Here is a 115730-nt window from a genome sequence, read left to right on the forward strand (position 1 = left end):
TGAGGGGCGAGCCCTTCCCCAGCCTTTCCAGCTCCACCAGGGGACACGAAGGGGGCAGAAGCCAAAAGGTCCTTCAAGAAAGGCCATTTTCCTGTTTCTGGAGCCAGGAGAGAAGCTACCAGAGTTCCCCCCCACCTCTTCATTCATTTGAATTATCTGTGGCTGAGAGTCTACTCCCCCCTTCTCCCCCCCACCAGAAAAATGAAACGAAGGACAGGATCCGTAAGCTAAAATATTTTACATTCCTCTGAAATCCTTTGCACAAAACTCTTTGACGACATTCCTCCGTCTCTTCACCCAGAGCAGCCCCTCCGGGCGCACGCAAGGAAGTCCCGACTCCGTGTCAGTAATGTGTGCGTACAACTTCAAGTTAAAATTATTCCACAGGGAAAACACACGGGTGGCCTATTACATCTGAGGGTGCTGGGAGGAGGAGGGGGCAGCTCAGGGGGGGGGGGATCCCCACGGACTGTCCGGCCCTCTAATCAAAGGAAAGAAACCAAGAACAAGGAAACTGCCAAGGGCTGCCAGACCAGAGGAGTCCTGCTCAAATCGTGTCCGTGTGTGCACGGTGTGTCTGTGTGTGTGTGAGGTTCATGGGGCAAATCCCCCCGGGGGTCCTGGAGGGGCCTTTTGGGCCAGAGGGAGCCGAGTGTTTGGTGAAGGCCCACCCCAAAGGGCCCTGCAGGGGGCTTTGTTGCAGGGAAACTTTCTGCTGGCAGCAGGTGGGACAGCTCCTTCCAAAAGGTCCCCACCCCCTCCAAGTGGGCCCCACGGGCAGCGCCCCACAGCTGCCTCTCATGGACTCCTCCCTTCGAGAAATGCTGGTTTATTGTTTCAGGGAATTGGGGGGCTGGCTCCAGCAATGGGTCCCCCGGCCCTCCGACTCTGCCTGAGCCAAGGACGGCTAGGACTGCTGCTCGGGGTCTGCGGAGGCCTCCGACTCGGCCGGCAGGGACTGGGCAGCGCCCACGGCAAGGATCCTGTCCGCAGCCACGGGGGGCACCAGGGTCAGCGACTCGATGCTCAGGCTGTCCGTGCTGTCCTCGGAGATCAAGGAGATGGTTGGCTGCGGGGCAGGAATCAGGCTGGGCGACCAGGTGGCCGTCTCCGCTTTGCTCCGGGAGAGGTTCTTGCCAGGCTTCGCAGCTGGCGGCAGCGAGCGATCGGCTGCGGACAGGTAACCGGAGGAGGAGGAGGAGGAGGGCAGAGACTGCTCCAGCGTGACCGAGTCATCTGTGGGAGAGGAGGAAAGGGCAGTGCCCGTCACGCTCGGAGGGAAGGAGGCCAGGCGCCCTTGATCCGCTTCCCTTGCCCAACACCCTGGAGGGTCTGCCTGGCAATCTAGGCCGGCCCTGCCAGCCCTGGATGAATGTTTGCCAACCCGGGGCTGACTCACCACTCCCTGCCCTTCTCTTTCCCATCTCCCTTCAGGTTTCTCCCTTCATTCCAGGCTTTCTCTGACCTCGGAGCTGTCCTCTTCCTTCCTGGATGCCTCCTAAGGAGGTTTGAACTTTGCCTGGCTTACAAAGTGACCATCAGCGGCCCTGATCCTCTCCTCCCCACCCCCAGCTCAGGTGACACAAAGAGGCATTGGACAGTCCGACTTTGAACTTGAGGCTGTCGAGCATCCTTGCCTTGGCATCTGTGCCCAAGGGTGCAGGCGTCTCTTTGAAGCAGAGTCTGGGCCGGGGCTTCCTTCTGGAACTCACCCTCAGCAACAGCCACCCCCTCCCCAAAGAACCCCTCACGCTCAGCAGGACCCTTGCTCGGCAGGGCGTGCCCCCGCAGACCCCTCCCTCCGAGAGGGCAGGGGGGATTCTGTTCCGGCAAACCAAAAGCTTCAAAGGGGCAAAGCAAAGGGAGGGGGGCCAAATCAAGAGAAAAAAGCCAGGAGGAGGCCCAGAGCGCAGAGGGGCAGGCCGGGCAGGAGCCCCACCCTTTCTCGGAGGCTCCCAATCCAGGAAGAGGGGCAGTGAGGAAAAGGACCCTCCGTTATAACCCTCCTGGCCCCCCTCCTCCTGCAGCAGGGAGAGCAGAGGCTGCAGGAAGAGGAAGGGAGCAGCGCAAGGCTTAGGGGCACCTGCTCTGCTCTGCCCAGCCAGGGAAGGATGCACGGCCTCAGCAGGTGGGGAAGGCCGTCTGGAAGCCACCGAGGGGAGGGGGAGCCCAGGAGGCTGAGCTGCTGGGACCTGGAAGCCCCTCCTCCCCCGGTCAGCCTTTGCACATGTCCAGCTGGGGAGGGGAGCGCACTGACATTCCGGGGAAGGCTGCTCTCAGCCCCTGCCCAGACCCCTCTGCCTCCCTCTGCCAAGGTGTCCAGGGCCAGCCGCTCTCCGGACAGGGTGGCTCTGCTGCTCCTGGCATCCCTCCTGCCAGGGAACGGGGCCATCTCTGCTGCTGGCACGCCAGCAAGCCCGGCCCTTTACTCATCCACGAAGGCAACCTGGGATCCGGCTGGAGAACTGATCTTACAAAGCCTCCCCCGTAAATGAACCCGGCCCTTCCGACCGTCACAACGCATCACCAGGAAAAGACCGAGGACCAGGGTCCCAACAGGCCGGGGCCTTCTTGGCACCTCCAGCCACGGATTCGGGTGCCAGGAGGAGGGCAGCTTCACCGTTGCTGGGTCAGGCCCTGGGGAGACCGGCAGAAGGAAGCTGGAGGAAGGCCAAAGACCCTCCTCTGGGCTGAGAAATTGGCCGAACGGCTTGGCCGGACTCCTCTGGGCACCCAGGAGCAGCTCCCGAGAGGGAAGGGCAGGCGTGGCCAGAGGGAAGAGGGGGCTTGCTCTGCCACTCTTCCTTGCTGGGAAGGAGGCCTCCCGAAGGGCCGCTCTTTCGGCAAGCCCCCGGCACCTGAGACTGGGGAGGGGGCCATGCAGGAGAACGGAGGGGTCTTGGCAGGGGCCCTCCCCATGGACCCCCCCTCTACAAGGGGCAAGGAAAATTAAAAGGTGGGAAGAAAATCACCCTGGGCTGAAAGCAGAAAGCAAATAAAACCACGTAGCCGACACACACTGAAGGGGGGAAACACGGCCAGCCCCCAAGGTGGAACTTGCAACCAGGAGGAAGCCCCTCCCTCCCTCCCGCTAACAGAACCGGTGGCTTCCATCCAGCCACGTTTGACGTTTCCAGGTTCCGCCGTGTTTCCCTCCGAGCAGCTCCTGGGGTTGTGGCAGGAAGAGAGTCTCCAGGGGCTCCCTGGATGTGACCCCCGTGGCTTTCTCAGAGCTCACCAGACACCACCACCCCCCGCGCCCCGCAGAGACCCCCTCTGCCCAGAAGGGGAAAGCCGCCTTTCTTTCAAAGGAAAAGGCCCTGTGAAGGGGAGGAAGGCCTTTTGGGGCGGGAGGAGGAGGAGGAGGAGGAGGAGATTAGCAGAGGACCTGGGTGCGAGAGACGCGCGCACGAAAACACATCCGCGGAGACACCTGCCTGAAAGGGCCTTGCCAGGACGGGGGCCACGGCTGCCGGACGGCCTAAACCCAGTGTCCACCATGACTGTCAGCCTCTGAAAGACTAAGCACTCGGCGGCGTCCTTTCCTGCCCGGCCTTACTAGAGGGAAGCACAGGGAGAGGTCATTGGGCGCCTTTTCCACCACTGGAGCGGGGAGGGGGGGGTGACAGGGGGAAGGAAACAGGAAGCAGCAGACGTTAGAGTGACAACAACACAACCGCCACCGAGGCAGAGACCTGCGTGGCCCAGCAGCCACGTGGCCTGCCTGGAGGACGGGGCCAAGACAAGGCCGGCCTCCCCACTTACAAAGGAAGCAAGCCAGCCCCTTTCCCCAGAGATTTTGGCACGAGCACAATAGGTTACACAGTGGAGAAATGGATCCTTTCGCACAGCTGGCCTGAAATCCTGCACTGGAGGGCAAAGCGAAACGCTTCCTTCGTTTAAGCCAAAAAGACAACACCGGAAGCAGGATGGAAAAAGGCCGAAGGGAGAAACACGGAATTTAGCAGGCTAAACGGCCTGGAAAGTTATGGGGAGGGAGAGGCAAGAGTGGGAAAAGAGGGGGGGGGAGATGCACTGATGCCTCCTCCTCCTCCTCCTCCTCCTCCTCCTCCTCCTCCGTTTTGTGAGGCCCGAAGCTCTTCCCAACGCTGCCCACGGGGAGCTCCGCTCTGCCTGCTTTCAGGATGCCAAGAACTCTCGACAAAGGAGTTGTGTGGTTACACAACCCAGCTGGATTCGCCCTCTGGACGGCCCCAGGGGGCCTGCCGGTGAACGGAAGAGCTTGTAACACCCCCCCCCCCCCGGGCACTTCCAAAGACGGCTGTCCGTGAATGCTGGGCCCTGGAGGGGGGGGCTTCTTTATGAGACTCCGAGGGCCCCCCTGGCCACCTCTGCTCCCACTCCACACTCAGGGTGCCGTCGGCCAGACAGTGTCGGCTAGCGACCCCCCCAGGGGGAGAGCCTTCTCTGTGGGGGCGCCTTCCCTCTGGAATGAGCTGCCCCCGGAGCTTCGTATAATCCCCGACCTTTGGTCCTTCGGACGTGCCCTAAAAAGTTGGCTTTCCCAGCAAGCCAGCCTGGCCTGAACAAAACAAATCAAAGTATTGATCATTATTAGTTTTAATTCGAATTTTTTAAAAAATGTTACTGTTAATCCGAATTGGGTTTGTTTGGGATATTCTATTTAATTCTTTTTAACTTTTGTAATATGTGTTTTTTTTGCCCTGAGTCCTTGGGAGAAGGGTGGCATGTAACTCCAATAAACCCAACCTGTTAAGCAGCCTCTGCCCTTTCCTTCCCCCCAAGGGGATTGTCCGGAGGCCTCGAGTGGGGAAGCTGCTGCAGGAGGACTTTGCTTCCTCGCCGCCTGGGCCTGGTGCCACCTGTCCTTGGTGGGGAAGAGCCAGGCGGAGACTCAGCCCCTTGGAGCAGCCTTCCTTCTCTGTTCCCCCTTTCTGAAGAAACGGAAGCAGCACCAGGGGCTTCACAGCCGTTCTCCCCAACGGCCACCTTGGTGGAAGCAAAGGGCTTTGCGGGAGGGGCTGTGATCCCAGCGAAAGCCCTGAAATCCCCTCCTGAGCGTTGCAGCAAAGGACCGAAGGGACTTTCCGGGCTGCCCGAAGGAAAGCTTCCTCTTACAGCCGCCCAGGGGCCGCCCAGAACTTTCCCTGCAGGGCAATCAGGGTGCAGCCGGAGCAAAATCCCTCCACTGAAAGCCAACAAGAAAGAAAAGCCATCCTCTTGGGCGTTGCCCCAGGCCGACTCCTTCTCCGAGCAGACTACACCTTCCTCCTTTCTAATCCCTTCACCTGAAGACACCTGGGAGGGAGGGGCGTCCAATCACAAAAGCATTTCTCCCCATTTTCATGAAGGTCTTGCTACTCGGGGGCCCAACCCTTCCCCCCCCCCAGACCTGTGCTTGGGCCGAGTCCTGCACCCCCATGTTGGCGCCCTGTGGGGTCCACAAGCCGAGTTCCACATGGGCAGAAGCAGAAGGCCGGCCGTTTGGCCAAAGCCTCCCCTTTTCATGCCCTCCGTCCGCTGGGAGAGCTGCTGCCAGCCTCCCTCTCGCTCCAGGCCACACTAAAAGGGAGGCTTTTCCTTTCCTGGGAAGGGCGACAGAGCAGCCTTGCTCAACCATGGCAACTGGAAGGTGGGTGCCCTTCAACTCCCCGAATTCCCCAGCAAAGCAGATGCTGGCCGGGGAATTCTGGGAGTTGAAGTCCACCCATCTTCCGGTTGCCATGGTGGAGCAAGGCTGCTTCAGAGAAACGACCGGCATGTGGCAGGCATCCATGGGCAAGCGTCCCCCCCCCCCCATTTCCTGTTTGAGACCTCCAGGCCTAAGCTCTCTAAGACAGAGAGGAAGTAAATATGGGGCGGGGGGGTGTTTCCCCTGGAATCCTCTTAGGGAGGGTTTAAAGTCATCGACACAGGAAGGCCTGGAGGAGGAGGCTGGGGCAGACGGAGCTTGATAGGGATCTAAGTCTGAGTTTTGCAGGAGGGATTCTGACATGAAGCTCGGCCTGCAGGTTCTCCCCCTCTCCCCAGCCTTAAAGATCAACATCCAGGTGGCCCCACTGCTTTGTCTCCAAAGGACACAATTTTGAAATGTTATTTTCACTCCTTCTCTTGCAGCTGCGGCCTGGAATATATCTACCCAAAAATTAAGAGCCTGGCATCGAAAACATGTGTATCGAGAAGCGGGGAAAAAGAAATGTACAGGAATCATTTTGAAAGCTTTTTAAAAACACACATGGCATCTGCAGCCCTCCTGATCCTTGGGATTAAGCTGGCCTCCACATTCCTGCCAAAGAAGGTGGGAGGTGGACAGTGGTGTCCACACATCAGCCTGGGACACGGTGGCTCCGGGGCAGAGAAGCCGAGCCGACTCCTCGGGGCCCAGACTGGCGGAAAGCTTGGAACCACCTTCTGGCTCAGGATGACACCTCAAAAGATGTGTGGCCTTCAGTCACGTAGCGAGTTAATTGGTCCAAACTGCAGAGAAGTCTTTCTAAGGAAAAACAACTTGGCAGATGGCTTTCAATGTGTTATGTTTTCCAGAGCGGCTCCTTCAAGAATGACTGCATTTGCACAACTCAGCAGCTTCAATAAAGCCTCAAGAGTGAAGTTCAGACAGAGTTTATGAGCTGCCTGCTTGCCCCCAGCCCAAGTCGCCTGCGCTAGAAGGCCAGGCGCGGGTACCTGATGGGCTCTGTGCCACGGAGTGGGTGGACGTGGAGCTGGCCACAGCCGAGTCGCAGCACCCGGTGCTCCTGCTGGAGGACGGGGACGACAAGGAAGAGGAGGACGGGTTGGGCTGGTCGAGACACTGGGCTACGGCAAACCCTGCAAGAGAAGAGGGAAGCAGAATTCACACAACACACACCGACACCCTCATGGTCAAAGGAGACGCTGCAGGGGGGAGAGAAGGGCAGTGTGTGTGTGAGGAGGAAAATGGGGCAGGTCCCGCTGGGCAACTCCGAGGCGCCTTTCCTTCTGTTGCTTCTGGAGAGGCGCAAGTGCCGCCAGCGAGGACTCCGACATATGATTGACGGGGGTGTCATTCTGTTTGCATCCCGCCCTTCTCCCAGGGCAATAGCAATAGGAGTTAGACTTATATACCGCTTCATAGGGCTTTCAGCCCTCTCTAAGCGGTTTACAGAGTCAGCATATTGCCCCCAACAACAATCCGGGTCCTCATTTCACCCACCTCGGAAGGATGGAAGGCTGAGTCAACCTTGAGCCTGGTGAGATTAGAACCGCTGAACTGCAGATAACAGTCAGCTGAAGTGGCCTGCAGTACTGCACCCTAGTGCCAAGAACTGCTGTCCCCCCCACTTGGGCAACCCAAAGCCCCTGCTGGGGCTGAGCACAGCGCAACGTCCTCCGTGGCCACCACGATTGTTCCACGCCTCCTATGAGGTCACGGAATGAACTTTCTGTAGCTTCTCCAGAAAACTCCCTGGAATCCTCCTCCAGCCCCCGGGCTCTGCTTCTGGAGGAGCTGCCGGGGAAGCCCCCTTCCCCCAAGGGAGCCGTATCCACGTTTCCCTGCAGCCCGGGATCGCTCTTTGCATCCCTCTTCTGGCCGTCCAGAAACCCCACAAGAGGAGGACCACCGAATCAAAACAAACAAAAATCCCCACCAGATGTTGGACTCTGTTTCACGAGAAGATCGGCTGGCATTTAAAAATAGTTCCTAGCTCTTGTGACTCTAAGCCCAGTTCTAAAAATATGAGGAGGAGGTTATAAAAAGCTAAGCGGCTGCAGAAAGGCTGAGAAGGGCCCGCTGGGCAGAACCGGCTGGGGGTTCGCCTAGCCAACATTCGTTCCCCTACAGACCCCTTGCCCTCCTCCCTGGTCGGACGCTCCCTCCGAGGCTGCTTGAGAGCAGCTGCCCAGGCTGGCTCTGGAATTCTGGGTGTTGAAGTCCACCCCTCTTAAAAGGGCCTAGGCGGAGAAACATGGCTCCAAGCTCAAAAACTCCCTTCCTTCGCCTGGGTCTCTGCCTGAGCCCCCCACTCCTCTCCATCATTCTCACACATCAAATCCCCCTCCAAACAGGGCGGCCTATCCCTCAACAGCCAACATGGGGGTGGGGGTCTCTTTAAGACCGTTCTCCAACTGCTGCTAACTAGGGAGGCCAGAGACTCCCCACACCAGCCATACACCAGCTGGCTGGCAGATTTCTCTGGAAAGGGTGGGGGGAGAACATGATGTTCCTTGATTGCCCAAGGCTGTCCCCACTCAACGGAACATTTACAGAACTTCTTTGCGAGGGGAAGGCTGGGACCGAGTGGGGGAGCTCCGCTCTTAGCACACTGTTTAATCTGCATGAGTGACTCACTTCCAACTTCCTCCAGTTGCCCCGTTTACAGGGACTGAGAGGGAAGCAGGCCTCCCTCTCCCTCCGGGAGCCTGGAAAGGCTGATGGGCAACGTGTGTCCCCCTCCCATTTGCAAGGCCCTCCCGGGAACAGGACTTCCGGGAGCCCTCCTCCCGAGCGGCCACCGCAGAGGAGAGGAGCCGCAGCCTCCGAATTGTGCCTCTGTCCCCCTTTGCCTCCCCTCAACAGGACCACACTCGCAAATGACACAGGCTTTACATCACCACAGCTCTATTGGCATCCGCCCTGTAAGTTGAGGGGATGCCCCGGGAGGGCTCCACCTCATCAACGCCACCCAAGTGATGGCAGCTTTGTTTACTGTTCTCCATGGTGACTCTGCCCATAGGGTGCAATCGACTGTGTGCCAGCCTCTAGCTGGCACCTGTGTGTGGAGGCGCTGGGGGTCTTGCCTTGGAGGCTCGGCAAAGGGGCAGAGTTTATGGGTGCGTCATGCCGAATGCTGGATGGAACCAGGCTGAGCTCCTTGAAATCCTTGTGTAACTCATGGAGCTCGTTCCATGTGAAATGCACCACAAACGATGGCCCCTGGCAGGAACCAGGAGAGGAGAAGGGAGCAGGCTTGCTTGGCAAGGCCCAGCCTCCTCCCGGCACCAGCTCTCCGGCTGAATCCCCAGCCATCGGAATGCAGGGCAGAATTTTGAGAACGTGATCCGGTTTAGCTTGCCACCTTCAACTGAAGAGATAAGAAATCTATGAAAAAGATTCTTTTTAACAAAATCAGCAACAGGAAATAGCACCCTTGTCTGCCAGGAAATACAATACTTTTGAAACCCGCAGCTTCACAGAAGTCGGTAAACCCGCTGTTTAGGCAGACCTTGGGAACACTCCGTGGCCTAAAAACCAGCTGTTCACGGCCCCAGTGGAATGAAGGCATTTGCAAAAGGAAGCCTTCCGCCCCCACCCCCACTTCCCCAAGAAAATCACTGTATCGGAAGGCCAACTTCTAGGAACAGAAATTTCAGTCAAGAGTTGGAAGTCAATAAAATCTCAAGGATAGAAAGTTCAGAAAGTGAGTACTTTCAAAAAACGTTAAGCAATGTGGGGAAATGGTTGGTATTTATTATTACTAGTAGACCGTGAGAAGACAAACATCGTTGCATCCGGATCACCGGGCGTCGCAAAAACTCAGGTGACAGAATTATTTCCTTAAGGCAAAACTTTTCAGACCGATCCCTTCTCATCTCCTCGAGATCCTTTACGGCCAAAGAACGTCAGAGGGGACATTTATGGAAAACACTTTGATCTCTGGCTTCAGAAATAAAGAATGTTTTATTTTTTTAAAAAACGAGGAACGTGGCCGGAAGGAAATTGACGGGGAAAGTTAAGGGCACCAGGCCTCTCCAAAGCGCCACGACCCATCTCCCTCTTCCTCTGAATCAAGCGATGGCTCTCCTCCGAGAGACTACTTGGCTTCAGTAATCTGGTGGCTGAACTTGAAATAGAATATTCCCCCCCCCCCACTTCAACATGGGAAAATCAGTAGCTGCATGGAGAGTCTTTAAGACACGCAACACCCCCTCCACACACACATACACAAAACCCCACCTTTTCTTGTGAACCACAACCATGAATTACGGTGATTCAATCAACAAAGATGACACGATAGCCTGCCCTAAGCACTACTGGAAACTGGCAACAGCAGCGAAGAGGCATCCCAACACCCTGCCCTCCAGGGAGAAGCTCAGAAACACCCGGCTCAACCCCCATGTGGGTGAGGGGCATTGAGCTGGCTTCGCATGGCAGCAGCCTTCCAAACAGGAAGGTTGCAAAACCCCACAGCCCTAAACTTTCCCTGGGGACGGGGCTGTGTCCCGGGCTTCCAAGGAAAAGGGAGCAAGGCTCAGCCTCCGAGGTTCCTGGACGGGGTTTATGGGAAAGGAGCCTGGAGGCTCACTGACTGTCACCCAATTTCTATCATTAAAAGTAACCAGCAGCGCCGTAAAGCAGAATGTTGTGAAATCCCCTGCCTTGCCTTGCAAATGAAGAAACAGGACCTGGGCTTATCTCACTCTGAGCTTTCGACACCTCCTCCTCCTCCTCCTCCTCCTCCTCCTCCTCCAGAAAGGCTCATTTGTCTATCAGGAGGCCAATTAGCCGCCACCTCACAAACCTATCAGATGGATTGTGCCATTTATAACTTCTATGGGAAGAGACATCATTCTGCTGCCATTGTTCCTGTTTGCAGAAGGGAAAGGAAAGCTAATCACAGCCTCTTGTTTACCTAACGAAGGCATCTCTTTCCTCTCCTGGAACGCTCTGTGACAGGGCCGTAAACTTGGCTGACGTGAGGTGGAGTCAGCCTTCCAGCTAAGGTGGCTTCGAAAGCAGAACTGGGAGAAGAAAAAGGGCCCTTTTGAAAGGGTCAAAGGACAGAGGCCTCGGAGCGTCACCTTCGGCCTTTGCCCCCTGCCACTCCTGCTCTAGGCCAGCTGGACGGATGGACGCAACCCCTCTCCACAGCCTCCCCAGACCTCCCTCTGCCCTGGGACGGCTGGGCCACTCAAACCACACGTTGGGTCCCCTCCCTCCCCTCCCCACCACTGACGGCCAGGCTGGTGCAGAATCTGGGCTGTTTTTAGTGTTCCACGCTTCCGTGCGTCCTTTCCCCCCAGTCCACGTGAGCCTCTTTCTTCCCATTCGGCAGCCAGCTTCTCTCGCCTAGCGCTTCCTCAAGCAAAGGAACTGGAAGTGGTGGCGGCGGCGGCAGCAGCGAGGAGGAGCGGGGTCCCTTCTGAGGAGGAGTCTCTTCCTCTGCGCTCCTGCTTGCAAAAGAGAGTTGCTCTTAGGGAAGGCGTCTGCCCGGGACGCTTCTTTAGCCACACCTGATCTGCTTGGGGCCAAAGCCGTCCCGGGCGGTGCCGGGATGCCTCACCGCAGCCTCAAGGGAGCCAGGGCTGCCGAGGGGCGACAAAGGGAGGCGTCTGACCCCAAACTGCCAGGTTTCTTTGGAAAGCCTGGCCCAGAAGGCTCCCTAGCCCAGGAAACCGTGGACGGCCGCATCCTCCTGCGGGGAGCCGATCCGGTAGGCTTTCCCCCTTCAGAAGCCGTGGGAGGCGATGGCTTGGCAGCCTTCTCGGTGCTGGGCAAGTAGGGAGGGCAAGGGACGGGATCCCCACATGCTCCTTTCCAGCCAGGCGGTGCTGGGATGAAAACTGGAGGTCTGAACTGAGCTACAGTATTTTTTTTTAAATAGAATTTATTTTTATTTTCAAAACCAACACAACACACAAAATCTTCCTTCTTTACACACTGTAGAAAGTGTATCAGTTGGTTACAAAAGGTTTTTGCGCATCTCTTCCACAGTCATCAAGCATAATTCATATTAACTCAAGTATTTTAACTCAAATATTTATATATGTTATCCTTATAACTCCATTTTTATTTGACTATAATTATTTAAACGTCCTTCATCATAAAATATACCAAGATTTAATACATAACCACATACTGGCGTTTCATTTAAATATTTCTAAAATCCTCCAATAACACTGAATCCTTATGTCCTATTCTAGCTAAACATCCATAATATTTAATAACAAACTTTTATAATCCTCCTTTTCAAATCGCTGTTGGCAATTTTCATCTAGTTTCCTTATATTATACTCCTACATATATATAGGTTGTCATCATTATCCCTCCTTTATTTGACTATATCCTGTATCATAACATTTTCCCCCTAATAATCAAAACTTAACTGTATCTAACTTAATTCTTTTTTATTAACTTTTGTATATAATCCAAAAGGATTTCTAATCTTCCTTTCATGGGTACCATTCAATATTCAGATCCAATTATTACTTATCATAACACTACACATTGTATACATTATTATCATTATCAATTATTTCTTTAATTATATCTATTATCCCTAAGTTTCACTAGTTTTAAGTTATATTCTTCCATCTATCAATCTGTATCTTTCCAATAACAAAACAATCTCATATCTTCTGCCATTTGTGATACCAATCCTCTAGTCATCTTCTTGATCAGCTTTGTATGGACTTCTCTTAGCAACTCCTTGCTTATAAAATCTCTCATATAATCTTGATGCCCTCTTTCTGTTTCCTTATTCAGTTTGTCTTTGATTGTCAGCAGTGTTATCAAAACTTTTGCTAGTGGAATTTCTTTCTTTAAGTCCATAGGTTCTTTAATTTTATCTTCTTCTATATCTTGATCTTTGGAATAGATTTCTTCTCCATTTAATTCCTCTTTCTGTATTCCATTCTTTCCATTTTCAGGAACAAACCAATTGCCATAGCAGGTTTAGTCTCTGTATATTCATTTTCCACTTCGGTTTTTTTGAGTTTCAATCACCCCGTTTTGCACTTGATGAACATCCTCAATTTTTTCATCATATTTTCTTGTTATGTGCTCTAGGTATTCCAGTTTTTTCTCTACTATATTTGATAATTTCTGTAGTTTTGAAAATATATTTTGCAAAGTCAAGACCTCTATTTTTCCTTGGGATTGTGTCATTCTGACAAACACAGCTACTCTAGCTTGAAAGATCAACAAAATTAAAGCATAGATTCACAAAGAACGCTGCTCTCACTTCTCTCTGGTCGAAAACATACTTCAAAAGGACATCTATGCGCTCTTAGCAGTCTGTAGCCAAACAGTAAAGCCTTGTGGCGCCAAGTCAAAGCAATCCGTGAAAAAAATAAAAACGTTCCGTTTTGAATACACAAAACTCCGATCAACGATACCTCCCAGCCTCTGGAGCGGAGACACTATTAAAGAATTTCTTTTGTATCTTTTTTGTATATCAAATTAGAAAAAGAGGTCCAATCTTTAAATGAATTAGAAAAATACCCACAGCAATAAAAGAGGAAAACTTTAGTCTGTAAATTACAGAGAGTCACAAAGAGAAGGTAGAAGAAGAAAACTTAATCCATCCGTTTCAAAAGGTTCGCGTAGATTCGATCCATATAAGTAACATTTAAAAAGTAAGATAACCACTGTCCAAAAACCATTCCCAATTCAATTCTGCCGCTTGATTCTTCTATTCTTTAATTTAAATTGGTTTTTGAGTTTTTATAGGCAGTCTCTTTTTTAAAACAATAAAAATTCCGCACCAGCTGGAAACTCTTTCTCTTTCCGTATCCTTCTGTTTTGGAGCCGCCCCGACTTTGTCAACCTTGGCTGGATTTTTTGTCACCAGCTAGAAGAATTTCTCTTGCTTCTTTCGAGGATTTTGCGATATCCCCGAGATCAGCAAGATGTATTCTTCCTGTTCACCATCTCTTCGGGACGGTTTAGGTCCGTTTGGACCACCCAGTGGCAAAAGTGTTGGCTGTGGTCTCAGAGCATTGAGACCACACAACCATCTCGTCGCGACATTGGCTCCTCCCTCCCTGAACTGAGCTACAGTATTGAGGGCTGGCAAGAGGGCGCATGGCCTGCTGGACAAACTCTTCCTTGGGCCCCTCAGCCAAAACACGCCCACCAGATGCCAGAGGCAGATTTCTGTGGATGCCGTTGGCTCTGCCAAATGCAGCCTGGACGGGGAATCCTAATGAAAGGGAAGCTAAGGGGGGGGGGGACACAGACCCCTCCCTCTTCACAAAACGACACGCCTCGCCCCTACTGCCAAACTCCTTTGTTCAGAGCCCAGGAAGCTGCAACTGGCCCACCTGGGAGGATGGCCCTTGCCCCCGCCCCATTCAGGGCCCCGCTTGATGGGGAGATGTCTGGATCCACAACCAACTGCTTCAGCCCAGACCTCCCCTCTCCACAGAGCTGCTACCTGTGCAGGTGGGCCCTCTGAGGACCCCTCAAGGCCCAGGCCTAGGGAAGGCACCAGTCTGGAGGGAAGCCGCAAAGGGACCCCAATGTGTGGCTTTTCCTTTCACCACAGCCCCCCTTGACGGAGCCAAAGCAGAAGATCCCCTGAAAGAGACTGTGGCTCAGCTGTCAAATCCAAAGCCGACCTCAACGTTCTGCCAGAGCAGCTTCCTGGAGCCCAGGAGTGCCAGATTCATCATTAGTGCAAGGGCCTCCCTCCAGCTGTGGCCTCTGCACCGTGTGACACAACTGACGTCCTTCACGTCCCTTGTGCAATGACCGCACTCTTGCCCACAAACAAGCAACAGCTGTGTTGGTCTCGTCCTCCAACTCTAGGCGGGGTTGAGGCAGAAACTCTGGAGCTGCACCTCCACGCGGGCTCTGGAGGCTGCCCAGGCCTTTCCCAAGCACCAACTGGGCTGCCTCCTGAGCTCCACGCGGGCTCTGCCTGCAGCCCTTCCAGTCCTTCCCCCCCCCCCCCCCCGGCTCGTTTTCTGAGCTGGGGTCCCTAGCCAGAGTGCACGGCTGAAGGGTTTTTTAGGAGTGTCTAGGCAATAGGCCAAAAATAATAGTAATGGATTGAATAAACTCTGGAACTCTCAAGGTCTTGCTTTGATCTATCAATTTGGGTCGCTTCATTTTTTTAAATATCACTTTCTAACATTATAGGATCTTTTTTCCATCGTAAGAAAGAGAATCACACCCACCTTATAAGAATGAATGCTTATAAAAATTCAATTTTAAAATATTCAGTATTCACATGAGCAGTTAGTACTCTTAGGCAGTAAGCATTGGTGGCAAAAGGAAATTTGATTTAAATCCATGGTTTAAAAAGCATAGTTTCCTAGCTTTATTAAGTTGAAGATTTTAAATAACTTTTGAGTTTAATTTGTTAATCGACAAAAGCAGAGCGTTTTAGGAGACTACTTTTACGGGATTCACAGACCAGAGACAAAAGAAACACAACACAGCCAACTGCAAATAGAAGCACCGGGTTTAAATGCTGCATATAAATAAAACAGAACCAGAAATGATGGAAACAAAGGATATTCAATAATCTAACACAACAGTTGCCACCCACGGGGTTCTTCCTGTGGAGCCCGTTCTCACACACCTTTAAGCCTCTCCCATCTAGGCTCCATCACAAGCAGGCTCTGGTAAAGACTTCTTTAGAGAAACAACAAGGGAACATTAGTACGTACCTGCAGCGTTTAAAAAAATCTTGCAGGAGAGATTCCAGGTTGCTATAAGCCCTCAAGAGTCGTCTCCCCCCTCCCCACCAACAAGGCTCCATCAGGACAGTTCCTCAAACAGAGGTTGTTTTTTTTTGGGTTTCTATGTAAACAGCACTATCAAGTTTTAATTACTTTTTTTAAAAAAGGTTACAAATTTTTATTTTTGCATTTTTAACTCAATCCATTTATGGTGGTTTTGGATTCTGAACTTTCTTACAATTTACTCTGGCTGCATTCTTGATACAGAGGAGGAGCAAAGGAAGACTTTTACATGAAGATGGCGCTAAAAATAATGCAAATATTATCGCAGAAAGGGAATATCATTTGCCACCGAGTCACACCTTCCTCTGCCACAATGCCGTAACCTCACTGTGGCATCTTACCTAAGATGCACCTGGGGGAAGCGGGAGGTGGAGGGAGGGAGGAAGGAGCTTACCTGGAACTTTGTCGACCGAGGCAAACACCGAACGCTGCACAGTTGGGTCGCAGCTGCTCCGCCGGGCTTGCTCATAAAACCGGAATGGCAGGTGTGATGTGGCAGCTGAGCTGTGTCCAAAGCCCATCACTTCATTGGCTGGCTGGATGGGCAGGTCCAGAAGTGCTGGGTTCAAGGAGACACACGTTACGTTTTGGCTAAGAAACTCAGAAAGCCAAGACTGCACCAGTGCGCCGGGACACCAGGTCCCTCGCATGGAAGGCCTTAAGCTCTCTCCCCTCTGCAGGTAAACGCTCCTTCCTGGCTAATCTACTATGACCTGGGAGCTGTGATCCCACAACGGCTCTGCCAAGACTAGGAAAGCCAGAAGAAAGAACAGCTTCTGACTTTCTTGGGGAAAAAGCAGGCCGCCAAGCCCCGTGGGACCCCGAGAGCAACGAGGGGACCAGGCCGGTACCTGCGATTCTTTGCATTTTCATCCGCCGAGCCTGGATCCTTCCCTTGGCCAGGCGCTGCTTGGCAATGATGCAGCGTATGTGATCCGAAAAGACGAAGGTGGCCTGAAGGATGGGAAAGGGCTTGGAATGCGGGCTGGAAGCCGGCTTGTGTATGACGATATTCAAGGCCCGGCTGTCATCTTCCACTCCTGTCACCTGCATGTCCTGCAAGGGAAGGAAACGCAGGGGGTCAGCAAAGCCCCGAGCCGAGACCCAGCCCAGGCGCCAGAGCTCCCTTTGCAAAAGACGAGGCAGAGGCAGCCAAACCAGCCCCGCTTTCTCCTCTCCCCCTATGAACGGAGAAGGCCAGGCAAGGGGGCACCAGAGGCTTCACACACTCTAGCCTAGCTTCGGAAGTCACCTCTCCTGCTCGCACAACACACAGAACGGGTTTGCCTACCGAAGGGGCCGAATTTCCCCAAGACCCTAAGCAACCACGAGGAATACAAATTGGGCTCCAGGGATTCTGCCAAGGCAGCTGCTAGAGCTGTCGCTGAGCTGGCTCCCCCGGGTCGCGTGGAGCCAGTCAATTACGGTGCTGGTTAATCCTGTTTCTTTCAAAGTCAATAAACTGGAAGCTGCTTAGCCACAAACAAATACTGGCAAGTCTCCTCTTGCAGGAAATGATGTGCACCAGCAGCTGCTCAGGCGTATTCGACCCAATAGCAGTTAGACTTATCTACCTCTTCATAGAGCTTTCAGCCCTCTCTAAGGGGTTTACAGAGTCAGCATTATCGCCCCCAACAACAATCCGGGTCCTCATTTCACCCACCTCGGAAGGATGGAAGGCTGAGTCAACCTTGAGCCGGTGAGATTAGAACCACTGAACTGCAGATAGCAGTCAGCTGAAGTGGCCTGCAATACTGCACCCTAACCACTGCGCCACCTCGGCTCTTGACCCAAAAAAGGTAAGCCACCTGGCTTAGCGAGGAACACGGTGAAGGAGAAAACGGCTCTGAAAACATCCCTCTTGCCTGAAAAACTCCGGAGTAGCCTTGGCACCTTCACCCTTGGGAAGCCCCTGAGTCTCCGGTGGCTCCTCTGGGCAGGGGAGGGGGGGGGGGGAGTTGCTCAGCACCAGTGGCCAAGGAAAGCTTTGCTATAAAGCGCCTGCAGGCTCAGCTTGCCAGGACCCGCAGCTCGAAACCTGAAGCCTCCGCCAGGTTTTATGCTCACCTGGAGAAGGCCGGCAAATTTAACGACTCCCCAGCCTAAGCGCCCAACATCTGGCTCCACCAAACTCATCTGGTAAATATCCACCGCCAGAAACCTCTGGACCTGACCGCTGTCCTTGGTGATGACGGTGCAGGCAATCAGATCACTGTTATCTGAAGGAAGAAGAGCAGGAAGGAGAGCCATGACCGAGGTGATCCCGTCCAACTACTTTTACTGGGAGGTTTTGATCCCTTTTTGTCTGAAGGCCCCAAAGGAGACCCAGAAAAGGCCCCTTGCGTAATCAAGGCCTCTCTGTTGCCCATCGACTTCTACTTGGCTCAGCTTTGAATATCCTTCGTCCCCTCTAAAAGAGGGAACTCAGTGCAAGTTGGGCGCGAGAGACGTCAGCCTGCCTCTTTAAAGTCGATGGTTATCACCCAGAGCAAAGGGCCAGGACTAGCGCTTGGCACGGGCGGAAGGGAAGTCTGGGGTTGCAATCAGCGGCTGAGATGGGGCAGCATCACCACTGCAGCTTCTGCCTGGTGCATGGTTTGAAGTGCCAGGGGTGAATCTCTCGCAGACAGAACCTACAGACTAACAGAGACTAACAGGTCTCGTCGAGGCAGAAGATGACTAATCTCCACAGAACAGAATTTGGCTTCCAGGAAAAATAACTAGTATTATTTAAAATTTGCAATAACTGTGATCGGAATGTTGGGAATGGCATGTTTGGTCAAGGCAGACTGGGAAAATGAATTGCAAAATGCGCTTTAATGCTCCAGAGCGCAATTGTGACTGTTCTATGAAACAGAGTCAGGGTTACAGGAATAGATATTAAAACCACATCAATGGGCATTACTAAAAATTAAAAAAAGAAGAGGAGGGAAGGCAAAGCAGGTACTAATCAAAAAAATCAATATGCAAGAAACAACAATATTTCATTTTGAAACCCAACAGGAATATTGTAATTTGATTTGTTTCAAGCACATCCATATAAAAGAGTTGGCAGATATAATTGTAATTACATCCAGTTAGTTTGCAAGCTTATTTAATTTCTGCTCTGGGAAGCCTTTTCCCGAGGGGACAGAGTCCAGAGCAATTCACAACCACAACTCCCAGGAAGGGAAGGTGGGAGCCCAGAGCAGCCTCCTCCTTTCCCAGCGCAAGGGCAGAGAGCATCATCTGGCCTGAAGCCCAGCCCTCCACCTAGGCCTCCTCCTCCTCCCAAGGGGTTCCCGTTCCCCTTATTTCCATCCTGTTTCCCAGCCCTTTGCAGTGGGACTGCTGAGCAGAACAGAAGACTGGGACAGAAGAGATGCTCCCGGCCAACCACGTCAATTTGGCCCGGCCTTCCCCTCTCCTCTCTCAGCCACTGCTTGTCCAGGAGTTCTTTCCCTCGATCTCTGCCACTGACGCAGGCTCCAGATGGCCTTTTCTATGGACTTTGGGTGAGGAAGCACTCGGCGGGGGGGAGGAGGAAGAAGAGAAGGACTGAAAGGCTGCTTGGAATCATCTGGGCTTCCTCGCTCGCCAGGTCAAACAATGCAGGGTTCAACTTCCTAAAATACCCATTACAGTAAAATAAATTATTTTATAATGACTACCGTAAGTGTGACTGACATTTTTCTATTCATAGAGGTTGTACCCAAAGGGAAACAAGGGCCCTGCATTTCCTAGCACACCCAATTTATCCTCATCGTAAAGAGTTATTTACCAGAAGGCCATGGGGCTATTTTGGGACTTCCAGTTAGAGTTACTGTCACAAGTGATTTCACCTCTCCCAGACCAAAAACAAAAAAAAACCTGTGGGGGAGGGGATTAGGAGACACACACACAGAGCCATAAGGGACGAAATGGCCTTCCTTCAGCTCGGCTGCTCCTCCAGATGCTGCGTAGATATGATCTGCAACAATGGTTACCATATAGAACAGCTGCAGATGGACCCAAATCTTTTTCCCTCCTGACCAACTGAGACCCCACTATGCACTGAGAGAAGGCCATCAATCAAGCAAGGTGTGTGTGTCGGTGTGTGTGTCTGTGTGTGTGCGGGTGGGGGGGGCAGCATTTTGGAAGCCGAGAACCTGAAAGCGGGCGGAACCAAAACAACGATGGAGAACCCATTGCCTTTCCTTCGTTATTTTCCCCAGGAAGCTGAGCACCTGCTTGTCTTCCCTCCTGGGGGGCTACTCACTCAGATCAAGGACATCGTCTGTCTTAATTAAGTCTTCCTCCCTCGTCAGAGGCAACTGAGTCTCTGGCTCATCCTGGAGGTGCAGGGACAGAGAACGCAGCATGAAGAACACTCGGATGGCCTGAAGGCACAAAAAGGCAAGAGAGGTTCAGGATGAGCGGTGAAAAGATAAAGAATGTCTTAAAGCCCTGAATATTCTGTGTAAAAACACTTTTCATTGCCAGCCAAGCCGTTTCTTCTTTGACTTTTAAAACTGCTTGGAGTAGCCTGCCATACAGGTAGACAGGAGCAGTTCAGGATATGGCAGCAAGGGGGCAAAAGTAGGAACGGCCCATGATTCTTTGGTCCAAGAACTGCAGGCTTCTTTAATCATCTCCCCAGGGCTGGATGGAAAGAGCCAGCCGCCAAGGCTCCACACCAGCAACCCCCACCCCCTTCAGGGGAAGGTGGCTCCAAATGTCATCCTCTCTGGCCAGAATGTCAACAGAACTGAACTGGGTTCACAGGCCAAGCTGGCTGGGAACCATTTGAGTTGTCAGAGGGTTGACGGGGAGGAGAAAGGCACTTTACACTGCATTTGCTGGGCCCATTTTCTGAGAATACAAAAATACAGAAACCCAGCCAAAAAAACCACCCTCCCTTTGCAAATGGCTGCCGCTGCTTTCCACTTCATAGTATGACAAAGGATAGGTGGAAAAAAAGATTTACTGTAGGTCTGTTTGGCAAATCATTAACTCCCAAAGCCATTGTGGATTTGCTGCCAGATAAAAACCGCCAGTTCTTATCAGCAGAGCAACAATTGAAATGAAATTGAAATGGGTCCTCAAACACCAGCTTTTGATAAAGAAAAGAAAAGAAAAAAGACCAGCATGTAAAGTCTTGTATTTTCTGTTTCTGAGTCCATTTCAGGCTGCTGGGAGAATGAGACAGATTCCATAAGATTCACGTTGGAAGATGGAAAAAATGGTTTTAGGCTACCTAATGTTGCCCTGGAACGTTCCAGAAGAAGCCTCACCCAGAAACTGCTAGGGCTTGTAGTGGAGTCTCTCTGTACGCACATGCACATCTGGAAACAGGTGTGAAAGAGAGAGCAAGAAGCCCATCCTAGGCAGTTGCAGCGGGCTTTTTTTCAAACACGGCCCTTGATGGGACCTTCAAATGGTGGGTAAGTGGAGGAAGAGGCCCCGGAGGTCTCCGCTGGTCAACCCCATGGGTGGGTCCCAAGCCAAATAGGTGGCCAGCGCTACGGTTCAGAGCCTTCGTTTCAACCAGGTCTCCTCCCTGAGGTCTTTCCAAAGGGAGCCCAAACATGCAGGAAACGGCAACAACCGAACCAAGAGGATGAGCTTTCACTAGACAAGGCTTCATAAACTAGTCGACAGAATGCATTAAACCAGTGTTTCTCAACCTTGGCAACTTGAAGATGTCTGGACTTCAACTCCCAGAATTCCCCAGCCAGCATGGGGAATTCTGGGAGTTGAAGTCCAGACATCTTCAAGTTGCCAAGGTTGAGAAACACTGCATTAAACCTCCCATTTGACTGCAGGAGGATGTGTTTGTCGGCCAAAGGATGTGACATTGCCGCAGCAATTACATCTCATTTATTCAAGGATTTGGTGGGTTTTGTGAATTCAGCCCGAAAATGTCACTTGGGTCATTTTTAAGTAAGCTAGCAAAAATCAAGAAGTTACTCAAGGCTCAAACAAGAGTTTGCAAAAGGATGTGGTTTGTGGCTTCCTACAGAGAGATAATTTTTAATGTACTTTATTTACATGCATTAGAATGCAACCTTTGTTTTTAAGGACAAAATCTACGTACAAAGATTACCACCGCCTTGTAATTCTGGACCGAAGATCTAAAATCTCCATTTCCAGGAAGCAGACACTCTTGCTTCAACTATGATCAAAAATAGGAACCTTAACCATTTTTTAATCGTTCCAGACTAAACGACCCGAGATTCATTACATACAGATTCACAGTATGGCTTTCCTTCATGACCTTCATGGCTATGAAGAAACCCCTTCAAAAAGAGCAGGTTCTATTCTAGGAAAAGGTTCCTTTGCTTTCCCAGAAGCCTGTTATAGTGAAAAACAAGATAAGAGATAACGCGGTGATAAAAGCTGTATAAACCGAACCATTCAGAGAGCAGCCCTGCAGCTGGGATTTCCAAGAAAGCTCTTCTTCGCTCTCGTCTAGCTCCCCACCCTCCACCTCCCCAGGCACGACCCACTCGAGGAGGCAGCCGAGAGCAGAGAGCCCTCAGCCTCACATCAGCCCAGCAGCCAGATCCGGCATTCAAACGCAGGGCTTTCTCAGAAGCGCCTGTCTGCGCGCGCCAACAGGGCTTGGCATGCTTCAACACTTTTGTCATGCTCTACATGCACTCACAGGTGGCTGCGCACTTCCCTAGTTTGCATCACATGTGTGGGGCAAATATAATGCCCCCCCCTCCTGACTCTGAATGCTTCTACCTCTCTAGCTTCATGGCAACCCCTTATTACTTTCTCTTTTCCAATCATCCTTTGCAAAAGCTCATGGAGACAATTTCCTACCAGGGAGGGAGGGAGGGAGGGAGGCAGGGAGTTGCTGGCACAATCACTGCAAGCCCCCACAGTAGCAAAATCACGTCACTCCCGCAATGGAGCGAGCAGGGTGGCCAGAGGGGCCAGCTAGGAGAGACCCAGGCAAACCTCCACCCAACCCTGCAGCTGTTCCAGGAGAAGGCAGGGGACGCTGCGTCCCTTGAGCACTTAGGACTGGAGGTCAAAGCCCCAAGGAAGGCACACTCACCCGCCTGGTTCTCTCCACGTCGCCACAGGGGAGCCTCTTAACGAAGTCGATGCCCGTGAGGGGGGTTCCCGTGGGCGGCAGCAGAATGGAAGCATCCATCATCAAGTACTCCACATTCATGGGCTTCAGCTGGTGGAAGAAATGCTACCCTCAACTTCATGTACAAACCCCATCCACCTTACCTCTTCCTCGGAGGAGACCGTAACAGGACAAAGAGAACCCTTTCTACAGAAGGCCACAGAAGGGGTCCTGTCTCTCAGGCCGTGGCCAACACCCACCTTTAGAGAGAGATGCAACCTCTCAGGGTTTGGTGCATTTCCCTCCACCTCAAAAGAGCCACTGGGGTTGACTAGGGTCACCCATTCTGCAGCTCAGCTTCATCCCTTCTCCCGCTTTGCCAACGCGTCCAGCTTTCTCCCTGTTCAACTGTTCCATTTACACAGCACTATTAATCTTTAATTCATATTTTGCCTATTTTTTGGGCATCTTCTTCAATACCCCCTTCTCTTTCCTTAAAAGGTGACTGATAACAATAGCGCTTTTAAACAAAACTTTAAATGTTTGCAACAATGTTCCACTTTGCCAGTTTCGTATTTCTCTGGCAATCTGGTCGTTACTTACGGTCATAGTTCTATATTCATCTTCAAACATATCCAGAAAAATTTCTTCTCCCTTTAAAGGAAGGAAAGGGTTTCATTTTCTCTCCCTGCGTGAGCATTCTTAGAGGGGGGGAATGTTACTTCTTTACTGATGGCCTTAAAGCAGCCTTCCTTCCCATTATCCCACTTCCCTGAGGATCCGCTTCTCTCCCACGCAGGGATGAGCACAACTCCAACTCCCATTTACACTTCTTCTATTTGAAGAAACATTTATCGGGAGGAAAGGTTATACCGCCCTAACTTGCCATGCCTGGAGCGGAGGGCCCTTGCTGAACCAGGCAGCTGCTTTTGAAGTGCTTCTTGTGAGCGAGAGACCAATTCAGCAGCTTCATAAGAACCTCCTCCTCCTCCTCTCGCCAACTGAAGGACCCCTTGTCTGAGACAGATTCTCCACCAACCATATCTAAAGTCCTCGATTAAATCAGCTGTGGACATGCTGGGACATCTGGCTTTCCCGGGCAACTCTTTAAAGCAGTGTTTCTCAACCTTGGCAACTTGAAGATGTCCGGACTTCAATTCCCAGAATTCCCCTGGCTGGGGAATTCTGGGAGTTGAAGTCCGGACATCTTCAAGTTGCCAAGGTTGAGAAACACTGGTTTAAACCTTTTAAGTGACGACCCCCCTGTCCTCTGTCAGGCAGGCCCCAATGAGGGGGCCCTTCCAACAGTGGTCAGGGACTCCTTCCGCACAGCTAATCTGCCGTCTTGGAAACTGTCTTTTGCTCCGCGCAAACTTTGTGAGGAGCCATTCAATGCAGAAACATCCAAAACCTGAAGTGGCTCAGAGGCCACAAACGATCAGAGCCAGGCAGGCGCTTATGGAAAGGTTCTATCGAGCAGGAGAGAAACGACCGAGCGCCTGGCGTCGCACTGCAAGAGTTTCTGTGGGAACCAGAACAGCCGCGCCCAGCTCCCTTGGATCTTTCCAGAATTCAGCTTGGGAGAGTTAAGAGGCTGGGAGGTTACCTTGTAAAAACGCCGCACCAGGTGGACGCTTTCTTCTCTTGCCCCCTTAAAGAGAGAAATGAAAAATCCTCCATTCAGGACACAAGATATTGAGGATAACACGTCGCATGCCGCCTCCCTGCCTGATTTCCCTTCCCCAACACGAATGATTTGCTCCCTGAAAATGATCAAGGAAGACATGGGCCATGGCGTTCCTTCATAAGGACCACGTAGGCTGGGAGAAATGGGTGGAAAGGAAAGAGGGAACGCCTACGAAGAGCAGCTGGCTATTGGCAAGGATCACAAATCAAAAGCAGCACAGGGTCAAGAAAGGAATCCCTCTTCCGAGGAATCCAGGTGGGGCGGCTCAGACTCAGCTGCCGAGGGATGGAGGGTTCACAGGGGAGCCCTGAGCCTCAGAGTCCCGCTATCCACCACCCTTGCTGGGAAAAGCAGGGACAGGCTCCAGCTGCACAGAGGGGTCTCCTAGGGGGAAAGGCATCATTTGCGGTTCGGCAATTTACTTCGGAAGAGAGATGGGCCTAACAGGACAAATCACCTCTGGGAGACAGTTTTGTCCTTTTGGTTTCGTTTTGAAAAAAAGAGAAAAGACTCACTTCCAAACAAGCAAGGTGCACATCTTTGATAATGCTGCCGTGTTTGTTGAACACCAGCTGCTTCAACAGGAGGCAGCCGAGCTCCAGGGTGGCCAGACGGATTTTGCCATCTGTGGGGTGGGGGGGTGGGGGAGGGAGAGGGAAACAAAGCAGAAGATTCAGAGAAAACTCATTGAACTGTTGACACTTTTTCCTGGCAGATTCAGTTTCAGTTCACATCTGTCCCACACCAATTCAAGGTGTGTGTGTGTGTGTGTGTTAGTTTAACACCCCAATAGTGCAATGCTTTCTTCCCCTAAATACAGAAACATTACCGAAAAGTGGGTGGAAATTCCACCAGGCATTAAGAAGCAGGAATTTTATTCATAGGCAGAAAAGGGGCAGAATGATTCAGTCCTCTACCCAAAACGCTTTGTGTGGGCTATTTTTGATTTCTTTTTTTTACTAGCCCAAGAGGGAAATAGCAGCCAATCTCTCTGCTGATTGTGGAGGGAGGTTCTTGCCTACACAACTCTGGGCAGTCGGGGATCTTTTATAAGCTCCCATCAAAAACTGGGTCGGTTGGCTGTCCTGGGAGACCCAGGCTGCTTGGAACTGCCGCAGGCCAAAGGCGGCGAGTAGCAATGGCAGTTAGACTTATATACCGCTTCATGGGGCTTTCAGCCCTCTCTAAGCGGTTTACAGAGTCAGCATATCACCCCCAACAACAATCCGGGTCCTCATTTCACCCACCTCGGAAGGATGGAAGGCTGAGTCAACCTTGAGCCGGTGAGATTAGAACCGCTGAACTGCAGATAGCAGTCAGCTGAAGTAGCCTGCAGTACTGCACCCTAACCACTGCACCACCTCGGCTCTTACTAGTGGGCTTATAAGGACTCTTCCCGATGTCTTTAAACCGCTGCTTGCTGGTTTCTGCTGTTATTGTCCAAAACTGCCCTTGGGGGAAAAAGCTGCGTGTTTCCTCCTTTTTCAAAAGGGTTTCTTAGACCACCCACCGCTGCGCAGTTCCAGGACCGAAGGTGGTTCATGGCGAACCCTCTACCTGGCTGAGCAGCGTAGCTCATGATCCTGATGAGCCTCTCCGCAAGGCCGGGGTTGTAGGAGTTCTTCTCCTCGGCGTCCTGTGCCCAGAGCTGAATCCTCTCCAGGGTGATGGGCTTGATTCCTTGGGAGGAACAGGAACGGAATGCTGCCATTACAACTCGGTTTGGCAAAGCAATTCCCAGAACCACAGGAAAGACAAAGGGCAGCTCGGCTTGCAGTATAATTCCTCAAAGCTGACCACACAAAAATTTGGAAAGCTTCGGAGGCGAGGATTTAATTATTTCATTAGACCCAACTTTAAGCCGACTCTGGGCTGCTAATAAAGGTGGTGAAACAGAAGCCACATTCAGACAACGTGAACAGCCCGCCTTCCTCCCTCTCTCCTCTCCACTGAATTCATCTTTAGCTTCCCTACAGCTCGTGACCCTGATAAGCATCTTGAAAGTCTTGGGACCACGTGGTTCCTCTCCTTCTCAAGTAGCAGCTCCACCACCCCTCCTCTGGTCAATTCCTCCTGTGTCTCCTGACCCCTGGATGGTTTTGACCCTTGGGAGGGGGGAGAAAGGGCTGATGAAACCTAAATCAACCTCTTGAGAGCCACTTCAAGCCTCCCTCTGGATGTGCTTCTCACTTCCTCCGTACAAAGAATGTTCTCACAAGGCACTCTGGTACTCAGAGAGGATGCAGAGCCAAGAGGATGTCTATCCCAGGGGGCCAAAGGGGGCCTCTGATGCCCGAGGCTGCAGTCTGAGTCAAAAGCTGCGTCCGTTGGCGTTTAGCCATTGGCACCAGGATCTCAGTAGCCCAGCGAGGTCACAATCAGCACCTCTTTTGCCTTCCCTTGCTTACTAAAAGGCCCCTCGGCGAAGAGGAAGCCCCACAGGACAATGGAAAGGCAGAGGGGGAGAGAAGAGAAACAGAAAGCTACAGATTGGCACCGGTATCCGTATTGCTTTCAGTACAGTTACAGGCACAGCATCATGAAATGAAACTAAGGTCCCCAGCAGTTGGGGGTTGAGAGTGACAGCCAAGATCAAGAAAAGCTACAGATGTTCCTTTGCAAGAGCTGAGGAACTGAGAAGATCAATTAACAGATGCTGGTTGCAGCAGAGAAGTTATTAAAAAGCCACATTAACACAGCAAGCTGTTCCTGTAATGCAGTGAGGTTATTTCTCAGAAAAAGCTGCTTTGAAACAGGCCAGTCCTCATTCAACGACACGTGTGTCAGTAACGACCTTTGGCCAAGCGTTAAGGACAGCACTCAAGACGTTCACAGCTCTACACAAAGGGGGACACCTTTTCGTGATGCATGCAAAATAGTTTGCAACTCTCCTATCCACCAGCCCTAAATTCCGTGGCCGCCCTGAATTTTCAGGAGAATCATTTATGAGTGGAATTTAAGCAATCCGGGGACGCCAACCTTTAGTGCTTTAATGCCGCGGTCCCCAAACCTTTGGGCCCAAGGGACTGGTTCCCTGGAAAAGCTGCATCTTAGGGCAGGAGAAACCAGAGAGACCAACGGGCTGCCACGAGTGGCTGAGCTTTCTGCCCCCGAGATGGATGGCAGATTTTCAGTCTTTCCCCCGAGAAGCAGTGTGGCTCAAACACCCACTGCTTCCCCTCCAAAAACCTCACTCCTTTTGCTAATGCAAATGAGGACTCAGGTGGACAAAACCCGGGAGGGAGGGAAGGGGGACTTGGCTGAAATGTAATTCCGTGAGCCGACCGAAGGGCTCGGAGCAGCAGCCCTTGGACCACCCCCCCCCCCCCACAAGGCAGCACAGGCTTACCTTTGTTGTGAGACATGGCGTACAGAAGACACAACACAAAAAGAGCATAGTAGTCAAAGTCGGCACACTCCAGGGCATTATACGCCATATCCAGAAACGGCCTGGGGAGGGGGGGAAAAGAGGATTTTTTTTTTAATTAAAAGAACCCCCCCTTTTCTGAGGATCTGCCTTTATGCCTGAGGGTGACCTATCTCCCTCTGTGGGCCTGAGTTATAATGGGCAAGAGAGTCCCTGGAGGACTCTTCATCAGAGGAGGGGCCCTTGGCCTTGCTGGGTTACATGGGTCCCACCGCGGAATGGGGGGGGGGGAGAAGACCTCTCGCCCACCTGTTCCAGCTGCACATTTCGGAGGCAGCTGCACTCTTCTCCTCATCTGTTATGTTTTGCTCTGTGGCAGAAAGGAGTTTGCAACGCTCCATGATGACCATCTCAATTTCTGGAGAGAGAGACACACACACACACATGTGTTTTAGAGAGACGGGTATATTCCACAGGCCAGAGGTGGGTAGATGATGTCCATGGGGGGGGGGGGGAGGCTGCGATTCTGGTCAAACGGAAGAGGCCATGGGGATCTGGTCAAAGGGACCCTGCAGAGATGCCTGGTGCCCCGACTGTGAAGAACCCCTGCTGACGTAAACGCAGGGATTCTACTCAGACGATCAAAACCAGCAGGTCAGGAAGGGCTGAAGCCAGCCTCCTATCTGGGCACTCTGCAGAAGGAAGGGGAGCCCTGTTTCACCCAGGAGAACCCAACAAGGCAGAAGCCGCCAGCCACCCCGACATCAGCCCCGCAGGCACAGGAGTGGAAGAATGGGCAGCCGGCAGGTGGGGCCCCCGCTCACCTTCATTCTCCCCATTGGGCTTGAGGCCCTTGGAGGGGCTCTCGGTGCCTTCCAGGGTGTCTTCCGGGCCCCTCTCCTCCTCCTCATCCTCCCCAACGTTTTTATAGTTGGGCCTCTTCTGCAGCCTCTTCCTTCCCTTCTGCTTATTAATTTCTAGCGAGCGCTCCAAGGTCTCGGAAGGTTTAATGAAGCACCTGATGCCCGCCTTGGCCTAAAACATCCGCACAGACAGAAGGAAGTCAGCTCCGTGACCTTCCTGACCCAATGAACGGGCCAAGCTCCAAAGGGAGAAAAGCCAGGAGTCCATCTGGGTATTTTAGAACTGCAAAAGAAACGGCAAGCAACCTTTCTGCTCCCAAAACACGGCCTCTCGGTGGCTGATTCCTAGCCTGTAGCAATAGCAATAGCAGTTAGACTTATATACCGCTTCATGGGGCTTTCAGCCCTCTCTAAGCGGTTTACAGAGTCAGCATATTGCCCCCAACAACAATCCGGGTCCTCATTTTACCCACCTCGGAAGGATGGAAGGCTGAGTCAACCTTGAGCCGGTGAGATTTGAACAGCCGAACTGCAGATAGCAGTCAGCTGAAGTGGTTGCAGTACTGCACTCTAACCACTGCGCCACCTCGGCACTGTAGCATGTGGCAAGAATGGGACAGGACAAGGGATGCCAGCAACTCTGTGCTCTTCCACCACAGCCTTTAAGGGGCCACCCCCATCTCTAGTGGAGGCAGAGGGACGTGACGCTGTCCTCTCTTGGGAACCTATTATGGTTACACTGGAGGGCAGTAAATCCACCGGAGCCTCGAAGAAAAATCTTGCAAGGACCATTACAGGCAGCTGGTCACACCGACTCCTAGAAACCTGCATTTTTATTCCATGCCAAGAGTCCTGTTCAACAGGAGCCAAGAGGATGATTCAAGCCCCACTTCACAACAGTTATTTCTCCCCTTTCATGGAAATTCAATCAATCCCCAACCAAGGCGAAGGACAAATTGCCCCTTCTTTTTTTGTCAGAATGTGAGTGGTCAATGAGCACTTGGACTGGCTTAATTCTTGGCCCACAGATCTTTGACACACTCCAAAAGCAGATTAAAGGGTACAATCCAGGAAACCTCTGATCTTCCGTGGAATTGAGACTATGTTTACAGTCCGAAAAAGAAAGTTTACTTTACTTTATTGTCATTGCAATGGTACAACGAAATTAAATGCCATCTTCAGTGTACAATTATAAAAATAAAAACACAAACATACACCCTTCACATTCTATAAATTAAATTGAAAAACCTTAATACTGCATTAATATTACATTACACAGTAGAATATAGTTACAGCTCTGGGACAGAAGCTGTTTTTCAGCCTATTTGTTTTTATTATCCGGTACCGTCTGCCAGATGGTAATAGTTCAAAAAAGAAAAAGAAAAAGGAAGAAGGCAGATGGATGCCGCAGTTGGAAAAGCTCTATGCCTAGAAAAGGGTTTCTGTTTTATGGTTTCTGAAGACCCGACTCTCGTTCAGTTCTGGTGCGCAGTTAGGTATTCCTGGGGACCCTGTTTCCTCCCTCTGCTGGGCTTGGCAGAGTCTTTCAGCTGAGACTGAGAAACAAGCCAGGCAGGGACAAATGTTTATCACGGCTTGTCTCCTTGGGCCAGGCTCCTGTATACGTTTCAATGTAGGCTGGAGCCTCTGCTTGACAAGCCCAATCTTTCCAGGCCCCCCTCGGGGTTACAGGAAGGAGCGAAAGTAGGTTAAGCCTAGGCGCAGAGCCAGCCACATCCGACTGGGGCAGGAAGCAGAGCAAAACCAGTTCAAAGAAGGCCAGGCGAAGGCCGAGTGTGACTTTGGGTCGCCTTGGGTGGGTGTCAAGCGAAGGCGCATGACTCACGGCCCCAGACAGCGAGGAGGAGACCACCACCTTCCTCTGGCACTTCCCACCGCTGGAAACACAAGCGGCTTCTCGGATCTGAGAACTGCCTCATAGCAAGAAAAGCACTTTCCTCCAGACCACTCAGATTTCGACCAGAGAGTGCGTCAGGGGCGGGGGCTGATCACCCAGCTGACTGAGACAGGGGAAGGTGGGGTGGGAGCCAAACTGCTTTCCCAATTTTCTCAGCTGCTCAGGGAAACAAAGCTTTTCCCCACCACTTGCTACCCCCACTTCATCTGAAGATGGCACGGCCCGAACCGAAGACCTGCCTCCCAACAGCCACGTGTTCTGTGATGCCACCTGTAAAGGGCAACCTAAATCAAAGCCACCGCGGCCGCCAGAGCTGCTTTGAGGAAGCGGGCAGGGATTCTCCCAAGTGGCAAGGCGGTCATTTGAAATTCCCACGTTCCTTCTGCTCCGCTGCACCACTTGCCTTACTGCCATCAAGGCTGCTGTTTCCTTCGGTCTTTCATTCGTTCTTCCCCTCCCCCATCAAGTGAGGGAGGGGCCTCTTTAAGCCCACCGGCATTACAATAGCCACCCCCACTGCTTCTAGGGTGGTCATCAAGGCAGCCTCCACTTACCAGCCCTTCTCCCCATCCTCCCTTAAGAAGCTTCTCTTATTGGGGGGGAAACAAATCCAACTACGTTTTGGGAGTCGCAGGGCAGCTGCCCCACCTGGGCTTCTTTCAGGGCGATTATCAGGTCTGCTCAAACTGAGCCAGATCATATTTCTGCCACCGACAGATTTCCAATAACCCTCCTATTGGTTGGTTGGTTGGTTTAATTTATTTGTATGCCGCCCTTTTCCCTGAAGGGACTCAGGGCGGCTCACAACTCAAAAAGGAGGGGAAATACAAACAGAGTTACAAAAACATAGAAACCATACATAGTTAAAAGCACAACAATCATACCATTCGAAGTGGGGCAGCGAGTCTTTAGCCCCAGGCCTGTCGGAACAGCCAGGTTTTAAGGGCTTTGCGGAAGGTCTGGAGGGTGGTGAGGGTTCGAATCTCCACGGGGAGTTCGTTCCAGAGGGTCAGAGCAGCCACCGAGAAGGCTCTCCTCCGGGTAGTCGCCAGTCGGCACTGGCCGGCGGATGGAATTCAGAGGAGGCCTAGTCTGTGGGATCTAATTGGTCTAGTGGAGGTAATTGGCAGCAGGCGGTCTCTCAAGTACCCAGGTCCAATACCTATTCCAGATCTGTTTCCAAAGCTTCAGGAAATCACCCCCATCTTACTTAATAAACGCTGTGAGCTTGTTAACGGTGGTTGCCGGGTGGAATAAAGAAGAAAGCAAAAATGCCAGGATTAGCTCTTGAACATGGTCTGCTTTTTGAGGGATTAAATTTACCTAGAAAAACTACTAAAATAACATCCACTCTTGTTACCACCCACTGCGAGTAATTCAACCTCTCACATACTTAAAAAAACAACACCACCACCAAATAATTCTGCAAAAGACATTCAGTGGAAGTCAAACTGCTAGAGCAGAAAAAGGCGACAAGCTTCTAACCACAGATTTCCCAGTAACAGAACCCGTTGAACAGAAAAGCGGGCAAAAGCCCAGAATGAGTCTGCCTGCTGCAAAGACAAGATCATTTCCATGTGCCACGGTGCTTTTTATCTCTCAGCTTGCATGCGAGATCGGGCCTGATTTTTTTCTGAAAAAGCACCAAGATAAAGGGTACCCAGGAACCCTTTAGATGCCAGGCAGATCGCTCCACGGCCCCGGCCTTGCCAAATGAACCCCAGCCCCCAAGGCAGCCTCTGAGAGGCAACAGGCCTTCGTTCTACTTACAGAGCTTTTCTGGACGTCTTGCTCCACTTTTGAGGAAAACACCGCGAGGTCTCCGTTCAGAATGACTTCGGCCAATGAATTCACCAGGGGGGCGTAATGGATGATTAAGAAAACCTGGGGGGGGGGGGAGGGGAGGCAGAGAAGCAAAAACTGTTGGGGAGGGAGACTCAGAGAGGGCACACAGATTAACTTCCCATTTATCTTGCTACTTTCCTCTCCGCTACAGTAGAAGAGAAATTACTTTAGGCTGATTTCACCGGACGGTATTTCTTTCAGTGCGTGGGAGAGGAGAGGAGGACAAGGGAAAATATCTCATATTTAAGGGCTTCCTAACATCATGCTGAAGGGCAGCCAGTCTTCCATAAAAGGGAATGTGGTTTGGAAAGCCAGCTGTAACTAATTCAGGAGATCTCACCCCCCACAACCATTAAATACCCATCCCGCCTATTTGCCTGGAGTCTTCATTGAGTCCATTTCTGACCCTAGTCCTGTAGTCCCCCCCCCCGTCCTTACCAAACCCCCAAATCACAATTGCAAAATGACTGACACCCCCCCCCCCCTTTCCCGGCACAGTCAGTTTTAACACCATTGCTATATCGCTGTTAAAAAGTAGACGTGGCCCTCTAACAAATTCTTAATAGAGTCTGGAGCAGAATTTGTCAAACCTGAGCAACTTTTAAGATGGGTGGGCTTCAGCTCCCAGAATCCCATGCTGGCTGGGGAATTCTGGGAGCTGAAGTCCAGCCATTTTAAAAGTTCCTGAGGTTGAGAAATGCTGCGCTAGAATCAGTACTGGATCATTCGCACTTACTTGTGACAACAGATAGAGAGAAACCTGGAGGCTTATCCTTGGCTGTTCTGCAGTCTAAGGAGGAAAAAATTAAGAAACAGCTTTTAACTGTGGAACAATTAATGCAGGTATTGACCGACGGCATTTCCTTCCATTTTTGAATTGCACACAAAAAGTGCTCTTCAAAACATGAACGACTGCCACAACCTCCCCATTGCTTCCCTCTTTCTAAAACAGGAGCATCACTCAATTGCACAACTGTTTGGGGAAAACATGGGAATCTGGACCAAGTCATCCTCTTGTCTACAGAAATGGGGAACATCCTCAAGGAGAACATCCCCAGGGAACTAAAGGAAGCATCACCAACGGATTACAACTCGGTGCATGCACTCATGGCCTTCAGGAAAGCCGTTAAAACCTGGCTGTTCCGGCAGGCCTGGGGCTGTTGACCTTAGTGATAAGGTCCAGCCCCGATTAGAACGTATGTGTGTTGTGAATTTCAAACTATTTTTTTTACTTATTTTGCTTTTCTTTTCTTTTGTCTTCTTTCATTGTAAACTGCCCGGAGTCCTCCGGGATTGGGCAGCCTATAAATTTAATAAATGAAATGAAATGATGCGCCTGTTTGATACGTATTAAGTCACTCAGAGGAACTCTACATAAAAACCTTGAAAAGGTTCCAGGAGTATTCAGGGAGTTTTTTTAAAGACCAAACACCTCTGTATAGCACTATGCTACAGACTGACTTCTTTTAATTCATTTGGTGTCTCTAAGCCTGTGCCTTCTCCTTGTCCCAGAGACCACGGAGGGAGCTGCCTTCCAGAGCAGAGGCCTCTGCTTTTCCTTGGAGAAACAGCCAGGTGTAAACACAAGGGAGGCAGGCACATGCCACCGATGGGCGCAAGGGCCTCCTTTCTTGCTTGTGACGGCAAACAGGTGTCGCCCCCTTGCCCCTTGGGACAGGGTCTGCAAGGAGGAGAAGCTTCTGGCAATCAAGCCAGGAGGGAAAGACAAAAAGCTGAAGCTTTAATCAGAACCCATGAAGTAACTTCTGCGGCTGGCCAAAAGGCGATTACCCAAGGAAAGCCACAGGATGATTCATGCACATTATTACATCAAGAGGGGTTTAGAAATCTTGGTTATGAAAGGTGGTAGCTGCTCTTTGTCACACTTTCAACCGAACTGACAGTCCAAAGATGACGCTTGTTGTGCTGTCACCACCACCCTCTCTCCCTCGTTTTGCCCTGACAGGGGAACAGTGGGGAGAGGAGACCTCTGTGACCCGCTTCTCCCTCCCTCCCTCCCTCTCTCCCTCCCTCCCTCCCTCCCACAACATAAGCGATAATGACGTTAGTATGGTCATGCAGGTTTGCTTCTGTGACTCCACAGAGAGACTCCAGCGCTGGCATTATTTCAGAACGACGCCCCAAGGCAGCCACCTCGAGCAAAGGAAGGGACCCCTCACCTTCTCCTGGTTGACGAAGGAATAGACGTAGAGAGGCAGGAAGAGGCTGTTCAGCAAGTGGTCCGTCAAGACATCGTTTAAGAATTCACAGTTGATAATCAGGATGTCGTTCAGGTAATGGAGGTGATCCAGGTGCTCGGCTACCAGGTCACTCAGTTTGCCCCGATTTCTGTGCCTGCAAAAAAAGAGAGCAGACTAAATATGCAGTCACTACCCCCCCCCATTGCCCCCCACCCCAAGAAAGGACTCCGGGTGAACAAGAAAGGCTTACTCCTCGTCTGTTTGGACGCAGTTGTCCAGCTCGATCACGTGGCTGCCGATGAACCAGACAAGGTTGGAGAAGTAAGGGACGGCCGTCTTGTCTCGAATGTAGTGCAGCATCGGCTGGTTGTCCACTGAAGGCAAACAGGCTGTTATCATTTTTGGTACTTTTCTCCCCAAACGCTTTAAGGACGTACCCCTTCCTCTAACTTGCTTTCGGCAGCGTGGGCCAAAATCAATTCTATTTCTAGGGCAGCTTTTGGGAAAGGTCAACATCCCCTTTAAGATATTAATCTAATAATAAAGCGGCTGAAAGCGGCTGGATTCTGCGGTCGCCGAGAACGGCCCGCTTGCAATCTAGGGAACCGGGCAACAGCACCAGGCGGGAAAATCCACCAGCAGACTTACATGACACTGTTTTAAGGGAGACGGGATGCACCAGTGAAGAGAGGACGAGGGGAGACAAGAAAGACAACGTGGTTAACAGGGTTAGGAGCTCCAAAGAGGTCAGTGGTTAGAGCAGCAGGGCATCTAGGCTGGAAGAGAGCAGTTAGAAACAAGCAGGCAGCCCACGGAAGCCCCTGTCCCAAGGCCAGCCACCAGGGGGTGCCCTCCCCTCAACTTCACATCCCAGGGCAGGGACTGCTCAGTAGGATCGCAATTTTATTTACTTATATCCAGCCTTTATTATTTTTTATAAGTAACTAAGACTCTTGACAGTTTTTTTATCGCTCACAGACGGTCTAGAAGCCCCGCAGCTGTGAACAGAAGAAATTCTGTCTATGTCTGACTACCTGGAAGTGGCCCAAGTCAAAACTACGTGTTTTTTTTAAAATGAGGGATGGGCAAATCCGATGGGCCTCCCTCTCCTCTCTTGCTGGATTCCATAGATTCTGGGCGCCAGCTTTACATGGACAAGAAAACCAGCCCAGAATCTACCCCTACCTGAAAAACTTCTTCTACCTCTAATGTCTGGATTCCTAGGGCAAAATGAAGAGGCACATGGCCTCTATTTCTTTGCAATGGGAAACATCTGGATGAGTTCTAGGTTGCAGCTGACATTTCCTTCACTGATGAAAAAGAGTGTGCATGCATGGGAGGGGGGGGAGGGAGAGAGAGAGAGAAAGGGGTCAAAAGTTCTAATAAATATTTCAGGAAGCGGCTCTGGGTCCTGACCAAACAACTTTCACTTTCACATTCTCAAGAAAGATCCTTCCTGGAGTGCAAAAGCCAAGAGCGCCCTCCAGGGGACATTCCCTGAGTATCCGCCTGCTTCTATCGCTTCCTCCTGGCTGAGATGACAGCAGCGCTGGCTTAAAACGCTGGTTCTGAGAAGAGGCTCACGAGATCCACTAGGTCAAATTGGGGTCTGCCTCACTCTCACCCGATGAATCTGGGAACGCCGGACGCCCCGGCTCCTTCCTCCCAAGGGTTAGTGCTGAACCCCCCCAGGAAGACACTTACCCTTGTAGACGTTTAACGTGATGGTTCTCACTGCAATCCTGACCATGCTCTCTGGGTGGTTGAAGAATTTGATGGCCTCCGTGTACAAGGCAAAATCGTTGGTATGCTGCGGAAGAAGGCAGTAAAGAATAGGCGCTTTGGGCATTTTTATTCTGCCCTTTCAGACTCTGGACTGTTAAGGCGCCACCTGGGGCCTTGGTCAGTACAGGAGGCTTCCCTCGGCCCCTGCTGTGCCACACAAGTGTTGGCACAGAATGTTAAAGCCTGGTCCCTCAGGCTGCCTCCCTCCAGACGTTCTCAGCTACAACTCCAGCAGATACCCCTATTTTCTTTTTTAAATATTTACGGATTTTGAAATAAATTAGGATGCACAGTCATGTCTGAGGTACACATTTGGCAACAATATATACATCGTTCCAGAAAACGTTTATCCGACTCTCAGCGAAAAGAATTGACTGAGAACGATGTTCTGTTTCCAGCCTGTGACTCACCTCATTGTAAAAAAAGTGGACAGTGTGATTGTTGAGTTTCAGAGAAAGTGTTTTTAAGAATGAAATATAGTAGGCCATGATTTCTTCATCCGAGAAGTCAAATTTGTGCACAATGATAGAGTTCACGTAGTTGTTGGACAGTAAATAGTCTGAGGGGAAAAAATAGAGATGCGTAAAATGCTGTTAGTCCTCTACTTATGACCACAATTGAGCCCAAAATTTCTGTTGCTAAGTAAGACATTTGTTAAGTGAATTTTGCCCCATTTAACCACCGTTCTTGCCACAGTTGTTAAGTGAATTGCTGCAGTGAATAACTTATTAACAGAGCTGTTAAGGGAATCCGGCTTCCTTGTTGACTTTGTCAGACGGTCGCAAAAGTGGATCGCGTGACCCCAGGACGCTGCAACCGTCATAAGTATGAACCAGTTGCCAAGCATCCAAATTTTGATCAGGTGACCATGGGGATGCTGCAAAGGGCGCAACTATGAAAAACCGTCATAAGTCCCTTTTGTCAGGGCTACTGTAACTTTGAACAATCACTAAATGACCCGTTGTAAGTCCGAGACGGATTAGTATAAAAATTAACCCAGAAAACTAAAGGACAAGCACGACACCTTCTAGCAGGCAGGTTTCTTAAACGATCATGGTCACCTCTGAACTGTCCAATCACAAACAAGAAGAAGCAGAGAGAGAGAGAGAGACTTATACGTCCCACCTTCTTACTTCTGTTCTCTGCCTCCTTCTCCTGCCTCGTCTGCCCATGTTGACATGCATCTAAGGAGAACTTTCTGTCTATAGTTCACGGTTTCTTTTTTCAGGAAAAACGAGTGTCAAAACATTTTAGAAGCACATTTAAAAAAAGCTTATGTTTTATCTCATAGGTCCTTTGCAAAATTTATGTCTCCATGTGAAAAGAGAAACCACCTGGCCTAACACAGACAACTTAATAAAATTAAGTGGTTGAACCGTACTGTATGTTGAAGAATATTAACCAAGCCAAGTCCCAATTAATTTAATACATTTAGTACCCAATACATTTAAAATGTCTCAAATCCTGTAACCTTCAGGGCAGAAAACAAGAACCTCCATTACACGGGTACCTTATGTAGCAAACGGTGTTCAACAAAAACGTTGCTTTGCATGAGGAGAAACGAGCATACTTACAAAGGGACGTTTCGTGACTGATGTTCTCAAAGAGGATATTTAAAGTCTGCAGAAGCTGCACACAGACGTATCGGCCCGACTTCTGGCGCAGAATGTTCAGAAAGAACACAAACATGTTTTTCTCCAAGAAAAAGCTGGAATGCAAGCATTTTTACTAATTTACTACATCTTATTGGAGAAATTTCATTTATTGCTGGAATGTAATAATAGTGAAGATAGTGATAATATATTTTAACTAGCATTAGAACTATATTGATATATTTGTTAGCTTCTCAGGCCGCTGCAGTTGAATAATTCTCAGGAGTTACAGAAAACAAAACATCCATGGAACAATAATCTGATAGATACACATAATGGAAAGAGTCTGTATTAAGTAAAATCCTACAAGCTCTTACTCAAACACTGAACTGTCATTCTGATCTCCCCATATCAGGATCTCGGTTATCGATCGAATGGTTTCCACCAATAGGTTGCGGTTGTGGTCAGTCACAGTGGTATTTTTGGTCAAAACATGATACATATACCTGAAAGACAAGAAGAGAAAGTAAACATTGGGCCTTCCAAATGGTCCCGAGAGGATTATGTATGTTGAAGGCTAAGCCTGGGGGAATCTGTTGCTCTTTCGAACCACTGCAGAAACAATCCAAATGTTCCCATCGCTTCTTGTCTCTTCTTTGGATTTGTTAAATGTTCTTCATTTAGCATAGGCCACCCTGAAATCAAATTCCCTGGCACCAAAAGCACCCACTGTACTTCTTTCTCTGTTCCAGGCATTTTCCCTGCAGAAATGGCAATCTAGAGTTCCATCGAAATGGTCTTTCAGCTAAAGGGAGGCCAGAGGAAGCCCCAGGAAAGCCAGCAAGTACCGAAGGGGGCCAGCTGATGCAAATAAAACTTGGGCATAATTAGCTTGAACTATATGTTTGTTCACACAAACTGCTCATGGATGGTTTTACAGAATTATGGAATCTATGAAAATAAACAAACCATGGCCTGTGTTTCAGTATCTTTTATACCTGGGATGCTGGGTATTGTGCACCTCAAGTAATTCCTACAGGCATGGGAGGCTGATAAAAAATAATCTCCAAGATGGTCAAGGTAGGTAATAAAATATCCAAGCAGAATTTCTGACCCTTTATGGGGGTAAAAAATAACAGAGAGGCCTGACAGATTCTGCCGGTTGAGAAAGTGGCACCAGGAGAAACACCTTCTTCATTTTCTTTAAGGAATAATCCGATAAAGCTGAAATGAAGTCACTCTTACCACAAAACAAAATTGTCAGATTGGCTACCAGAAAATAATTTTGGCAGCCTTTGTAGTAAAAAGCAAAATAAGAATAATTTAAATAAAATAAATAAATAAAAATATAGTGCTGACCACCAATCTTGACCCCTTTAGAAGTACATAAATGCTCAGCAGTTAAAACTGCTGGTCATGATGATTCTGTTGCCTGCCTCTCCCTCCCAAAAGCAAGGAGCTGTCGGAGGGGGGAAGGGGCTGTCAGCCCAGGCTGCTTTGCTTAGAGGCCTCCTTCCTTTTAGTAATAGCACTTAGACTTATATGCTGCTTCATACTGCTTTACAGCCCACTGTACAGAGTCAGCAGCTTGCCCCCAACAATCTGGACCCTCCTTTTACCAAGGGTTGAAGGCTGAGTCAGCCTTAAGCTTCAAACAGGATGATCTTTCAGCCTTCAGCTCAGGAGGCAGAGAAGATCATCCTTGTCTGAAGGGCCCGTGACCTGATCCAGCTATTACGCCTTGTGACCTTATGTTCCCTTGCACCAGATGACAATTGCAATTGTCCCCACTCCACACACACACTTCCTGGAATATTAAAAAAAAAAAAAGGGAGGGGAAACATTTATGGTCATCTGGGCAAATTGTCTAGCTTATCTCCTCCACCCTGAGAGTCTCACTTTGTATGGGACGAGGCTGAGAGAAGCACAGGGTTGACTTTGGACCCACAACCTCTTTTTCTTATTAGACTTTGGCTGCTCTGTGCTTCTCTGCCCCCCACCACACACACAGAAACCCCCCCCCCGCCCTCCAACCCTGGGAAAGCCCCCAGCAGCCCCGCCCCACCAGGAGAGGGAAGCCCCTCTGCTTCCTTTAGCCTTCCCTGCTTCAGTTCAACTCACATAGAGGGGGTGGTGGTGGTGGTGGTGGTCCTGAAGCCCTGGGGCAAAATGCTCCCTGCTTTTGGGGAGGGGGGAACCGACACAAAACCAGACCCCAGCGGTGATTAAATCCTGTTGGGTTTCAGATGGGAGAAGCGGGGGGGGGGGGGGGGGAGAGGGAGGCAGGCCAATTCCGGGAGGGGCCCTTAGACGCCCTCCCTGTTTCTTAGCCGCGGCCCCTTTAAGAAGGCGGGGCCTTTTCCTTCCCAGAATCCCCTCCCCCAGCTAGCATGGCCGCCCAGGGAACCCTGGGAGTTGTAGTCCACCTGTCCTGCAAGGGCCCGGGTTGCCGGCTCTGCTTCAGAAGCGGCCCGTCCGGCAACCGCCCGTAGAGAAGCCCCGCAAACGCCCGGAGGCGGCGCCCAGGGAGCCCCGGAAGAGGCGGCCGAAGGGCTCCGCGCGACGCTCCAGAGGCCTCCCGACAATCCTCGGGCGGCGGCCCAGAGCGGGGCGAGGGGCCGCGGCTGCGGACGATGGGCGCGGGAGTCCGCGGGGCCGCCGGCGCCTCTGAGGCGGAGACTCACTTGAGGTGCTCGAGCGAGTGGATGTTGCGCGAGGCCTTCCCGCCGCCGCCGCCGCCGCCGCCCCAGCTGCGCGACCGCCCGAACATCGTGCGCGGGCCCCGCAGGCGCCTCCCCGCTCCTAGGGCCGCCGCCTCCGCCTCCGCCGCTGCTGCTGCTGCCGCTGCTGCCGCCCCTCCTCGGTCGCCTCGTCCTCGGCGGCCGCCGCCGCCATCCTCCCCTCAGCCTCTCAGAGTAGCCGGACGCCGCCGCCCTTTCGCCCACCGCGCAGGCGCGGGGCACGCCGGGAAGCGCAGTCCTACGCGCCCGCGCCCGCCCCGACGCCCGACGACGGGCGGGCCGGCCGCAAACTCCCCTTCCCGGCGGCCCCCGCGCGCGGCCATCCCGGAAGACGGGCGGAGCGTTTGTGACCCAAGAGGGGCGGGGCGCGCATGCTAATGAGCCCTCGGCGTCACGCCCCGCCCCCTCGCCGATGCGCAGGGCCGCTGGGGGGGGGGCGGCGGGAGGCGCGATGCGGGCGCTGCGTGCGGGGCGGCGGGCGGCAGCCGAGCCCCTCTTGCCCCGCAGCCCGGCGGGTGGCGCGGCAGCCTTGCGAGGTGGTCCTGGGCTGGGCATGGCCGGGGCGGGCGCAGGGAGGACGGGCGGCGGGGCGTAGCAGCCCCCGCGCAGCCCCCGCAGCGGCCCTTCCGCCGCTCCCCGGCTGAGCCCGCGGCAGGAGAGTCCGGGGCCCCGACGGCCCCCGTTGCACCGGCGCCCGAGAGCCGCGGGGCGGACACTGCGGCGGGCGGCGCCCTTGTGCTGCGGGGCTGCGGCTTCCAGCGCCCGCCGTGCCCCGATGTTCTCCGCGGGGCTGTTCCTGGTCAACCTGCTGATCCTCTACTACGCCTTCCTGCTGGAGTACATCGCGCTCAACGTGGGCATCGTCTTCCTGCCCGACGACGTGGACCAGGCGCTGGGGGAGCTCGGGCTCCTCTCCGACCCGGCGCTCGGCCTCTACCGGCTGGAGAGCGAGGGCGGAGAGCCCGTCGACGCCTACTGGGACTAGCGCCGGCCGGGGCTGCGGGCGCCCGTCGAGGGAAGCCGGCCCGGCGGCCCCGGGCCCAAGGAGGTAGGGGCTGCTGCCACGGAGGGTCAGCTGGAGGGCAGGCGAAGGGCTGAGCCCAACCCTGAGCCTTGGCCTGCCCTCCGGCGGGCTGTGGTCCAGGGAAGGCCGGAGAAGATGGGGCAGAAGGGCCCCCCACTCTTCCTCTCTTAAGCCAAGTTCCTGGGGAAGGAGCTGGGCTGTTGGCCTTTCTGCCCCACGGGGCCCAAGGCCTCTCTGCAGCCCCCTGCCCTCGCCTCCTGCAGGGTCAAACCTTTCCCTCCATCCCCATTTCTACAGGAGGAAAAAGGAAGGATTCCAGAAAGGACGCCTGGATTCGGAAAGGCTGCCTGGAGCCTTCCAGGGCCCCCCCAGGGAAGCTGGACTGAGGATGGGACTCTGCCATCATCCTGAGACTCTGCAGGGATTCATTGGACACAAGGGCCGGGTTTACCCAGAGAGCCTGGAGGGATCCTGGTTTCTTGCCCTGAACACAAGGATTTACTCCTCCTTTCCAAACTTCAAGGAGCAGGACTTGGTTCTTTTGTTTTTGGGGAGGTAAAGGCATGTCGGGGGCCAGCCTGGGTTCTCTTACGAGGCGAGGAATGGCTGTGATGGGGTCACCAGGTTTTAAGGGGGCTGGAGGAATAAGCTCCGAGAGCCCGAGGTTGCTTGCAACAGCGCATGTTCCCCAACACAGAACTGACCTTGCATCACTGTGCAGAAAATCCCCCAATCATGTTTTCCCTGTAGAATTATAGCCCTCACATTATCCATACTATCCGTATCTGTGAGAGCTTTTAAAAAAAGACCTTCACTCCTCTTTAATGAAATGTTTTCCAGCACCTGGAAAGGTTATGTGACATGAACGTTGCTCCCTGACGGGCTAGGTTTCCGGCTGCAGGGAGAGAGGCAGGTGTGGAAATATGGCGAAGGCATCGATTTGCACAGGAGTCCTTAAGTGTTATTAGCCACGAAGGCTCCAGTTTCTGCTCTTTCGGAGCGTGGAAACCTTGGCAGTCTCCAACCGGCAATCTTAATTTGCTGTGAGTAATCAGGTTGCCCTTCTTAAATTTTATTTTTTTTATTTTGGGGGGATCCCCCAAACCTTTGCAATACCCAGAAAAGGTCTGCTTTTTAAAGAGTAATAATTTAAGAAGAAGAAGAAAGAACTGCAGGGATGTTTCTGTCACTCCGTTACAGAGAAGAATTGATTTTGTAAGTATTTTTATAACTTGGGGGAAGGAAAGAAAAGCCTTGTCATTGTCACGGCAAGTTATTTTGGAAAACGTTCAAATGCATTGTTATGTAAAACAGAAAATGTAAAAAAAAAAAGCAATATCTTGATAACTGGACCTCTGGTAAATACAGGTGTGTGCAGGTGACTACAACTGGCTTTGCGTATTATTGCTGGAACCAGGGTGGCCGCTGGGGGGTTTCCCCGGCAAAGGCTGTGGCTGGAGGGCTGCCTTGGGGCCTTTTGTGTGCGTTTGTGTCTGTGTAGGTTCCAGTGACCCTAGCAGAAGGGCGCAGACAGATCCTCTTCTTTAAGAGCCGAGGTGGCGCAGTGGGTAGAGTGCAGTACTGCAGGCCACTTCAGCTGACTGCTATCTGCAATTCAGCGGTTCAAATCTCACCGGCTCAGGGTTGACTCAGCCTTCCATCCTTCCGAGGTGGGTGAAATGAGGAGCCAGACTGTGGGGGCGATATGCTGACTCTGTAAACCACTTAGAGAGGGCTGAAAGCCCTATGAAGCGGTATATAAGTCTAACTGCTATTGCTATTGCTTCTTCATTATCTCACAGTTCCTTCTAGGACCACCCACCCATAACTTTCCCCCCTCTTCCCCAATTAGCTTTGTCTAATCTCAGTGGAATCCTTGGCAAAAGCTGCCACCCTTCCTCCGTTTCCGCCAGTCTGTTCCTAAAGGAAAGGATGCATTGGCAGGAAATCAATTCAAAACTGCTATCTTAGCCTCTCCCCCCCCCCCCCCGGGATTTTTAATCCAAGACTCCAGCAATATTCCCACTTTAAAAAAAAAAAGAAAACAGACGCTTCTAGAAAAAGATTTATTGACAGTTTCTCAGGGATATGAAAACTGTACATTAGAGTTAACTCTCAAAAGAGGCTGTGTGCTCCGAGCCCTAGAAAAAAGCTTCTAGGCCCTGATACACTCCAACACATACGCACCCGCAACAGTTGCTGAAGCTTAAAATGACCTTTGGGGGGGGGGTAAAGGATTCCAGTTCTGCCTCGCCTGCTTGCATGTTCCTCACATTATTCCTCCAAACCTTTTAGCAAGCTGCAAGAGGCTGATCATACATTCATTCATGCATCTCTCAAAGGGAGAAGCGTTTATTCAGAAAGCACCAGCATTGTTTTTTCTTTTCTTCTTAGAACCAGTTGCTTATTCTCCATAGATCTCCCTCCTAAGTCAAATACCTTTTGATGCACCCACCTATGCGCACCCACCCTCGCCTTTGACCTTCACAAAATTTGGGACATAAAGTCCAGCTGCCCTGGAGGGGATTCCTTCAGAAAGGGGATCCAGGGATCATGTTGATGGAGAAAAAGAAGCAGCCTTTATGGATCATCCAGATTTAATTTAGCAGCAGAATTTCCTCCTGCGTGAGAGAAAATGGGGGGGTGGGAGGGGAGGCCTCTCTTAAAATCATGTGACCCCCCATGATTTCCTAGCTTTGGATTCGGTGAGCCATGGGAGGGGAGGGAAGCTTCAGCCTGGCTGAAGGAGGGGGGGGGGGCACCGGTAATGCAATCTTATTAATTAGCTATATTGCTGACATTAATTGAAAGAGATTTTCGTCCTAGGACAAATGAAAGGGTTTGGATAGCTGGGGGCACAAAGGGCCCTACTGATAAATAGCTTCTTGTCCCTTCGGGGAATAGGGCGGCTTACAAATCGAATAAATACCAAATAGCTTCTTACGATTGATGAGCCAGGGAGAGCATCGACGCCCCCCCCCCCCCCTTGTGAGAGTGGGAAGCCTGCAATTCAGCATGTTCTCCACAGGGGGGAGCATTTAGGAAGCCTAATGTTGAACCTCTGGAAGAGACTCACCCACAGCAGAATCCGAAGTGGTCCCTAAAATCTCCTGATCCGAGAATCCAGCTGTTGCAGGTGATCCAGAACCCCGTGAGGGATCATTGGGTTCCACAACCTGGAAGTGGTTTTAAAAAGAGAAACATTAAAGGCAACTGGGATCCGGGGGTCTCCCTCCAAAGGATGCCACCACCGGCAGCTGCCACTGAGGGTGGGGGGGGGGGCTTTCTTGGTCCTCTGTTTCTGATGCGGGGGGGGGGGGGCTCCCACTCTGCAGTGGGCCAGGAATTTGGGGGCGTCGCAGGCACCCCGGATTCTCCTGCCCATCGCCTCTTCCAAAGAGGCACCTGTTGAATCCAGTGCAGTTCGAAGTGGCCCTTTGGGTGTCCCCGAGATCACCAAGAAGCCCAAACTTACGCCAAGCTCCGGATGCCGGGGCATCTCCTCAAGTGCTCCGTCAGACACCGGGCTCCGGCGGCAGAAATCTGGTTGCAGTGCAGGCTGGCGGGGGGGGGGGGGAGGGCAAAGGAGGCAGAGGCAGAATTACAGGGACCCCCTTTGCCAGAAACCCCCCTTGAGGCAGAGAGCCAAGGGCTCAGCGGGGGTGGGGGTCTTTCGGCACCCTTCTGGCTCTACACGGCCTCCTGGTATTTGGGGGTCTGGGTGGGGCACGTGGCTGAGCCCCTCAAGAGCTGGGGGGCAGAGTCCCTCCTCTTTTCCACCCCATTGAACGTCCAAGCAGCTGGGGTGACAGTGCAGTGGCTAAGGGGTGCCTGCATCAAGATTGGGGGGTAGCAGTCCTGTGCGAAAGTCTGACTCTCGGGAATAAAACCTTCCCCACCCCCCAGGTCTCAGCCACAGACCACAGCGCACTTACTCCAGCACCCGCAACGCACACATCTGGGGCAGCACCTCTGCCACGCGCTCCGCTCCTGCGTCCCCAATGTTGTTTTCGTACAAGCTGTGGGAGGTGAGAGAGCATCTGAGCCAGACTCTTCTCATTCCCCCCCCCGCCCGGAACTCTGTCGAGGGCCACATAGGAGGCAGGGCAAGGAAGGGGACCCAGCCCCAGAGAGGGGGAAAGACCCTTTCCTAATCTCCCTTTGGTAGGCGGAGAGCAAGAGCCAGCTTTCTGATCTGCTCCTGGGGGGGATCCAGGGGGATCCAGGCTGCTGGTGTCTGGCACTGGCTGACTCACCTGAGGGTCTTCAGAGAACCCAGGGAGGGGAGGGCTCCGGCCAATAGCTCAGCGCCCTGGTCGGTGATCTTGTTCCGGGACAAGCTAGGGACAAAAGATGGTTAAATTCAGGATGTTTTAGGTGGAGGGGGGGTCCTCTCCCTCCGTGACCCGTCAAAACCACGGAGGACAAAAGCGCGCTCGACGAAAGCGCGCATGTGACGTCATCACAGCGCGACGAAAAAAATTAAAAATTGAAATAAAATTAAAATTAAAGCAAGCCGATTCACATAAAGGTAAGGGTTAGGTTTAGGGTTAGGTTAAGGGTTAGATTTAGGGTTAGGTTTAGGGTTAGGTTTGGGGGGGTTAGGGTAAGGTTTTAGCTTTATTTTTTACATTTTTCGATCACAGCGCGATGTTTTCGTCGCGCTGTGATGACGTCAAATGCGCGCTTTCGTTGAGCGCGATTTTGTCCTCCGCGGTTTTGTGGTGGAACCCTCTCCCTCCCTCTCTGGAATGTCCTGTTAAGTGAGGCTGGTGGGAGAGAGACCCCCACTCAGGGCAGCTGCTTCCTGAATGAATGTGACTCTTATTATTTTCTGTTTTTTAAAACAATTCTGTTTATTAACCTGTCCCAAGAATTTTGGCTGTTAGGCGCTTTGTAACTCTGACGTGTTCCTGCCTGCAGACACAGAGAGCCTCCAAGTGACTCTCTGGGGGAGGCAATGGGGGCGAGGTGGGGGGGGGGGCTCCCTTCTGTGACAGTTCTGGCTCCCTGCAACCGGGAGCTGCGGAACAATCGACTTACTTCAAGGTCTCCAGAGACGCCAAGCGAGGAAGGACGCGGGCGAGGGAGCCCACCCCTTCGTCTCCGATTTCGTTCTCATCAGGGGAATCCAAGCTGGGGAGAAATCAAGCCAGAACGGCTGCAGATCCTGCTTCATCCGGGGGAGTTTTGGGGGGGGGGACCCAGGCCAGGGGACCAAGGGGGCAAGGGTTGGGGGGCTTCCCTGGGACTTGGCTTTCCTTCCCAAGCTCGGAAGGGGCTGCCTACTGAGAAGCCCCTGGGGGCAGCTAGGTGTAAAGGTGTGGGGAGGGGGCCGGCAGGATTGGGAATAGCCCAGAAGCCCCTCTCAGCTCCTTCGTGGAGGGTCTTGCTTGCCAGGCCAACGTATCCTGGAGACCCAGAAGGGCAACCTTGATGGGGAGGGAAGGACCACCCTGGGAGTCCCCTCCCTCTTCCTGCGCTCCTGATGAGCTCAGAACTCAACTGGCATCTGGCATCTGACAGAGATCCCCCCCCCCAATTAAAAGACACTCCCAAGATGGAAGCTGGCTCAGGGAGGGGCCCTTTGGCTCACTTACTCCAAGTGCTGAAGAGCCGAGAAGGCGACCAAAGAATCCGCCAACTTTCGGAAGCCCTCCAAGCCAGAGCTGGGCCCGAGGCTGCAAGGCAAGTGGGGGTTGGGGGTTGGTGGGGGGTGGGCTCCTGACCCACGGCCCCTCCTGCCCCCTGCCAAGCCTGCCCTCCCCTTCTTCCTCTTGGCCTAGAAGTCCTCAACCTCCCTACGGCAGCTGACTGGCAGCCCAGGTGGGAAACCACGGAGGTTCTGAGCACGAGGAGGTTCTGCTTTCAACTAGCTCCTGCTGCTGCTGCCGCCTTCTGCCCTGAAGAGCCACAGAGATGGACTCACCTGAATTCCAGTCGCAGGAGCCCAGCGATGGCTGGAATAAGGCGGCCGCTGGAGCCCGCGGCGTCTTCCCTGCTGAACCCAAATGGGGTTGGGGGCAAAGAGGGTCAGGGCGTGAAGGGCCCAGAGGGCCTCTCCAGCTGCAGCTGCTTCCCTAAGCCAGCACCCTCCATCTTCACACCCCACCTTCAGCCACACCTGGGGAGGGGGGGGGAGGCCACCTCTGGTCAAAGTCGCCCAAAGTTTCTCCTGCCGGTCAGACTGGGCCCCTCCCCTTCCCCCCCCATTCCCTGACCCCAAAGCCAGGCCTGGAGACAGCCGGGCTTTGGGGCTGCCTGCGTGGCACCCCTGTGGCGAGCCCCCTCACCCTTCCGCCATGTCTCTCTGCAGCTGCACCAGGCCGAGAAGGGCATCCACGTCCCCCATCGTCTTGGCCCTGAAGGGCCCCACCAGGAACTTCTCCATGGCCGCCTGCAGCTCTTCCCTCTCCCGGACGTCCCACAGGTGCTTCCAGAGGGCCACGGCTTCCCCCAGGGAGACCCTGCAAGAGGAGACCCTGAAGTGGGAAGTGCCCCTCCCTCTCCCGCCGGGAGCGCCCGGCTCTCTCTCTCTCTCTCTCCTGTGGCAGCCGAGGGAGGTGGCATCGCCCAGGGCGGCTCTGGCCCTGATGGGCACACGGCCACGCTAGATGAAGCCAGGGCTGGGCCCGAGGCTCCTTCCTAGGCACCGTCAGCCTCCCTCACCTTCCCGGGCGGAGGATCGGTCCCCTCCCACCCGTGACAGGCCTCCAAGTGAAGATCCTCCCAGTGGTTGCAAAGACAATGTTTAGGTGCCCACTCAGGTGACGGGGGGTCAACCAAGAGGCCCTCAGGTTAAGGCTAAATCCCATTGGCAGCCTCAGAAATACCCTCTTAGAAGCATTCCAGATGTCCTTCCGGCCAGCTCATCAGCAGCCTCCTCCCCCAAGGCCGGCCCTACCTAGCCTGCCTCCCGAGAGCCCTTTCCTTGGCCCTTCCCTCCTAACATCTGGTCCTTGGTTCTCGTGACCCTCACCCAGACGCAACCCTCCAAAACCCTCAGCCAACCTGAACTTGGCGATGCTCTTCAGGCCGACCAGCTTCCTGAGCCCGTCCAAGGGAAGACAGCTGCCCCTCAGGTCTACCGAGAAGGTCTTGGAGGATGTTCTCAAGATGGAGTGCAGGACGCTGACATCTGGCGGGGGCAGCGGGAATCCCAAGAAAGAGAGGTCCGGCCCCAGCTCCAGGCTCACGTGCTTCAAGAGGTAGGGGTCTTCGGTCTCATGGACGCAGTGGAGCAGCTCCAGCAATTTGTCTGGACTGAAATCCCGAATGGGAAGTTTCCGGATGAACCTGGAGAGGCTCCTCTGCTTCCTGGCGACCATCTTCTCTGCATCCAAGTCGCCTTCCTTGCCAAAGAGGAGGCGGCTGCTGAGCTCGTCCTTGGAGAACAGCAGCCCAGACAGGAAACGGGGCACCAGGCCCCCCGAGGAGAGGAATTTCCTGACCCTGGCCCCCCAGCCCAGGTATTGGGTGAGCTTCTTGCCCTTCATCTCTTTGGAGAGAGTCAGGTGCAGGGCCAGCAGGAAATCCTGGACCGCGAAGCTGGAGAAGGCGCAGACGCCCCGCTGCTCCTCCATGAGCCCCGTTTTCAGCGCAAACTCCTTCACGGCTGCGGAAGGGAAGTTCCCGCTCAACAGGGCCCTTTGGCACCTCTGCCCGAGACACCAGGAGACCTCGGCCAAGGCAGCGATGCCCTGGCACCTCCAGGCCCTGCCGTCTGCTGCCGCGCTTGCCGCCTTCTGGAGGAGGTGGGTGACGAAGAGGCCGGTGAGGGTGGAGGGCAGCTCTCCCGCTGTGGCCTCAAGCGCAGCCTGGCAGATGAACCGGCAGAGGCCGGGGTTGCCACAGTGGCTGAAGAGGTAAGGGGAGGCCCTGATCAGCTTCGCCTGCTGCTCCGCGTGGGCAGAGCCCTCCAAAGAGCGGGCCAGGCAGAGCGAGGCCTCCTCCGCGGAGAGGCCCACCACCTCCAGGACGGTGTCCACCCGAGGGAAGTACTGGGGGAGCCTCTCCTTGGGCCGCCCGGTCAGGAGGAGGGTGCAGCCGTTGAGCAGCTCCCGTTGGAAGAGGGGGCCCAAGGTGGCGCCAAGGCCGGGGGCTTCCCTGCAGGGCGGGCTCCCGGAAGCGGAGGGGGAGCCCTCGGGGTCCTTCAGGTCTCCCACGCAGTCAAACAGGAGGAGGACCCTTTCCGGCTTCCGCAGGAGGCTGGCGTAGGCGTCATCCAGGCCCTGGCAGGAGCCCCCCAGGGAGTCCGAGAGCAGGGACCTGAAGTCAGGGCAGGTGCCCTGCAGGAGGCTCAGCCTCCGGCAGTCGAACCGGAAGACAAAGTCGAACTGGGGCAGGAGGCCCTCGGCCCAGTCCAGGCAGACCTTCTGGACCAGCAGGCTTTTCCCCGTGCCGGCCTTCCCCAGGACCACGATGACCCTGCTGCCCGGCTCCTTTCTCCTGGCCGTCTGGAACAAGCGGCTTCTCTCCACGGAGGCCTTGCGCTTTTCTCCCAGGTGGCACCGCCTCAGGTCTGCGCTCCTCCCACCCCTGCTGTCCAGGTGGTGCTGCACCAAGTCCCTCTCCAGGTACAGGTGTCCCAGGGGCTGCCCAGGCCCCGAACGGCATTCTCTGCAGAAATGCTCCTTCAGCCCTTTGCAGAAAGCCCCGGGCGAGCCTGGAGGAGGAGGAGGAGCAGAGGGAGAGGGCCGAGGCTCAGCCAGGGGCAGCGGAGGAAGCCCTTCAGGGGCTCCCGGACTCCCACATCCCGCTCTCAGGACTTCGGTGCTGCTCTGCCGGTCTCGGGGTCCCTTGGAGTCGGCCGGTGGGCAGGACGGACGGGAAAACTCACCTGGGCAGGTTGCTGCATCCGGAGGCCGGCAGGGCTGAGGGGCACTTTCGAAGGTGAAGATCATCTGGACGTTGCCCCTGTGGCGAGGGAGGCACCAGAGCTCCCCGCTTGCAGAGGGCCCTGGGGGGGGGAGAGAGAGAGAGAGAGTGGAGGAGGGTTGCTCCCGGCCCTCCTTCCTTCCCGCAGGAGAAGCGGGAACTGCGCCGGAGTCAACCAGGAATCCCGGCCCAGCCGGTCCAAGGGGGCTGGGGTCTCTGGACGAGCTTCCACGTACCAAGCGCTTCTGGGGATCTGCCCGCAGGCCCCACGGTGGCCACCAAAATTTGCACGTGGAAGTCTGGTGGAGAGTCGGTGCCATCCTGGCCGGGGTTCAGCGGGAGGGCGAGGGGGTCCCTGTTCACAATGCACAGAGCCGGCGGGTGGGCTGCCAAAGAAAAGGGAGGTTAGGCACGGTGGGCTCCCTCCCCTCCCTCCCTCCCAGGCAGAAGCCGCCATTTGCACCCAAAGGTGGAGCAGGGAAGTGGAAGCCCCTGGAGGCCCCCCCCCTCCTCCGCTCAGTCAGCGCCAAAGACTGAAAGTTTCCCCTTTCATTTCCTTGCAGCCTTCAGATGCACAGATGACTTCCAAGCCAGTGGCTGGGGATGATGGGAGTTGGAGGGCTTGCCACTTTGTACGGAGGGGAGCGCTCGGGGGGAGGGGGTGGAAGGCAGGAGTAACAAGGGCATCTTGGAAAGCCCCCCAGGGGGAGGGGAAAGGAGCAGGGCAAGGGGGGGGGGTTGAGAAGGCTTGGGGCAGGGCTCCCCATCTCTGCACACCCCAGGTACAGAAGGAGAAGCCCCCCCCCCCCCGAGGGAGCAGCCCACTCACCCAGCCTCAGGCGCTTGGCTTCGGGGCCGTCCGAGGAAGGGCCTGCAAGGGGGGAAGAAAGCCTGGATGGAGGCCCTGCTTCTTTGGGCAGGGGGCTGGTCAAGGGTCTTGGCAGCCCTGCCCAACCCAGCTCCAGGCGGGGAGGATCTTCCGTCCTCTGGAGCTGAGCCGCCCCCGTCTTAATCCAGCGCCTGGAAGCTCCGGAGAGCCTCCCGCTCCGGCTGCCCCTCTCACCTCGGCTCCTGGCCTCTGCGCAGCCCCCGGGCCCTTCGGCAGCCCCCCCATCCCAAAAGAGCCTTTCTGGCGGGGAAGAGAAGAGCGAGAGAGGACGATTAGCATGGGAGGGGGGGAACCGATGGGAAAATAGGAAGGTGGGGGCAGACATCCCAGGATTAAGCAAAGCCCAAGGAGCCGGTTCTCATGAAGGACAGGAGGGAAGGAGGAGCCAGGGGCGCACGGAGCCCTTTGCCCCAGGAGGCTCTCCTGTTTAGGCAGCGGTCACTCTTCTGTCCCCCACAAAGGCCCCTCTTGATCCCGGGAAGGCCGGGCTCCCCCTGGGGAGGCCCGGGAAATCCGGGGCTCACCAAAATGTTCGTCTGCTGGAGCATCTTGCTGGTCTTTCAGCAGATATTCAGCCAGGGCAGCTAAAGGTGGGAGGGGGGCAAGTGGGGGGGGGAGGGAAACATGGTTGGAATGTCAGGCACCACAAATCCTTTCCAAAGCGCAACCCGCCCCCTCATCCAAGCCTTGTGCCACCCCCTTACATTCAGCTCCTGAAAGGGAGGGGCCCTTCACTGCCATGGAAAGGGGGGGGCGATGGCCCAAGCTGGCCTCCTGCCCTGCTGCACCACCCCCCCAATGTCCTCAGTTGGGCATCCCGGGGTGCCCTCTGGGCAGCTGGGCTCCTGAGTCGGGTGCAGTTGCTGCCCTGACTGGAGACGGGCATCGTTTCCCACCAGCTGCTCCTCCAAAGGTTGCGGGGCCCTCTGCCCCTCTGGGGTTGCCCTACTCGCCCCCCCCCGGCCGTCTGGGGTCCCAGCTGTGGTCTAAGGGAGGGGCCGGCCTCTGCTCGGACGCGCCCTCGTGCCGCTGACCCTCCAGGAGGGACCCACCGATTTTGTCGTAGGCCTCCCCCATGTCGGCGCAGAGGGAGAGGACTTCTCCGCTTTCGTCCCTCTCCACGGTGTAGAAGACCTCCGGGTTGTCCTGGTCGTCACTGGCCGCCTCGGACGCTTGGACTTGGCGGTGGGGGAAGAGAAGAGGCCATTGGTGACCCTTCTCTGGAGGTCTGCCCCACGGAGGCCGGAGCTCCCTGCCCTCCTCCGCCCCCCCAGCAACTGCGGAAGGAAAGGGGGGGGCCAAGCACCTGCAGGCGCCTCCTCCATCTCGTCCATCGACGCCGGGTGGGCCTCGCTCTGCAGGCAGGGGGTCTCCGGTGGGATCCCTCCAGGGCTCACCTCATCTGGGGCAGGAGCGTCTGGGGAGAAAAAGGGGGTGACGCTCTGAAGAAGGCGGGGGAGGGCGTTGCTTTGAGGAGATCCCACCAGCTACTTTGGGGAGAAATGATTAAAGGCCACTTTTCTTTCCTCCCCTTTACGCCTGGGGTCTCTTTCCCAAGAACTGGGGAGAAGATGCTCTGAAGGAAAACGGCATTTGGGGGGGGGGGGGTTTGCAGGAAAAGGGACGCAGGGACGTGGCTGATCCAGGCTTTGCTTTCTTGGGGTTTACTGAATAAACCCCAACCAGATATCCGCCTTCCCAGTGAGGCTCTAAGCTATAAAACAGAGCCTGCAAGTTGGCTGGGATCAGTTTATTGAGCCTCTGAGGGACCCCCAGGTGGGAAACACGTGTGTCCCACCTGCAGAATGCAGCCCCAGCCACTGTTCTACACCCCTTCTTTTGGCCCTGAATGGCTCAAAGGAAAAACCTCACAGCTGCATCGGTCAGAAAAGGAGAACAGAAAGTGGGCTCAGATCTTCTGCCTTCTATAAATATCTGGGGGGAGGGAGAGGGGGGGGCGACTCCAGCGTGGCTCAAACAAAAGTCAAAGAGGGCAAGAAAAGATCCCATCTCCTTGGGAGACCCCCCCCCCAAAAGAAGGAGAGCTGTGCCACTCATAGCAACCCTAAAGTTTCCCCTGATTCGCGCTTGCAGTTGTAACCCTGGGGTCTCTAACAGGATGGGGTGAAGAGCCGAGGGTGAACCACTTCCCCCCCGGAAAGACACGCAGGAGTAGCGGCTGGGGGGGGGGCGGCCTTGAGCTCCTTTCAAACCCCCAGGTATAGCCAAGCTTGCCAGAGTCAAAATGTTTTGGTCAGCTGCACCAAGCGAGCCTCCGGCCGGCCCGAAAGTCTTGACTGAAAAGTGAACCACGTTTCTCCTGTTGCCTTCCTTGACGAAGAACAAGGGCAGCTCACTGCACACACAGATCAGGGATTCTCCCCGAGACAGAGCTGCGAGCCCCCCCCCACAATACCCAGCCTTTAACAGGGGAGGGGGCTTCCCCTTCTGCTCTCCCCCCCCCCTGAGGATTTGAGGGCAGGGCCAGCTTGCCCTCTCCAGGGTCCCTGGATCTCTCTCCACAAGCAACGCCACCGGCTAACCTGGATGGCATCGATGAAGCGGGGGAGAGGGGGGGGGGCTTCCCACAGCGCCTTTCTCACACTCTGGTTGGCAAAGGAGCCGCAGGAGAACAGGTTGGGAAGCCAGAAGCAGAGAAATGAGACTCTCAGGGTGCAAGAGGGGGGGGAAAAAAAACCAACCTTGCAGGAAACTTTCAAACCATCCTTTCTGCAAAAGGGCTGGCATGGCGAGTTCCGGATGATAAGCCATCCTGGATGCCCCTGGGCAAAGTGGCCAGGCTGCCAGTGCTTTTATCTTGCCGCAGGTGACTGCCCGTAAACGGGAGGAAAATCCCAACAGGGGAGGGAGGAGGAATTCCCCTCCGTTTCAACACTCTTGTTTCAAAAACAATCTATGTCGAGAGCTTCCGAGGTTGGCAGCTCCCTTCCCTGAGAAGAGATGCCTGCCTGGCTGATACCTCAGCTTCCTCCTCCGCCCGACCCCCCCACCCTCCCTGCAGGGCCCAGGTACCTACCGTCCAGGTGGCCCCACACACACTACTTCAGGCTCATGCGGAGGAGAGCGTGACTCCAAAGTGCTCCTCACTTGCTTTCTGTGTGCAACTGACACGCCAGAAGTGAAAGTGGGCTCTGGTTTCATTCTCTCCTCTCTGTGACTCTGAGTCTATCTGGCCCACCCACTCACCTCTTTGAACTCTCCGGAATCTCCCTGTGGCTTCTTGGGCTGCTCCTCCCACCCACGGCCCTTCCACGCAGGACAGTTCGGCCTCCCCGAGGGCGGCCAGTCTGAACGCTGGCACCAAGACGACTGCACGGGCATCAGTGCTCAGGGGAGCCCGGGGATGGCAAGGGCTGAGCTGACAGCCGGCCCAGATCATCTCACGGGCGGCGGCTGTGGGACCCCCAAAGCCAGGCCCCAGGGGACCAGATGAAGGGAATGGGACGGGTCAGGCGGAGGATGGAGTTAGCTGGCGCCCTGGACTCCAATTCCCATCGTCCTGTCATCCAGCACATTTGTCTGTCTCAAATTAAATTTTTTTTTTTAAATGGTTTCAAGATTTTAAAACGAGGTTCTAAAATGTCCCCCTGCCCTATTTATGACATTAAATTGAAGCTCGACAATGTTTAAAAGGTCAGATCCAAAAAGGCCCTCACCCGTTTAATCCTCAAAAGGGATAAATCCTACCGATCAGGCGGATGGACGGGAGAATTCATTGATCTTTGAGTGAAATTTAAATTCGTGCTAGGTCTAAGTGCCCACCTGTCTGTCTCTCTGTTTGAAATGCACAGCCAGGGAAGTTATCCAACTGGCCAGGAAGGAGGGGCTCCTCGGAGGGGGGCTTCGTTCCCTTCCCACAGACATCCTGGGAAATCTGCAGGGCGCTGAGGATCATAGGACATTAGCCAAGCTTACCGGTCCAGTTTCTAGTCCTCAGTGAGACCGCTCCGTTCTTAGCAGGTCCTCTAGCATTGCCGGAAAGCTGTAAGGGGGGGAGGCGGGTGGGGGGATCCGAAGGCCCGGCCCGTTTCCCAAGCAGGGTCAGAGCCAGCTTCCTTGCCAGGTCATCGGCGTCTTTTTCATCCAGTAAAGTCTGATAATATTCCCGGGAGAGAATCCCTTCGCTCAGCATGGAGTCCAGGAAGGCTTGGACCTGCGGGGCCGAAGCAGTTAATAAAACCTCCCGCACTTCGGGCAGGATCTGCTTGAAAAGGTCCATTTGGGCAGCAGGAGGACTTGGGTTTCTCCGAACAATTTCTGTGGCACTTCCTTGTTTTTATAATTATTTATACGGCGGACGCATCTTTCAAAAAGATGAAGTGAAAAAAGGAAAACTAACGGAGGCTTTGATTTGGGGAATCATCACTAATATTTCCTCATTTCGTGGAAGGCCTGACAGCGTCTTCCGAGGATGCCGTCCCCCCCCCTATTTCACGCCCCCCCCCGTTTTAACCATTTCTAAAAACAAATCTTAGCCATAATGGACGGATTGCTCAGTTGCAGTTAATAGCAAAACTTCACAGGGCAGGTGGGAAGGTTTTATTTCTATTTCTGAAAAAAAACCCAAGATGGGAAATTCACCCAAACGGTTGATGGAGTCAAATAGAGACTTTGTTCGGGGGGGGGGGGGGGGGGAGCGTCTTGCTTGTGAAATTACACATTTAACCACATGGGCCTATTTGCAGTTTCTGGACCCTCCAACAGCAGAGTGGGGGGATGTTTTGCCCCCTCCCTTTAATTCACCCCAAGAGACGCCAGAACTGCAGCAGTGGGATCGGGGGAGGGGGGAGGGGCTGGCAGAGACACCCCCCAGGGAGATGGGGGTGCGTTTCCCCCCCCCCCAGCACAAGTGGCTGAAGCGGACCCAGGCTGATGGGAGCTCTGTGACGCTTCTCCAGGGGGGAGGGAGGGGGGCACTCCCCCCCCAGGAGAAGAAGCGGGCACCGCGGAGGCTGCCTGGGCTTTTAGTCCCGGGATGAAGCTTCCTGCGGCAGGGGCAAACGCTGCTGAGGCTTGGGGTGCATCCCGGGGTTCCCAGGGGTTCCCCCGACCCAAAGCTGGGAGGGCAGCTCAACAGCACCCAGGGCAGGAAGGGGAGAAGCGGGCTCCCCACTGTGCGCCCGGCAACCTCGCGGCTCCCCCTCTGGCTTCACCTGCGACCACACGGGAGGCTCCTCGGGGGGGGGGAGGGGGGCGGCCCCCACATCACCTGGGGGCGTTTCTGCCTCAGAGGGCAGCCGGCCAGGAAAAACACCTCCTGAAAGGCGAACCCGTCTGGCGGGCGTGTCTCCTAACAACCCAGGGGAATTCCAGTTGCTCAGCCCTGCAAATGCCCGACCCATGCGGACAAAATGCTGCCTTTACGAAGCTTGGGGGGCTGGGGGGGGGGGCTAGGAGCCCCTTGCCCCTTATGCCCGGGTATTCTGCTGCAGATTTTCAGGCCAGGATTGGCATTTCGGGCTGCATTTCAGCTGGTGAAGTTGCATTAGCTCCTTGGTCGCCATGAAGCCAGGCTGGCAGAAGGGCAGGTTAAGTGGAAAACCTCACTAAACAGCTCAGGGCAGAGCTCCGAAATTGGGAGGCCCGAAAGAGCAACCCACACCGGGGGGGGGGGGGGGGGGGCTTTGGCCCGTCACCCAGGAGCTGCCCAAAGCCAGGCCGTCTCTGGGCCAACCTGCTCCTGGCCGCCTGGGCACCAGCATCCCTGCTCTGGTCGCCATAGCAACGGCCAGGAGGAGCCAGGATGCTGGGTGGATCCTGCTCACATCCGCAGAGGCCGGAGGAGGAGGAAGAGGAGAGGGAGCCAAGAAGATGAAGCAGGTGGGGGAGAAGGGCTGGGGGAGGGGAGGGAAACCGGGGTATTATGGGCTGGCTTTGGACTGACAGGATGCACCAGGCTGTGTGTACAGCGGGGGGAGAGGATTCCCTGCACCAGGGGGTCTGGGAGCGTCTTGGGTACCGAGCGCAGAAACAGCGGAGACCGCTAGGAAAAACAGGCAAGGGGACAATCAGAGCTGGGAGCGGATTATTTTGAATGGGATCCGTTTTCTGGAGGGGGGCCTTGAGCATTGGGGTGTGTGCACACATGGTGTTTCTGGGAAACAAGAGGCAGGGAGTCTCTCTGCTTTGGGAGGCACCAGGAGTGACTCAACCCTCCAGTCAAAGCAGAGGCTCGGGGTGCTTCCCAGACCCGGAAGAGGCATCTGCACGCAGGTAGGCAGCCAGCTGGCAAGAGTGAGGCCTGGCATGAAAAGGGGAAGCCACGCCAGCTGGGAGAAGCCCCTTGGAAACATTTAGAAGCAGGAGGGGAGCAGCCTTGCCAGTCGCAGGAGGAAGGGGCCCGGGGGGGGGGGGACACTCTGCTGGAAGAGGAGGACAGAAAGAGGCCTGGTTCTGCCAGGGTCTCCAGGGGTGGCTTTTGGGGGCTTCATTCCCCCCACCCCCTTCTCTGTGATGCCCTTCTGAGCTTGGGTGTGCCCTGTGATACTCACACTGGGTCCTTCTCTTCCAGATCTTAGCAGATGACACGGAGGACGTCTCCCTGGACTTTGGGAATGAAGAGGAGCTGGCCTTAAGGAAGGCGAAAGTCAGGTAAGGAGGGGGGCCTCTTCCAACTGCCCCCCCCCCACAATGGCCTTCTATTGGTTTTATAAACAGACCTCTTTGCTACGCCCGATGATGCATGCACAGGCAAATTGGGCTGCACACAAGTTTAGTATTGTTCCTGTAATTGTTCAAGTGCAGCCTAAACGTTTTGGATTTGCTTTCAAAAATACTGGATTAAATATGGTGAGCTTTGCTGTTTGGGCCCAGCTTCTTCTCTGAGATTCACAGGTGCCGCCTCGTGCCTACTGTTGCCAGGCGGGTAAATATTAGATATCATCTCACAATGTCCCAGGCGTCCTTGCAGTTCACCTTTCTTCTCCTTCTCACAATGGAAACACACCCTATGGGACTGGCTCGCTCTGGCAGCTCCACCGGGAAGTCAGTGTGCCAGCGCCCAGCCAGACCCGTCCAGCCTCCGCCCTCCGCCCGGGAGCCCCAGAGCAGCAAAGGAATCCCCCGTCACCCGAATCCTTAAAGCAGGGCTCTCCCACTGTGGCAGCTTCCAGAATTGTTCCTTCCTAGGTACCCGCTGGCCACCTTCTTCCACCTCTTCTTCCGCGTGAGTGCCATCGTGACCTACCTCTTCTGCGACTGGTTCAGCAAAAGCTTCATTGCCTGCTTCCTCCTCATCCTCCTCCTCCTCTCCTTTGACTTCTGGTCTGTGAAGGTAGGCCTTGTGCTGGGCACCCCCCAAGATGCCCCGCTGGGTTACCTTGGCCCTTCACGATGCCAAGGAAGGCGGGCGGCCACTAAGCTCCCTTCTCAGCTTCATCTGCTCTTCCTCAGCTTCATAAAACCTACGTGCACTTTTGTTGGCGGGCAGATAAAAGCGGCACCAAGGAAGTAAACATGGCATGTGCTTTATTGGGTGCTAGTTTGTTATTTAACAGATGCCAATTATGGAAAAGGAACTTTGTTCTCCTAGATAAAAAGGGGAGGAAGGGTAAGGTGGTATCTTGGGCATCACCACTAGCCTAAGCCGGGATCAAGCAACTGGAGGGATGAAGGCAAAGGCTGTAGTTGCAGCAAATGCAGCGGAGGAGACCTGCTCTTCCACAGCTTTGCAACCCAGCGCCTGCCAGGCCATTGGCTCCCTTCTCAGCAGCCGGCAGTCACAGGGTTGCAGTCCCTCCCCCCCCCCCCAAGGGGCTCTGATGGGCGAGTCACGGCCGGCTTCTCCAAATTACGGCACAGGGAAAGGGAGGGTTGCTGGTTCTGGTGGACCCAACCTGGCTTAGGTGGGATGAAGGAGGGCCTCCTACATTTCTGTAGTTCAAGAAACTCCCCAAACTCCCCTCTTTAGCAATAGCAGTTAGACTTATATCCCGCTTCATAGGACTTTCAGCCCTCTCTAAGCGGTTTACAGAGTCAGCATATTGCCCCCAACAACAATCAGGGTCCTCATTTTACCAACCTCGGTAGGATGGAAGGCTGAGTCAACCTTGAGCCGGTCAGATTTGAACCGCCGAACTGCACATAGCAGTCAGCTGAAGTGGCCTGCAGTGCTGCACCCCTAACCACTGCTCCACCTCGGCTCTTTGTTCCCAGCAATCTCTCCCTAAAGGCCCCCCCTGTCCTTTATCTGCCCCACCAGAACGTCACCGGGAGGCTGCTGGTCGGTTTGCGATGGTGGAATCAGATCGACGAGGATGGGAGGAGCCACTGGGTGTTTGAGGCAAGGAAGGTAGACCTCACAGCCGTGTTCCTTCCCTTTCCAACACCTGAACCTTTGGCTCAGTTCATGAAGTGGAGCCATGCGCTCTGGAACCGCAAGAGAAAAGCCTCCAGGCGAAGCTGAGCATCTCCTCCCCAGCCCAGGGGCAGCGAGAGGGCAAAACCCCCAGCTAACCTCCCCGTGGTTGGAAATGAGGGGATTTTTCGTTTCTGGCCTGGAAAAGGGGGTGGGGGGCTGAAAGCTTTGGGCATTTGGGATGGCCTGCATTTCAGATTGTTTTGCCTCTTCTTCTGGACCACATAAACCCAATCAAGACATCACATTTTAAGGAAGTTTGCTTGCCAGCATGAAGAAGTGAATCTGCTTTCTTAATATGAGACGGTATCTGTTCCCATTTCTGCTGAACGTTGTCGTCTCGAGGGCAATCTTGCTTTTCTCTTCTTTTGAGGGCCCATCGAGGGCGGCTCCCCCCACCGAGGTCGAAGCCCGGATCTTCTGGCTGGGGCTGATCATCTGCCCCGCCATCTGGACCCTCTTCTTCTTCACCACCTTGTTCTCTCTGAAGCTGAAGTGGCTGGTAAGGGCCGGCCTACCTGGGCAGCGTCCCCATGAGGCTTCCGCTCAGACGCAACCACCGCTGGGTAGTTTTGTCAGCAGGGGGGGACGGAGTAGAGCCTGCATGGGGAGGGGGGGCACACAGGGCCCTTGTGCGCTGGGGGGGGGGGGGGCTAGAGCACTTTCTGGGCAAGGAGACGGGAAGAACCCGCTCCTCTTTTGCATGGCCTCGGACAGATCGGCTGCCACCCCGGACTCTGGCAGATTTCACTCAGCCGACTTCCCTGAAGGCTCTGCTTCCAGCTGGGGCTTTGCAGCCTCCTTCCGGGGTAGAAATTAAAAAAAGACCCCCAGGGACTTTGATCCTACAAAACATCCTCGTGATTCTGCGAGGGTGCTTTGCACAATCGTAAGAAAACCAGCCTCTCCGAAAGCCGTCCTTATCCACCAGTTCATGCTGAGGGCTGTTCTCCCAGGTCCTGGGTGGGGTGGGGTGTCTCTCCTCAGGGGTCTCCCCAGTTTCCTGGAACCTTTCAGCCAGTAGGAGCCTACCTACGGCTCTGCTGCCCCCCCCCTTGTGTTACAGGCACTGGTGATCACCGGCATCTGTCTCCAGGCGGCTAACCTTTATGGCTACGTCCACTGTAAACTCGGGGGCGCCTCCCAAACCATCCGCAAAGTCGCCCCCCACTTCCCGGCCCAGGAGATATTCCAGAAGGTGAGCGGGAGAGCCCCCTGCCCGACTCTGGGGGTGAAGCCTCGTCGGTGGGGATGAAGAGTGGAAATGTAGAGGGAATGGCTCAATAAACCCTGGCAATGGGGGGTGGGGGGAGGGGCTGTGGCCCAGGGAGGCCTGGATTCATTGGGGGGGGGGAGTGGGGGATCTACTGTTCCTCCAGACTGGCCTTGGCTGGGTTTTCCACCTCTTTGGCAGCCAGCCTCCTTTTATTGCTCCTGCAGGAACGATCGGAGGACTTCCAAAAACACCTCCTGAAGCACCTGGGGACCCAGAGCCATTAGGAGGAGGAGGCCTGGGGGACGGTTCTTGCGCTAAACACCCAGGCAGGCTGCATTCCGCTTCAGAAGGGCCAACGCAGCACATCCAGCCACAGAGGAGCAGCTTCCTCTTGGCCTCCCATCCCTTGTGACGCTTCCTAGAATAGCAGCCCTTTTCTAGGAAGCTGTTCCGGCCTCTCCCCTGTCTGCTGATGCCGAGCTCCGATCCCACCCCAAAAAAGAGGGATTCTCCCCTTGTGAGGCAGGCCTGGCTACCTCTCCCTACCCCCTTGGCAGCGTTCCCTTAGCAGCTCCCTCGCAATTGGGCAGGAGGCCTCCAGCAGGCCTGGCATAAAAATCCAGCCCATCTCCATTATTCCGTCACCCATCCCTTCAGCCTCTGTGAGAGGCTTTCTATGGCTCTACAGCAGGGACTGGCGGTGCTCGCCACGCATTTCTTTCTGCCCCCGTCCCCCTGTGGAGGATGCTGGGGGCGCTAACCAGTCATTCTTCCTGCCAGTCTCTCCCTGGGGAGCAGCAAGGGCCACGAGGGGAGGGCCTCTGCCCACAGCCTCTGCCTTCGCCCTGCCTGATCTGAGAGGCAGATGAGGAAACGAAACTGTGATCCCTCTGCTTAGAGCCAGACAGAGGCAAACAGAGTTGTTGTTTTTATTTGCATTCTTAAGAGAGCCGAGATGGCCCCACGCGGCATTTCCCGTGAACAGGACCCTGTCGGTATCACCCTTTCAAAACACCTGGAGGGTGAGGCTAAACAGAATTCAGGAAACACCCTTTACATAATCCTCAAATAGAAAAAGACAGACTTACGTTTTTCTCAATAAAAGCAACCTCTGAACTTGTTTCCAGTGGCTGATTTCACTAGTGAAGGTAATTACTAAATCATGATAAGTGGATCTGCTCCCAGGAACAAAACGCAGCCTGTTTTGGGAAATTCAGAAAGGCTTCCCTCAGAAAAAACATCTCAGGTAGGCAAGTATTATTCAAAGGTATTTATTTCCACAAACGTGTTTATGCACCTATATAGATTTGCACAAAGGATCCACATTCCTCAGTTACTCAGATCGTGTCTTCTTCCTGTGGGGAGTTCTGGGTACAGTAGTCCTGGATTCCTGCGAAAAGACCCGAAGAATTGGACTCAAACTCCACGATGCCTCCCTCTCTGGCCGGCTCCCACAGCCACAGGCACGAAGGCCACAAGGTGGCCACTATTAGGTAATACGCCACTATTACTCAAAGGAGTGGCCTGTGGCTGAAGAAGACTGCGGCCCACGGAGATTTGCTGTCCAAAACAATGTTAAAAAAAAAAGGACGACGGACGAGGCCCCCGAAGGGGCTGAACTCACTTTGGATAATGTTCCTGCAAGACAGGGTGGCTGGAGAATGGGGTGCTTCAGCTAAGAAAGAGTGGCCTCTGTCACAGCTTTTTCCTGCTCGAGGAAAGGGGGAGAGGGAAGGTGCAGATTTAGTGAAATGCTCCCTCCAGTTGCCCACCAGGGTGCCTCGTCCACTTCGAGGAACAGAGATTCTCACTGCCGATATGCTGCTTGGCGCCAAAAATGCACCAATGGATTGTCTTACCTATTTGAGGGTCGAGAGGCATTTTTCCCAGGAGAGGCACATTCAAGGTGCGGCACATCATCTCTGCACCCCCTGTGGTGAGAGGAAATATTTGGGACTCTTTCTGTAAAAAAGGGGGGAAACTGTCACACAGGCTCCGAGATGTACCAGGAAGGAAGGGCCTGAATGTTTGTGCCACAGAGGGGCCTCCTCATGACAGCCCAGAGCAGTGAAACTGAGCCTGCAGCCCCCTCCAAGGGAGGGAACACCCCTCCCTGGCCAGTGGGTTGCAAAAGGCTCTCTGGGATTCGTAGGAGAGCCCTTTTGGAAGCTGGAGGCCTAAAGGGAGAAGAAACTCTTAAGGACTGGGTGGGGGTAACAGAATCTCACTGTGCAAGGACTGGACTCGGCAAGAATTAACTGTCCTGCTTAAAAGTTATTAAGAGAGATGTGACGATACCTTACATTTGGGGCATACGAAGCCGCTCATATTTTCCACCACTCCGATGACAGGGAGCTTCACCTTACGGCAGAAGCTGATCTCTTTCCGAACATCTTGGAGCGCCACTTCCTGTGTGAAAGAAAAGCTGACCATTAGCCCAGCTCTCCCGCATCAAAGCCGCCCTTGAAAGGAAAAAGTGGCCACTGACCACAGTGCCCTTAAGGTTCGGCCCAGGGGGTCCTGCAAGCATTGCTGGGGGAACTCCCACCTGGATCTCTACCTGCTTCTTCTGCTCTTCCTGCCCTTCCTCTTCTCACGAGGCCTCCTCTCCCAAGCCCCAAACGGCTGTTCCCCATATTATTTCCGCAATTCTGGCCGTATCTACTGATTCTCCTTCAAAACTGGCTCATTCACTCCCTGCTCTAATTGTGCTTCCCGCTTACTTGTATGCTTACAGCCCCACTGAAAAGCCATTTCAGTCCCATTACTGAGGTTCCGTATCTCACCTGTGGGGTGGTGATGATCACAGCCCCATCGACGCTGGTGCTGCTGAGGAACTGGACTATGGACATATGTTCATCTGAAGTTCCCGGAGGGGTATCTACAATCAGGTAGTCAATTTCACCCCAGTCCACATCCCGAAGAAACTGCTTAATCATCCCTAAAAATAATAACAATAAAAAAAATAAAGGGAGGAACTGGATCTTTGGGGGTGCCTGAAGTTTACCTCAATCCTGTGTCTCTGTGCTGCAATGTATTTGTCTTAATATATTTTCACATGGCCAAAATAGACAAAATAATTATCAACTAGTTATCAAGCTCTAGAATTAGAGCCAGTTTAATTTTAACTAAACTTGCGGAAGTTCCAGAAGCCGCTGGCATTCAGATGCAAATCAGGGGCTGGTATTCTCTGCAAGGGCTGAGAGACACAAACCGTTTTTTTTCGGTCCTCTCCAAATAACAGCATCGTCAGGACTGCTCAGCAGAAACCCCACTGACATCACACCCAGGTTTTCTTCCACATACTAGAAGACAGAAGCACATACACAACTGATAAAATAAAATAAAAAAACATAGATGCATTATTATTATTTCTGTGTACGAAGCAGCTGCAACCTTATCACTCCTAGAGTTCACACAGAGATCAAGAGATCTGCATCTAGGCCAAACTTTTTCAGAAAGTAAATCTGTTTTCAGTCAGCAAATTAATGTAAGGGACTTCAGCACCAAAATAGGGGAATATACTACAGGCCATCTAGTGCTTGCTTTTTCTTGGCTAAAATATAGTCATTTCTAATGACTGGGATTGGCAATCAGCAGAAAAGACCAGAGTTCTCCTCACATTGAATTAAGAAACGGCCACAGCAACTTACCACTGGAGACCAGCCAGATCCACTTTGATGAACCTGAAAGGAGGTTTGGAAATGTTAATATGAACATAGCATCTAGCATCACAACAATTTGCTACGGCTCTAAATTTGTAATTCAAAGTGACAGATGATTTATTACGATGATGATATTCACGTAGTTAGAAAAAACCCAATACATAAATTTTCCAAGACTAGATATTGGTAAGAGGTTGACAATCAACAAGCATTTCTCCCCCCCCCCGCCAAAAAACCCCACCCAGGCGCTCTGTTTTAGAAACACGCAAGTTTGCTACAACAGAATTTTCTGTTCTGAGATAGACCTTTTAAATACATTGTATTATTAGTTTCAAAAAGGCCAGTTTCCCACTTTGTAGGACCACAAATCAAAAATAAAGAGTGTCCATGTTACTTTAGAAAGCTGCATTTTAAAAAGGACTGCAGGGCAGAAGCAACACAACCATTTCTGACATACAAAGCCACACCTGTTCTCCTTCGAGGCCCATGATTTTTGGCATGGATGGTCCACAAATGTCAACGTCCAGCACGGCAACCTGGCATGGGAAGAGACAGCCTGGATTTGCAATTTGCAAAAGGACATAATCACTATTTGCTATCAAGCCACGTTATTTATGTGCAGCTTTCCTCACGAAGCCATCCCGAGAAACAGCTTGTTCCTCCTTGCCTCCAATGTCAGGCCACTGTTACAACCAGCTCTGCGACAGAGAAAAACCTCACCTGCGTTGTTTCCTCCTCTGCTAATCCGTGGGCCAAGAGAGCAGTGAATGTGCTCTTTCCCACACCTCCTTTCCCAGACAGCACCAGCAACTTGTGCTTGACAGCTTTCATTTTTTCCTTGATTTCCTCAATAGCTTCACGGAGGGGGAAACAAAACAGAAAAAGCTTTAATAAAACATTTTGCATTTGAGGATGGAGGGAGTCAGATACAGTACGAAACACGGTCTTCCTCCCATGACGGAGTGGCGCTGCAATAGGCTTCGCCCCCAGCCTGCCATTAAGTCCCCCCCACCCACCTCTTATAGCAATAGCACTTAAGACTTATATATTGCTTCACAGAGCTTCACAGCCCTCTAAGCGATTTACAGAGTCAGCATGTTGCCCCCTACAATCTGGGAAGGATGGAAGGCTGAGTCAACCTCTGGAACAAGGTCCCCGTGGAGATTCAAACCCTCACCACCCTCCAGGCTTTCCGCAAAGCCCTTAAAACCTGGCTGTTCCGACTGGCCTGGGGCTGATGAGTTCCTGTCCCCCTCGAATTGTGTGGCTGTTGATTGTTTTTAAATTGTGGTGTTGTTTGTCTGTTGTCTTTTTTTTCCTGTTTGTATCCCCCCTCCCCTTTACTTGGTTTGTGAGCCGCCCTGAGTCCCTCTGGGAATAGGGCGGCATAGAAATACAATCAAATCAAATCAAATCAAATCTGAGGATCGAACCCCTCACCCACAGCTCAAAGGCAAATGAAAAAAAAAAAGCATTGAGAACCCCGCAAGCTGCCATCAGGGGATCCTCCCCAATCTCGTTTCTCCACGCTCGGTTGCGTAATGCCCGCATATCATACCTGGATCGGGACCAGCAGGTTGTCCCAAGGAACACAAACCCTGGTTGGGGCATCCTTGGCAAGCATCAGCCTTGCCTGCTTCATTGCTGTCGGTGCCCGGACAATCTGGTGGGGATATGAAAAAAAGGAGAATATTCACACTGGAGGAAGAGGAGGAGCCACAGGCTAGCCTGAATGGCAACAGGTGGTGGCTGAAAAGTTAGCATCGTTTTTTAGGTCAGGGAGAAAGAGTGTAGAGCAGTGTTTCTCAACCTTGACAACTTGAAGTCCTATGGACTTCAACTCCCAGAATCCCCCAGCCAGCATAGCTGGCTGGGGAATTCTGGGAGTTGAAGTCCATAGGACTTCAAGTTGTCAAGGTTGAGAAACACTGGTGTAGAGAGAGAGAGAAAGGCTGGATGCTATAGAAAAGATAAGCAGGATGGGGTGTGAGTTCCAGGTGGAAACAGCACCAAGAATGCTTGCCCAACCTGGTTGGAAATCCACAGAAGGGGGATTCCTTCCCTCCCTCTGGAACAGTGTTTCTCAACCTTGGCCACTTGAAGATGTCCGGACTTCAACTCCCAGAATTCCCCAGCCAGAATTCTGGGAGTTGAAGTCCAGACATCTTCAAGTTGCCAAGGTTGAGAAACACTGCTCTGGAAGGACAGAGGACCTTCCCTGCCAGGCTCTTCAGGGGCCTTAAAATTGCTCTCCTATCACTCCCCACCACAGCCGTCTTCCCCCCCTCCCCAAGGTTCAAATGCCCCCCCCCAATGCTACCATTTCAAATGGACCCCAAAACCCGGCTCTTGGCGAGGGTGACTGGAGCCTCTTATTCTTCTTTGGCCCAGCTGCCCCCCCCCCCCAATTGGGCCACCTGGGATTTTAGGGGCTTCCAGCAATTTACAAACTGCCCAGAGAGGCTGGCCGTCCGGAAGAGCATAAATTTAATCAATTAGATTTTTGTCCCATCTTTTGTTCTCTCCCTCACACACACACACACAGCGGAAGGCTGCAAAAACGGCTCTCTGTAGTTTATATATTTATTGTTTATTAAATGTTTATGTCACCCGTTCCCCTACAGCAGGAGCTGGCTGGGGAATTCTGGGAGTTGAAGTCCACAAGTCTTAAAGCGGCCAAGTTTGAAGACCTTGAAGGCAGGATGGGCTCAAAGAGGGCGGCGCCAGCCGCTACTGCGGGCTCGGATTGGCGGGAGGTTCGCAAGGGGCAGAGCCTGACCAACCCACGCCCCGCCCCGCCGCCATTTTGCAGCTGGCTGGGGAATTCTGGGAATTGAAGTTCACAAGCTTTCAGGCTGCCAAGTTTGAAGAGCCTTGCCCTACAGGGTGACTCTGGGCGGCTTAAGAGTTAGAAAACAAATAACTCGCCCTCCCTCTGCGGCCGCGTTCCCAGGCCTATCCAGGGGCTCCCCTCGTCCGCCCGGCGCCCCCCTCCTCACCGTGAGGCCGCCCGTCGAGAGTAGGCCCGCTCCCCTCGGCCATAGCGGCGCCACTGCCGGAAGAAGAGCGCACTTCCGGCCATTGGAGACGCACCAAAAGGGCTCCCCCCCCGCGGTGCAACCGAAAGAAATCCCCCGGAAAAAGAGAACGGGCGATGCGGTTCCGGTTGGAGCGCGGAGGGAGGCTGGCTTGGCCGAGCGAGGGGAAAGAAGACCGGCCTCTCTTTTCCGGCCTTGGTCCAGCCCCGCAGCGTGGACCAGTGCGCTCCCTCAGCGTCCCCAGCTCTTTGGCTTGGGGTTATTCAGGGGGGCTGGGAAGCTGGCGGCTGAGGCCTGACATCCCCCCCCCCCTGAAGGGTGGCCCATCTCCCAGAATTCCCCAGCTGGGATGCCACCCGGGGAATTCTGGGGGTTGAAGTCCAGCCTCCCTGAGGTTGCCCAGGCTGAGAAAGCCTGGCTCAGGGCAAGCAGGGAGGCAATTTAAGCAGGCAGTGGGGAGGGGCCCCCTGCAGGGCCCTTTTGTGACACCAGCGCCAAGTCACAGTGCCAGGCTGGGCTGCAGGGACAGAGACCCCCCCTCCCCCCCAGGGCAGCTGAATTGCTTTGGGGCCTTGAAGGGCTGCCAGGGAGGTTGGTGACGGCCTGCAGCGTTTGATGGAATTCTTGGGCACCACCCAGACGGCCAGCTACTGCGGACCGAAGAAGAGCTGCCTGCTGCCGGAGGTGGCCCCCACCAGCCTCAGCCATGACAGCTACCAGGCTTATTACCTGCCAGGCTATCGCTACCTGAACTCATGGAGGCCCAGCCTCTTCTACAAGGTCTCTGCTTTCCGACCCGGGGATGAGGGGGCCGGGCGCCTCAGTGCCCCGTTGAGGCCCCCGACCATCCTGCCCTCAGTGAGGTCGTCCCTCTACGCCCGCTACAGTCCCCACGACTGGTACAAGGCCAACGCCGTGCAGATCAAAGGGTCGGAGGCGTACCGGCACTGGGCCGGGCGGCTGAATGCGGACAGTGCGCGGCTCATGCAGGACAAGGACCAGCTGACTCGGCAGCAGCAGGAGGATTCTGGGAAGAACCTTGGGCAGAGGCTGGCCGACATCGATTTCTGGCGCTCCGAGCTGACGTATGAGCTCGAGCGGCTGCTGAATGATACCCGTGCGCTGGACACTGCTAAGCGGCGCCTGGAGTGTGCGGCTGACGAAGCCCAGGGGCCTCTCCAGGCAAGTGTGGCACCCCCGGTGCTGTCAGGCTGCTATCAATGTGGGGTGCTGGAGAAAAGGGACTGGCCCCTCTTGTGGCCACCGCGGAGTGATGTCTAGCCAGCCGTTTCCCTGGTGGGAACTAAATTCTATAACATTCTCCTTCACTGTAACACTGCAGCAGCCTTCGAATGGTAGGCAAGCCCTTGGAAAGATAGCAACATACTTTTTATTATTAACCTATCCCTCTACACTAGGCCATCAACAGCCTCACAAAATGACAGGCAAGATAAAACGACCTGTGCTCTCTGCCAAAGGCGGTTTGCAGTGGACATGTGGAGAAACACTTCCAAATTATAGATTCCGCCATAGAAGAGTGGAATCAGAAGAGATTAAAAATGCTTAGGTAGATTGCTTCAGAAATGGCAATTCTACTTTTTGTATTAAGGGCCAGAAGAGCAAGTTTCTTTTGAGCTCAGAAAGGAGGAGGAATCTATGCCAAAGCTTTGGAAGCAGTAAAGCCTTAACCTCTCTGCTGGTGGCAGCACCAGCTCACTCTTGACTGGAAAGCTAAGCAAGGCTGTGCCCGGTTGAAAAAGAAGTCACCGGGAGGGAGTCAGCTTGACTTGGAAGAACCTCTGCACCGGAGATAAATTCCTTGTGTGTCCAAACACACCTGGCCCATAAAGAATTTCTACCTGCCTATTTATCTAGTCCAGTGTTTCTCAACCTTGGCCACTTGAAGTCCTGTGGACTTCAACTCCCAGAATCCCCCAGCCAGCACAGCTGGCTGGGGAATTCTGGGAGTTGAAGTCCACAGGACTTAAAGTCGCCAAGGTTGAGAAACACTGATCTAGTCAGAACTCAGACTGTATAATTTTGTATCAGTTTGTATTTATGAACTGCAAGCAGGTAGAAGAAGTCCTCCTGGAAACTTTGTCCGTGTGCCCAAGAATTAATGTTATAACAGTATTGTTGGTCCCTTTGGGTGAAATATCAGTTTTAGAAGAAAAGGGTGATAATTCCACTTTCTTGAGTGTAGAAAAGCAGGATTTAAAAAAAATATTATGCTAGAAACCTTAAGTGCCCAAGTCAGCTTTGCTGTGATATTAAAACTGGCCATTTGGTGGCATGTTAGCTTTTCCCTTCAAATCTGTTCAGGACATAATATTGTTGACCCCAAAGTAGCCACAGCCAAAGTTGGCTTGAGGCAGGAACTTTTCATCCTCTCCCCCCTCCTCCCTCTGCCCCCTTGGTTATCTTTGCTCATCCCTTGGGATTGGGGGTTGGGGAGTTGGTGCTGGAGCTCCCAGAGTTTTGTTGCCAAAATCCAGACAACCACTGGAGGATAGCAAAGAGATAAAAAAAAAATCTACTGTGCCCCCCACCCCGAAGTTTTCTGCCCAGATCCTACGGTATAGCAGTCCATGGTGGTCCCCTTATTTTATTTTAGCTAATTCTAGCTAGTAGGTTAGGAAAAGAAAGTGGGCTGCTTGCTCGCTTGTGGGGGTGGTCAGCCTTTCGGTTTGGAGAAATAAAGCCAAACTGCCAATGACAAAAGCTTATAATTGGAAGCGTTAGCGGTATTCACCGATTTGTCTGGATTGCTCCTAGGTGGCCTTGGAATGTTTATACAATCGGGAGAAACGGATGGGAATTGACTTGGTCCACGATCCCGTGGAAAGGAATCTCATACAGGTATTGTAAAATAGTTTATAAGCCAGAAAGTAGCATTAAAATGGTAGGTTTTCCTTTTCCTGCTCTTTGTGCGCTCCCGGTTTGCTCAGGAAAAATAAGCAGACCGGAAATTGTTCAGAGCAAGAGCGAATATGCTATCAGCTTGTTTGGAGATATCTGGTTGCATATCAGGAAGAGGGTTTTCCCTTTTCTTCTCCTTCTTCATTTTCTGTGTGCGGGAACTTTTTGTGTAAAGTAAATTGCAGTAATGTGAGATTAGTCCAGTGGGACGACTTTGCGAAAAACGCTTGGGGAACTGGGATGAAGAGATGCTGCCCAGAAAACGGTCCGAGAAGAGGCAGCAGAGCCCACAGCTGGAAAGCGGGTGGGGCGAGAGGCTGAGGAGGGACCCTGCCTAGTTTCCCAGGTTGCGAAAGAGATGGCGGGAGAATCCTACTTCCAGGATTGCAAAATTCTGTTGGTGTAGCTTTACCAATAAAGTAGAATGAGTTTAGTTGGTTGTGTTTTCTGTCTGGTATAAGGCGACGACTTCTTTAAAATTCACCAATTTCAAGAGGGCGAGGATTAGTCTGCAGCTGGTTTCCCACATTTAGGCTGTGTTGGACTTCAGCTTCCATAATTCCCAGCCACTGGGACTTGGTGAAAGATAATAACTCACAGCAATTCTATGCATGCTTCCATGGAGCTATGCCTCTGCCATATCTATTAATACCTGTAATGCATGATGAAACTTTTGTCTCTCAGTTCAGGTTTAAACAAATAACTCTTGAGACGCTCGGTGTGTCGTGATGCAGATCTCTCAATCTGGAGTCTCCCTTGAATCATCTGATAAGCTCCACCTTAATTTAATATTCCTGCTGATAAAAATGAATGAGAATCGCAATTCCCAGCGTGCAATTGCATATAAATGTAATACAAGGCTCTTTTTGCGTTTTAAATAAACAAGATGTTTTTCCGGTGTCTGCGTATGTCCTGGAGGAAGGCTGGGACAAGCCTCTCCGGAGCTGCTGCTAAATTTACACTGATGTCTCGGTATTGTCACCAAGTGTCAAAATGTCACCAAGGCCTTTAATTCCCTGTTGTCGTTTGTTTCCCTTCCCTGGGCCTTTGCAAGGACGGAGGGCTCCACAAACCGCCTTTCCCTGGACTTTTGTAGAATCCCTGACCGGTGTGTGTGTTTTTTCTCTCCCAGGAAGTGGATTTGATCAGGGCTTGCCAAGAGAAAATGAGAAAGCTTGCAGAAAGAATCGACCAGCAGATGAAGTAAGCTTTGAAACAAGTTGGCTGCTATTTAAAGCGGGGCACGAGCTGGTCTGTCTGATCTATGCTGGGGATGATGCAACACCTGCAGCAGTTCAAGATCAGCATTATGGTTTGAGGAATCTTCTTTAGAACGGGTGGGGCCTTCAGCAAAGAGCAGCCTGTTCATTGGGCGGTTCTCCAGTAGCGAGAAGCATCCCAACTGGGGAGCACCCAGAGGGCAAACCGGGAGCAGCCTTCAAAGGGCTAAATCAGCATGATTGTTGGGGCGCCCGGACCACCATCACCCACCCACATATTTTACTTGGACTGTCACGGTAGGCAGAAGTTCAACAGGTAGTGGTAGAAGGACCCCTTTCTCTTCGCTCTTTTGTCTCACTGAAAGGAAAGTGTGAGAATCGGGAACTCAGCAAATGTAGGAAGGGTTTCTTGTCAATTGCAGTCGTCTTGTAAAAAGGGACAGAAGCATAGCCTTAAAATTCCTGCCTTTTTTTTCCCCTCCCAGCAATCTGGGGATGTAGAGAAATTTCCTGTTCCTTTTCCTCGACTCCTTTAAATAATAATATTGGGAGAGAAAAGAAGGTAACCGCAGAAATCTTTCTTCCAGCCTTAACAGAGATGCCCAACATGCACTTGAGCGGGATCTCGGTGATAAAAGTTCAGCTCATTTTATTGACGAAAAATGCTATAATTTGAGGAATACTTCGGACAGCATCAACTACTACCATGGAATTGAGAAAATTGATGGAACGTAAGTACCGGACTTTCCCCTCATAGTCATTTTAGGAGCCGCTGAATGAATGCGGGGATAGGAAAGAGCCGATCTCATGCAGTTGGCCAGAACTGGTTCATTGACGATTGGAGACTGGATAAGGCAGTGTTTCTCAACCTTGGCAACTTGAAGATGTCTGGACTTCAACTCCCAGAATTCCCCAGCCAGCATTCGCTGGCTGGGGAATTCTGGGAGTTGAAGTCCAGACATCTTCAAGTTGCCAAGGTTGAGAAACACTGGGATAAGGGATATCAGCTTTGCCTTAGAGAAAAAAGGTTAAGAGGAAAAAATCCTTTAACACATTTTTCCTAGACTGAAATGCATGTTAAAGGATTCCATATCCACCTCAGGTGGCTCCCCTACGATTTTAACTGGTTCTTACATTCCACGTGAAAGAGATCCACTTCTCCGTTGTGTGCCCAGAGCTGCACAGATCCACCAGTTGTCTTTGTTTCCTTCCCTGAGGCGTTTTTCACCATCCCATAGTCAGCAAGAAGAGGAATGACCGCTCTGCCCTTAATGGAAGGCTCTCCATCCCACCGCCTTCTTTCCTGTTATTAGCACTGGGCGCTATGATTTTGGCCAGATTCCCCTGTCACTCGAAATGTTCCTTTCCTTATCCAAAGCCACTCTGGTTCTTGCCTCGCAGAGTCTCTGTCCCTGAAACCTGGGCGAAGTTTAGTGATGACAACATCCGGTATTCCCAGAATGCCCGAGCCAACTCGGCCATCCTCTGCGAGGAAGCAAACCACACACTGGAAATCACCTCGGACGATATGTGGAAACAGTGGACTGACAGCAACTTGTCCTTTACCTCTCGCATATCAGAAATTGCAGACGCCAAGAACCAGCTGCAAGCACAGCTGGCGAAGGTAGGACTGTGTTCGATTTGCCGAGCCGATTTGAGAGCCGAGGTGGCGCAGTGGTTAGAGTGCAGCACTGCAGGCCACTTCAGCTGACTGCTATCTGCAGTTCGGTGGTTCAAATCTCACCGGCTCAAGGTTGACTCAGCCTTCCATCCTTCCGAGGTGGGTGAAATGAGGACCCAGATTGTTGTTGGGGGCGATATGCTGACTCTGTAAACCGCTTAGAGAGGGCTGAAAGCCCTATGAAGTGGTATATAAGTCTAACTGCTATGGCTACTGCTATTGCTATTGCTCTGGGCTGACGGGATCTCTCTCATTCAGAAAAACTATCGGAGTCTCTAGAGCAGGATCTCCAAGCTCAGCAAATTTACCAAGACTTGTGGATTGATGGCTGAGGAATTCTGGGAGTTGAAGTCCACAAGTGGTAAAGTTGCCAAGGTTGGTGACCTTGCTTGAGATAATGACAAAATAACAGCGTGCGAAGCGACCTTGGAGGCCATCTAGTCCAACCCCCTCGCTCAACACTCTGTTACCAGAAGTCGCAAGTGGAAACCGCTTGTCTCTTAGCACAGGGGGTCCTCATCTTAACGACCCCAATCGGGGCCAGAATTTTGGTTGCTGAGCAGTTCAGGGTTCCCACTCACGGACTGGGACTCTCTGCAGAATGGTGGTTGATGTACGGAGGTGGAGGCTGTCTTGAGTTGGCCAGTCGGGAACTCCCTGTTCGGTCCAGCGCGTTGACCTTCTCTGCTTTTTTGCTCACGGAGACGTCGGACCGTCTGCTCTGCCCACACTGCCCTGTGATGTCACCGAAGCGGAGACAATCCAGCAGTGGGCGAGAGGAAGGTTCTGTGGGGAAACAAATGGTGAAGCTGACGAACGCTTTGGGCAACGTGGGCAGGCAGGCTTGGCATGAATGCGTTTCTTGTTCCAATCTCTTGCACAGCAGGAGGACAATCACAAGCACAAGGAGGCGAATTATGGCTTTCGGAGAAACCTTTGACAGTTTCTCCCCCATAACTTCTCTAATGGATCTGGAGCTACTTGAATTCGGATTAAACCAGTGCAGTTAGACAGAGCAGGAAGATCCCTTTTCCACCCGGCTTCTTTCGCTCTGGGTGACATTAGAGCAGTGTTTCTCAACCTTGGCCACTTGAAGATATCCGGACTTCAACTCCCAGAATTCCCCAGCCAGCATTCGCTGGCTGGGGAATTCTGGGAGTTGAAGTCCGGACATCTTCAAGTGGCCAAGGTTGGGAAACACTGCTCTAGAGCCACTTCTGAAGGCGTCTCTTCTCTCTCTCTCTTCAGGATTGTTGACATCAGTGCTAATAAGATCACACCCTTTGAAATGATGTGAACTATTTTGCATCGTGACTTTTATATGTAGTGGTTAGGTGTAATTACGATCACATTGCTGGCAGGCAGGAAAGCTGGCCGTGTTGCAGATGCACATCCACTCCCTCCCTTCCTGCTTTTCCTTAATTCCTAATTTTTTTTTAAAACAGAGAGCAACAGAATTAGGACTTCACAAATCACACCCATCGCAAACACTTTCTGTCTGCTGAGGTTCAAAAGTGGTTGAACGTTTGGTTTGAATTCAGAGTTCACACTCCTGATGCTGACGGGGAAGAGAACGGCCGGCTGCCCCTTCAGTTACGCTGTTTCTTAGCATGAAATTCAGTGGGAAAGTGTCCCCCCTCCCCCCCCCAAGAGAGAAAAAAGAAAGCAAAAGAGAAGCCAAAAGCTCCTTTTCCTAGGCTGAAGCTCAAGTATGAGAGCAGCCCCCCGCCCTCTTTGCCTCTCAGCTAGAGGAGATCGGATTTCTCCTCCAGACGGTTCGGCTTTCTTTAAGTGGCCCCTAGGAGGAAGCGTTGGGACTCTTGGCCCACCCTTGCTGAGTGCGCTTATTGTTTTGAGATCTGACTGTGGGAAAGTTAGGAGCTCGTCCTTTTTAATGACTCACGAAACACTCAAGAGAACCAGATATTCATGTCACCACTTGGTTCATGCCCTCCCCAGGGAGAGTTAGTATTTAGTATTTAATAAATTTATAGGGCGCCCAATCCCGAAGGACTCCGGGCGGCTTACAGAAAGTAAAAAAAATTTAAAAATAAAGAATTTAAAAAAAAAGGAAACAAAATTAAAAACCACATCATATACCCAATCTAGTCAGGGCTGGACCTCAATCATGAGGTCAACAGCCCCAGGCCTGCCGGAATAGCGAGGTTTTGATAGCCTTTCGGAAGGCCATGAGAGTGGGCAGGGTCCGGATCTCTGGGGGGAGTTCATTCCATAGGGCCGGAGCGGCAACAGAGAAGGCCCTCCCCCGGGGCCCTGTGTTAGATCCTGTGTTAGAAGAGCTCTTGGGTGCCGGACTGCTTAGGGGGAAACCTTCCATGCCTTCTCCAGGACACCCATGTGCTTCTGTGCCCATTTGGGGCCAGCATTAATTCATAGAGGAGCCGGCACATCTCATTATATGTGAAGATCGTGGCAGAGGCGGCCCTGGGGCTCCAAGCAGAGCATGGAAAAATGGAGGGCCTTGACCAGCCTATAGGGGCACTTCCTGTCTTGCAGCTGCTACAAATCCGTGAAAGAATCTTGAATCTCGGCCACAAAGTTGTTTACATACTAAGTTTGTTTTGCTTGATGTATGCGCAGATATTTCGGCCGCGTTACTCACTTTAACTGAGAGAGATCAAAATGTCCTCATCCAGATTTATTCACAGCCCAGCTCTGCCAGAGCGAGTGGAATGCTAAATTTTCCAGACCAATTAGCACAATATTTTTGGCCTCCTTGCTATACTGGGAGGCTGGACTAGCGTTGCCTGGGGCCTTAGAACAAAAACGAAAAAGGGGCCTGAACAAAAACGAAATGGGTTTTAATTAAAGTCAGTGTTGATCAATTAATTACAATGAATGTTCCGTCTGCATTTAATTATTTTCTCCTTCTGGCAAGTTAAAAATTGCAATTCAATATCACCCATTCAGGGTCTCCAGGCGTTTTCTTCCCAGGTTTTAAGTTATTCCCTGATTAATCAATGAAACTTTTAAAAAGAGGGGGGGAAAAGTTGCCTTCGAGTGAAGCTTGATCTTAGCCAATCCATGCCTGTGTGCGTTTTTGGGGTGTGTAGTTTCCAGGTAATTTTTGTGGGAACAAGGTGGAAGGGCAAAACTTTTTGCCGGATCCACAGCTGGCTTGAAAGCCAGAGTCCTCCTCCTCACCAGAATGGACCGGATCATGGGGCTGGGGCTCTTCAACGGTGTCTTGTGTGAGGGACTACAGGAAGAGTGGAGCAGATAATACAAAACTGGACAGAATGGCTAATACTCTAAAAAACGCGATTGCTTAGAGCAATCCCAGCTACTTTAAGATGCATTGACTTCAACTCCCCGAATTCCTCATCCAATGCAGAAGCCATTCAGAGTTCATTACTGGTGAGGAAGAAAACAGATGTATAGGTACAGGGTGCAGAATGCCATAGGGATCAAAGTTACATGTAGGAAAGATAATTTTGTAATTGAGCACAAGCTGAAAATAAGTCAGTAGTTATTAAATTAAGTCAAAGATCTTAAGCTGCTCCCACAGAGGCACAGCTGGGAGCTAAGGGCTTAGCCCTATTCTGCCCTGGCCTGAGCCCACTCGGATGGCCGAGTGCTGTTTGCAGCACCACCTCTGACGGAAGATTGCGGGAAACTGAAATAGGTGGAATAATTTTGGATAATTCCGATTTGCAGGTGCTCATGTCCCAGTAGGAAGCATTTTTCTTTCCAAAACTCACGGATCTTTGCTTCCCTTTCCAGACTCTTCAGGAAATCTTCCAGACAGAAAACACCATCATGTTACTGGAAAGGGCCATCATGGCCAAAGAGTGTCCACTCAAGGTGGCCCAGACGCGCCTGGAAGCAAGGACCTGGCGGCCAAACATGGAGCTGTGCCGGGACCTCCCCCAGTTCAAGTGAGTGATGCCATGCTTTCCACGGCACCTCAGCCCTGAGAGATGCTGCTGCTGCGGCTTTAAAGGAGGGCTCGGCTTGTGCAGCGAAGCACAATTTTGGGAATCCGGACTGAGTCCCTGCAAAGCCCGCTGGGTGGTTCCCTTGTCTGGACCGTCCTGAGCCCTGAGTGGCCTGTCTGGCTCAGGCGGTTTTCACATCCAACCCCAGGCCGGCCGGCGGCTGGTGCTTCTGATCCACTGCGGCCTCTGCGTTTTGGTTCAGGGTGTCCCAGGCTGAGCGTGAGCCAGGCTTCCCTTGCGAGGGGGGGGATTAAATGCCAGACTTGGGCAGAGGCAGCCGGCAGAGAGCTCCGTTGCTCGTAAGAGGGCAGAAGGAGGAGGGAATCCTCCCGCCTTGCCAGTCAGCGCTGCTTCAAGGCTTCTCCTTATTGCTCTTCGCCTTGGCTAATTTGTTAACATCTTTTTAAGCACCTGGAACTGATCCTGTTAAGGGAGAAGTGAAAGGCAAGCCGGTCTCTGCCGGCGTGTGCTGCGGCGCCTGGGGCTTCCCACTGGGGCTGCCCTCCCGGGTCCCAGCAGCTTCCCCCAAAGGGTTCCACCACAAAACCGCGGTAGACTAAAGCGTGCTCGACGAAAGCGCGTACGTGACGTCATCACAGCGCGACGAAAACAGCACGCTGTGAGCGGTAAACTTAAAATTAACGCGTAAATCTAAACCTAACCCCCCCAAACCTAACCCTAAACCTAAGCCTAAGCCTAACCCTTAACCTAACCCTAAACCTAACCCTAACGCTTAACGTAACCCTAAACCTAACCCTAACCCTTACCTTTATGTGAATGGGCTTGCTTTAAAAGCGCTTTTTAAAGCACCCCTTTTTCTCCGCGGTCGTATTTGTCGCGCTGCTGATGACGTCAAGTACGCGCTTTAATCGGGCGCGCTTTAGTGGACCGCGGTTTTGTCGTGCCACGCCCCCGAAGGCCCTGCTTCCTTTGAGCCCCTCCTTTCCCTTCTTCCCTTTCAGGCTGGTGAACGAAGTCTTCACCATCGATGACACCCTCCAGACCCTGAAGCTGCGCTTGCGAGAAGCCCAGGACACTCTGCAGCTGCTGATCCTGAACAAGTCGAAGCTGGAGCACGACCTGATGGTGAAGGCCAACAGCCTCTTCATCGACAAGGAGAAGTGCATGGGGATGCGGAAGACCTTCCCCAGCACGCCCCGCCTGGTCGGCTACACCTGAGGCTGCGGCGGCCGCCTTCCACGCTCCTGTCAATCTGACATAAAAGGTTGAAAATCATGGGAGACATTTCTGCTCGTTTATTTTTTTCTAGCAAAAGGAAGAAGGAGAAAGAAAAATAAAAAGAACCCCGTGAAAATAAACGTAACAAAACCAAAACCGGAGCAAGGTCACCGCTTTTCTTGCTTGCAGAAAGTGTCAGACGGATCGCTTCCTATGGGAGGAAGACCACAGCCAGCCGGGCTCTGGAGCAGACGGGAGCCGCCTCCAGAGGACGGCCTGATCCTGGCCTTCGTCCCCAGAGTTACTCTTCCCCCCCCTGTTTAGCTCCATGGAAGCCACGAGGCCGAACCCACCACTGAACCCGGAGATCTGGCAGCCCGTGTGGCCAGAGGCTGCGACCCTGTGCAAAGCTGTCCTTAGCCTAGACGCAGAGTAGACTAACTCCTCCTGCACAGATCGGCTTTCCTGCTGATCCGCTTGGGCCAGGGGAAGCCGGCCTGCCGAAAGGCAAAGGGTTGCGTGTGTGAAAGCGCCACGTAAGTAGCTAACATTCATCCTCACTCTTCCACCTGTGTGAAGTTGAGCTATGTGTCTGCCGTACGAAGTGCAGAAAAAGGCCTGGGAGTCAAGGATCTCGCCATGTTTGCAAAAGGGGAGAATGGAATGCACATCGTAGAAAATGACTCCTCCTCCCCCCACAGCTCTATTTGTTACAGAATACAGTTTACGGTGTAAGGAGCAGAGGATGCAAACAAGTAAGCCATGATGAGGATAGTCATGCTGGTATTTGCTCCCAGGGAATTCACGATCAGATGGCGGTTTCCTCCCAGCTCAAAACAGTTCCACTGCCCAGGCTTCTGCCCCAAGTCCCTCTCTCTATCTCTCTCTTACTCTCTCACTTTCCCTCCCTCTCTCTCTCTTTCTCTCTCTCCCTCCCTCCCTCCCTTCCATTTCTAAAGCATTTCAATTTTTAGGCCAGGATGTGCAGTCGGCATCCTTTCAAGTTCAGATCCTGCCTGTTTCTTGGCGATTCCTCTGAAGGAAAAGGGCCCCTGTCAGCTTCCTGCCTCTCCTCCTCCTCCTTCATGGGAGGACTGCAGGAGCCCTGGGCCAGCTGAGCCAGCGGTAGAACCGTTTCAGACAATGAACGTTTGGCTCAGCTTTGGGAGAAGGTCCGGTTGGGAAAGGGACGAGCCCAGAGATTTTGTTTGGATGCTCTTCTGGGATCATCCGCTTTTCCCCCTGAAGCCTCACGCTGGCCTGGTTGAGAGAGCAGGAATGGTTGGTTCCTGTAGTTCAAAGGCTCCATTTCTTGGCATCTGGGTTTTTTTCAATGAAGAGGGAAGCTCATGTAATTGTGTTGTGGTGTGCATCTCATTCCCCCCCCCCCCCCCAACACGGTCATTGGAAGGATACCAACCGAGTTGTTATATTCCGAGCCACCTCCTAGCCGGTACGGTTACAGTTTTATTTATCACTAAAATCATATCTCGTTCTGTAATTATAAGCTGTGTTGATTGAGCGTAGCAAAGGCATGCATACAGATGGATTTAATTACCTTTATAACCCGGGGATATATACATTTAATTACAGGTAACTTGTGGAGCCTGGGTATTAAAGAGCTCCTCAGCATTTCTCTTTGCTGCCACGAATCCTTTGACCCGCCTGGATTTACCTAAATGGCACCGTCGTGATTTGATGTTCTTATTTTCCTTCAAAATGCTGCTTCTTGTGTAATCCAGCCATGTTCTGCTGTGTCTCCTCCCTTGCAATGCCTTGGTCAAGGGGAAAACGAAGTGAATTCGTAATTTGTAATTTAATGAGCTTATATGCCGCCCAATCCCGGAGGACTCCGGGCGGCTTACAAATACAAAATAAAATAAAATTACAAATAGGGGAGAGAAACAAAAACAGTTTAAAAAACACAACATACATTTGGCTTAGCTGGGGGTTGGACCTGATTTATAGATCAGCAACCCCAGGCCTGTCGGAACAGCCAGGTCTTGGTGGCTTTTTGGAAGGCCACGAGGGTGGGAAGGGTCTGGATCTCTGCTGGTAGCTCGTTCCACAGGGCCGGAGCAGCTACAGAAAAGGCTCTCCCCCCGAGTGGTCGCCAGCCGGCATTGTCCGGTCGACGGCACCCGGAGGAGGCCCAGCCTGTGGGTTCTTATCGGACGTTGGGAGGTGTGTAGCAGGAGACGGTCTCTCAGTGGCATTTTGTCCCATCTTCTGTGCTCAACAAATAGCCACCACTTACTTACCTGCGCTTCTGGGTTTCCTTCCTTAAGTTTCTCGGCTGGTGTTCAAGAGGAGGTAGAAGATTCTGGATTGTGGGGTATCCCTGGGGGTGTGTGTGAGGCAAAGGTATGCCTAGGAGGTTGGACTCTGTTCTCCGTTCATGGAGAAAGCAGGTTGGCTTCCAATGAATAACAACTCCGGGTCCTTCTAGGATCCAGATGTGCAACGGCCTTTCTGGCTTCACCATTCATGCTTTTGAGGATACTTTCAGTCCAGAGATCTTTGTAAACGGGCCCTTCCTCCTGCATCCGGCCATCTAAATCCAGGGACTCTAATACCGGGTTTAGGGCTGGTTTAGGGCTGGTGAAGGAAGAGGGGGAAGGAAGAGGGGGAAGGAGGAGAAGTGGGTGGAGAGGCTCTGCCAGGGCTGAGCGTCTGTGAAATGTCACCAGGCATCCAACAGAGCCTGGCCCTTTGGACAATGCAGATCTCTGGCCCCGGCCAGTGCCGGTGGCCAAGTATTCGGAGGAGCCTTGCTGGTGGGTGCGTCCAGAGAAGAATGGAGGCCTGTTCTGCGGGAGGAAAGAGTCCAGCGCTTCCCTTGAACTTAAACAAGGGCCTGGGCTTGGCCTTTTGAAAGCCTGAAGGCAGCGTGGTTAGGAAAGCCTCAATTACTCGCTGGAGTCTGGAAGGAGAGCATGTTGCCCAGGACGCTGCTTGATGTTCTCAGATCCCTCCTCCCTTAGCTGTTCTAAGCACCATTTCCCCCCCTCCGGCTTCCGTTCTCTCCCCCTCCCCTGCCTTGAAATGCACCTCTGGGCGTCAGCCGTCTGATTCCGGTGCACCTTTCCTGCCCTCTTCAGGGTCCAGCTTGCAGAATAGCCCTGCGAGTTCCCACCAGCACGACCCATTGGCCACCCCAGCTGGAAGTGGTGCGATGGACGTCGAGGCACAAATTTGGGGGAGGAGGACTATACTTCCCTAAAACTCTCCTGACTTAAGAGGCTCTATAGAGTGGGCACCCCCAATGCCAAGTATCCAGCCCATGGAGTGGTAATACTGTTTGTTTTATTCCTTTTTTTAATGGCCTGTTTTAAGGAGCCTGAAGCTGCTGTTGTAGTGAGGTTAGGCAAGGGGCAAGAACGTTTGTGCTGTTTTTCCCTTTGGGGGGAGGGATGGGGGGGTCTTAAGTAAATAGATTCCTTGGGTTGGGCAAGTACAGCAAGGACAAAGGCAAAATGGACGGCTAAATTGGCCACCCAGTCACATGATGACCTAGCCACGCCCATCCGCCCGGTCCAGCCCCCCAACAGTGTGAGGGACCGTGAATCGGCCCCCTGTTCAGGAGCCCTGCCCTAGAGTTCAGAGAGCGCTGTAATGCACTATGAAGCAGCGCATGTTGACTGCTGTTCTCCTGGGGGACGTTGATCTCGCCCTTCGTGGGCCCGAGATCCCTGCAGACGCTCTTGGGTGGCAAAAGACCCAGCAGCCCCTCTCCCCCCACTCTCCAGATGCGCCATAGAACAGGACTGGAAGGGAGACCACACAGAATCCTTGGGCAGGGGAAGATGGGGAAGCTGGAAAACATGGATTTGGGGGAAGGAGGCAGCAGGATGGTCTCTCTCTCTCTCCTCTTCTGGTCTCCATCTGAATTGCGGCGAGTGGAGCTCAGCTGGGGGAGGCTTCTATGACCCCATTATGTCTGATGCTGCCAGGGTGTTTGGAGGCTGAATGTTCTCAGGGTCCCCACCCCCACCCCGCTAGGGAAGCCTCTCTTCCACCCTTCTGAGGTGGCCGAGGTGGCGCAGTGGTTAGGGTCCAGTACTGCAGGCTACTTCAGTTGACTGCAGTTCGGCTGTTCAAATCTCACCGGCTCAAGGTTGACTCAGCCTTCCATCCTTCCGAGGTGGGTGCAATGAGGACCCGGATTGTTGGGGGCGATATGCTGACTCTGTAAACCGCTTAGAGAGGGCTGAAAGCCCTATGAAGCGGCATATAAGTCTAACTGCTATTGCTATTGCTATTCCTATATTCTCCAAATGGTTGGGCCTTTTCCAGGGCTTTGGTGCTGCTTCATTCCTTTTTTGTGGCCCTTGGTGAAGGGTTCGGCCTCTGACTCTCGGCTTCTTGGGGTTTCATTAAACGCGTCAGCTGCTTCGCAACTTTCATCTGTGCAGTGAAACAGGGAGCAGAAACGCTTAACTAAATAAGCATCTGCCTTTTCTTCGGCGTACTGGCGTAAGAGATTTTTTTAAATCTTAATTGAAGAAGCTGGCGACCTTAGGGAACAAACACACAAAGGCAAGCTAATTATACCCGCCCCCAAAAAGCTGCAAGCGGCGTAGCTTTCCTTTTTAAAAGTGGAGACCAAAATATTCCAGCTTGGATTGCTTGGCGAAGGATGGCCAAAGCGACAGCTGCCCTGAAAATATGAATAATAAGGACTTGGGGAGGCCAGGATGACCTTGGTGTATTTTTAAAGCCTCCCTCTCCGGGAAGGCGAGAACGGTGAGTTCGCTTTTAATAAACGGGGAGGTGGGAGAGAGGAGGAGTGGGGGAAAGATCTGGCTTGGAATCCAGAAATCCCCTTTGGCTCCCTCCAGAGATCTTGAAACCGTTCTGGGCTCTCCGTCCGCTGCCTGGACTCCAGGAATGAGCAGATGCCCTCAAGCAGGGATCTCCTTGGTGAGAAGGGAAAGTTTCACCACCGACTCCTTCCTGGTTTCCCCCGGAAGGAAGGGTGGGGCCAACTTCGTAAGGTGAGGCGAATTCTTTTCTCCGCCTGCCTAATTTTGTTCAAAGGGAGGAAAGGCGAAAGGAGCACCGGAGCAGAACAAGCCCCTCCAGCGGCTCTTGGGGGTTAGTGAAGAGCCCCCTCAAAGAGGCCTTTGTGTTCCTGCTTCCTGAGGGTTGAAAGAAAACCCTGCAGGAGACCTTCAGAAGGGGCTTCTGTGTGGAAAGCTGGACCTCTGGGGAGGGTCTTTAGGCAGCCTCCTCCCTCCCCCAAATATTCAAAGGGGGTTAGAACATAGCTGTGCCTCTCCTGGCCTCTCCTGCCAGTTTGCATGGTTAGCTTTACAGTTAAGGCAAATGGGGAGCCGAGGAGGAGTTCTTTCCCGAGGCCAAATTGTCAGCCTGCAGGCCTCCGAGTCTACTCGGGAGGAGGGAAATCAGATGGTGGGATGGCTGGCAAGAGGGCTGCTCCTTGATCCAAGGCAAAAGGAGGCCCACGGAGGGAGGCACCCCCCCCCCACACCTCCTTTCCACCTGGAGGGGCCGTGGGTGCCCTCCGGAAAACCTGTTCCTGCCCTCACCAAGCAGGTTTGGGCCTCTGGAAGGGAACGCGGTGATTCAGCCACGTAATTGCAGCGTGTCAGGGTGATCCGTGGGCTTCCAAGTCAGCCAGGGAGCTCGGGAGATTCGAGTAACCCAACACAGCCGGCATCCTACAGGAAAAGCTGAAGCCGGCATAAGGTCTCGGAGGGTCTCTTGGCCAAAGCCTTCAGCCTCTCCCTGGGGAGCGTCCATCCCCCTTGGGAATGGGCAGCTGCTTTGATGGGCCTTTCTGGCTGCCTGCAGGGGAGGAGCTGCACCGTCCATCCCTTCCTTGGCCTGCAGGAATCCCCCCCCCTCCCTCTGACCCCCAAGACTTCCAAGTGGACGGGCGTGAAACTCCTCCAGGTGCCGACTCGGAGCCCGCAGGCTCTGCTTTCGAAGGTCTCCCAGGTGAAAAGTGGGAGGGGCTTCCACTCCCCGCAAGGATGGCCGTCCTGCCAAGTCTGGGCTGAAAGCTTTCTCCCTCCCGGCCTCCGCTTTGCCTCACCCGCTCGCCACTCTCCTAAAGCCCGGGAGTGGAGCCGTCCTTTGGACTGGCAAGGGAAGGGGGGTGGGCACAACAGCAGCACCTCCCTAGGTGCCGCCCTGTGTTTGCTTTTCCAACTGGCACCCTGCAGAAACAAAAGCTTCCCTGCGTGTCTTTCTGCCTCTGTGCAAATAAGGATGCTGGGTGGCTGCAGGGAGGATAAAGGCAGGCAAGGGAGGACAACTGGGGAGGGGGGGGGCTCAAGAGGGTGAGGGGGCCACCCTGGAACAGCCCCACCTGCTTCCTGGTAGGTGGATCCTTTGAGTGAATGGGAGGCCCTCCTACGAAACATAACTGTGAGAAGACTGACAGAGCTGGAAGGGACCTCGGAGGTCTTCTAGTCTGACCCCCTGGTCAGGCAGGGAACCCCGGTATCATTTCAGGCCAGAGGCTGTCCAGTCTCCTCTTAAAAACCTTCAGGGACAGAGAACCCGCAAACTCTGGAGGCGTTTTCCTCACTGTTTAACGGTCCTCACTGCGAGGAAGTTTCTCCTTAGTCCCAGGTTAGCTTTCCTTCCTTTCCCTCCGTTGCGTCTCTGTTTCTCTGTCCTGCCTTCAGCTGCTTTGGTGAATAGGTTGACCCCCAGCCCCTTCTCTGAGACAGCCCCTCAAATATTGGAAGATCCCCCCCCCCCATGTCTTCCTTTTCATTAGACCCACCCAATTCCTGCACAGGACCCCTCACTCTGTGCTCTCAAGAGCCCCAAATGGGTTTCCCACCCCTGTTGAAAAACAATCCCGTAGTTGGTCGACATCCAGAGATCACTTGGATTCTTCTGCTGCCCAGTCACTCAAAGATGCCGGGACAGATGGGAAGGGGGGGGGGATTTAAGGAGATGGAAGTTGAGCACACCTGAAGGCGGGACAAGCCGACTCAGGTGAAGTTTGCCAGAGAATGGATGGTTGTTGGCCCTTCCCTTTCGCCTCCCCTGCCATGTGGAAGATAAGCCCTTCGCTTGCACCCCCTTCCTCTCCCCCCCCCCCCCGCGGCTGAATTAGCCCCACCCAAGCCTTTCATTCTTCCTTTTCTCAGATTAATCCTGTCCCGGCCCAGACATGCCTCTGTTGATTTTCATTTGTATTTCTGCATGGAACATGTCCCTAGGCCTGCTCTGGAATAAACAACACGGAACCCAGGACAGGCAGAAAGAAAAAGAAAGAAAGAAAAGAAAGAAATTAATTAAGCAACAGCAGGTTGCCTACAAATCCTTCTGCACCCAGGAGAGATAACTAAAGGAGGGAGCAGAGGCTGTAGGTGCCAATAGAAAACCCAGGGTAAGAAATAGCAACTCATTTAAATACCCTTCATTCCACACCCTTGTCCTCTGTTGCAATTCACAGTCAGTGGCAATTTTGAAATTCCGGTTTTATTCGTGGGTTATTTTGCCCCCCACCCCCCATAGGCGGCTTCCCTCTGGATCAGCCCCACGTTTGCCAAGGCAGGCAGGGACAGCGCAGCTCCAAACTGCACCCATGGACTAGATCCTTGTAGGAAAAGAGAGCTCCTTCCCAGAATTGCTAGGAAGATGCGGGATGAGATTTCAAATCATCGGATAGCTGCCCATTTCTTTGCTACAGGGAAAGACAAAAAGCTGGTACTCTGTTTTATTTTTAGATTCGTATCTTGCTGCAAGCAGAACAAACAGTAATTTTGTGGTTAACTGTTTTATCCTTTGATCCCCCTTATCTAATATTTTTGCTCTGCAGCGCTGATGCCTGGGCAAGTTGTCTCTCCATCTTCTTTGGGGTCCTGTAGCAGGAGATGAGGGGTTTACGACTGTTCTGGTACGCTGGCACGGAAGGGCGAAGTAGAGCTGGCAGGGGTGTGTGCAGTGGTTAAATGCAGCACTGCAGGCTACTGCAGGCTACTGCTAGATCAGCAGTTCAGCGGTTCAAATCTCACCGGTTCAGGGTTGACTCAGCCTTCCATCCTTCCGAGGTGGGTAAAATGAGGACCCGGATTGTTGTTGGGGGCGATATGCTGACTCTCTGTAAACCGCTTAGAGAGGGCTGAAAGCCCTATGAAGCGGTATATAAGTCTAACTGCTATTGCTATTGCTATTGCCTCCCCGCTCCTGGGAAAGAGCCCCACGCCCCAGGATGTCCCAAAACAAGCCATTATCTGCTCTCTTCTCAACTGACGGAAGCGCTGGGTGTTTATGGGCCACCTGCCTTTCTGATGTGATCAGACCTGCCCCAGCGACTCTCCCTCCCTTCCCGCCCAACCTGGGGCTGGCAAAGCAGAGAAGGAACTTGCTCTTTGCCAGTTATGCCCGGCCGTTGTTGAAAGGATAGGGTGGCTCTGCAGACCTCTGCATCCTCCCAGGCCTGGGCAGAAGGAAGTGGGCACCCTCCAGGGCAGCACTGAGCTCGCCCTTTCTTTGCCGGATTTTTCCCAGCCAGAAACGGTTGGTGTGCAGTTTGAGAGCATTCCAAAGCTCTGCCTGGCTCCCCCCAGACGGGCATCCCCCAGGGGCGCTGGGCCGCACTGCCTCTTATGCCCAGCAAGCTCAGCAGCACCAGGCCGGGGGGGGGGGGGGGGGAGATTCCTGGCGGTGCCAGGTTTCCCTTCCAGGCCAGCCGCGTCTCCTGGGAAGCCTCTGGAGCGCTTCTGGCCTCCATCTTCTCACAGCCCATGGCCATTGACTGATGGGGGCTGACTCTGGATCTGCCTGCAGGGACCTTCCTCCGAGAGCCTGCAGGCTCTGCTGGGAGACCGAGGCAGGCAGGAGATGCTTCTTGATGCTCCGTGGGTGTGTTTTCACTCCCAGGGAGATGGTGGAAATTCCTACCTCAGTTGCCAAAATAACTCGGCCATCCTCTGGTGCCCTGCAGTGAGGCTGGTGGGAGGAGGGGCCCTCGGTTGCCACTCTCTTCCCCACAGCAAAATGCCTGGCTGGGGCCTCAGGTGGTGGTGGTGGTGGTAGGGCTCCCCTTGCCCCCTCAGCAAAGAGGGGAGACCCTTCTGTAAGGGGTGCCAGTAAGTCTGGGCAGCCGAAGAGGCTCAAGAAGCCCCCCACCCTCCCTGGGCGTTTCGTATTGGCACTTTTATCGATCTGTGTGGCAATGCACCTGTAGGGGGTGGCTCTCTGTTGCCCCCTGCCAGCCAAAGGAAATGGCTTTGGTGGGGGGAAGCCCCCAACCCGGTAAAGTTTGTGTGCCCCGAGTCCTGGGAGTCTCTCTGTGGAAAATAATTCGGATATTTTTGGTTTTGCTTTAAGTGTCTGGTGAATCCAATTGATTCCAATCTGGACCAGGATCCTGGGTGGGTCAGGAAATCTTGTTGTCTTTGGGTTCTTCTGCTCTGGGCTGATATCCTTTCCAAGAAGGAGGGAAGAAGGGAGGTCCAGGTCTCCTCTTTTTGGGGAAGTGGGGGAACCAACTTTTGACTGGCTTGCCCAAACCGGAGAGAGGGTCTGGCCCTTGGGGGGGGGGGGACGGGTGTGTGTGTGTCTGTGATGCGGTTTCTCTACCAGCCAAAGGTGGGGAAGGGCCGTTGCGAAACTCCGCGCTCGGCCCTCCCGAAGCCCCCCGGAGCGGCGGCCAGAGCTGCCCAGCGCTGCCTGAACATCTGGCTGGCTGTCCGAGCCGCCGCGGCCCGGCCTGGCCGCCCCCCGCCTTTTCCCTTCCCGGGGGTGGCGGCAGGGGGTGCGGCGCCCCCAGAGCCAAGGCTGCCCTTCCGCCCGGCGGCCAGAGAAGCCCCCGGGAAGCGCGCAGCTTCCTCCTCCGCCGCCTACCCCTGCGCGCCGGCCCGGCCTGCTGGCGGCTCCCCCAGCCCGCGCCTTTCCCCTCCCCCTTCCCCACCCAGCCGGGCTCCTGCCACGGACGGCCCAGGAGGCGGCAGAGCCAGCAGCCGCTCCTGCCGCGCACCAGCCCCGCCGCCGCCGCCGCCGCCGCCGCTCCCTGCCCGCGCAGCACCCACCGGCGTAAGTGGGGCGGGCGGGCGGGGGTCCCCACGAGCAGGGGCCGGGGAGGAGGGCGCCCCGGGAGAGCGCTGCCCTCCGCGGAGAAACCGGGCTGGCAGTGGGGCAACCGGAGCTCCGGCCGGCGGGGGAACCGATTCCCCCCTCCCGCCGCACTTCTCGCGGGGAAGCGGCAGGGACGTCGCTCCCCGCCGCGCTCCGGACTCCGAAGCCGCCTTCCGGGCTCGCCGGGGCAGAAGCGAGGGAGGCGAGGGATGCCGCTGCCGTCGCGCCGGGCGGCTGAGCTGGGACGCCGCGATTCCGGGCGCCGAGCGCGGGTGGAGGCGGGGGGCGCTGGCTCGGGGGCCGCCATGGAGCCCCCTTTGCGGTGGGGGGCCCGGGGGGAAGGCCGGCGCGGGACTCTCCCGGCCGAGGATCCCCGGAGCGACCTCGCTGGGCGTCCTCTTTGCGCCCCGCAGCCGGAGGGGGCCGGTCCCTCCCGCGGCTCTTTGGCCTCCGGGGGAGATTCCGTTGCAGGCGCCCCCCAAGCGGCGTCCGGGGCTCTCTCGGTCCCTCCCCCGCCAGGCCCGGGACTCCTCCGCTGCTTCGAGGGGATTTGGGGGAAGGGAGCGATTGCGAAGCTCACTGGCGACGGAGATTGGGGGGGGGGGCGTCTGGGGAGACCCTCTAGCCTGATCTGCCCCTGCGGAGGGGCTAAGGGGGGGGGGCTGAGCCAGGCAGGGTCCTGTGCCTCGCTTTCCCTGTCTATAAAATGGGGAGCTGGGGAGTCCTCGGAAGAGCCCCGGATTATAGCGAGGCGAAGAAAGCTTGGACTGCGGACGTTTTAGTGATGGAGGACCGAGGAAGGGCTGAAGGGCTTGGCTGGAGAGGCTCCCGCGCCTTCCCCTCCGGAAAACGGGAGTTGTACCCGGGGGTGGGGGCTGCAACAGGTGCGCAGGTAAGGGCTGTGTTTCGCCTTTTCCCTTCTGATCGTGACCTGGGTCTCGATGGTCCGAGAGTCAGAGAAAAGCCGCGCAGAATCGGTTTGGGAAGCCTTTTCCGTGGAGGTTCCCTTGAGCAGCTGAACCGCTTCCTATTGCTTTGCACCCCTGGTGAACAATTTAGTGTGTTTTGTGAATCCTTCCAGTTGTAACTTATTCAGCAAACTTAATTAGTTTGCAAAGGGTGCATAATGTGACATGTGAATTAGGATTGTTGGAGGAAGAAAAGTGGCACTCGGAACAATGAGATGAATAGCAAGGATTTCCATATTTATACATATGTGCACGCACACACACACACACACGAGTGGTGAAGCCACTCTCCTGGGCATGCCCTGGGGCGCCTGCTGTCACTTTTGGAGGTCCAGGGATTCCACCTCATCTAACCTCCCATGTAAGCAGTTGCATGGGGGGGGGGCTCTTCCTTTATCCGTCCCACCTGCCAGCATCTTCCCTTGCTCTGCATTTGGCTTCCCTAACCCAGAGGAGGGGGAGGGGGAGGCTGCCCCATGGTCCTCCAGCATGGTTGGCCTTTCTGAAGACCCCTCCCATCCGGCCTTAGAAAGGGGGCCCCAGAGAGGAATGGCACAAGGGCTCTGAAGCTGGAGAGCGCAGGTGCCCAAGTCAATCCTGACCTCTGCCAGGGCGCCATTCCCAGGGGCACGGTGGGCGTGGCCGAGGGCAGCATTGGTCGCCCTCATGCTAGGGACCCCTTGGAGGCAAACAGCTGGATGATCTCAAGTTCTTCTGATCTTCCTCAGACCCTAACCATAAAATGGGCTGCCGGAACAGCGAGGCGGCGCTGTATTCTTGAGGGGGAAGGAGGACAGACTCCAGGGGGGTCTCTTTGCCCAAGCATGGCTCCTCCCGAGTCCCTCCTTCCCCAGGGGCCGACCAGGGATGCAGCTGGGAAGCTGGGCCTTTAGACGGCTCCTGCTCTGGATTATCCCAGGTGAGGGTCACCTGGCCAGAGCCCCCGGCCCTAAGCTCTGCTTCCAGAAACCCCGTGTCCGGATTTTTCCTGCCTGCCTCCTTTCAGAGCGGAAGCCCTTGGGATCCTTGCTGCTCGCTGGAGTCCTTCGACAAGAGGCTCTTGAGGCTGTTTTCCCAGGTTCTGCTCCCCTCCGCATTCCTCCTGCCTCTCTTCTGCGCATTGCTTTGATCGGTAGATCATCGCCTGTCAGCTTTCCAGGAGGATCTGGCCGGCAGCTCTGGGAAACGGCTCCTTTTCTGCAGAGCCATTTTGCTTCTGGAAAGAAAACTGCCCAGATTCAGTGGATCAGGCCAGGGCGTGAATCTCAGGCCACCTCATCGGGGTGGACTAAGCTGGCCTGGAGGTGGGTAGGGCACAGCGGCCCTCGTAGCCTGTCAACGGTGGTGGCGGTGGTGTAAGGAGGCGCAGGGTCCCTCCCACCCACTGAGGCGTATTTAAAGATTTTACGACCCCAAGTAAAACCCCTCCCTCTTTCCACGGCCCAGTGCAGATCAAACAACCACCAGCTGGCAAATGTAAGACGCAGCAGGTGGCCAGCGAGAGAAACCGTAAGAGAGCCAGGCAGCCCCGTTTGCTGCCTGGCCTTCTGGTGGCTTCAGGGATCCTGACTTCATGTTCTCCTCTGGCCACTCCCTGGCTGGGCAGACAGACGTTTCTCAGGAAGGGCTCCCGCAGAGAGGAAGGCATTCTGGCACTGCCCATCCCTCAATATTGTTTGGGAAGGCTGGGATAGAGAAGTCCTCCTTTCCCAAGATGCCCTTTCAGAGTGGACACACAAGCTGGGCATTGTGAGGAGGAAGAGGAGAGTTTTGGCTCTCTCTCTCCCTCCCTCCCTCCCCATTGCTTTTCCCTTCCTTCCTTCTGGTCTGGAAGCTCTCCGTTGTAGCTGCTGTACTTTTACCCCAGGGATTGGGGGGCTTTGGCCCAGAGCAGCAAACTGCATCCTTGAGGCTGGACCTTCCTCTTCTGAGCCAAGTGCCATCATCTCAATCCTTTGCCCTTCTTCAGAGGGGGCACACCATCTGTGCCTTCTCTGCAGGGCTCCTTGGCACCGCGAGGGGGCCAAGCGGACAACAAGAAGGGTTCACAATTGAGGCTCCAAACTTCCCAGTCTAGAAGAAGAAACCCATCTGAGCAGGGAGCCAGGGGGTGCAAGTCTTCAGCGCATAACCCATGCTCCTTGGAGACCAGTGCGCCCCCCCCAGGAGCCGCATGAAGGGCAGCTGCGACCCTCTATGCCTCAGCGCCTCTTAAAGCAGCCCCTCCCGAATCCTCAGGTGTGGCCCCAGAGCTGCTACACCAAGATCTTTTAGTGTGACAGGAGGGAGGGAGGGAGCAGAGGTGAGTAATTCTACTAAATGCACCTAAGGAGCCTTCCTGTCAGTCAAAGGCAGACGATCCTGTTGGGGCTGTAATTCGGAAGTGAAGCAGAGCCGCTGAAAGGCCGGCTTGAGCAAAGTTGCAGGCCTTGTTCTGGCCGTTAAGCCAAAAGAGACGTAGAGGCGGCTCTTCAGGGCCACAGGAAGGAGCAGACTCCACCCTGGAAGGCCATTCAATGCATCCAAGGTTTCAAGATTAAACAGGGTCAGCAAATAAAGGAGCGGATCTTTTGGATGCCGGCCGGCAGAGGCAAATCTTAATCTCCCTGAGGGCCAGCAGAGAGGAGCCCATTGCACACAAATTGGGGCCACCCAAGAAAAGCCTCTTCTTCTATTGAGTGCCCCCCTCCGTCTCCAGCTAAGGAAGAGCCTTCCGAGGCCCCCAGGGGCTCCAAAGGCCACCCCCAGCCCTTCCTTTGCTGGCGGAAGGGACAGGATCAGCAGCCTCTCTCGATAGGCCAATCAGCTGTCTAGATTCAGGTATCCTCAACCCTTTAACCCCCCACCCCCAAACCTCAAGACATCAGCTCCCTCGTGGCCGTCCCACGGAGTCCACTTCGGTTAAGTGGCCATTGATGGAAGAGAGATACGGTGGCTCAGCGGGTAGAAGGCAGCATTGCAGGCTGATTCTGCCTGCTGTTAGCAGTTCAATCCTGACTGGCTCAAGGTTGACTCAGCTGTCCTCCGTCCTTCCGTGGTTGGTAAAACCGGGGCCTAAATCCCTGGGGCCGAGAGGCTTGGAGAGGGATGTGGAGCACTGTGGTCTGACTGGGGGAAGTGAGGAAAATATGACTATCACTATTGAGGTCCGGCCCCGACGAATTGAATTGATGATGGATGATTGTTGTTTTAAATTGTATTGTTTTTACATTTTTTATATTCTGTTTGTGAGTCCTTTGGGATCGAGCGGCATATAAAAGTTTTAAATAAAATAAATAAAGCAAATATTCAGCTTCGTGGGATTTAGAGTCATCCAGGGGTCCCTGGGAGAGGGAAAAGACCTCTGGCGCAGCTGCCACCCTCCCAGGTTCAGATTTAGCTTCCCTAACTGGCTGATCCGGCTCTTCCACTCTGAAGTAAGAGCGTGTTGTGTTGTTTTTCCAAAGGAGAAGATCAGGCCCAACCGCATCTCCCGAGTTCTTCTAAATCCGTTTGTCAAGCTTGGCAACTTTCAGGCCTGACTTTTGAGAAGGCAGCTTCCACTGGTGGAAACCGTGGAATTTCTTACGCCGAAGTAAAGGAAGCGGCAGAAACCGGCCTGGCTGAAGGAGCAGAAGTTTTCAAGGTGACACGTTTAGCCTAATTCTGCTCTTGTTTTCTCTCTGGGTCCAAACAGCGTCGCTGTCTTCTCCTCTGAAAGAGCCGCCCCTCACCCTGCCCCACCATGCTGATCCTCCTGGCGTTCATCATCCTCTTCCACATCACTTCAGCCGCACTTCTCTTCATCTCGACAATCGACAGCGTGAGTTGCCAGGGCAGCTTTCCTTCCTTTTGGGGTCTGATTCCAGGATTGAAGGGATCTCCTCTGGACACGGAGATTAAATTTCACCAACCTCTTCCAGTCTGGAAGCACACGGAGAGCCCCTTTAGCCTGAGGGCAGGGTGGCTGGGTTCCACCACAAAACCGCGGTAGAATAAAGCACGCTCGACGAAAGCGCATACGTGACATCATCACAGCGCGACGAAAACATCGCGCTGTGAGCGGTAAATTTAAAATTAAAGCGAAAACCTTACCCTAACCCCCCCAAACCTAACCCTAACCCTAACCCTTAACCTAACGCTAAACCTAACGCTAACCCTTAACCTAACCCTAAACCTAACCCTAACGCTTAACGTAACCCTAAACCTAACCCTAACCCTTAACCTAACCCTTACCTTTATGTGAATCGGCTTGTTTTAATTTAATTTTAATTTTAATTTAATTTATTTTTAATTTTTTTCATCGTGCTGCTGATGAGGTCATGTACGCGCTTTCGTTGGGCGCGCTTTATTCTACCGCGGTTTTGACGGGTCATGGGGTGGCTGAACCTTGGTCCCTGGAAAACATGCGGACTTCAACTCCCAGGAGTCCCCCCAAAGCTGGCTGGGGAATCCTGGGAGTTGAAGTCCGCACGTCTTTGAGCAGCCAAGGTTGAGAAACATGGGTCCAGGTGCTGCTGAGAAAGTCCCCTGTGCTTTGGTGCCCAACCTAAAAAAGAAAAAAACAAAACACCGCGCGCACCCATGAACTACGACTCCCTCCTTGGGGCGATGCCAATTCAGCCGAGCAAAGCAGCCAGAAGTCTTTCTGCAAACACAGATTGCAAATGGGTCACTGGCACCAACAGAGGGAGGGAGAGACCGAAGGCCCTTCTGATCTTGGAGGCACCAGTTATCCCGGGAGTTTGCGTCCCTCTTGGTCTGTCTCGACCTCTGATGATCGGCCAATCCATGGGCTGTTTCGGTTGTGTTTTCACTGGCCGGGAAACAAAACGTGAAGGATTTACCCAGGCCTGAGCTGAATTCAGGCTGAATAGAGCTCAAATACTAACCTCACCACCAGCTGAAACAAAACACACACACACGCACACGCACACGGAGCGACTTCCTGATTCTTAGACATATTGACAAAGTTCTCTCTCCCCGTGGTATCCACGGACGAGGTCAGCAGGTGATGGCTGCCAGCCACAAAGCCTTGCTGAATATTCATCACCTGGGCTTCCCGTGGGTTGGGGTCTTTTTCATTTTAAAAACAAAAGGCGAGTCCTGGGTCTCCCTACACTCTCCATGTCCTTCTCCCCTTCCTTTTCAGGCCTGGTGGGTGGGCGATGGCTTCTTCACAGACATCTGGCACCAGTGCTTCAATGAGACGAACTGCACCGCCTTGGACAACACCCTTCCAGGTGAGTCTCCGGGAGGACTTTCCCACTGGCTGGGACACTCCAAAGGCACCTGTGGGGGGTGGGGGGTGGAGTCTGCCCCCCTCCCTCCCATCAGCCCCAAAGTCTCCTAAGTAGCCTGTGGTTGCAAAAGGGCATCCTGGCATTCAGCATTTTCCCAGTGGCACAGAAATAGAGCGTGTTACTGGGGCTGTGATAGATCAGCGGTTAAAGATGCTGGGCTTGTCGGCTGTTCAAGTCCCCAGAGCTGTTATCAGGGTGAGCTCCAGCTACCGGCCCCAGCAGCTGCCCTCCTAGCAGTTAGGAAGCAAATGCAAGTAGATAAATAGGTACCGTTTTGGTGGGAAGATAACGGCGTTCCATGACCAGAGAAGCGTCTTCGGACAACGCTGGCTCCCTCGGCCAAACAACAGAGGTGACCGCTGCTCCCTCGGGTCAGACATGACTGGACAGGGAAACCTTTACCTTCATATTCTGTTGCTAGGCTTCCGTCCTTGATGCTGCCTCAGAGAAGGAAGCTTTTTGGGGCTGGGGGATGCAGGCTACAGCCCTGTCTGCTCCCCCAGGGGCGTCTGGGACGCCGGCCCCAACTGAAAACCCCTTTCCTCTGGGATCTCCCCCTCTTTGAGGAGTGGGAGCCACTGCCAGGGAAGGGGAGGAAGGGAGCGGCCCAGAGCTGCCCCATTCAGAGGTTCCTTGCAGTGGAAGCCGCTGATTTTCCTGTGGAGGAAATCGAGGATGGAGAGTTGGCAGGAGAGCCCGGGCTCCTTTTATTGTCCTTCGGCAGGAATTGGCACGAGGAGCTCTTGGGCAGGATGCGGCTGGGCCTGGAGGCGGAAAGGCCGGTGGAAAATGGGCAGGGGAGGCCCCTGAGGTGCTGCTGCTGCTGCTGCTGTCCGGAAGGAGGAGGGGGCTGGCTCCAGCTTGCCTTTGAAGCTTCTCCAGGACTGGGCCTTAAGCCATCAATCCTGGCTTGCCAGCCACGGTCTCTTGTGCTGCACAATCCGGCGGGGGTGGCCGACCGTGAGAACTTTTAAGACCCGGGAACTTCAACTCCCAGAATTCCCCAGGCCTTAAAAGTGGCCAGGGCTTCCGCGGTGGCTGGGGAATTCTGGGAAGGGAAGTTGCCAAGGGTCGAGCTCTTTGCACGAGGTGGGCCTGGTGGGCCGAGGGGCGACCCGTCTCCACATGCCTTTTCATTCGCCCCGCCCCCCCCTCCAGAATACGCGTCTATCCAGACCGTCCAGGCCTCCATGATCCTGGCCACCATCCTGTGCTGCGTGGCCTTCCTGGTCTTCGTCCTGCAGCTCTTCCGCCTGAAGCAAGGGGAGCGGTTCGTGCTGACCTCCGTCATCCAGCTCCTGTCCAGTGAGTATCCCGGCCCCGAAGCCCCCGTGCCCAGGAGGGGAGCCACGTGGTTAACGGGTGGGGGAGGCGCCCCTTTCCTCTTCCTCATGGCTGGCTGGGGGGAGGCAGCCTCAGAAGCGCCCCGTGGCCATTTGCAATAGGCTACTCCTCGACTTACAGCCGTTGGCTTAATGGCTGTTCAGAGTTGTGACCAGACTAAACGACTCGCAGCCGGTCTTTGCGGTGATAACCGTTGCGGGGTCTCCAGGGTCACGTGAGCAAAATTTGGGCGCTTGGCAACTGGCGCTGCAGCATCCCCAGCTGGTCTCTCCCCCCCCCCGGGGGAGCCTGACTCGGTTAACGACTGCTGAACAATTGTGGCCAAAAAAGTCGGGCACGACTCACTGAACCTTGCTCAGCAACCGAAATCCCGGTCGTAAGTCGAGGACTGCTCCTGCTGTAGGCCTAGAGTTTGTATCTTGTCGTTAAGCGGGGTCCCCTCTGCCTCTTGCCCCCCCCCCCTCCCCAGGCCTCTGCGTGATGATTGGGGCCTCCGTCTACACCGACCGGCGCTCGGAGCTGCACCGGGGCCTCTTCTACGGCCACTTGGAGGTGGAGAGCGGGCGCTTCGGCTACTCCTACGTCTTGGCCTGGGTGGCCTTCGCCTTCACCCTGCTCAGCGGCCTCATGTACCTGGTCCTGAGGAAGCGCAAATAAAGCCATGTGGGTGGCTGGCGAGGGAGAAGAACAGCCCCCCCCTCTGCCCCCCCCAGCTCTCCTTGAAGCGCTGGCATTCCAGCCCCCCTTTGTGTAAATAGAAGCGCTTGTCGTTCAGCCACGGCTGGGCCCCTCCCCCGTCCTTGGCGTGGCATTACAAGGCCGGCGGGAGGGCCGGAGAGAAGAAAGAGGTGGGTGGACTGGCTCTTCTGGGCAGGGATGCCAGCCAGCAGCCCCCACGGCTCTCAAGAGCTCTGGGCAAGCCGGTCCCCCTCCCACTTTGGGGTCCCCTCTGACTCTGCAGCTCCCCAAAGAGCAGTGGGGCTACCCGGCCTTAACAAAAGGCGAGAGGGGGACCGGAGGGGGGGTCTGGTTGGGGCTGGCAGAGTGCAACAGATGCCATCCTCCTTAGCCCAGCTTCCCTTTCAGGCCGTATGAAGGGGGACCTCCTCACAGCACACCTTCTCCCTCCGCCCCCCCAATTCTATAACCCCCCCCCCCTCCGAGGGCTGGCATCGTGGGAGCTGCAGCAACCGTAGCGAATTCCCAGTGCCTTCTGGGCGCCAAGGGCCCCCTCCGACCTGCCCCTCCCGTCGCTTCGTGCAACAGTGCCTCTCAGTGGGGTGGCTGAGGGTCTTCCTTTCACCCTTCCCAGGGGGCTCACAAGGGAGCCTCGCCCAAGACGAAGCCGCCCCTCGGCGATGCTCCGGTGCGTCCTGAGCTACCTCATGTGTGCCACGTGGTCTCCGTCTCGGTCCACCGCTGGAGCGTTTCCATCCTTGGCGCAGCTCCAGACGGCCCTCGTCCTCCAGCCCAGCCTGGCGCAGAATTCCTTCCCATTCTGTCCTTCCCCCCATTTTCTGAGGAACTTCACACATTCCCGGCGCCCCCATCGCGGGAGGAAGCAAAGCTCAGAGGCAGCGCCGCTCCTCTCGACCCGAGGCGGCCCTGCAGGCGGCTGCCCGTTGGCGCCGGGGGGAGCCTGGACTTTGGCATCTGCACCAAAGCTGGACGGTGTTGGGAAGCCTCCGAGGCCACAGAAGCCCCGGCTGATGCGGGCAGACTTCCAAGGCGGAGCGACGCCCGGCTGGCGCTGGGGAGGAGAGAGGCGGCCAGACCCAGCAGAGCCCAGGGAGACCCCGAGGCCAGGCGCCTTATAACCCCCCCACACCCCTCCTGGCAGCTGGCCTTTCTTCTCCATGGCTCCCGCAGAGAAGCCCCCGTGGGCGGCTTTATTAGATGGCGGCCGATGCCTTCCCGAGCGCTACGGAGCGAATTGGGGCTGCTTTGAGGAACGTGAAGAAGAGGCTCCACTTGCAGGGATGACGGGGCCTTCCCTGCTGCTCCCCAAACTCCCTGCGCCAGACACGCCCTTTGTGTCTTACGAGGACATTTGGCGCACGAGAGATGGACTTTTATCTGGACTGAAATCGCATCCTCAGACGTGTGGGGAGAAGACGGTTCCCGCTAGGCATCCTCGCCCACTTTGGCCTTTAATGCTTTTAAGGTTGCCTTTAATTCCCGCCACTTCCTCCCTTCGGAATAACCCCTTCCCTCCCCGCCCCCTTTCCCTGACCCCAAGCCGGCTCAAATCTTCAGGCTGCCGCTCTGCGCAAGCTTTAAAAATAGGTTTTTGCCCCTGGTGAGCCTTTATTCAGAAGAACTAACTCCTCTGGTGAGGTTATATAGTTTGGATTTATATTTATGTTTAAAAATAATAGCCCATGTACACCGAGATATGTAACCCTATTTACCTCCTTTCTGTTTCCGACCCTTGGTAAGAAGAGAAAGCCTCCCTCACCCTTGTCCCCTCAGAGGACAAACTGGTAGCTCAATTCCACCAACTGTGCCTCCCTCATTTTCTATTTTATATACCTTTTCCACTCAACTGTACATAGAAATAAAACCTTGCAACCGGGGTCCGGCCGACGTCTCATTCCGTTGTAGCTGCGAGGCTGACCGTCTTCATTTCATTAATTTCATTTATTAAATTTATAGGCCGCCCAATCCCCGAGGACTCCGGGCGGCTTACAACGAAAGAAGAAAAAAGAAAAGCGAAATAAGTAAAAAAAATAGTTTAAAATTCACAACACACAGACGTTCTAATCGGGGCTGGACCTTAACACTAAGGTCAACAGCCCCAGGCCTGCTGGAACAGCCTTGTGTACCGGGTGGGTTGCGTACAAACCAGAGGCCACGTTTGCTTCCCTGGAACTCTTTCAGCATTTCTGGTCCTCCTCACAGCTGTGGAGAAGGGAAAGTGGCCTCGGGGGGCTCCTAAACTGAAGGGTCTTGTGTGCCCTGGAAGAAGGCCAAAGGCAGCCCCCCCACCTCTTCCAGGCAGCCAAATGGCCCCAGCAGGAGACCCTCGGAGAGGTGGGCTGTTCAAGAGCCTGTTTTTCAGTTTACAAGCACAAGGTGGTTCCTCGGTGAACAGGATTTCTGCACCGTAATCCCTTTTACAAGCCAGGCAGGATTCTTGGAATACGTCTGCCTAGTTCTGGCTAAATGCCCTCCAGGCAACAGAGGCCACTGAGACCACATCATTCCGAGGAAGCCTCACTTGGCTACTCAAAGCAGCTTTAAGACGTGTGGACTTCAACTCCCAGAGTCCCTGCAGCCAATTGAGGAATTCTGGAGTTAAAAGTCCACAGCCAATTTGGGGAAACCGTTCGCCACGCCAGGCAGCCACCGAGACTCCCCTATTTCAGCTGCTTCTCCAGAAATGTTGAGAAAGGGGGGGGGGATGCTTTTGGAGAGAAAAGTGGATTTTTGGATCAGAACAACCCCCTTCTACAAAATCAGGAAAATACAGTTAGCCTGCAGGAAAATCTAACAGAAAAGGCACTTTATTTCAAAAACAAATTTTTTTTTGACCCACTTGGCTTTGGGCCAAGAGAACATTTCTCTCTCTCATCCTACTGGTGAAGGGATGAAAACAATACTGAAAGCAAAGTTCCCCCTCTTGGGGGTCCTGAGTCTGATTCTCCCCCAGGGGAAGGGGACAAACCTTCCACTTTCTCTCTCTCTGGAGGCTTCAGCGTTGGGTGGCCGTCTTCCCAGCCTTCTCTCCCATGTTCCCTCACATGGGATGCTTAGTGTGGGAGGGGAAAAAAGGGCAACCGAGGACTGGCCGGGGGGGTCTTTTCCACACCTTGAGCTGGGGAAATAATGCCCCTCAAAAGTACCCCGGAAAAGGGGTGTCGGGTTAGGGAAGGGTCCTGCCGCTCCCCCCGAGCCCCCTCTAGAGAGCCGAGATGGACTGGACCTCGCAGAAAGGCCCATGGCGCCCGTGGACGTCCTTGGCGCGCATGGTGAAGTGGCACTTGACGGAGCGGGGGAACTGTGAGAGCGAGCAGGCCATGGGCAGCGGGAGGGCCTTGATGACGCTGGTCCTCTTCCACTCGGAGGTGGTCCCGCTGTCCACGTCCTCCAGGCAGATGAACAAGGAGAAGCTCTCGATGGGGGCGCACCGGGGGTCCACGCAGCGTACGTTCCACTGGAGGGCGATGCCTTTGGGCTGGTTCACCTGAGCCACCACCAGGTCCAGCTTCTGAGGGGGCGGAGAGTCTCCCAGGTCCTCCCAGGGCGCTGGGTCCGGCTCTACGCTCGGCAAGGCAGGCAGGCGCGGGACCCTCGGGGGCACCTGGAGGAGGCAGGAGCCGCGGTTCATGAGCAGGCAAGGGAAAGGAGGCAGCCGTCCCACCCGTCCCCACACAGCAGGGGCCCCGAGCTGTGCAACTCTCTCTTTCACACACACACATCAGGAAGCTTTTTTTTGGGGGGGGATGAGAGTCCATGGGGAAGGCAAGCTTTGAGGCAGCAGAGAAGAGGGGAGAGAAAGGATTAAGGGAGGGCAGGGGGGCAAGCACTTCCCCCCCCCCAACCCTCTGCAGAAGTTCCCCTTTCGGTTCAGCTGGAGGTTTGGCCAAAGCCCGTGTTCTGTTTCACGCCCTGCAGAGGCCAGGAACGCAGCCCCAGCTGGCATCCCCTCCCTTCTGCTTCCCACCTTCCAGAAGACCCCCCTGTTTTGCCCAGAGGGGGCAGTAACGCCAGCCGCGTCCTGGAGGCCGAACCGAGAGGTGGGCCCAGCAAGCCCCAGGAAGCCTCTTCACCTCTGCAGCCTTGGCAAAAGTCCCGGGGCAGCTGAAACCGACCACCACCGTGGCTCATTCGGCTGCCTGCTTGGCTGGATGGAGACTCCCGGAGGATTTGGAGGGCCCGGCTGAGGCACGAACAGTTGCGGCAGGAAGCTTCAGCAAGCCCCCCCTGAAGCTGCCTCCAAGCCCAGCTGCTGCTTCAGCATCTGTCCTGAGCCTTTCCTACTGCAAGGCTGCCCCCTTGTGGCCAAGCGAATGAAACTCACCCCTTCCAAGGCAGGACAGTTCCATTTATTTTAACATTTCTTACTCTTGTAGGGTTTGTGTGAGCTGCTCCCCGCCCCCCCTGCAGAGGACACAGCAGTTGGGAGATCCCCTTCAAATACCTGATCCAGGGATTCTCTCGAAGGCTGCGGAAGGCTCTCCGGCTGGCCCAGGTGCCTGATTCCTGCCACTTGTTCCTTCTCTCCTTTGACCACAGATACAAAAGGGACGAGCGCTTTAAACATTGTGCTAAGCACCACTCCATCCATCAGGTGGCTTCTCACAATTGCCACAGCTACTAAAACAAGGCCCTCAGCGCCAATCTTCAGGGCAAGGCAAATAAAGACACCCCCCCGCCCCCCGCCCCCCAGGACAAGACGGCCTCTCCTGTCCGTTCACCGGCACCCAAATGCTCTGGGCTGCGGAAGAAACGCTCCGGGGCCAACCGCTCTCCTGGAGGCAGCCAGTCCGGTACAGAGATTCCAGTGGAAGAAACGTTTTATTCCTCCAGAGAAAACCGGAACATTTTGCAGTGACTGCCCTGCGTTCCATTTGCTATCGTATGTTTACTCCGCTGCTTTGGGGGAAGCCATGCAATTAAAATAATGACAAGCACCACCTCTACGCTGCCGTGAAGGTATGAAGCTACTGTCTGCTCACCTTTATCAGGTTTGCTTTCTTCGTCCGTTAAGTCAATCACAAGCGCACCCTGCAATTGGGAGGAAAGGGGAATTAAGTGGACCCAGCGGGGTTGTGTGGTGATTCTGCAAACAGCCTGAAGCAGCGTGTAACAACCGACGGACTTCAGAAACACGGGAGGGTCAGACATAGAAACGCATGCAAAGCGCAGCAAAAATTCCCAGAATTCTTTGGTAACCGCAGAGCAGGAAAAAAAGATCAGAGAAAGCTTCGAAGCTGACCTGGGACTCGCTCATCTGGTCACCTGGAGGGCCTGGGTATCCGGCAGCTGCTTTCGGTGGAGGAGCTGCAGGAATTGGACACAAGCGAGGGCAGTTTTTAAAACCCAGACCTTTGCTGGGTGGCTCAATAAGGCCAAAGCTGGCACATGCCTGCAACTGGGTAGGAGTCGGGGAGGGGGTCTTCTAGGCAGACTGAGCAGCCTCCTGACTTTTCTGGGCAAGGTGGAGAAGCCCCCTTGGCCCAAGATCTGCGTCTTGCTGGGCCCAGAGAAGAGCACTGCTTGGGAGACGTTGGCTTGTGTGGGGCGCCTAGGAGGAGGGACGGGAGGTCCTAGGGGCCAGGGGCTCTGTCTGGAGCCTTCGGGGCAGCCTTGGCTGGGGCTCTGCCTGATCCACCCTCTCTTCCTACCCCTGCACTGCTCCGTCATCGGCCAACAGAGAGCAACATCTTAGCCCCAAGGAAAGGCAGCTGACTCAAGCCTCTTCCCAGGCCCCACTTCCCCCGGGGCCGTCTAGGAGGTATCTGTGGGTTCCATGCTCTGCAGGGGTCCAGAGTGGGGACCTCCCCCCCCCCCAGAAATCTGGGCCTGCTGCTTCCATTCTGCTGAATGCCGAATTGCTTGCAGGAGACGCCCTAAGGGCCACGTTCTGCCCCTCGCGTGGGCCCTCAGCACAGGTTGCATCCCCTCCGTTCTTTTCCCGGAGCCCCTGAAGGAAGACCTGCCGGAGCCTTCTTACTTCCTTCGCTCCCTCGGGTCCACTCAGAGACGCTCAGATTATGCATTGGCTTCTTTTTAAGCAGGTTTGTTGGGGGGCTGAAAAGTGGGGGTCCCTCTGCCTACCTGGAGCCCCGGCTGCCAGCACCCCCGAGCTTGGCTTCGGCGCCTCAACGCAGGGGAACCCATCAGCACCGGACGACCTGATCAAGAAGCAACCGTAGTCATTCACGGCATCCAGCAAGAGGTTAGCGAGCAGCCGGCCACTCCCCACCAAGACGCCGGATAGATGTTTCCTCCGCAGAGCAGCCCCCCCCCCCAGCAAACCGTCTCAGACACAATCGACAATTGCCGTTTGCCACTAACCTTTCCGCCGTGGGAGACAGGATTTCGGTCAGTGTTGGTGGCACCAGCTTGCCAGCCGCGTTTGTGTTCGGAGGCAGGGTGGCACCATTGAACATTTTGCATTGGGCATGTGCCCTGGGCTGCTTGACCTGGGAGAAGATGTAATATAGTTCCTTGTGTAGGTGTGTGTCACCCATGGCCCAGTTCATCCCGGGCATGCAGAGCCACGCTGAACCACACAGGAGAAAACAAACTCCTAGAACGCCATAACATCCTGATAGTGCATAACATAACATTCTGAGATGTGCCCTACCATTGACGTCCAGGATTTGACCATATATAGACTGAGCAGTAGATTAGAAATTGTACTTTTACAGGCTGTCTTTAACCACATGCTATTGCTCCTCCTGCCTTTGTCCTATCTCAATAAAAGGGGCTCTCAGACCCCCAATCTGGGTCGTCGCTCCATCCCGAGAAAGGTCGTGTCCTGTCTTTTCTCAACATTGGCCTCATGGACGAACCACGGGAACGTTACATTGGAAGTGGAAAAAGGCGTTTACTGCCAACTACGGGAAAGGACGTTTTGCCACTGAGCCTGGAGCTCGGCCTCCATCTCCATTCCGGCTCGCTTTCGGCAAGGAAACTCAGCTTCCGGGGTGCTTTGGCTTTCCTAAGGAGCCCCCGAGAACTCTGCCTGAAAAGCAAGAGAGTTCGGAGCCGGAGAGAGCGGGGGGCCCTTCTCCCGTTCCGTAGCGTTTTCGGGTTTATGGCGAACATCCGAATGAAGGCAAGGGCAGCCCCTCTGCTTCTCTCTCTCTTGGAAGTTTAGGAACCCCCGTTTTTCCTCCGAGCCAAAGCCGTTTCCTCTCCGGGGCCTCTTCAGGCACAGGGAGGGGAGCAATTGGCAAGAGGGCTTGGTCAAAGGAGGAGATGCAACCTCTCCTCTCTCACCATAACAGAAACAGCGTCTTTATTGGGCATCCAAGACTTTGAGCAAGTTGAGCGCCTGGATTTTGGGGCAACGGCCCCCTCAGCACTTAAAGGAGACCCAACATCATGAGATCCCGTTGAGAGGCGCAGAAAGGGAGGGTGGGGCTGGACTGCAGCCCCCGACGCCCCCTGGCCTCACCTGTATCTGCGTCCAAGCACTACCGCTGAGCCAGCCTTACCTTTGAGGAGGGCTCCTTCCTCTGGAATGCTATCAGAGCATTGATGTGCCTGTCCAGTCTGGAAATTTTCTTCTGCAAGGAAAGGGAAGGAGGCAGTTCTTGCAACACTCCAGCTGCCCCAGTAGAATGTCTGCCTTGAGCCCACGGCCCCCCAACCCTCCCCAGGTCTTTAACGGGGGCAGAGAGGCTCCTTGTGGGCCCCCTGTCAATCTGTGAGAAGCACAGATTGTGTGAGAAGCACAAAGACAAATTGCACAAGCTTACAAGTTACAAGCCCTATTCTCACATGCACACACACAGAGCTTTGAAAGAAGCACCCTCTTACTACAATCTTAATAGCGATGCCTTCGTGTTTCCGCAGGCACTGCGTGCGATCAATTCTTTCACTCAAGTGTCGGAGACCCTGGTCAAATTCCCTCATCGAGGCCTTCAGCTGACTTCGAATCCACCCCCTGGCCTACAGCAAGAAAAATACACAGACATTTTCAACTAAACATTCACAGCCCCCCCCCCCCCGCCCCCCTAACACAAGCGATCAGAAATGGGAAACCTTTTCAACAGCAGCCAAAGCCGAGTCCTCAACCCCCCCCCCCCGTTTTCCCCTGGTGAATTTCTTAACTTTCCCTTTGATACATGCATTTATTGTGAAATATTCCTAATTGCTGCACTTCTAGCCGCTTCCATTGTTCTAGCGAGCCCCCTCCCTCCCCAGGCTCAGCATCCCCTTCTGCTCGGCCCAAAGCGCGTGGCAAAGGCCACGGAGGACCTGAAGGGCAGAGGGAGTGCTGGCTGCCCCCCCCCCCCCCGGCCACCACTCTGGCCTCGCCTCCCGTGCTTGCTTTTAAAGGCGCCTCTTGGTGGGTTTCCAGAAGGCCAAAGGAACAAAGAGGAGGGAAATGAATTGATTTAGTTTGGAGGCAGAAGCCCCCCCACCCTGGATATTTCTAAAGTCCCCCCCCTCCAGATTTTGTGAGGAAACCGTTGCTTCCCTGTAGCAGAATCGCGTGCATGGACAAAGGCAGAGATGCCCGGACAAGCAGGCATCCCCGGGATGCAGCTGGAGTGAGACCCCCACTCCCTCCACCCCTGATGCGACTGGCCCATGCAGCATTACCTGGGGACTTTTCCAGCCCGAGAAGGGCCTGGAGCAAGCTATCAAGACAAAAACAGCGGTTACGAGCGGCTGACAGCGGAAGAGCTCCAACCACACAGAGCGGCGGCCAACAAATTCACCAGCGACCAGCTGCAGCGCTGCCACCACCGGGCCCCGTGCGGGAGGGCTTCAGCGTGGCCCCCGTGGGAAGCGGCCCTCGCAAGGGACCCCCCTGTGCCAGAGGGGGCAGCGTCCCTGCTGGCCGCAGCCGTTTTACCTTTTCCAGGCCGGACTCCGCTTTCTCCATGGCTGGGGTGGTCCGCTGTGCGGGGTCCCCGGAGGCTTTGCTGCGCTTGGAAAGGACGCTGCCTTCCTCGCCGCTGCTGGACGCCGTCCTCTTCCTCTGACCGTCTCCTGCCAGGAAAGACGGGAGAGCTTCACGGAGGGACCGGGGAGGCAAATCCGAGGCCTGCTAGGACTAAGCCCAGGGCCTCCATCTAGGGAAGAAGCCCCCGGCCCTCTTGGCCAAAAGGGGAAAGGCAATTGTTAAGCAAAGGCCCCCACTGGCCAACACCCCCCTCCCAAAGCAAAGGCAAGCTAGGACGGAGCTGTACTATCCAAATCACACACTTCACAGGTGGTCCTCGGCTTATGACCACAACTGAGGCCAAAGTGTCTGCTGCTGAATGAGACATTTGTTAAGTGAGTTTTGCCCTCTACCGAAAGGTGGGTCACCGGGAGGTTTGGGACCGGCTGCCAGAGGAAAGAGGGAGCTCGCCATCTTTTTATGGGTTTTTAAAGAGATCCCAATCTTACCCAGGGGCCCTGCGGGCACCACCCTGTCTGTTTCGGGCACCCCAAAGCGTCTTTCTTCCTCTTGCAACGCCGGAAGAGTTTGGCAGCCGGGCGTTTCGGCTGCTACATCTGCCTTTTTGTGCGTGGAAGAGGCCACCGGAAGCCGATCTGGGAGCTGGGCAGCCGGTGCTGATTCCAGGGGCGCTTCGATCGGCTTCGACAAGGGGCAGCCGGAGCCCTTTTCGTAACAGTAACGAAGGATATCCTGCAACGTGCTGGCATTCAGGAACTGCCGGACCCCCGGGTTGGGGAGGTCCTGGAGCATCTCCTGGGAGTCCTTATAGATGCTGATTTCGGAATTCACCAGCAAGCCGGGCAGGGGCTCCTTGGCCGGCAGTGGCTTCAGCCTGGCTCCGGCCTCTTCCTGGGCCCCGCTGGCTTCAACCGGCCCCGCTGGGCCCACAGCTCCTTCCCCAGCCTTCCTCCTGCTCAGGTGCACCATCTGCTTCCGGCTGCTCTGAGGCATCGTCTTCCTGGCCCGCAGCGGCTTCTGGATCTCCGTGCCCGGATTCATCCTCCCGGCTGAAAGACAGCATGGCCCCATCAGGAAGACCCCCCCCCCACAAGGCCTCGGCCATCAGAGGGGCATCCTGGGGGTCCCATCGGCAGCCCTTGTGCCTCGGGGGTGTCCGGCCGGCCTGCCCAGGCTCCCAGCTGCAGGCAGCCCAGGCCCAGCGGCCGAAGCCTGGAGGGGGGTCGCCAGGGGCCCTCGCTGGGGCCCTCCCCCTCCCCCACCCCAGGAGGAGGAGGGGGGAGGAGCATCCCTGGGCCTGACTGCCAGGAGCCCCCCAGACCCTCCCTCCCACCCACCGGGCAGCGGGCTGGGCCTGGAGCAGGTCGGGGGTCGCCAGGCCGCTTCCGCCTGCCAGGGACCCGGGGGGCGCCCTTCTTCCAAGGGGCGGAGGGTCTCTGGGGCTGGACTAGATGACCCACGGACCTCCCCGCCTGCCTTGCACCACCGGCGGCCCCGGGGGCTCCCCTGGTCGGCCGGGCTGTCGCTCCGGGCAGGCGGGGGCCAGGGAGGGAGACCCCGGAAGGGCGGCGGGACCCGGGCGGCTCCTCCCTCCTGGGGGGCCACGGCCGTTCCTGCCGGCCACCCCAACTTACAGGCGCTCCTGCGCACGCGCGCCGCCGCCACTCTTCCCGGGGCTGCCCCCCCCGCCCCCCCCCCGCTGCTCACCGCTCGGAACGCTCGCAGCGCCGACGGAGGAAGGGATACCGCGCACGCGCAGAGCGAGGCGCCAGAGGGGGGCGGGCCGCGCCGTCACTCCCCGGTTTTGGGTCTGGCGAGGAGGCTCCTGCGGCCAACCGGGAGGCAGAGGAGGCGGGATCTTCCCCATTGCGGCCAATCGGCACCGCGTCGGGGCGGGACCTTCGTCCCGATTGGCCGTGGGCGCCAAGCCGTGGTTTGTTCAACCAGGGTTCCCTCAGACGCACGTGTGAAGCCGGGGATGCGGGTCGGTGCCCGGTACGTGCCCCCCCCCCCCGAGTCCGGGCGGTTGGCGAGGGAAAGGCTTCCGTTGCAAAGGCAGCGTGGGTGGGTGAGGGAGGGGGAGTGTCTCGCTGGGCGTCCTGCGAGAGTCCCGGAGAGGAGCCCCTCACGGAGCCCCCCGCCCGGCGCTGCCGTTCCTGGCGGGAAGGAATTTTCCCAAGCAGCCGCGATGGGGGTTGAAGCCCAGGAGGCTTAAAGGCCCCCCCCGTCCCCCTTCTCCAGGCCCTCCCGTCCCCTCCCGTCCCCCGGAGTCCATTGAAGGTCCCGCCGGCTGCTTCGGTGACTCCCTCCAGCCCCCTCCGCCTCTGCCTCCTCCTCTTCCTCTTCTCCTCCTCCTCCTCCTCCTCCTCCTCTTTTTCTTCACCTCCTCCTCCTTTTCTTCTTCTTCTTCTTCACCTCTTTCTCTTCTTCCTCTTCCTCCTCCTCCTCCTCCTCCTCCTCTTCTTCACCTCCTCCTCCTCTTTTTCTTCTCTTCTTCTTCCTCTTCCTCTTCTTCTTCACCTCCTTCTCTCCTCCTTCTCTCCTCCTCCTCCTCCTCCTTCCCTCCATCGTTCCCAGCATGAGGCTCTTCTGCAAGGAGTCCTTCTTCCTTCTCATCAGGTGGCCAAAGTCTTTTGAGTTTCCTCTTCAGGATTTAGGACCTTCTAAAGAGTAGTCAGGGTGGATCTTCCCTAGGACTGACCGGTTGGATGGCCTTGCAGTCCAAGGGACTCAATGCAGGGGTCTTCTTCTCCAGCCCCAGAGTTCAAGGGCCTCCATTCTTTGGCTTCCTTCCTTCTCTTTAGGTGGTCAAAGGATTTGAGTTCCCTCTTCAGGATCTGGCCTTCTAAAGAGTAGTCAGGGTGGATCTCCTCCAGGACTGACCGCTTGGATGGCCTTGCAGTCCAAGGGACTCAATGCAGGGGTCTTCTTCTCCAGCCCCAGAGTTCGAAGGCCTCCATCCTTTGGCGCTCAGCTTTCCTTGTGGCCCAACCTTCACAGCCATCCATGGCAACTGGGGAAACCACAGCCTTGACTGTGTGTGTGTGTGTGTGTGTGTGAACAGACAACACAGTGGCACTGGCTGCAGTTGGAAGATGGCTCCCTGTTGGATGCAGTCTTTGTGCGCGCACACACACACACACACACCTATAAAACACACACACAAAATATCAGCATATCTTAAAGATCACTCAAATGAGAGATATAAACGAGACTGGAAAAAATGGATTGACTATATACAAAATAAATACGGGACCAAGAAATTCCAGTTAGCCTATGCTTAAGATCAGAAATGATTTAAATTGTTTAAAGTTGGTTCAGCAAGAAGAAGCTAAGGTCAATGTAGAATGTCATTAATTTTTTTTTCTCTCAATAGATTTTAGACTGTGTTTGTTAGAAACCCATACCGTGTACGGGTTCTGGGAAGTCGGGGGGGGGGGGGAAGGTGGACGGGGGTTGGGGGGGAGGGTGGAGGGAGGGAGGGGTATATATTAGGCTAGACAAGAATTTGGTGGTAAACTAGAATTATTTTGATATACAAGAAATTGTACTTCGATGTTTTACTGATTGAGGAATGATGAAATGTTTGCCTTAAAAGAAATAAAACTTTTGAAACGAGAAAAACACACACACACACACACACACACACACACACGCGCGCTAGATCCCGGTGCTTTGCTAGGGAAGGATGTGGTGGCTCTGTGTCAGGGTTGGGGGGGGGGGCTGAAGTGGGGGGAGCTGGGCCTTACCGCCACTGCAGGGCATCTGGGGAGTCTCGTCCTGTTGTGTGCTAGTTCCCTCTCTGGTCCATTTGGCTAGAGGGGCGTGTCCTTGTTTCTGATTGGTTACCTGTTTGACAGCTGGGGGTACATAAAGAGCTGTGAAACAGGGCTCAGGTGTTGCCAGTTAGCTAAACCGCACCTGTTAGAAATAACCTGTTAGCTGACTTGAAGTCCTGGCTCTTGTCTGACCGCCTTCTCCCAGCTGGAACCCGAGGCCTCAGGAGACCGCCCCCCTTTCTCCCCCCCAGTCATCGCTCGGAGGGGGTTCATATTGGACGCAGCGGTTGTTAGAGGCAGATTTTTTTCCCAGCCTCTCTGTTGACTTTGGGATGACTTTGAGATCCTTTTTTCCAGCTTCCCTTGCTTGTCTTCTAATCTCACCTGTAAACCTTTTCCTGAATCCCTTCCCCCCTTTCCCTTTCACTGGGGCCACCGTGGGTGGAACAGATCCGCCTGGGCTGAGGGGGTCAGTGCAAGAAGCGGGTTGGGGCTGGGACACCAGGCAGGAGGAAATCCAGCTCACAATCCGTTGGTGATTGGAACTCATAAGGGAGTCTCCCTCCCGCCGCCCGGAAGCCTAGACGTTTTGGTGAGGGACCCACGGTTGGTGCTGTAAGGAGCCCCGGGCCCCTCCTGAGGGGAGGAAGGGGGGGAAGGTCTGCCACTTTGGACTGAGGCCGCTGGCAGTTGGAACAGAGTTCTTTTCGGTTGGGAGGGGGGAGTAGAATGTCCAGCTCCTTCCCATCAGAGCCTGTTAATCTATATATATAAATACTCTGAGGCAGCTGTATAAGAAATGCTAATCATCTGAGGGTCATTTCGAAAAATCCTTTCTTAGTGAGCACCTAGAAGCCAAGAGGGACATACGTGCCAAATTTCAAGTTTGTAGGCTTTGCAGTGGTGGAGATTTCATGATGCGTGACTGGATTTGGCTTATTCCCGCCCCCCCCCCCCCCCGAGGCAGCTCTTTGGCCATTCTCCCACGTCCTGAGGTGTCTTCACAAAGTCTTGGGGATCCCTCTTGGACCGAAGCTGCCTGCGGACTGCCGCACCCCTCCACCTAATCCACCAGAGTATGTATGTATGTATGTATGTATGTATGTATGTATGTATGTATGTATGTATGTATGATATATAGTATAGTATAGATCTATTTCAAGCTATTTAGCTCTCATCAGCTAGCCATACCCTTACTGGGATTCGAACATATATATATATGTGTGTGTAACGTTCCCGTGGTTCGTCCATGAGGCCAATGTGGAGAAAAGACAGGACACGATCTTTCTTGGGATGGAGCGACCCAGATTGGGGGTCTGAGAGCCCCTTTTATTGAGATAGGACAAAGGCAGGAGGAGCAATCAGCATGTGATTAAAAACAGCCTGTAAAAGTACAATTTCTAATCTACTGCTTCAGGAAAGTTCTTTCTATATATGGTCAAATCCTGGACGTCAATGGTAGGGCACATCTCAGGATGTTATGTTATTCACTATCAGGATGTTATGGCGTTCTAGGAGTTTGTTTTCTCTTGTGTGGTTCAGCGTGGCTCTGCAAGCCCTGGTATGAACTGGGCCATGGGGGACACACACCTACACAAGGAGCTATATTACAACATATATGTATTTAGTCTCCCTTTATATATTTATTTATCAGCACAAATGCAGCATATATATTGGGGGGAGCTCTGGATATGTCTTGGAAGGCATTGCTAGAAAGCCGAGCCCATTCCCTCTCCTTCCCTGCTAATTAAAAGGAGAAAGTGACCTTCCTTCCACCTCATCTGATGCCATCTAGAGTGAGCAAGGGGGACGGGGGGGGGGGGAGGGCAGCCTTGAAGTCGCCCTCCTCCCTCCGTGCTGCTGTCCAGGCTGGGAACCAGCAAAGATCCAATCCTGGCTTCGCCTGGGGTTCCTTAATAACCTGCACATTTCTTCAGTTGGGTTTTGTCCCAATGCATCGGCCCCAAGGTCGTGACTACCATGGGGGGGGGGGGATTGGTCCATCCCCCACCTCCAGCTCTTAAGTCTGGAGTAACTACACTGCACTAAAAGCAGATCCTTTGTTTAAATTCAGCGGGTCAGCCTCCTTAATGCGCACAATTGTGAGAAAGAAGCCTCACACTCAAATTGTTGGAAATGACAAAAGTTTTCCTTAAGAAAGCATTCACAAAGGCTGGTGGATCTCTAAGCTGCAGGCCAGAGGCCACACGGGTTATGGATTCTATGATATTTTATACATGTCTATTAACCCTCCCTCCCAGGTCCAGTTGATAGGCCCTGGTCAGTCACGTGCTAAAGGGCTGCCTGTAATCTGCTATTCCACTGCAAAGTTTTAGAATCAGTGAAGCCCTTGTGGCTAAGCGCTGAGCCCCTTCCTTTCTCCCCTCTTTGGTATTCCCTTAGCGGCTCCCTCGGTACAATGCAGTATGTGGTCCCTGTGACAAGCCAGAAGCTGTGAAAGTCATTGGCCAGCAAAGTTCACGCCTCGGGCCTTGGATATGCAGTAGTGTGGCTAGGTAGTTTGAACAAAAAGTAAACTTTTTTTTAAATTAATTTTTTATTTTATCAATTTCATATATACATTCACAATTCTATGATCTCATAACTGTTATTAATAATATGTATTTATAACAATTTTTTCCCTACAGTTAACAATATACTTGAAGATTGCTTTCTTACCATCCCATAGATCCATCTTATCTTACAACGGTCCTACTTCTTCCCTCCCTCCCTCTTTCCTTCCCTCGTTTCTTCTCTCCTACTCCCCTTCCTTCCCTCCCTCCTTCCCCTTCCCTCTTTCTCGCCTTCCTTCCTTCCCTCCTTTCTTTTCTCCTTCTCTCCTTCCTTTCCCCCTTCCTTTCCTCCTTCCTTCCCCCCTTTCTTCCCTCCCTCCTTTCTTCTCTCCTTCTCTCCTTCTCTCCTTCTCTCCTTCCCTCCTTCCTTCTCTCCCACATTCCCTCCTTCCTTCCCCCCTTTCTTCTCTCCTTCTCTCCTTCCTTTCCCCCTTCCTTTCCTCCTTCCTTCCCCCCTTTCTTCCCTCCCTCCTTTCTTCTCTCCTTCTCTCCTTCCCTCCTTCCTTCTCTCCCACATTCCCTCCTTCCTTCCCCCCTTTCTTCTCTCCTTCTCTCCTTCCTTCCCTATATAAGTAAACCTTATATAAATTGTATAATACGTCGTTCAGAAGCTGTGCTAGTCTACATTAAGGAAATGTACAACTTATGATATTGTTTCTCACGCGTGCGCAAGAAGCCAAACCGAGACAGTCACAGGTTTAATGTGTTCTTGTGAAAGCAGAGTGAGATTTCGTCTGTTGGTGGGTTCCTTTTTGTTGTAATATAGTTCCTTGTGTAGGTGTGGGTCCCCCATGGTCCAGTTCATACCAGGGCATGCAGAGCCACGCTGAACCACACAGGAGAAAACAAACTCCTAGAACGCCATAACATCCTGATAGCGCATAACATAACATCCTGAGATGTGCCCTACCAATGACGCCCAGGATTTGACCATATATAGACTGAGCAGTAGATTAGAAATTGTACTTTTACAGGCTGTTTTTAACCACATGCTATTGCTCCTCCTGCCTTTGTCCTATCTCAATAAAAGGGGCTACCAGACCCCCAATCTGGGTCATCGCTCCATCCCGAGAAAGATCATGTCCATGTCTTTTCTCCACATTGGCCTCATGGACGAACCATGGGAACGTCACATTTGGTAGCAGAGGATGGTTACTTCACACCTTTTAAACAATTGACCGAGATGCCTGGGCCAGTGCTGGGCACGTTTGCCCTGTGACCAAATGTTTATTCACCTGATTAACTCCATTTTGGGGGTTTCTTACGAGATGCTAAACGCAGAGCCAAAAGCAAAAGCAAAAGCTGCAGCTGGAGGTCAGCTCGTCTTGCAACACAGATCTTCTGAAGGGGTGGGGCTGGGGGGGGGGCTGGGGTGCCTAGGTGTAAAAACGTCCAGATGGCATCTATCCCCTGGTCCTTAAGGTTTTATGTAGCTCTTCGTAATTTTAATTTTTCATACTTGCCTTTCTACCACTGGGAACCCTCCCAGGGTCACCTTATCAGTAAGATGGATGCCATTCAATTAATAAATGAATCTGCAACCGGGTGATACAGCTGCCTCCTTTCTCTCTCTCTGTGTGTTGGACATTTCCTCCAGGAAGGGGGTCTCCCCTGCCAATGACCTCATGCCAACTGCCCTGGGGGCTGTGCCCTGAACCTTCCGCCCTGCTCAGGACCCTCTTTTAACCTTCCCCTCTCAGTCTTACCTGTCTGACAGCTGCCGTTCAATGTGTCCATAGTTTCCCAGGAGTCCCAAATCTCGCTTTCTGCCTTGGACTGATCACAGTCCCCCATTTGGTTCATGATGGAGGCCCCTGTTCCAGCCACTGTACCTGGCAGCCTTTGGCAGCAGCTGGTGTCTTTCTAAGCCAGGGCAACCGGAATAGCCCTTTTCTTGAAATGTAGAGTCCAGCCAAATGTTTGGACCTCTCCAATCTGCCATGAAACCGGGTGGGGGAAAGCATCGTTCATTGAAAGGCTTTTGCCAGCTGAGGTTGGTGGGGGTTTTATATGGGTCTAACACCCCTCCCAGCCTCAGAGGCCAGATGGGCATTTAAATCAGGAAGAGACCCTTCCCCAGTTCCCCCACCTCCCCTCCGACGTTAAAAGTGGTCTGCAGTTGACTATTGGGCTCCAAGACAGACAGACAGACTGGCTAGCTTGTGAAAACCAGGGTTTATATTCTGCCTGATGGGTGAATCCTGCAAGTGGATGTTTACTCCCTACATTATGGTTGAAAACAAACAGTGGTTTAAGCGTGACTTAAGAAGTAGGTAAGCAAGACCTGGGCTTGTTTCTTGAAAGGGGAAGCATACTCTTCCCTCTAGGAAGACTGAAACGTCCGGCTGGTCTGGGGTTGGATCCCAGCACAGCCCACCAACTGCCTCAGGCAGGGAAAATGTGCATTCATCCCCCCCCCCCCCGCTCCCCCTGTATCTGCCATTCCTAGGTGGAAGAAAACTCACTGCACCGTTTCCACCAACATCTGGGTGGTTGAGGGAGACCAGGAGTCTCCAGAGGCTCCTACACTCAGGCCGGCCTCCTGAACGGCTGGCCGGGGCCTTGGCAGGGGCTGCGCATGAGTTCTCTTCATCAGCACTTGTATTTTTAGAGGAGAACGAGGAAGTCACTGGCCACAAAAGCTGACTGGTGCCAACCTCCATTTTATTAAATGCATTTGCACCCTAAGCAGAAAATCTAATCTGGCAGAAACTCTGGCAACATCGCTGGCCAGCACTGATTGGACAACTATGCCAAGGGGGTCTCTGCCCCCCTGAAGTGGGCAGAACCTCGGTGCGGGTCTGTCAGATAAACCTGGCTCAGGCAGTCTGTCCGTCAACTGGGTGGTGGGGGACTTTTCCCTGGGGGGAAGTAACTGAGGCCATGGGGAGGGGGGGCACGAGTGAAGCTTTCCTCCATGTGCAGATAAATGGGGTTGCCCCTGAAAATCTGTCTTTAGAAAAGGCAATAATGCAGCCGCAACCCAGATCTTTGATAGCTCCACAGATGGTTTAATTCAGGCTGACTGTAGGTGGCGCTCTGCCACAAATATTCAGGCTGCTTGAGGCTCCCCACGGCTCCTCCAAAGGAGCCCCCCCCCTGCTTTGGAGTGCAGAGGATGAACAAGGGGAGGATTGAGAGCAACGCAGCCCCCCTCCCCCTCCTCCCTTGGAGGGTCCGATTCCTCCACGTCGCCCCATCTCAGCTCTCTTCTCATTTGGAGTTTGGGTTGCTTTCCTGCAGCTGAGAGGTTAAATGTCAAAATTGGGCTGCAATTTAACCCCCGGTTCTATTAATGTTTGCGTCCTTAGGGGTCATTTTTGTCGTAACGAAACCCGCTTTCTAGTCATTGTCAGAAAATCACTCCCCACCACAAAGGAACGTATTTATTGCATTTTTTAGCCTCTGTGTGTGTGTGTGTGTGTTGTTTTAGCCCAGCCTGGCTGCTGTGTTTCCAGCTGTGGCCAGCCTCAAGGTACGGGAGTTGTAACCAGGTGTCTTTTCCGGCTCTTCCCCAAATCACAGAAAAGGACCCCGCATTCTGGAGCGAGCGGCCTTCGGCTTTCTGGAAGCACTGCAGAGCGGAAGGAACAAGCCGGCCAGA

The 115730-nt window shown here is 53.9% G+C and overlaps 8 protein-coding genes and 1 long non-coding RNA gene across 20 annotated transcripts; 4 read left to right on the plus strand and 5 right to left on the minus strand.

Annotated features, from left to right (window-relative positions):
• Window positions 1-219: 219 nt before the first annotated feature.
• Window positions 220-40605, minus strand: CLEC16A (C-type lectin domain containing 16A). Of its 7 annotated transcripts, none has more exons than XM_032230257.1 (25): window positions 40420-40605; window positions 38113-38241; window positions 37718-37851; window positions 36554-36702; window positions 36063-36168; window positions 35007-35012; window positions 34609-34732; window positions 34338-34512; window positions 32894-32947; window positions 32083-32196; window positions 28356-28566; window positions 27841-27949; window positions 27514-27614; window positions 25722-25844; window positions 24680-24789; window positions 24084-24128; window positions 23081-23131; window positions 22460-22588; window positions 19670-19790; window positions 17500-17651; window positions 16284-16488; window positions 15827-15991; window positions 6667-6810; window positions 3438-3554; window positions 220-1236 (listed from the first exon to the last, which is right to left on the minus strand). In XM_032230257.1, the coding sequence occupies exons 1-25, from the start codon at window positions 40503-40505 to the stop codon at window positions 908-910; spliced, it is 3189 nt and encodes a 1062-aa protein (XP_032086148.1). In that variant the 5' UTR covers window positions 40506-40605; the 3' UTR covers window positions 220-907. The 7 variants fall into 7 exon arrangements, with proteins under 7 accessions (XP_032086148.1, XP_032086150.1, XP_032086151.1 ...); XM_032230262.1 differs by having other exon boundaries at window positions 1150-1236; window positions 3438-3558; XM_032230259.1 differs by lacking the exon at window positions 35007-35012.
• LOC116517363 lies at window positions 30759-32069 on the minus strand. Its single transcript, XR_004256450.1, has 2 exons — window positions 31475-32069; window positions 30759-31045 (listed from the first exon to the last, which is right to left on the minus strand). It is a non-coding gene; the product is annotated as an uncharacterized LOC116517363 (long non-coding RNA).
• Window positions 40606-40911: 306 nt separating the features above from the next.
• On the plus strand, window positions 40912-42885 carry DEXI (Dexi homolog). The gene is made up of 2 exons (XM_032230265.1): window positions 40912-41524; window positions 41798-42885. Exon 1 carries the CDS (start codon window positions 41252-41254, stop codon window positions 41459-41461), a length of 210 nt encoding a protein of 69 aa, XP_032086156.1. The 5' UTR covers window positions 40912-41251; the 3' UTR covers window positions 41462-41524; window positions 41798-42885.
• Window positions 42886-43552: 667 nt separating this feature from the next.
• Window positions 43553-62034, minus strand: CIITA (class II major histocompatibility complex transactivator). 4 transcript variants are annotated; one of them, XM_032231162.1, is made up of 19 exons: window positions 61948-62034; window positions 55203-55440; window positions 52573-52683; window positions 52319-52444; window positions 51791-51850; window positions 51441-51506; window positions 51207-51248; window positions 50614-50763; window positions 50340-50459; window positions 48512-50165; window positions 47794-47967; window positions 47430-47501; window positions 47101-47181; window positions 46544-46636; window positions 45757-45840; window positions 45436-45519; window positions 44976-45059; window positions 44577-44676; window positions 43553-44121 (listed from the first exon to the last, which is right to left on the minus strand). In XM_032231162.1, exons 2-18 carry the CDS (start codon window positions 55417-55419, stop codon window positions 44601-44603), a joined length of 3294 nt encoding a protein of 1097 aa, XP_032087053.1. In that variant the 5' UTR covers window positions 55420-55440; window positions 61948-62034; the 3' UTR covers window positions 43553-44121; window positions 44577-44600. The 4 variants fall into 4 exon arrangements, with proteins under 4 accessions (XP_032087053.1, XP_032087052.1, XP_032087051.1 ...); XM_032231161.1 differs by lacking the exon at window positions 61948-62034 and adding an exon at window positions 57779-57851; XM_032231160.1 differs by lacking the exon at window positions 61948-62034 and having other exon boundaries at window positions 55203-56903.
• On the plus strand, window positions 57781-61979 carry TVP23A (trans-golgi network vesicle protein 23 homolog A; the record flags this gene model as incomplete). Its single annotated transcript, XM_032230976.1, has 6 exons — window positions 57781-57878; window positions 58416-58560; window positions 59488-59577; window positions 60017-60145; window positions 60710-60841; window positions 61084-61979. Coding segments are annotated over 6 exons (654 nt in total), but the record flags the coding sequence as incomplete, so codon positions are not given.
• NUBP1 (nucleotide binding protein 1) lies at window positions 61775-67630 on the minus strand. Its single transcript, XM_032231166.1, has 12 exons — window positions 67524-67630; window positions 66083-66187; window positions 65245-65378; window positions 64992-65060; window positions 64513-64545; window positions 64074-64164; window positions 63646-63800; window positions 63158-63268; window positions 62719-62821; window positions 62484-62567; window positions 62157-62249; window positions 61775-62058 (listed from the first exon to the last, which is right to left on the minus strand). The coding sequence occupies exons 1-11, from the start codon at window positions 67564-67566 to the stop codon at window positions 62197-62199; spliced, it is 981 nt and encodes a 326-aa protein (XP_032087057.1). The 5' UTR covers window positions 67567-67630; the 3' UTR covers window positions 61775-62058; window positions 62157-62196.
• Window positions 67631-67681: 51 nt separating this feature from the next.
• TEKT5 (tektin 5) lies at window positions 67682-79050 on the plus strand. Its single transcript, XM_032231165.1, has 7 exons — window positions 67682-68744; window positions 70338-70421; window positions 71614-71684; window positions 72289-72432; window positions 73103-73325; window positions 77127-77281; window positions 78304-79050. The coding sequence occupies exons 1-7, from the start codon at window positions 68178-68180 to the stop codon at window positions 78518-78520; spliced, it is 1461 nt and encodes a 486-aa protein (XP_032087056.1). The 5' UTR covers window positions 67682-68177; the 3' UTR covers window positions 78521-79050.
• A 9393-nt stretch (window positions 79051-88443) lies between these two features.
• Window positions 88444-98759, plus strand: EMP2 (epithelial membrane protein 2). The gene is made up of 5 exons (XM_032231167.1): window positions 88444-88546; window positions 93233-93358; window positions 94688-94778; window positions 95997-96143; window positions 96652-98759. Exons 2-5 carry the CDS (start codon window positions 93281-93283, stop codon window positions 96837-96839), a joined length of 504 nt encoding a protein of 167 aa, XP_032087058.1. The 5' UTR covers window positions 88444-88546; window positions 93233-93280; the 3' UTR covers window positions 96840-98759.
• A 907-nt stretch (window positions 98760-99666) lies between these two features.
• ATF7IP2 (activating transcription factor 7 interacting protein 2) lies at window positions 99667-107587 on the minus strand. 3 transcript variants are annotated; one of them, XM_032230854.1, is made up of 11 exons: window positions 107482-107587; window positions 106263-106823; window positions 105724-105860; window positions 104679-104810; window positions 104354-104425; window positions 103206-103333; window positions 102966-103042; window positions 102124-102188; window positions 101864-101912; window positions 101326-101408; window positions 99667-100485 (listed from the first exon to the last, which is right to left on the minus strand). In XM_032230854.1, the coding sequence occupies exons 2-11, from the start codon at window positions 106813-106815 to the stop codon at window positions 100084-100086; spliced, it is 1698 nt and encodes a 565-aa protein (XP_032086745.1). In that variant the 5' UTR covers window positions 106816-106823; window positions 107482-107587; the 3' UTR covers window positions 99667-100083. The 3 variants fall into 3 exon arrangements, with proteins under 3 accessions (XP_032086745.1, XP_032086746.1, XP_032086747.1); XM_032230855.1 differs by lacking the exon at window positions 107482-107587 and adding an exon at window positions 107409-107460; XM_032230856.1 differs by lacking the exon at window positions 107482-107587 and adding an exon at window positions 107239-107398.
• Window positions 107588-115730: the final 8143 nt, after the last annotated feature.

Source organism: Thamnophis elegans, chromosome 14, assembly GCF_009769535.1.
Source record: "Thamnophis elegans isolate rThaEle1 chromosome 14, rThaEle1.pri, whole genome shotgun sequence".
NCBI classification, from domain to species: domain Eukaryota; kingdom Metazoa; phylum Chordata; class Lepidosauria; order Squamata; family Colubridae; genus Thamnophis; species Thamnophis elegans.

Excerpts from the sequence above, each read along its gene's own strand:
- CLEC16A (XM_032230257.1), bottom strand. The coding sequence starts at position 40,505 with ATGTTCGGGCGGTCGCGCAGCTGGGGCGGCGGCGGCGGCGGCGGCGGG. Across the intron at positions 19,791-22,459 it reads ACGTGGAGAGAACCAGGCGG|GCCATCCGAGTGTTCTTCAT; the intron begins GTGAGTGTGCCT and ends TTGTGCCTTCAG. Across the intron at positions 1,237-3,437 it reads TCCTGGCAAGGCCCTTTCAG|ATGACTCGGTCACGCTGGAG; the intron begins GCAGGTGTCTCC and ends CCTCTCCCACAG.
- DEXI (XM_032230265.1), top strand. The coding sequence starts at position 41,252 with ATGTTCTCCGCGGGGCTGTTCCTGGTCAACCTGCTGATCCTCTACTAC.
- CIITA (XM_032231160.1), bottom strand. The coding sequence starts at position 55,506 with ATGGACCTTTTCAAGCAGATCCTGCCCGAAGTGCGGGAGGTTTTATTA. Across the intron at positions 52,684-55,202 it reads GAGGACTAGAAACTGGACCG|ACGCTCCTGCCCCAGATGAG; the intron begins GTAAGCTTGGCT and ends TTTTCTCCCCAG. Across the intron at positions 51,249-51,440 it reads CGCAGAGGCCAGGAGCCGAG|GCCCTTCCTCGGACGGCCCC; the intron begins GTGAGAGGGGCA and ends CCCCCCTTGCAG.
- NUBP1 (XM_032231166.1), bottom strand. The coding sequence starts at position 67,566 with ATGGCCGAGGGGAGCGGGCCTACTCTCGACGGGCGGCCTCACG. Across the intron at positions 64,546-64,991 it reads TGGGCCTCGAAGGAGAACAG|GTTCATCAAAGTGGATCTGG; the intron begins GTGTGGCTTTGT and ends ACCTCCTTTCAG. Across the intron at positions 62,822-63,157 it reads TCGTATGCCCCAAATGTAAG|AAAGAGTCCCAAATATTTCC; the intron begins GTATCGTCACAT and ends CCTTTTTTACAG.
- TEKT5 (XM_032231165.1), top strand. The coding sequence starts at position 68,178 with ATGGAATTCTTGGGCACCACCCAGACGGCCAGCTACTGCGGACCGAAG. Across the intron at positions 68,745-70,337 it reads AAGCCCAGGGGCCTCTCCAG|GTGGCCTTGGAATGTTTATA; the intron begins GCAAGTGTGGCA and ends GATTGCTCCTAG. Across the intron at positions 73,326-77,126 it reads TGCAAGCACAGCTGGCGAAG|ACTCTTCAGGAAATCTTCCA; the intron begins GTAGGACTGTGT and ends TTCCCTTTCCAG.
- EMP2 (XM_032231167.1), top strand. The coding sequence starts at position 93,281 with ATGCTGATCCTCCTGGCGTTCATCATCCTCTTCCACATCACTTCAGCC. Across the intron at positions 93,359-94,687 it reads TCATCTCGACAATCGACAGC|GCCTGGTGGGTGGGCGATGG; the intron begins GTGAGTTGCCAG and ends CTTCCTTTTCAG. Across the intron at positions 96,144-96,651 it reads CGTCATCCAGCTCCTGTCCA|GCCTCTGCGTGATGATTGGG; the intron begins GTGAGTATCCCG and ends CCCCCTCCCCAG.
- ATF7IP2 (XM_032230854.1), bottom strand. The coding sequence starts at position 106,815 with ATGAATCCGGGCACGGAGATCCAGAAGCCGCTGCGGGCCAGGAAGACG. Across the intron at positions 103,334-104,353 it reads GGAAGGAGCCCTCCTCAAAG|GTCAAGCAGCCCAGGGCACA; the intron begins GTAAGGCTGGCT and ends ATCTTCTCCCAG. Across the intron at positions 101,409-101,863 it reads AGAAAGCAAACCTGATAAAG|GAGAGAAGGAACAAGTGGCA; the intron begins GTGAGCAGACAG and ends CTGTGGTCAAAG.